General features: G+C 43.1%; 2 protein-coding genes across 2 annotated transcripts; both read right to left on the bottom strand.

Moving 5' to 3' along the window:
- Positions 1-4,306: 4,306 nt before the first annotated feature.
- fabp10a (fatty acid binding protein 10a, liver basic) lies at positions 4,307-17,494 on the bottom strand. The gene is made up of 4 exons (XM_078567481.1): positions 17,331-17,494; positions 5,651-5,823; positions 5,171-5,260; positions 4,307-4,416 (listed from the first exon to the last, which is right to left on the bottom strand). The coding sequence occupies exons 1-4, from the start codon at positions 17,395-17,397 to the stop codon at positions 4,366-4,368; spliced, it is 381 nt and encodes a 126-aa protein (XP_078423607.1). The 5' UTR covers positions 17,398-17,494; the 3' UTR covers positions 4,307-4,365.
- Positions 17,495-29,168: 11,674 nt separating this feature from the next.
- On the bottom strand, positions 29,169-136,141 carry myom3 (myomesin 3). The gene is made up of 36 exons (XM_078567480.1): positions 136,007-136,141; positions 131,138-131,277; positions 122,905-123,055; positions 120,060-120,217; positions 115,153-115,245; positions 113,987-114,075; positions 110,041-110,085; positions 106,930-107,070; positions 104,408-104,569; positions 99,222-99,363; positions 98,192-98,391; positions 95,190-95,240; positions 90,452-90,579; positions 88,532-88,715; positions 84,540-84,714; positions 82,552-82,673; positions 80,766-80,953; positions 79,170-79,296; positions 78,377-78,555; positions 72,613-72,727; positions 70,481-70,637; positions 69,018-69,124; positions 68,890-68,934; positions 64,721-64,857; positions 62,190-62,334; positions 59,683-59,742; positions 49,013-49,080; positions 48,773-48,883; positions 47,702-47,789; positions 45,494-45,532; positions 41,483-41,588; positions 39,419-39,582; positions 39,265-39,301; positions 37,785-37,807; positions 35,998-36,053; positions 29,169-31,603 (listed from the first exon to the last, which is right to left on the bottom strand). Exons 2-36 carry the CDS (start codon positions 131,245-131,247, stop codon positions 31,349-31,351), a joined length of 4,158 nt encoding a protein of 1,385 aa, XP_078423606.1. The 5' UTR covers positions 131,248-131,277; positions 136,007-136,141; the 3' UTR covers positions 29,169-31,348.
- Positions 136,142-136,610: the final 469 nt, after the last annotated feature.

Raw genomic sequence — 136,610 nt, 5'->3', positions numbered from 1 at the left:
CTCATAATATTCTAAATGTGGTCTGACCAGAGCCTTATAAAGCCTCAGCAGCACATCCCTGCTCTTATATTCTAGTCCTCTCGAAATAAATGCCAACATTGCATTTGCCTTCCTAACTACCGACTCAACCTACAAGTGAACCTTAAGAGAATCCTGGACTAGGACTCCCAAGTCCCTTTGCACTCCAGATTTCTGAATTCTCTCCCCATTTAGAAAATAGTCCATGCCTCTATTCTTCCTACCAAAGTGCATGACCTCACACTTACCCACGTTGTATTCCATCTGCCACTTCTTTGCCCATTCTCCTAACCTGTCCAAATCCTTCTGCAGTCTCCCCGCCTCCTCAATACTACCTGTCCCTCTACCTATCTTTGTATCATCTGCAAACGTAGCCAAGATGCCCTCAGTTCCTTCATCTAGATCTATAAAGTGAAAAGTTGTGGTCCCAACACTGACCCCTGCGGAACTCCACTAGTCACCGGCCGCCATCCTGAGAAGGACCCCCTTATCCCCACTCTCTGCTTCCTGCCAGACAGCCAATCTTCTATCCATGCTAATACCTTGCCTCTAACACCATGGGCTCTTATCTTACTGAGCAGCCTCCTGTGCAGCACCTTGTCAAAGGTCTTCTGGAAGTCCAAGTAGATAACATCCATTGGCTCTCCTTTGTCTAACCTACTCGTTATCTACTCAAAGAATTCTAACAGATTTGTCAGGCATGACCTCCCCTTGATGAAACCATGCTGACTTTGCCCAATTTTACCATGCACTTCCAAGTATTCTGAAGTCTCATCCTTAATAATGGACTCTAAAATCTTACCAACGACCGAGGTCAGGCTAATCGGCCTGTAATTTCCCGTCTTTTGCCTCACTCCCTTCTTAAACAGGGAGGTTACATTAGCGATTTTCCAGTCCTCTAGGACCCTCCCTGACTCCAGTGATTCCTGAAAGATCACCACTAACGCCCGCACTATCTCTTCAGCTATCTCCTTCAGAATTCATGATGAACCTGACTCTGTAGATAAGCAGAGTGTCCTCAGAGGAGGTGTTCTCGTAGAGTTCCTGTTTGACACTACATAGAACATAAATCCAGTGCATTGTCAAACCTGGTTTACAAAAACACTTGATTTCTTGGGCACTTTGTAAACCACCTAGCCTCAATGTAAATGTTTAGAGTGTGAGGATTCTCCCCTTTATATTCTCTAAATGTCTAAACTGTTAACAGAGAGCTCTGCAAATGCTTATATTCAGGAATCATGCATTTCCTGAGCAAGACATGCGGTTGTAAACATGCTGGAGATGGGCAATGTCAATGCAGTTCTGTCTGGCTAGAATTGGAACCACAGTTCTCAGTCTCAGTCAGGAAGCTGCAATCTGAACGTCTCTATAGAGGGGAGTATGAATATGCTCAGCTCCTGGAACAACAGGCAAGCACAAGGGTATGTCACGAGTGGGAAGATGTCTTAAAATGCTTTACGTAATGGAGACCAAAAGAGTGGACAACAGCAATGATTATATTTATGTGGCACACTGAACATACAAGCTATCTCAAGACATCTTCCAATAAAGAACACAAAGAAGTGGATGCTGAGCGGGTGAAGAAAAAGGGGAAAAAATTAGACCATTAGGGAGGTTAGAGGGGAGATGGCAGTGTACTAGTGATCCAGTGTCCCAGGCTAATGCTTTGGGGTCATGGTTTCAAATCCCACCACAGGAGCTGGTGGAATTTAAATTCAATTAACAAACCTGGAATTAAAAGCCAGTCTCACTAATGGTGACCATTAAACCATTGTCAACTGTTGTTACAAACCCATTTGGCTCACTAATGTCCTTTATGAAAGGAAATCTTCCATCCTTACCTGGTCTGGCCTACGTCTGACTCCAGACCCTTGGCAATGCAGTTGACTTTAAAATGGCCTCGCAAGCCACTCAGTTCAAGGGAAATTAGGGATGGGAAACAAATGCTTTCAGTCCAAGAGAGAATAAGTTTTTAAAAAATGTCAAATAAAAGTGCAGACAAAGAGAACAGTTTCAAGGAACATTTTTGAAAGCATAAAGGGAGGTGACAAGGTAAAGGCAAATGACAGTCAATTCGAGCAGAAGCATAGTGGTTGAAGAAATGACCATCAGTACTGAAATGAGAAGATGAGTGGCAAAGAGAAGCCCAATACGATGGCATGTGGGGATATTGAGGAGGAGGATACCAAAAACAATGCAGGGAGACATGGATTGAGTGGAAAGTGAGGACAGATTTTAAAGTTAACTCGGTAGGTTTTGTGAGATGATAGGGGTGATGCAATTTAGGACTCTGTGTGGGTGAGCATGGCACCACTGCCTTTGGGATAAGCTGAGGCTTGTGAAGATGCATGGCAGCAAGGCCAGCGAGACACATATTAGAGAATGTGAGTCTCAAGGTGGCAGAGGCCTGGACCAGAAAGTTTTGTATGTGAAGCGAGAGACAGCAATGTTGGAGATGTGAAAGAAAGTGATGGCATTAAAGGAGGAAAATTAGGAAAATGAACTTAACTTGGGATCGAGCAGTTAAATGGAAGGAAAAGGAAGACTTGCATTCTATAGCACCTTTTATGTTCCAAAGCACTTTCCAGACAATGAAGTACTTCTGAAGAGCTGTCAGAGTTGTAATGTAAGAAATGCCATCTCCAATTTGTGCACAGCAAGCTCCCACAAACAGCATTGTGATATTGGCCAGATAATCTGATTTGGTGATGTTGATTAAGGGATAAATATTGATCAGCGCACAAGGGATAACTCGCTTGCTCTGGGATAGTGCCATGAATCTTTTACATCCGCCTGAGAGGGTAGTCGGGACCTTGGTTTAACATCTCACCCAAAAGACAGCACTTTCAACAGTGCAGCACCAAGTGCCAGCTATTTTTAAAATTCTTAAACAGATGAGAGCATTGCTGGCTGGGCCAGCATTGGTTGCCCATCTTCAATTGACTCTTGAGAAGGTGGCAGTGGCCTACCTGAACCACTGCAGTGCATGTGGTGGAGGTACACCCGCAGTGCTGTTAGGAAGGGAGGTTTTTGTGCTTAAATCCTGGAGTAGGACTTGAACTCCCAACCTTCACCAACAGAGCCACTGATATGTAAAGATTTCTCAACCTCCTTCCAGGCAGAGATGGCAGCTGGGAATGTTAATTGAATCAAGGCCAGAGCCACAGTGGTGTTAATGGAAACTTAAGAAAATGGCAGGGGTGGGGGCGGGGGTGAGGTGGGGTACAGGGGTTTGGGAAACCAGCTACAATCTCTGTGCATGAGGTGAGATTTGAGGAGCCCCTGACATTGGTACTCGGGCCTCCTTAAAGTCAAGCCTGATGGCTATGGGTCATGTGGGAACCAGGGTCAGACCATCTTGTTCCTCGGGTAAGTGAACGTTGGGAATCAGGGGATAATGGCAGTCACAGAGAGAACAGAAGTAGGTGAAATGGTGAGAGAGGCTTTGGTCACAGGGAGGGAAGAGATCAGACTCCAAGGGCAAAGATATTCTGCGGATTGAGTTAGGGAGGGATGAGATTATGGGCTTTGGTGATGTCGGAGATCTCAAGCTTCTGGAGGACGTCCAGAGATGACACGGGCATCGGGTGAGCGGTGGGGGAACTGTTAGTGGGGCACGGGATCTGCAGCCCCAAGGGGTGGGTGTGGTGATGAGGCAGAGGCTCACATTCTTTTAATGTGGAAATCGGGAGGAGCAGTCCTACTCCACCTAGATCCACACTGAGGCGCACCACAAGGTGTAGGAGGCCACTCGGTGTAAAACGGGCGCTGGGTGATTAATTATTTCAGCTATCTTTGCCAAAATAAGCTAGAGAAACATTTGGCTCATCCAGTTTGTGGCGTTGGGCAAGCAGTTGGAGAATATAACGACAGCCCTGATTATGCATCAGACAGAGAGCTGAAGCTGGGTGGGATCAGCATATGTGTTGATCATTAGCAAAAGTTTCCATTCGATGGCTACGCCGGAGATCCCATCACAATGTGAGCATTACCTAATTCAATATTGTCTTTCTGCCCTCTGGTGTATCCCATGGTTAAGCTACACATTAAAGCATTTCGATAAGAGATATATTGATACGTATATACATATTTATATCATGTGGAAGTTACAGGTTAGGTTTTCCAGTGCTACTCATTGCTGGAAAGACTACAATTAATGTCTCTGATTGGGACCCTTCTCCAGTGACCTTTTCTACACTTTAGGGTTACTTTACCAAATCTATTATTGGTGCTTTGGGAACCAAAACACAAGCAAACAAACAACAAAAATACAAGCAACAAACACCAAGAACAACAGGATTTCTTTCATTTATTTGAATAGATCACAGGAGATTAGTTCCATTCTGGTTAAATTCGTCGGCTTTTCCTAATCATTGTGGTGGAGCCTGCAGTAAGTTTCTGTTAAGAAATAGGAATTAGATGAGCCAACACAATGGCAAGATGGCAATGCAATGTGCACACATAATGTTAGCATATCTTAAAATAAAATCAAGTCGTTAGGTGACAATGAAGATTGTTGTGGACTTATTATAATGATATAAATGAAGAGAATGCGCCATGTGGTGCATTTTCCTTATGTAGGCCTTCTGCAACATTGGATGCCATGGATACCTGTGAATCATGGGCATCTAGAAGAGGTGCTAGGCTGGTGGAGTAAAGAGGGGTTTTTTTTTAAATTACCAGGCTGCTTTCAGCTATTTTAGAAATGCCACAATGAGCAAAACAAATTAGTTTTTCAAATAATAAATCAAGTACTTAGATATGAAATATCTGTTATTGTTAACAGGGAATTTGTATATTATACACTCATATTAGCTTGTAATGTTCCTAGCAGCCAGAGGGTAGTAGGGCTGACAGAGCCAGAACTAGTAATCCTGTTAGTGACGCCACCCAATTCTCACATTGCTACAAAGACAACAGAAATGATAGAAAATCCAATCATTTCCCAGGTTTCTCCTGAAATACCTGATGGAGTTAGGAAAGTGTCTTTTTTCCAATTATAATCTACTCCAAAATCATTTGTGGATTTTATATAACTATTGCCTGACAAAGTTATGTTCTAATTCATACTGAGGTGTAGCTGATCATCTGCACTTATCAAAAGCTGTACAGCATTAGAATACTTAAAGAAATTATATAATCCAATACTTACTTCAGTCATTTCAGACCCCTGCACCTCCTGTAAATGGACAAAGTTTTTCAACCTGCACATTAGCTTCCCTTCTTCCATTTGAACAGTACACTGTGCAAAGCAAAATGATTGTAAGCATACACAAAAACATTTGGTATCTTGCCTTCCAACCAGAAAAATAAAAGCTGGGGAATTAAACATTTTTTTCCATTGAGACCATGGAACCATAAACTAGACTCATAAGTGGATTTAATTGAGTTGTCCTGGTGGATACTGAGGGACAGGTCAACAAAATACTTGCACTCACTTACAAAAGAAATCTCTGCTAGTTAAAACTTTGTTTGTGTGCACTTTCTATCTTATGAATCATAGGAAAAGAATCCTAAACTGCATTTGCTACCATGGTTTTGAATTTGAAATAATTTGTGGAAATGTAAGATCACTGTTTCATGCCTGATAATATACAGTAGGTGACCATAAACAAAATGAGACTCAAAATACCTTTAGCTTTTGGCCATCCATGGAGGTGATCTCAGCCTCTTTTCCGATGGTAAATTGATTTGTTACTGACTGACGTGGATTTTTCGTTGTAATGACGAAGTTGTCTCCAGTCTGTTTGATTTCAATGATTGGCTTGATGTCTTTTCCAACCTTTATCACATCCTCTGGAAGAGCTGCATCATTGAAAAAATAGAACTATTGTTCTGAAATGAACTAATATCTTTACAGGCGTAAAGATCTTTAAAGAGCTTGTGGTGGAAGCTGAGGCTTTCGAATCGGCTGAGGCCACATATGATCCATCTATCAGTCGGTTTCTGACCTCTGCACTCACAATTTTCTGTGAGGGGAGTAGCAACTCATCGCTCTTGTGTGTAGTAATTAGCATTTTAAATAGGAACTGGGGCAGTGATATCACAGAATCATAGAATCACAGAATCTCACAGTGCAGAAGAGGCCCTTCGGCCCATCGAGTCTGCACCGACATGTGAGAAACACCTGACCTACCTACCTAATCCCATTGACCAGCACTTGGCCCATAGCCTTGAATGTTATGACGTGCCAAGTGCTCATCCAGGTACTTTTTAAAGGATGTGAGGCAACCCGCCTCCACCACCCTCCCAGGCAGCGCATTCCAGACCGTCACCACCCTCTGGGTAAAAATGTTTTTCCTCACATCCCCCCTAAACCTCCTGCCCCTCACCTTGAACTTATGTCCCCTTGTGACTGACCCTTCAACTAAGGGGAACAGCTGCTCCCTATCCACCTTGTCCATGCCCCTCATAATCTTGTACATCTCGATCAGGTCGCCCCTCAGTCTTCTCTGCTCCAACAAAAACAACCCAAGTCTATCCAACCTCTCTTCATAACTTAAATGTTTCATCCCAGGCAACATCCTGGTGAATCTCCTCTGCACCCCCTCCAGTGCAATCACATCCTTCCTATAATGTGGCAACCAGAACTGCATACACTACTCCAGCTGTGGCCTCACCAAGGTTCTATACAACTCCAACATGACCTCCCTACTTTTGTAATATATGCCTTGATTGATAAAGGCAAGTGTCCCATATGCCTTTTTCACCATCCCACTAACATGCCCCTCCGCCTTCAGAGATCTATGGACACACACGCCAAGGTCCCTTTGTTCCTCAGCACTTCCTAGTGTCATGCCATTCATTGAATACTCCCTTGTCAAATTACTCCTTCCAAAGTGTATCACCTCACACTTTTCAGGGTGAAATTCCATCTGCCACTTATCTGCCCATTTGACCATCCCATCTATATCTTCCTGTAGCCCAAGACATTCAACCTCACTGTTAACCACCTGGTTATCCGCAAACTTACTAATCCTACCTCCCACAGAGTCATCTATGTTGTTTATATAAATGAAAAATAATAGGGGACTCAGCACAGATCCCTGTGGTATGCCACTGGACACTGGCTTCCAGTCACTAAAGCAGCCTCCTGTCATCACCCTCTGTCTCCTACAACTAAGCCAATTTTGAATCCACCTTATCAAATTACCCTGTATTCCATGTGCATTTGCCTTCTTTATAAGTGTCCCATGTGGGACCCCTTGTCAAAGGCTTTGCTGAAATCCATATAAACTACAACAACTGCACTACCCTCATCTACACACCTGGTCACCTCCTCAAAAAATTCAATCAAACTTGTTAGGCATGGCCTCCCTCTGACCAAGCCATGCTGACTACCCCTGATCAAACCTTGCCTCTCCAAGTGGAGATAGATTCTCTCCTTCAGAATTTTCTCCAATAGTTTCCCTACCACTGACGTGAGACTCACTGGCCTGTAGTTCCTTGGCTTATCTCTACAACACTTCTTAACTAGCGGAACCACATTAGCTGTTCTCCAGTTCTCTGGCACCTTCCCCATGGCCAGAGAGGAATTAAAAATAGTGGCAACTCAAAACTGTTCCAACATCCAATCTGCGACAGATTCCCCAAAGGTTCAGCAAGTTTATTCAGTGAGACAGCTGATCACTACAGACTAGGAAGGTTCCTGGTACAATAGCCATTCTAAATTAACCATTCATGGTATACAGATCAACAGAATGTCATGGACAGGTACAAAAATAATCAAAAAAGGGCATGTGAAATGCTGGCCTTTATATTTTGAGGACTAGAATACAAGGGGGTAGAAGTCATGCTGCAGTTATACTGAGTCCTGATTCGATCACATTTGGAATACTACATTCAGTTCTGGGCACTGCACCTTAGGAAGGATATATTGACCTGGCAGAAAAAGCATTCACTCGAATGATATCTGGACTCCAGGGGTTAACTTACGAAGAAGGATTACACAAGCAATTCCCTTGAATTTTGGAAGATTAAGAATAATCCGAGCAAAGTTTTCAAGGCATTAAGAGAAACTGATAAGGTAGATAGGAACAATTTGCACTGGTTGCGGGGTTTAAGACTGGGGGACATAATCTGAAAATTATGGCCAAGTACTTCAGGAGCAAAGTTAGGAAACATTTCTGGATACAAAGGGTGGTAGAAGTTTGGAACTGTCTTTCACAAATGATAATTGACATTGGGTTAATTGTTAATTTATAATCTGAGATTGTAAGATCTCTGTCACAGGGGTATGAAGGAATATATAGGACAAAGACAGTTATGTGGAGTTAGGCCACAGTTTCAGCCATGATCTCATTGAGTGGTGAATAAGCTTGAGGGGTTGAATGACCTTCTGTTCCTATCTCAGTTTAGCTGATGTTGAGGGGTTAAAGTTGGGTTTGACATATTAAGCCCTGCTGCATGTGCACATGGGTGGATAAGGACTCTAATCCCCACACTCAGCCACCCCCCCATACTGATTCAATAGCCCACCCATAGGGCGGAATCTTCCAATCCCGCCAGCAGCAGGAATTGTGGTGGGCAGGGGAACTTAATTTGGTGAGAGGCAAAACACTTGGTTCCCAAAGTCAGAATGAACTGTCAGAATTTTGTCCTCGGGACATTCAAGGTGGGTCAAGCTTCCTGATGAACAAGGTCGGGAACCCCATTTACATGCATTAACATCTCATGCATGCTCACTTGAAAGCCACCTCACTGGAATTAGGTTTGCCCTCAAAATCAAGTTCCCGCCAGTGAGAATTTAGAATGTTCAGTTTTATGACTGCAAACAGCTCCCTAACAGCACTATGTGTGTACCTACACCACATGGACTGCAGTGGTTCAAGAAGGAAGCTCACCACCACCTGCTCAAGGGCAACAAGGGATGGGCAATAAATGCTGGCCCAGCCAGCGACACCCACATCCCGTGGAGGAATAAGAAAAAATACAAGTGGTGTGCACCTGGTGAGCTTCACCTCTTCCATGACTTTGAGGTCAGTAGATGCTGCTCTCACTTTCCTGGGGACTGTTCAGAACCTCAATTATATTGGGTGCCGGAAGCAAAAGCTGTGCCAAGGCTGGGCACAGGGGGCAGGGCCAGTGGGGAAGGGAAAAGTGGAGGCTGGACAAAGGAGGGGGGGGACCAGCGGTGAGGCAGGACAGGGTGGGACAAGCACCAGTGGGAAAGGTGCGAGTCTGTCTGGGGCAGGGGTGGGATGGGGGTGCCATGTCTAGACAGAGGCCAGGTGAAGGGTTTAGCATTGGCCTGTGGGCTTTGAGATGGAGGGAAACCTGTAACGGACATGCTCACTAAATGTATCACTTCAATTTATTCACAATCCACTGAGACATCGAAGATGCAGGCTGCAGGTAACCCAGGCGTTGTACTGACTCTCATCCAGATGGGGAGAAGGATGGCCTGTCACAGGTTGGCACAGGGGCAGGTGGAGCAAGGGCCTGAGCAGCAAGAGGGAGTGGGGCCTGACAAAGGTCAAGATGCTGGCAAACAGTGTCCACCGCAATGGCGGCCATTGGCCCGATTACAGGTGTATCACAGGCAATGCCCTTATTTAGAAATGAGCAAAAGGCAATGCCTTCGCTTGTCCTGCAATGTGGTTGCTCTTATCTGCCAGCTTCTCCAGGACAAGCTGCGATCGCAAGGCCTTGGATGGCATCCCATGCCATCCAATGCCAATGGCATTGAAGGTCGCCGCTGTCTTGAACTTTTTTGCCAGTGGCTCCTCCCAGTGTTTCACAGGGGACCAGTGCAACACTCCCAGTCAGCGACATACAAGTACATACAGGAGGTCACAGATGCCCTGTTCAGGAGAGCGTGCCAATGTGTACAATTCCACCTTGATCCCAAAGTCAGGCTGCAAGAGCATTGGGATTTGCAGAAACCTCAGGTTTCCTTCAAGTGCAGGGCACAATTAACTGCACACATGTGGCCTTGAGAGATCCCTGACAACAGCCTATCGCATTCACCAATCAAAAAGGATATGAAAAGAGAAGGCAAAAAGATTCTTTGAACGTTCAGCTCATTTGTGATCGCAGAATACAAATCCTGCATGTTTGTGCCCTGTACCCAGGGAGTTCTCACAACACATACATTTTGAGCCACTCACAGGTGCCACAGGTTTTTAAAGGACCTTGGCATTTGCAGGGCTGGCTCCTCAGGGGCAAGGGATACCCCCAGAAGACATGGTTCATGATGCCAGTTTGCTGTCTGTAAAGTGCAGCTGAGGAGAGCTAAAATGATGCCCATGCCTCTGCCAGGCCCCTGATTGAGCAGGAAACAGGCCTCCTAAAGATGTGTTTCAGATATTTGGACTGCTAAGGTGGGGCTCTCCAATACTCACCACAGAGTGCATTCTGATCATCGTTGTCTGCTGCGCCCTGCACAACCTAGAGCTACAAAAGGGGGATGTCTTGCCTGATGGAGGCATAGAGGAGTGACATGTCTCCTCTGACAAGAAGGACATTGAAGGGGTTGGAGCTGACAAGGGCCTGGATGACGCTGACTACATACAGAGGCCATAGCAGGTACAACATGGCAGATGTGCCCGTGACAATCTGATAGCTATCAGATTCCAGGCAGAGTAAACTGCTGACACATCTGTTGAACTTTCTTATTTACTATCTTTTGCTGGCTGGAAGGCCCCAGCACTTTTTATTTTACAGAAATTCTTTTTCTCCAATTTTGGAGAGCTGAATTAAATAGCACTACTTACCATCTGCCTCAATGTTGATTTAATCCTTTGCATGTGCAAAACTTTGCTAAAATGCAGAGCCCTGGTGGTATATGGGTGCATTAGAACCTACATAGCACTCCCTTCTCCTGCAACCTCAGGCACCTTTAAATAGAATAGTGATATCACCCATGTCCCCACAAAGACTGTGTGCATGGCAGCTTGCAAGATATTTCAAATCTAAAGTTGCCAAGGATACACTCATCTCACCCTGGCACCTGGTCCCAAAGGGGGGCTGACCAGGCAGAGAGATCTTTCAGGCAGGACCAGATAGATGGGTCCATGGGGAGGAGCAGCATAAGAAGACCATTTGGCACCTCGTGATGGCTCATCATTGCAGATTGATGAGTGATGACCAGGTTCCTGCCCCCAATCACCACTTTCACTTTAAAAACCCATATCCCTTGACATCTTTATCATGCGGAGAGGTTTCGAAGTAACTTTGTCATCCAGTCACTGAGATTGCCTCACCAGCACTATGGGTTTCAGAGGTGTAAGCACTCTGGACCCTCTGATCGCAGACACCCCTATGAGTCTCAGTCCTAAATGGTCTTAGCATTAGTGTGAGAACATGATCCATCATTGTGGGCACCCTGCCCAAGATACAGATCTTTCCAGCATGTACTTTGTGAGGCCTGTTAGAGATGGTCATGCTTCACATTGATAGCCTCGCAGTTCTCGACATGCCCGGCACACAGGCTAATCCTACTCTCTCTCTCTCTCCTCATTCACTAAAAGCCCTGTCATTCAATGTTGTACAAATCCCTTTGGTTGCTAACCCTTTATGCGAGGTTTACTGACACTCTTGATAAGGGGACAAGCAGGCCATACAAATCTCCATGTGAGGCCTGACACCCCTTAAATCCTACACTCAAAGCCCTCTTGCAGTCAAAACTAATGTTCCCGTCGCCACCTTACTTGTTTCGTTCGACTGCATATTAGCTCTAAATGACAAATCACCAAGGAAGGACATTCATGATTGAATGTGGCCACCACATCTTCCTCGAGAGGGTTAAAGCAGCCTCCGGCTTTCTGCTGTTGAGCCTCAGTCTCTCATGCCTGAAACTGCAACTAATTGAACCCTGCCAATCACAGAGCAGATTTAACTCCCCTCAATTACTTGTGCCGTCCAATCACATCTGACATCAGGGCAACAGCAGCAAGAGATGCAATGACCTCGAGGAACAGATATTGAGAGGTTAGAACATTGTGAGCTGCAAGTAATGGCTTGTGTGAGGTGTGGCCCAGGCAGCCCAGTGGCTAATGGTGGCCAGTGCTTAATCATGCACATGTGGGATTATTGAGTAATCACTATGTTGATAATGTGAGAGAACAGAATCCCTGGGAGTTCCTGACTGGACTCTGATGGGCGCCCACTTTCCAAAACCTTAAATGCCCACAGACATTGAAGCAACTAGCAGCAAGATGCAATCCGTGAGACACCCAAACAGTGCAAGTGAACATATATATATACAACTGTACAAAATATTTACAATGGGTGTGCATCTGTGCCACCTGTGTGCCTTCAATACTTCTTAATTTTTCATTGCCTACCGCTACATCTAGGTACAGCCCTGACACCCACAGCTGAAGTGGAGGTAGCCTGGTGACTGCTATGCCCTGTTGACTGTAATGACTTTGGTGGGGTCCTCTGGTGGCCCAAGGGCCTCGAGGGCCCCAACCTGCTCTAGTTCAGCTTCAGGTGCTTCTACCCTCCTAGGCTTGACCCTCTGGAGGCGATGGGGTCAGTGGCAGAGTAGAGGTAGAGTGGCAAGGCACTCTTGGAGCGTACTGGGATGAAGACCCTGGAGTGCCTGGCTGGTGCTTCTCCACCTGTGGGTGCCCAATGCCACCTCCCTGACCCTGGAGGGAGGTTGAGGTGCCCAATTCATCTGTCACCTGGCCACTGGTGCACTGTACCAGTGCCTATAGTGACAGAGTACAGTTCCCAGTGCATATCCGGCAGGAACTGTTCATTCTGCTGGACCTGGGTCTTCAAGGCGGCCGCCACCCATTCCCTGGAGGCAGCCAAGTGCTCACATGCTGGAGCCACAACATCAGACAGAACGTGGACAGACTCCTCCAGCCTCCAGTCCAGTCTGCGCTTGGCGTCTGGTATCTCTGTCTGATGTCCCCCTGCCTGGCTCTGCATCCTCCAACATATCTCTCAGGGCCGAATCCAGAGGCTCATCATCTACATGGGGCTGAGCAGGGGCCTGTTCTCCAGCAGTGCTCGGAGTTTCAGAGCCCTCGACTGTCACTTCCTCCACCAGCTGTGAACCCCCCATCGGTGATGTGCTCACCAGGTTGTGACCCGGAGCCTACTCTCGAATGTGCATCCTCCGAGGTGAGTGTATCTGCGCTGGTGGGGGGTGCAGGTGAAAGCCAGGGTGAATGTGCATCCTCTGAGGATTCTGAGGCATCCTCTACAGAAGTGGGTTTGGGGCTGGAGCTGTGGCTGATCCGGGTTGCAGTCCTTCCCCATTTTCTGCTGGTACCTGGAATAGAGAAAAGAAAGATTTAGTGATTGACCAAGCAGGCTCATAATTTAAAGAGGGCTCACAGCATGCATATGACAACTGCAGACTGATGGCATCCTCATGGCTTCCTGGAGAGTATTACCTCACCTTCAGCACAGGAATGGCCCCGCTCTTCCCCGGCTAGCTTAGTGGCCTGTTCCTCATAAGGGGTGAGGACTCTGATCTCTGCCATTCCCCTTCCAGTCTTGGCCCACTCCCTTCTTTTTTATTCACTCTCGGGATGTGGGTGTCGCTGGCTGGGCCAGCATTTATTGTCCATTCCTTGTTGCCCTTGAGAAGGTGGTGGTGAGCTGTCTTCTTGAACCGCTGCAGTCCATGTGGTGTAGGTACACCCACAGTGCTGTTAGGGAGGAAGTTCCAGGATTTTGACCCAGCGACAGTGAAGGAACGATGATATATTTCCAAGTCAGGATGGTGAGTGACTTGGAGGGGAACTTGTTCCCATCTGTCTGCTGCCCTTGTCCTTCTAGATGGTAGTGGTTGTGGGTTTGGAAGGTGTTGTCAAAGGAGCCTTGGTGAATTCCTGCAGTGCATCTTGTAGTTGGTACACACTGCTGCTACTGTGAGTCGGTGGTGGAGGGAGTGAATGTTTGTGGATGTGGTGTCAAGTGGGCTGCTTTTTCCTGGATTGTGCCAAGCTTCTTGAGTGTTGTGGGAGCTGCACTCATCCAGGCAAGTGGGGAGTATTCCATCACACTCCTGACTTGTGCCTTGTAGATGGTGGACAGGCTCTGGGGAGTTACTCATCACAGGATTCCTCACCTCTAACCTGCTCTTGTAGCCACAGTATTTATATGGTTAGTCCAGTTCAGTTTCTGGTCAATGGTAGCCCCCAGGTTGTTAACATTGAAGGATTCAGTGATGGTAATGCCATTGAACATCAAGGGACAGTGGTTGAATTATCTTTTGTTGGAAATGGTCATTGCCTGACACTTGTGTGGTGCGAATGTTACTCGCCACTTGTCAGCCCAAGCCTGGACATTGTTCAGGTCTGGCTGCATTTGAACATGGACTGCTTCAGTATCTGAGGAGTCGCGAATGGTGCTGAACATTGTGCAATCATCAGCGAACTTCCCCACTTCTGACCTTATGATGGAAGGAAGGTCATTGATGAAGCATCTGAAGATGGTTGGGCCTAGGACACTACCCTGAGGAACTCCTGCAGTGATGTCCTGGAGCTGAAATGACTGACCTCCAACAACCACAACCATCTTTCTTTGTGCTAGGTATGACTCCAACCAGCGGAGAGTTTTCCCCCTGATTCCCATTGACTCCAGCTTTGCTAGGGCCCCTTGATGCCCCACTCGGTCAACTGAACCTTGATATCAAGGACAGTCACTCTCACCTCACCTTGGGGGTTCAGCTCTTTTGTGGGCGTTCTTCTCCTGCAGAAAGACAGAAGGATTGAATGTGGGTGAATAGGTGCATGAGCAGTTCAGGAGCATGCATTGCCTATTGCAGCTGCTGAGCCCTCCCCAGTCAGTGGTTAAGAAGCCGTTTGTCCTGCAACTGATATGAGATTGAGAGCTTAAAGTGGCTGGCACATTCAGTGCTGATGTCCCAAGTGCAGGTATTGTGTGACATCCCTGTGCATGCTAACCCTTAGACTGCCTGATGTCCTTATGAGAGTGTGAGTTTGTAGTGAGTGGAGAGTATGATTACCATGCGGAATGCAGCAAATCAGTCATCCCCTTCCTGCACCGCTGGCCAGTCCTTTCTTGGGCCCCCGGGTGCTAACCACCACTGTGACCTCTGTCCAGGCCGCCATGGTCAGACTGGAGGGCCTCCTGCTGCCATCCTGAGGAAACAGCACTTCCCACCTTTCCTGGACGGCCTGGAGGAGAATCTCCAGGGAGAATCTCTGGGGAGGCTTCACTGAACCGTGGGGCCAAAAGTTGCTTTCTTCTCTGTGACATTCTGTTAGATGCAGAATAAGGAGCTCCTGGCTGAATGGATGTCCGGGTGCCCTTTAAGTATGACACCTGGACCTATGAGGTAACAGCGGGGACAGTGACTTCCTACCCATCCCCACCATGAGATTCACCATGCTCCGCACAGATGGATAAGTAATGAGCTGGACAGCACAAAACCGCGCGTGTTCAGCCATCTCACACCACAGCGGGAATCACTCCCACTTCTGTGCCCTGCACCAAACTTAGGTTTCAGAGTGGAAGCTTCTGTCCATTGTCTTTGTTTATGCTGATATGTGAAAGGCTAGTGGGATAACTAAATGGAGAGGAAAAAACAATTGTTAAGAACATTGGCTGAAAAATGGAGAAAGTTAACATCACAGAATCAGCTATAATGCTGGATGTTAAGCTACAACAGTAAGAATGAAGGACATGTATTGTAACTCTTAAAATAAATGTAAAACTATGTGTACATTTATGGATATGAAAGAGCAGTGTCCTTACAATTAACTATATGGATGTTTGAAATGTTACATCGCCGTTCCTTCACTGTCACTGGGTCAAAATGCTGGAACTCCCTCAGCACTGTGGGTGTACCAACATCACACTGACTGCAGCGGCTCAAGAAGACAGCTCACCACCACCTTCTCAATTAGGGGTGGGCAATAAAAGCTGGCCTTGCCAGCGACGCCCAATCCCAAGAACGAATTGAAAAATGTTAAATTGTTTGAATACTCAGTCCAGATTGTGGTTTCTGAAAATCCTCTGGCAAAATATTTCTTCAATAGAGACAAATTATATTTTACAATGTCAGAAAAGAATTGTGAAATAGTTCAATAATTTTATTTAGAAGTGTGAAAATATCAAACTGTTGCACTCCAGTAATTTGCAGGTGAAAAGGAGAATTTTGTCAGTTACTGAATTTGTTGGTAATGTTGATTGTCAATATATATAAGTATGTTCATAGTTAAAACACAAATATACAAGACATAATATGCACAACACTCTCTGCAGTGTATACCATCTACAAGATGCGCTACAGCAACTTACCAAGGTTCTTTTTCTTTATTCTTTCATGGGGTGTGGGCATCACTGGCTGGGCCAGCATTTTTATTGCCCATCCCTAGTTGCCCTTGAGACTCTAATGGTTCAAGGTGTCTTGCCACCACCTTCTGAATTAGGGACCCGGAATAAATACTGGCCTTGCTAGTGATGGCCACATCCCATGAACAAATAAGGAAAAAACATCCAGATGTAATGCATATACATGACTATGTGCATGCAGTATCTGTCAGTTTGAATCAAGCTCATTTGAGTCCATTGCAACTGAGTCTGGCTGGACCTAACAACTCCCTCTTTTGGCTCAATGGCAATGTTTTTGTGCCTTAATATAAACCAAAAATATTTTCCACATTATCACTGGAAAAAGACTGTGAACTTCTTCAAACTAAAGTGAGCTCGCGCTCCATTCATTCTCAGTGAAGCAGATTGCAATCAATTGAGGAATTTGGAGCACAAATTACATTCTAGTTTCCACAATCATTTCCATTAGTTGAAAAACATAGCATGAGAAGCTAGCTCTTTCCACAAACTTAACCATGTCCTTGTTTGGAGTTAATCATTACAGCGCATTTCCACTAATTTCACCTGTTTGCAACAGGAGATTCTTAAATCTCTTGTTGAGATTTAAGATTTAATATTTTAAATATTAAAAGCTTTTATCTTTTCAATTTGCTAAGAAACTGATTACTGTGCACCTATGTAACCAATAAATGGTCCTGTATTTTTGTTTTAAATTGGGCTACTCTGAGGTGCTAGACTAGACACTGTGACTAAAAATGCTGATTTTTTTTTCTGTGATAAACCTATTTTCAACTGTAAATAAAACTGCACCAGGTTCTCACTCTTAAATAGGAGTATTTTAACGCAATTTATTAAAAAAAATAACTTTCTAAAACGCTGTTGAATTATGATGGTTCATTTATGTTTATGCAAATAAGCTTGAGTGGAAACTCAAGCATAAAACAACACTTCATAAAGCCAGCACAATTTTGAACATAATTTTTGACCAGATCACCATTTGTGGCCCTGAAGCTTTGCCATTACTCATAGTTGTCACTCTAACTTACAGAGAGCACGCATAAAATCTTCAATGTTCTCCTGGGAGTAGACCTGCCATGTTCCAGAGAATGCCATTTGTCCAGCTGCAATCTTCCACTTGGCTGCACGCGATTCGGGAAAAGGTTTAGCAAAGTAGATTTTGGCTTCTTTGACCAGTATTTATATCAGACAGTATATATTGGTAGATCCAGATTTGTTAATACCTTGTTTGCCTAACTGGTCTAATCATTAACTGAAAAGTAATTAATGTAAGCATGTCTGAGCAAACCAAAAAATTGCTCTTGATGTAGATAACCTCACGTTCATTCTAATACATTGACTGCCTAAAGCCATGTAAATTGTTCACTTTTCAAGGCCAATGTCCTTTTTATAGGAGTGCAGGATTCGAAATAGGTAATGCCCTAAGATCAGCCATGATCTTATTGAATGACAGAGAAGGCTCAAAGGGCTGAATGGCCTACTCCTGTTCCTAGGTGCTATGTTCCTATGTCTTGCATCGTGCATCATTATATTCAAGACCACATGATGTGCAAGTGGCACAATGATACATTGAGGCTTTCGTGTTTTGCAAGTGGTAAAACTTGAAAAGATTTGCTGAACACCTAAGGAGGCTGGTGCCCTTTTTTAACCAGTTAATATCTGTTACTCCTGTCATACAAATTTATATAAATAGAGATTAATAGTTTCCTTGCTGCGATGTTCTGTTCAAAAGTGCATCATCATCTTTGCCAAATAACTGCCATTTTCCATTTCACGGGTCTAGTGTTAAGAGGAAAATGGTGACACATTGGCATCTTTGTATCATGACCATTTGGGAAAAAAATAAAACATTCCCTGTGTTGGGACACTACAAGGTGTGGTGGACTTGACACTTTCTTTTTCACTTATGGAACATGAGTTTGGATTCAGGCAGGTTATTAAAATGAAAATCTCCTCTCTCACATACATTTTTTTTTCATGAATTGGTTTGTTCGAAATGTACCTCAATGGCACAAAACTGCTATAAACCAACAACTAGCAACAACCCCTCTTAGACAACACATAAAGGTAGCTGGAGTGGAAATGAATAAGTGTATCCTGGTGCAGTAGAATGCTTTTCTAAGGCTGTTTAGGACACATTGCTGAGGCATAAGGTGTTTGACCTTGACTTTAAATGGCTTGACAGTGGCATTGGATGTCAAAGTGGAAAACTGTTCGGTTCCCAGAATCAATATTCCTAATCTTGATGATTACAATTGCAAAAAATAAAAATCATCCAGCTTCTATAGAAATGAAATAAACCTGCCTCTTATAGTCCTCACAAGAGTTCACCATGATGATTCAACCAATTTTCCCATGGATTACTGGTAATTTTTCCAGTGGTTCATTAATTGGAAATGAAACACTTTGATCACCAAAAGTGAGCAAACTGATATGTGCAAATTATTTTACTGTTCACTGTGTGTTAGCAGCAGTGTGTAAGCGGAAACGAGAAGCTAAAGACCACAAGGGGATTGAAATTCCTGGACCTGCTGAGGGCAAGGCTTTGAACTGCCAGTGTACTGGCACCCTGATCCTGTCTCAAATCCCAAAGAGACAGTCATTTGAATATGGGACAGGCATTTGTGTCGTCTGTGCTATTATTGGAGTATCACCTTGACAGGGGAGGGTTGTGGGAGTTTTGGAACAGCACTGAATTACAGTGCTAAGAGGGCTAGCATTCCAGTCAAACATGGCTACAAACATTTTCAATAATCCAAAGTTGGCACTGGGAAACTGGCACTTGAAAAATTCCTGGACCATGTTCCTGATAAGGACAGGTCTCAACAATGAGTTACCTTGTTCCCAGTGACGTGCACTAACTGGGATAAAAGAACAAAAACATAAAAATAAAAGCAAAATGCTGCAGATGCTGGAAATCTGAAATAAAAAACAGAAAATGCTGAAAAATTCAGCGGGTCTGGCAGCATCTGCGGAGAGAGAAACAAAGTTAATGCTTCGAGTCTGTATGCCACCTTCAGAGCTAAAGAGAAATAGGAATGTGATGGATTTTATGCTGTTTTATGCTGGGGGTGGATCAGGGATAGGTGGGAGCTACAGAGAGATTGACAAAGATGTCATGGACACAGGACAAAGGGAGTGTTGATGGTAGTGGTAAAGATGAAAGAAGGTGCTTATAGTGGCATAAAGGTAAGATAGTAGAATGTAGTAACAGCAGAACAAGGGTCAGTGCTCGTGAAAGCAGAACATAAGCACAAGTGACAGATGCCCTTTTGGGGGGTGGGGGTGGGGTGATGGGGGGGCAGTTGTGGAAAAAGGATAATAAAAACAAATAAATAAATAAATACATTTTAAGATTGAATTTAAAAATGGGTCAAGATGGAGGAGACAGTTCAAGGTCTGAAGTTGTTGAACTCAATGTTAAGTCCGGAAGGCTGTAAAGTGCCTAGTCGGAAGATGAGGTGCTGCTCCTCCAGTTTGTGTTGGGCTTCACTGGACATTGTAGCAGGCCAAGGACGGACATGTGTGGTGTTGAGAGCAGGGTGGTGTGTTGAACTGCCAGTGTACACAGTGAGTAATGCTTGTGGACTGAATGAAGGTGTTCCGCAAAGCGGTCACCCAGTCTGCATTTAGTCTCCCCAGTGTAGAGGAAACCACATTGGGAGCAGCGAATACATGGACTAAATTGAAGAAGGTGCAAGTGAAACACTGCTTCACCTGAAAGGAGTGTTTAGGGCCTTGGACAGTGAGGATGGAGGAGGTAAAGGAGTAGGTGTTGCACCTGCAATTGCATGGGAGTGTGCAATGGGAAGGGGATGAGGAGTTGGGGATGATGGAAGAGTGGACCTGGGTGTCCTGTAGGGAATGGTCCCTATGGAATGCTGACAGTGGGTGGGGTGGTGGGGTGTGGTGGATGGGGAGTTGGTGAGGGGAAGATGTATTTGGTGGTGACATCATGTTGGAGTTGGCAGAAATGGCGGAGGATTATCCTTTGAATGTGGAGGCTGGTGGGGTGAAAAGTGAGGACCAGGGGGACCCTATCATGGTTCTGGGAGGGAAGGGAAGGGGTGAGGGCAGAGGTGCTGGACATGGGACAGACACAGTTGAGGGCCCTGTCAACCACATTGCAGGGGGAGCCCTCAGTTCAGGAAAAAGGAAGACAAAGCGGTATGCTGTACTCCAGGTGTGGTCTCACTAATGCCCTGCACTGTGGCTGCAAAACTTCCCTACTTTTATATTCCATTCCCCTTGCAATAAATACCAACATTCCATTTGCTTTCCTAATCACTTACTGTACCTTCTAACTTCTTGGGATTTTTGCAACAGGACAACCAGATCCCTCTGTACCACCGAATTCTGCAATCTCTCTCCACTGTGTGCAGTTTTGGTCTTTATTTGAAAAAAGATATAAATGATATAGAAGCAGTTCAGAGAAGGTTCAGTTGACTCATTCCGGGGATGAAGGGCTTACCTTATGAAGAAAGGTTGAACAGGTTTGGCATACGCCCATTTGAGTTTAGAAGAATGAGAGGTGATCATATTAACTTCTTGTGATTCATCTACTAGGAATTCCAGATCCCTCTGTACCACAGAATTCGACAATCTCTCTCCATTTAAATAATAAACAGATTTTCTATTCTTCCTGCCAAAGGGGACATGTTCACATTTCCCCACTTTATACTCCGGTTGGGATTTTTTGACTTTTGGCTGGCCCGCCACATCACCCGCGTTGGGTCCCGCCATGGTGGGACTGGAAAATCCCGGCCTCCATCTTCTGCTTCCTTTGCATTTCCTCTGTGTTTCTGCTTCCTTGTTCCCTCTGGCTTGCTTCTGTCCCAATCCCCAAGCCTCTTTCAGTGTTCATACCCCAAGTTTTCTGCACTTTGAGGCCATTGGTCATTAGCCCTTGGCTGTTCCACACTCTGGCTTGAATCACCAACCTACTCTTCCAAGGACATTATCTCCATCTACCAGCAATACTGCAAGAGATATACCAAAGTTTCATAATGTATATATTTTTTCTATTTTTTGCATTTAATAGCTTTGTCACTTTATAATATACTGTTACAAATTTAGACCTACATGGGTTCCATGGTGTCACTCCTTTCTATAAACAGGCTGCTTTTTGCACAGCTTTGTATCTGCTTGGTGTAGTTACGTGACATATGGGTCAATACTTCTCCTCCACTGTGCAGCTGAATTGAACTGCCCTCACCTCATTTGACTCCTACTGTGGTAATCTGAGGTGCAATACACCTTTAAGAGAATGTCAGCAGATTGAGCATGTGATTGCATTACCCAATTGCTGTGTAGCGCGGGCTACAATGTTAATCAGTAGTTTAGAATAGGTTCTGGTTTGAGAAGCACACGTTGTGTTAGTGCTCTGTTACTTGTGTTAATAAACAGCATGTGCTTCATCTTACATTGGTCTTTGCGTCTGCAGTATCTTGTTTACCAACTCGCTCACCAGTAGATAGGTGTGTAACCATGTTCACTGAGCAAAGCGACACGACAGAAGGAACATAACACTTACCTGTCCAATTTTGAATGAAGAGCTTCCTGCACAACTTCCTCTGGAATCCCCCAAGAATGTATCCTTAGACCTCACTTATTTCTCATTTCCATGTTGCCCTGCAGCGACCTCATCCAAAGAAACATCAGGTTTCACAAGCAGGCCAGTGACACTTGGTTTTACTTTATCACCATCCCCCAATGTCTTTGTGTTATCAGACTGCGTCCAGTCCTGGATGAGCAAAAACCTCCTCCAATTAAATATTGCAGAGAGACCAAACCCATTGCCTATAGTCCCCATCACAAATCCCCATTTCCTTGTCATCCATTCCACCCTCTTCCTGGCTTGTGTCAGTGGTGGAACCAGAATGTTCACAACCTCAAACTTGACCATAAGCTGAAATTCACATCCTGTAACCTCTCCATCATGAAGCACGTCCACTATTGCTTCCATAACATTGCTCAACTCCATATCCTGCCACAACTTATCACCCAATGTAACCCTTGTACACACTTTTTCACTTTCAGATTCAACTATTCCAATACTTTCTTCACTAGCCTCCCATCCTCCACCTGTCATAAAACTCACTCATCCAAAACTCTACTGTTCATATTGTTATGATCCCAGCTGCTGTTAATACTGGACAAGTCAGATCCCAGAGTGAAACCTGGCTGGATAGATCTGCTCTAAAGAAGGGTCATACGGACTCAAAACATTAACTCTGTTTCTCTCTCCACAGATGCTGCCAGACCTGCTGAGTTTTTCCAGCATTTTCTGTTGATAGATCCTAACTTTTTTCTAGAAACCGTGGAGGAAAGCTCCTGAACAAATTCACAGGAGTCTTCTCATGAACTTTTAATACAAAGAATAAAATGTTTATTACAAGAAGAAAAGTGAACTATATTACACCAGACAAAAGGTTGGAAAGATCTCAATACAAACACAAGAAGACAATTCAAATTCCTACTATCCCTTTACCCCAGTAATATCTTGACAGACACATAAACTAGTGAAGAGCTACCACTAGCTTGGCACAAAGGCTTCTCGCTTGGGACTGGCACAGTTGCAAGTGGTTTTCTTCCAGTGAATTCCTGTCTCTCACCGAGGCACCCAAAACCACACTCTAAACTCACTGTTTCTTCAACTGTAGAGCAAACAAATGAGTTCTCTAAACTCAGCCTTCAGTAGCACCTTTGCTAAACTGATCATCTTATTGAGTTCTATAACTGATTATTCAGTTAACGCCTGTCCCAAGCCTTGCAGTTTTCTTCTCAGGGAGCTTAAAATCCTTGCCTTCACTCTCTGACACACACTGAACTCCCCCCCTCTCAATGCCTGTTTTTTTCTGTGTCTGTGTCCCTAGATCACTGTCACGAGGCAACAGTAAAACTTTTCTACTTTGTGTTTTTTTTCAGAATCGCTAAACTTTCAACCCCTTTTAACCCATCTCTTTAACTTCAGGGGTTGTAACACCTCATTAAAATGTATATACACAAACACAAAGGAGTTTTTTGTGACTTTTAGTCACAATCCAGACCCCCAGGCGCCAAGTTTGATAAACAAAACCTAACTGAAACTGAAACCATTTTTACCTTTCCTAACACACCTATACATGTACATTATTTATATACAAAAAACTTAAAATTATACATTGTTCGTAACAATATTCTAACCTTTTTTTCATTCATGCACGGGATGTGGGTGTCATTGTCTAGGCCAGCATTTATTGCCCTTCCCTAGTTGCCCTGGAGAAGGTGGTGGTGAGCTGCCTTCTTGAACCGCTGCAGTCCATGTGTTGTAGGTACACCCACAGTGCAGTTAGGGAAGGAGTTGCAGGATTTTGACCCAGCGACAGTGAAGGAACGGAGATATATTTCCAAGTCAGGATGGTGAGTGACTTGGAGGGGAACTTCCAGGCGGTGGTGTTCCCATCTATCTGCTGCCCTTGTCCTTCTAGATGGTGGTGGTTGAAGGTTTGGAAGGTGCTGTCTAAGAAGCCTTGGTGAATTCCTGCAGTGCATCTTGTAGATGGTACACACTGCTACTGTGCGTCGGTGATGGAGGGAGTGAACGTTTGTGGATGTGGTGCCAATCAAGCGGGCTGCTTTGTCCTGAATGATGTCCAGCTTCTTGAGTGTTGTGGGATCTGCACTCATCCAGGCAAGTGGAGAGTATTCCATCACACTCCTGACTTGTGCCTTGTAGATGGTGGACAGGCTTTGGGGAGTCAGGAGGTGAGTTACCCATCGCACGATTCTTAGCCTCTGACCTGCTCTTGTAGCCACAGTATTTATGTAGCTCGTCCCATTCAGCTTCAGGTCAATGTTAACCCCCAGGATGTTGATAGTGGGGGATTCAGTGATGGTAATGCCATTGAACATCAAGGGGTGATGGTTGGGTTCTCTCTTGTTGGAAATGGTCATTGCCTGACACTTGTGTGGCACGAATGTTACTTGTCACTTGTCAACCCGAGCCTGGATATTGTCCAGGTCTTGCTGCATTTGGACATGGTCTGCTTCAGTATCTGAGGAGTTGCGAATGGTGCTGAACATTGTGCAATCAGCGAACATCCCCACTTATGATGGAAGGAAGGTCATTGATGAAGCAGCTGAAGATGGTTGGGCCTAGGACACTACCCTGAGGAACTCCTGCAATGATGTCCTGGAGCTGAGATGACTGACCTGTATTGAGTTCTGCTTGCTCATCACCTTTGTGCTTACTGACCAACACTACTCCCAGTCCACTGACATATTGATTTCAAAATTACCACTCGTGTGTTCATATCCCTCCATGGCCTCACCTCTGTATCTCTGTAGCCTCCTGCAGCCTTACAACCCTCCAAGAACCCTGTGTTCCTCCTAAACTGGCCCCTGGGGCATTGCCCATTCATTTAGTTCCACTATTGGTTGTGAAGCCTTCAGGTATCTAGACCCTAGACTCTGAAATTCCCCCAGTGACCGCACTGCCTTTCTACCTCTTTCTCCCACTTTAAGACCTTTCTGAAAACCTTTTCACCAGGCTTTTGGTCACCCATCCTATCATCCTCTTCTTTGGCTCAATGTCAGTTTATGTCTGACTAACCTCCTGTACAGAACTTTGGAATGTTTTCCTACATGAATGCAAATTGTTGTATTGTGCTTTTGAATTGAACATAATGAACCTATAAATGGCTTCAGCAATAAGGCACATATCAAGGAAATCTTTGAAGGACCATTGATGAGTATTTGATGCAGAGTTTCTCAGTGGTTTAAATTGTAATTCACAGGTTTGAACACACTGTGCAAGAGAACCAGTGACGGAAATGAAGTTTTTTTTTGTAACTGGATTATTCGCGGCGTGTATTAAGCATTTCTTATAAAGAATCATCCCTTGATGTTAAATATTTATTTTTCTAATGGATAGTATAGAAAGTGGTATTTAATCAATTAGGTTCCTTACCATTGAAGTTAATATCTTTTATTTCCTAATGTCTTTTACCTGGTACTGAAGCCAAGTTTAAGTAAATGGTCTGCTACAAAGGTCTCTGATTGCTTAATATAATCTGTATTCTGGGTGAATAACCTTATGAGTCAAAATCCTACAGGTTAAGTGCAAAATGTTGAAAGAAGTGGGGTCACCTTCCACTGCATTTAAAGATAGAGGGCGAAATTGTCCCAGATTTTGCACTAAGTGCGGTAGCGAGTGGGTAAAATAACATTTTCACGCTATATCGTCCCAATCCCACCACATTATTTATGCATTCCCAGGAAACATGCTGTTTTGATGGCGGGTGGGCAGTTGTCATTTGCCTGCCCACCATCACCTCGCTGCTTCATCACCAGGCGCCATGTTTATAGTCCAGCCGCACACACACATCTCAGTGCTTCCAGGCCACGACTACTGCAGAGAAGATGTCCACAAAAGGCAAAAAGACTGCAGCCCCCAGGTTTAGTGATGCATCACTGGAACGCCTTTTGGATGCCGTGGAGGCCCACCACAGTGTCCTCTATTCCCGCTCTGGCCACAGGATGTGCAGCCACGTGACCAACCAGGCTTGGTAGGTGATGGCAGTGGTGGTCAGCGCCAATACTGCACACAAGAGGTTGGCCATCCAATGCAGATAGAGGGTGAATGATCTCATCTGTGCAGCTAGGGTATGGCAACCATCTTATCACTCTAAACTCACACACTCAAACCATTAACATTCACTAGTATCTCACTCACTGCCAGCTCAAGGGACATCACCACCCATTCTCACACACATACCCTCACATCTACACCTGGCCTCATCTCCTCTGGAGATGCGTCCTCAGCCCTCACCATCTCAAGGCGACTTGCACAGATTAACATGTGCCCCCCACACACACTCTGGGATACCCTCCATCCTCAGTACAGCCCTCGCCCTGCAGCCTCTTCCCTTGCCAGAGGCCACTTCTCCCCCTTGCCAGAGGGCACTTCTCCCCCTTCCCCAAGTAAGCCCTAGCCCTACAGCCATTGAAAAGCCACCCACATATGGCTGACTTGGTAGGTAGAGACCTGCCCGTGAGCACCCCCCCTAACAGTGAAGAGGTGCTGTCTGTGAAGCCTGGCGCTGATGACTGTGAGTGCTGCCCGAAGCAAGGTAGGCAAACAAACCTCGAAGTCCTGAGGGAAGTGCAGCCTTCCAGGTGCATGTCACTTATGTGCCGTTGTGAAACACGTGAACGTGTTTTCCTCCGGACGTGGGCGGAGGATCCAGTGGGCTGGGCAGGCCTAATAATGACATGATGCATTACAATGAGGTTTCTGACGTCCGATAGCTGAGAACGTGGCCTGCCAGCGGCGGACTGAGCAGACGATCGCAAACTGGTTTCACGTTGTCATGAAACTGATCGCGCCATATTGTCCACTCTCGACACCAAACAAACCAGACGCTGACGGGCACGGAAAATCCCGGCCAGAGACAGACAGTGAAAGGTGTGAGCTATTGAACTTAAAGTTAATAGTGAAACCTTTATTAAACTTTTGCCTTTGGCCTTTTGTTTCACTTAATTCCCCTGCTTATACTTAATCGGCTTTATCTTATTCTTCCTTTGTCCAGGACTTACACCAACAAAAAAACTAGGGACTCAGATAAACTTAGTAGGAAACTGTGGACAAACAGACTCTTGATTGCCATAAATCTGTTATCTTTCCATTCTTACTGTAATCCCCAGTTTATAGTAAGTAACTACAATTGTCCATATTGAAACTCAGCTAGAAGTTTTTAATGAAGAAGAGTCTGAAGAAGGGTCATACGGACTCGAAACGTTCACTCTGTTTCTCTCTTCACAGATGCTGCTAGGCCTGCTGAGTTTTTCCAGCATTTTCTGTTTTCGTTTACGATAGAAGTTTTTACCCATTAGCTTTCAGGGGATTGTGTTGTGTAGTGATTACATTTCTGGACCAGTAATTCAAAACATGCAAGTTCAAATCCCACACTGGCAGAATATAAATTTAGTTTAAAAAAAATCTGGAATATCAAAGAGCAAGTATCAGCTTGAGCCTTTTCAAGTGCAATAAGCCTTGACCTTGCAGCGAAACCGAGATCTCATGAACAATTAAGAAAAGTAACTGTGACCAGATTGTCACAGAAACCTGGAAAAACTCAGCAGGTCTGACAGCATTTGCGGAGAGGGATACAGTTGACGTTTCGAGTCCGTATGATCCTTCATCAGAGTTTTTCCAGGTATTTTTTGTTTTTGTTCTAGATTTCCAGCATCCGCAGTATTTTGCTTTTGTCATAGAAACCTATCTGGTTCACGGATATCCTTTAGGGAAGGAAATCTGCTGTCTATACCTGGTCTGGCCAAAACGGACTCCAGACCCACAGCAATGATATTACGCTGCAAATAATTCAGATGTATAGGGTTGGGCAATAAATGCCAACGACACTTACATCCTGTGAATGAATAAAAAAGAACTATTCAGACCTTTGCCCAGAAGTACCTTGATATTGCAGTAAATCTGTACTAAACTGGAAAACTTTGGCATTGCATCAGTGGAAGCATGCAGCATTCTTGGTCAAGAACCAAATCGTTATTAGTCTGATCAAGTTTTCCTTGGCATTAAAACTTCTGCAGTGAATGTTTCACCTAGCGATTCACATTCCAGCTCTGCTTCATTCAAGCTTGCAAATTTATGACCACACTTTCTACTCAACAGAACACCTTCTGTACATTTTAAAACGAATATATTCAGCCACACAACACTGCCTTTTAGTACAAGGCTCTGATGAAGTGCTCTTTGAAGCATTAGAGCATTTAAATCTTTATAGCCTGCCAGGACCATTGGATTAAAGGTTTGGTAATGTGCCAGGATGAAATTTATTGGCCTGGTCTCTGAAAGGCTTGGCTGGTCAGGCAACATAGATCTCCAGTAATGTTTGACTCATATTACAGGAGATTTATGAGGCATGCAGCATTTAATAACTGGAGCAAGAAAGTGAATAAATGTTATTCCTACAACAGAATTGTAGCATTTTCTCAGCATGGATTCAAATGAACTTTTAACAATGCAGGTTGAATCAACATTCTTAAGTTTCCAATGTAAGGTAATAAACACAAAAAGTCCAGCCAAATCTGAGTGTACCTCTGCTTTCTTTCATATAATTTATGTGGCTGATCTGCTTTCTCATTCATTTCCTTGTGGGTTTAACTGGAGGTTACTGCTGCAATGAGGGAGACTGGTTAAGCACCACCCCGTATCCAGTGAGAATGGTGTGTGAGGGGGTGTTACATTACCTTGTTCTTGCTTTGTCTGTCTTTGCTGACTTCCAAGTCGATTGAGGCTCCCAGTACAGGCAGGCGGGGACCTAATTTAATGTCAAAGTGGCCATCACATGATTTTAACATCCAGTCTGGGAGAGTCCTGCACTGTCTGGAACCCAATTGCTGAACCATTGGCCTGAAGAGGCCAAGGTAAGTTTTTAAAAATGCCAGAACTCCTGGTGGGTCAGGAGGATTGCTCTCCCCTAGACCTCACAGGATGCCCATGGGGTGCCCCGCCTCTCTCGAGCACCTTTGCAATAAACCACCCCAATTCCTTCTGCAATGCTCCTGTCACAATCGCTCCAGACCCTCCCTCCCATTGGCTGCAGGAGACTGCAGGGGAGCCTCCAATCCCCAAATTCCCCCTCCTGCCCACCAGCCAGCTAGTGAATCTAGCTGAGTTGGGACTGGACTCCTGAAATGTTTATCTAAATGAGGCCCAGCCAATAAGATCAGCTGCACCCCCAGGTCCCCAGACTTTCCGGGGTGGGAGTGGGTGGGGAACGATGATGTGGGGGAACCTATTTTGGGGGTCCTGCCGACTGTTCCCACCAACGATAAACAATGAAAGAAATTTTACTCCAAAGTAGCTAGGAAATTACAGATATGGTTTATCTTTTTATTATCAACTAGCAATGTCAGAAGTAAGTTCAAAAAGATTCTGTAAACACATCATAGAATGGGTACTTAGCAAAACTTAATAATATCAGTAATTAGTGAGGAACAGAAATCATTTCCAACTTTATTACTGTGGCTTATAACAAATCAGCAACAATCACATTTGAATAATGACAAATCAAATCAATCAATTTCTAAAACAACTTCATTCATAAAAATGAGTCAGTAGCAGAAGTAAGGAGCGCTGTAATTATGGTGCAAAACCATATCTCTAATTATACAGCAGATAATTTACGTGATTTGGCTGTTTCTAGATGTTTGAAGTTGAAAATTTGTCCAGAATAATTGTCAAGGGGAATCCCTTCATTTAAAACCTGTTCACACCCGTTCGCTGGGTCAAATCCTGGAACTCACTTCCTATCAGCACGAGGGATGTACCTACACCACATGGACTGCAGCGGTTCAAGGAGGCAGCTCACCACCACCTTCTCAAGGGTAATTAGGGATAGGCAATAAATGCTGGCCTAGGCAGCAACGCCCACATACCATGAGTGAATGAAAAACAAACGATGAGGTTTTGGCTAGCTCTGAACTATGAAACTGCTTTTATGCACGACACTCTGGATGTTTAACACTGTAATCTGAACTTGACTAATATTTCCATCATGTTTTATATGAGTTATTGTGATCAAGGGTGAAGGGCTTTCATGTTGGAGAATGAAGCACTTTCTCTATCGCACCCACTTTCGGTACCAGCATTCCCAGGTCATGTATAGCTGGGTTGGATAGAGTATCCAGCATTCTGCCCAAAAATATGCCTCAGCCCCCAGCCCTAATGAATACGATGCACTACATTAGTATAATCTAGTTCCAGTCCCTAAATCAGTGTTAGCTGGGGATTGATAACATAGGGCCACATTGTGTTTCAGGCTCATGCACACTAGGAACTGAACTGAGACCCATTTAAACATATTTGCTGTAGAATTCTAACAACCAGCCGACAAAGGAAATTTTCATCCCATCAATCTGGGCTGCATTTTAATGTAGATCCCAGAGATAAAGATCTGTGTCCCACCCATCATGTCAGTATTAGTGATACTTTTTAACATTATGTGGCACATATGTTTAAAATAAATTTCCAACATTGAATGCCATAAATTTATATAATAGAAATTAACTGGCTTATTGAAAGAAACCACTAGAGAAGTTAATGTAAGCTCAGACAGACCACAAGCATTTAAACTTGAGGCACATTAGAGCAAAGGCCAGTATGTCCTTACTTGACACCCACACACAGCATTTCCAGTAGGGTTTACTGAGCTGCTAAAGAGAGCAAGGAGTGTGGCTCATTTCTACCTCTTGAGTTTGGGAACACAGCTCTATTTTAGCCCCATTCTGTGGTTCTTTCCTGGCCTGCAATATTGCCCCTACATCATCACTTCATTTTCACAGCAACAAATGCAGCAGGAACTAGGACAAGGGAAGGAAACTCCAGCAAGTACTAAAGGAGCATGTGATCCTTTCCATCAGATTTTCTTTTCTGTGCTTTGGCCAAGTGATTCACAATGCTCAGGTTATAAAGGTGATAAAGTGCCTACTATGGTTTGGAAAAGGGGGAGGTAGATAAGAGCATATAAATTGTTAACAGCAAGAAAATGTCTTTGGACCTAATATCCCTATTTGGCACATCTACCCAAAGCCCCCGCCATCCACCCTCCCACCCCCTACCCTCCAAATTCGTTGCTTTCTCACTGAACCTTAGTGTCTTCTCTCTTCTGAAAGTGTCCAATTGTCTTTTGAAACAGGTTTGATTGATTTCTCCAAAGGTCTTTTACTCCAAGAATGAAATTATTCTGCCGCAGACCCTGAGCTTATGCCTCACTTCCTAGATTTTCCTAATTGTTGTCTCCCGTCACCTTCTTGAAGATACGGATTTCCATTTCTTCTTCAAAGTGATTATTATCGCACTCAAAGGCCTAACTGCAAATATCCATATTGCCTTTAAATTAAAGCACTAATAGCACCACAAACTATAATATTGTTTTCTGGAACTCAGAATATTTCACAAAAAAAATGTTTGCTAGTGAACCTTTTATCCTCAATGTAGTGTTGTTATAAATCTGGGACCTGAAGGCTTTTCATCGAGAAATTATTCTTTCCCTGACTCTTCTCCATGTTTATAGACACCTACTGTTACACTAGCTGTTTCAGAACCATATTTGTTCTTTACAAACACACTGTATTTTCCAGAGTCTTCGGAAGTGACCTGTTGGATGCTGAACGTAACTGTGGTCTTGTCAACAGCGACCTGATAGTGTTCACCAGAAACTAGTTTTCTATCATTTTTCAGCCAGGAAACTTCTGGAATGGGATCTCCAGAAATGATACAAGACAAGCACAGGGTCTGTTGAAGACAACAAAATATCAATTTTACTTTTTGGCCGCCTGTAGCATAATTCAATTGCATATGAGTTTTTAAATGCAGTAAAGACCTTGGAACTATTTTAGTCACTACCTATTTTAAAACTTTGTCACATCGCAGTTGGCACTTTATCTGCAAAGTCAAATCAATCATGAGCAAAGGATTCCACTGCAATTTGAAAACCTGACATTTCCACCAAAATAAATCCCACTTGTAAAAAGTTTTTGCTTTCTTCTTCTTATTGCTCTTTTATTATTACCTCTCTTCATTTTGACACCTATTTGACTCCCTCAGACTGTCTCTTTCTGCATAGATTCTTTTCATCTCTTTTGTTTGTTATGCTAAACAAATTGCACTGTTACGGCAGGATTTTCCATTCGTGTTTCTTTGATACCCCAATGGAGCCACACAGTATCATGGTTAATGTATTCAATATTCTTTAGTGGCTGCTCTGTAGGCTTCCTGCTTTCCTGTCACATTGGGCAGAATCTTCCAGTCCCACCAGCAGTAGAGAGAACTTAATTTAGCGGGAGGCCAAAAATCAGTTTCCCGACGGTGGGATGGACTTTAACAATTCTGTTCTCGGGACTTTAAAGGTGGGTTAAAGGAGGGTTCAGCATCCTGATGAACAATGTCAGAAAGTCCCTTTGCATGCGTTAGCATGTAATGCATGGTCATTAAAAGGCAACTTAGCTGGACTTCAGTCCTCCCTCCAAATTAAGTTCCCCGCCAGCGAGAAATTAGAATGTTCACTTTTACAACTGCAAATAATGGGGAGGTAGCTCATCTCGGGAGTTAGAGTTCTTCCATGATTAACAGTGAGTTGCTGCTGCGTTGCCCTCTTTGGGCGTTTCTGTAAATGCCAGACTGTGCTTGAGACCGGGTGGTGGCAGCACAAGTTGAGTGGAGGATGACCAAGGAAGGGAGGAAGGATTAGTGGGGAAGGGTGGGCCAGGCAAAGATGGAAGGGATGGTGTAGGCTGCCCTTTAAATGTGGCACCCGGACCTTCGACCCTATGAGATAATGGCGGCAACAGCGACTTCCTCCTTCCTCCGCGAGAAATGGCAAAATGGCGAGCTCCTCCTGGATGCATATGTAATGAGCTGAACAGTGCAAGATCACGTCTGGTCAGCAGTCCCAACCCACAGCAGAAATCACTCCCACTTCTGTGCCTCCCATTAAACTTAGACTCCAGAATGGAAGATTCCGGCCCTTGTATAAGAATCAAAACATGGAAACAGGCCATCTGGCCCCACCAGTCAGTGTTGCGCTTAATTCTCCTCAACAGCAATATTCTTAATCCCACTTATCTATCCTGTTCAAATACCCAATTATTTCCCCTTTCTGTCAACCGTCTACATAACCTATTCTAAAATATTAATATAATCTTTGCTTCAACTATTAACTCTGACGGTGCATTTCACACCCCTCTGTTCTGTCCTAAATTGCTTACATTTAATTTGACTTTTATGTCCTCTTGTTCTGAATTTCTCAATCACTGGAAACCATCTGTTTCCATATCCTTCATAATTCTAAACTACTCCTTCTTAGGTGGTCCCTTTGGATCGAGGATGACTTGCTTCCGCTCTGGTTCAATGGGCTGTGAGAAACGGCTGATGAGTCCGATGTGTGATCTGCAGACTCTGCCACATGTGGGCAGGTGGTGTTTGAAGGTTTGGGTAGATGGGTTGTTTGAAGGTTTGTGCACTCTCTCTGACACCTTGACTTTGCCTCTGCACAATCCCAATGGATTGTCTCAATGTGCTCAATGCCTTCTCAAATAAGCCTTCTCCATTTTGGTCGGTCACAAGCCAGGGACTCCCATGAGCCAGTGGGGATATTTGACCTCTTCAGGGATGCTTCGAGGACATCCCTAAAGCATTTCTGCTGTCCTCCTGGGAGTCTCCTGTTGCGACCGAGTTCCGAGTAGTGCAGTTGCTTTGGGATTCTGGTGTCAGGCGTACAAGCGGCATGTCCTGTCCAGCAGAGCTGGTGGTGAGTGATTCGCCCCTCAATTCTGGGCAAGTTGGCTTGGTTTAAAATTCTTAATACTAAACACTCATAACAACCATCTGTATTGTGCTGTGTCTAATGGCTCAACATCCTTCCTATGGTGTGAAGCCCAAAACTGTATGCATTTCACCAGCTTATCAATATCCCTTTTCAGTTCTCTTTGGTCCTCAGTATTATTTACTTCGCCTCCTATTTTAGCATTGTCTGCACATTTGAACACCACTTTCTTTAGCCCTACATCCAAACCATTGAGATACACAGTGTACAAAGGTAGCTCAGAACACAACACATTGAGACTTGATTCCTATTATTCTGAGTTACTGTCCTTAACTCCTAATTTTGGTTCCTTCCATTCTAACCAGTTTTTAATCCAAATTGCAACACACCCACTACATCCCCAGCCCAAACTACACTAATTCCATGCAGCTTAATCTTCTCCGGTAGTCTCCTGTGTGGTACCTTGTCAAAGTCTTTCTGAAAGTCCATGTACACCACATCTACTGCATTTTACCCCATCTACAATATCTGTTCCTTCTCAACGAACTCTCTCTATCAGGTTAGTTCAGCATGACCTCTATTGATGAAACCCAAGTTGTCTGCTCCTAATAATTTTCTCTTTCATCTAAATGTTTAATAATTTCATGTTTAATGAATGATTCAAAATTGCTCCTACCCTGCATATTGAACTAATTCTCACAATTAACAAGGATTTTTTGATGGAAATGTTGAGGGATTTGCAATTTATTTGCCCAGATATAGGTGAGCAGGTTGTAATGGCAGGTAAATGACAGCAAACATGGCATCTGATAATAGGACCCAGGAACACCCATGTGTCTCTTATATCCAAGGTTTCTATGCTTGTGGAATGATTTAAACAATTAAGGCTGTCTTGGCCTGTACAGTTGATTGTACTGAGTTATATTGCATAGGATAAAGAATTATTTAAACACAAATGTTAATTCTTTGCTGGTGGACTCTGGGACAGTTCCCAGGCTCCTGGCTATGCTGCTGCCATTCTTATATATGCAAAATAACCTGGCCCCGAAAATCACCAGGCCCCAGGTTACAATGCGCTCAGATTGCATTAAAGTAGAAAATACAGCATTAAACTGCAGGTAAATATTATACAGAAACAGACTAGAAAAGTTACAGCAATCACTGTTATAATAATCACTAGTAGAATGTCAGTGAAATTAGATAGTGATCCAGGAATTGGAAATGAAAATTATATACAAAAAAACCTCAAAATTCCCCTGTTCCAGTACATCTCGGTGGGTGAGGAAGGAATTTGGAATGGGACCGGATTACATTTTATTTAACTTGTGCCAAATTCTGCTGAAGGTGGGAGTGGTCACTTTTTGTCATAGAGGTGGTACAGCTGGAATTCCCATTCACTCTATCTCTCTCCTAACATTACATACATCTGCATTAGGCAGCTGAAAAAGGAATTTGAGACCCAACCCTGGCAAAATTGGGACCAGCTGTAATCTCAGAGTGATTGGTTGCCATTGGGAAAGTGGCAGATTTGAATCTGTCGCTTTTAACCTGAAATTGTTGAGAAAACCTTTGACTAATATGGGTAGCAAAATCACTCCAGGGAAAGTGCAGTGGTTACATCCTAGCCTCTGAAACACGGGCACAGACATGGAGTGGCTAGAAATTCCACTCGCCACCCAAGACTACCACAGGTATTCATCAGAATTCATAGATCATCAGCAAAGCAGGATCTACAAACTCATTAGACACGACTGCGTCACCAAGAGGACAGCTATCTAGATCTCTAGCAAAATCAGATACATGGACCAAATGAGACTGAAATGATGTTATTACAATCCCACTGCATGTTTCCACCCCAAATTAACACTGAAAATTGTGCTGGGTGCTAAGTTGATTGGAGATCTGTGTAACAGCTTTCCATCCCAGTACCTGCGGCTGTCCACCTGATTTGTACTCCTGTGTTAAATAAACACTAACAGAAAATGTAAGTTATGCATTCTAGCAATTAGTGAACAATAAGTTGTTAAATTGATCAGGTTTAATCAATAATTAATGGGTTAGCATTTACAGTGGTGAAAATTGAGCCATTAATTTAATGCATAATCATAAACTGTACATGAAATATCAGAGACTATCTAGAAAGTTGTCTTTAAATACATACTAAGGAATGACAGTTTTTGATAATGACTACAAATTAAAGTAGCCTGTATACATTTAATGGCAATAGTTACTGTACTAAATGAATGCAATAATACTTAATGAACTTTAAAAAATATATTTAGCATTAAATATGATGGCTGTGATGAGCAGTACAAAATACTTCATGAAATTTTGATTGTTGTAAAGTAATATTTCCATTCTTTACCTTGTCCTCCATGATGTTAACAACATCAGGTAGACCCTTGGCCACTTTAGCTCTGTCTGAAGGAACAAGAACAAAATATTATGTTGGACGTCTGACAGAGAGTGGCTGTATTGGAATCGTAGTAAACATATAACCCTTGAAATGCAAGCCAGTTTGTGGTGCCAATATCATGTAATGGGGAGGTGGGGAAATCTTGGGTGAATGGCTCTTTCCATTGGATATCTGCCCATATTTATAACAGCAGACAGGGGAGGGATAGATACTTGTCCCACTCGTCCCCTCAGCCATGACATTACAGTAAGGAGCGAAACTGATGGCAGGACCGGTGGGGGGGGGGTTGAGGAATTACCTATCAGATCTCACCCAGCCCCATGAAGTGAGTAGCATGCATGATGCAAAGATAAGTCCCGAATAACTGCTGTACGTGGGCCCCACAATGCCTTTTCCCAAAAGTGCCAACTCAAAGAGTGAAAACCTGTTCTTTGACTCAAGTTACCAGCAAGATATTGTTCCAAAATTTTGGAAACCCCAGGCGATAGATGGAAGCTTATGCAATGAAGTAGACTGACAGGCTGAAGTTCCACCCAATCACATGCCTGATGCACCAGCACAACTGGAATTTCCACATCCCAGTGATGTTAGTCTCCATTGGGACAATCTATGTGAAATTAATGCTTCCTCGGCATTGAGCTAAGGATGATTCAAACTATGATCACAAGGCTTAGTTGATAATAAGTTAAAGGGGAATTTTAATTCCTTCCACCTAGAGGAATTGAAATTCAAGCAGTGCCATTACAGCTTGATTCACCTTTCAATGCAGGTGTTTTTCAGGGAGATGAGGCATTGACCTGACTCAACCAGGGGCTTCAAATAAAAATAATGCAACCCTGATATTATTTGAATGATTGAGTGGGGTGCTTGCGACTCATGCCCAAACCCACAGTCTGAATACAATACCCCTTAAGATAATGTAAAACTTATCTTCCCAGAAAAACAGAGCACACCCCTAAGTTCTTCAAATAGGGCCTTTCCCATCCACAAAACCCTCTGTAACTGCCCCATGACTTACCTGACAGACTCTGAGCCATCTGATAATTAAAGGCCCAAAGCCAGCCAGTTGCCCGTTTTGTGCAGGCGACTGACTGGTGGAAAGTTTATGAGGACTGACCTCTCACTGCAGCTCCTGAATGAGCAGATGTGCTTTCTGCGCAGGAGTTAAAAATTCCTCCTTAAGGACCAGAGCCATTGATCTGCACAGTGCATTTCATTGCTCCTTTCGAACTAAACAATTGTCTGGTTGTTCCTCCTAAACTACAGCTATGCCAACCTTAACATTGTTCCTTGTTGAATTCAAGACTTATTAAAATATCTCCTACTCTTAACATTCTTTCTCAGGTCCTCGTAATTGTACAACTTCTCAGCTCCCTCACTCCTCAGCTGCTTTTACAAATATTGAGTTTTTAAAGCTTACTGCGTAACTCAAATTTCCTCATTTGTATGAGGGAATTGTCAGCTTTGTCCCTCTCAGGCATTTTGTTATCTTTGACCCCTCCACCCCCAGCTTATGCCCTCGAATTTTTCATGCATTTTCAAACCTCCTGCACCCAGGGTAGCCAATATTCATTGGAAGAAAAAAAGCTTGAAAGGAAACAACATAAAATATTTAGAATTGTGTAATTGGAATTTGTTCCGAAAAGAAAGGTTTCATTTTAAACTTCCTTCATGATAGAAAATTACCCAAAATCTGCACCATATTGATCGAGTCGTACTCGATTGAAGTAACTTACTTTTTTCTGCAATTGCTGCCTGCCTGAAAAATAAATGTAACAAAATCAGGAAACTCCCAATAATTCATTGTTGCACACACAGATATGGTTAGAAAATAAACTATCAGTAACATCAAGCCATCGGATGCCACAGGGCTACAAAGGTATCAGCTGTGGCTCAGTTAGTAGCAAGCTTATCTCTGAGTCAGGTTATGGGTTCAAGTCCCACTCCAGAGATCTGAACACAAAAGCTATGCTTAACTCCTAATGCATTACTGAGAGAGTACTGCACTGTTGGATGTCCTGCCTTTTCGATTAAAATGTCAAGTCTGCTCAAAAACAGAAAATGGTGGAAAAACTCAGCAGGTCTAGCAGCATCTGTGGAGAGAGAAGCAGAGTTAACGTTTAGAGTCCGTATGACCCTGCCTGCTCTCTCAGCTGGATGTAAGATCCCATGGCTAACATCTTGAAGAAGAGCAGGGGAGTTTTCCTCAGTGTCCTGGCCAATATTTATCCCTCATCTAATATCAGTAAAGCAGATTATGTGGCTGTTTGTGGGAGCTTGTTGTGTGCAAATTAGATGCTGCTTTTTCTACATTACAACAATGGCAACACTTCATTGGCTGTGAAGTGCTTCGGGACATCCGGGAGTTGTGAAAGATGCTATCCTTTTAAGCTGTATGACTGTATATGCATGTGTTTTATCATTTCTTGCCTTTAGTACCTAATAAAATTACTCTTACCTTTAACTCAGGAAAATCTGATCAAATTGGCTCCTTCAAAGCCAGAACGATTGGGTCTGCGCGAAAGGTGTCTGCGAAATGGATTCTTTTTATATTAAACCTTGTTGCGACCAACAGAAGGGTGGGGGCTGGGTGCTGAATAAAAACAGGGATCCAGAGAGCCAAATTCATCCCTCCTCACACCGAGCATAACAATTTGCAAGGGGGTGGGGCCAGCCAGACGGTGACAAATTGAGGAGTCTCACCTGGATCAACAACTTTGGGGAACCTCAGTTGGGGGTGGGTGGTAACAAATACAGGCTATGCAGGCTGCAGTCAGTATTGTGAGAGTCTTGGCAAAATACTCAGAGGAGCTGCTGGAGGCTATCGCTTGAAAGGTTTATTTACTTTTTACTTTTCTTGTTGCAGATCTGGGAGGTGTAGAAGTTCAATGAATGTGGTGTGACTAATGGGTTTTAAGATACAATGATTGCATTCACTATATAGGCCAATAATATTCAAATCAGTTTTATTTCATACATTAAAACATGGAATGGTTCATTAGAGCTCCATTATATTTGGATTGCAAAAAGAAATACCTTAGAAATACGTTAGGGTGGGCCTGTATCATGTATTGGATAAGATCACAATTTTGTTGTGTCCCAAATCTACGCAACTATAAGAGGATTTGACCAAATTGAGAAGTCACTGCCACCATTATAGGGGGATTACTTTGCAGTCCAAATACATGAAAATAAATCAGTGAAAAGGAAACTTACTTCAGTCTTTGATATTCAGCTATTGCTTCATTAAAAACTGAAACAAAATCCAACAAATTTCATGTCAGCATTTATATTTTGAATGATAATGGTATAATTTGTCAAATATATTTGAAAGGAATTTTGGAATGTGTGTAAAAGCACAATTTCTTACCTTGTTCTGATAAGGCAAAGACTCGTTTATATGTCTGTTTACCGTCAAACATTTCCAAGGTGTATTTCCCCTTGTCTGCTTCAGTTGGATTGGAGATCTGCAGCCAAATCTGTTGATTATCAGATCCCATTCTCCTTCTTTCTTGAGATTCCAGGGTTTTTTCACTAAAAAGATTGACTACGTTTTAGTTGTTACCACAGAATTTCATCATCACAAATGGATTTGAAATGTTGGCCTGGTTTTTTGCAACGACAGTGAGCCCCTCATCATCGTGAAAATGGCGGAAGAGGCCAAAAATCGGAAGTCCCACCCCCAAACAATGTGCCTACCAATTTGGCGGGGGTAATGGACCTGGGTCAGGTTTTGCAAATGCACATTTTGCAGAGGCAGCTGCCAATATAAATCATCAGCTGTCTCCATTCATGTCTAATTTTGGTGATCTAGGTGTGTGAAACAGGTGCACTGGTTAGGCTTGGTAGGAGCAGGTCTGAACTTTGTGGAGTCCATATGGAGTTGGGGTACCGTTTTGGAGAGGTAAGGTACCCCTTTGGATATGGTCCTGGAACACTTTTGGGGGAGGTCTGGTGTCCATTGAGGTAGGTCAGGTGCTCTTTGGGGTAGGTCATGTGTCCCTTGGAGAGGTAAGGTGCCCCTTGAGATTGTTAAAATTAGGCATGAATGTGTGTAAAAAAATGCAAAAACTCAATAACTGCCAAGCCCATTGGAACTGAAGTGTCAAAATGAACTATCAGAAACAACAGTGAAAAGTGGCAAAATACCCTTTCAAAGGCAACTGTCAAGTCATCAAGGAATTTAAAACTCCTGCCCTTTAAATCTTAAAAAAGCATCTGGAGTGTTTAAAAAATCATTGCTTGCTATTCCACTCTGTCTGTTGACAGAGGCCACTATTGTTGAATTAGTGCTGCATGACTGATTTCACAATCCTCCATTATCACAGTAGGGCATGTGTGATTTGACAGTTTGATTGACAGTTCCAAGTGGTTTAGATTTTTTGAAGTTGGACTATGAATCTCAATGTTCATTTGTATAAGGGATCATGCATTTGAATTAGATGTTTGTTTTTTATAAGAGATTAAGAACATGAATGAAAGGTTCATGTCCACAAGGATGTAGTTGAAGGAATGTAATTGTAGTGAGTGGGTTTTTATGAATGAGAGTGTTTTATTTAAATGTCTGCAATAAACACTTGTAACTTTGTTTTATTTAATTTCAGTTAACCAGTCTGCACATGGTGGAAACTGGATAATTTGGCAAGGTAGGTGTAAGGGCAAAAGTGGGGGGGCATGGGTAGGCATGAGTTGGGACTAAGTTGGCATAAGGGCTATAAAGGGGGTGGGTAAAGGGGTACAGGTCAGCATGGAGGGTATGAGGCACCATGGGGGTGGGAAGAGAGGCATATGTTGGCATGGAGGGTATGGGGGCCATGGATGGGGTGTGGGGAGTGTATGGAGGATAAGTGGGTGTGAGGGGTGAGGGCCGCTTTATTGTTATTTTTAAAATCTTGGACTCAGTGCCAGAGCACAGAGATAGGCCTTCCACACAGCCCACCTCCACACCCAGCAGCCTCCACACTCGTTCGCAGGGCTGGGCCTGACTTCCAGAGGACCCCAGCGCCACGGAATGAAAACCCCAACTTCCGGGGCACTTTCTCCTGGGTCGGGTCTTTGGAGCCGGGAAATGTCCCGACTCTGTACCCCTGGCCGGGAGCAAAAGTCCAGACCATTAGCTTCACTGCACCAAAGCTGTGTGGTGCCAAGTGTCCAGGACTCTGGTGTTCAGTAGCCAGAAATCAGGTGCCTGGACCAAGGGAAGAACAGCTGATATTTATATTGATGATCTCACTCTGTACAAGTGCACTCATCCACATCACAAAATAGAAAATTGTATCAAATATTCTGCTGAAATCTTTGAATATGTCACACACACAAATCTCTTTTGATCAGTATCAAGCAACTGTAACCAGCTGATAATTATTAGACATTTTACCTTTTAGTTTTTATACTTTTTATTCTTTCTAAAATCTATTTAAGGCATTTCACTTACTTTAAATACCAGGTGTTTTTCATGTACTCCATGTTGCACTTTGTTAAGGAATAAAGCTTTATTCCATCGGCTGTGGCCTGTACTTTTAATTCAGAAGCAGAAGTGCCTGTGGAAAGTAGAAAATGTCATTAAACAAAACCTTCATTAAGTTAGATGAGGGAAGTTTCGTCTCAACTAGGATCATCAGGTCTTAACAGCTTTCTTAATACTAACTAGCTACAGTAAACAAATCAGCGTGTTGGGAGATTTGTTTACAAATGGGGCAGAGCCACCTAGTAGCAGTAAAATAGTATTTCATCAGCTTCTACAGTTTTATTAGCATGGATTTTGGGGTAACAATAATGATGAAACTGTTAGCGCTCATAGTCGTTAATCTTCAGAAACTGAGTCCACACATGTGCATAAATGCGGAAATCTAGAAGTTGCTGTCAGTGATCTTATGCTCCTTTAGAGGGCGCACTGTTCAAATTCTCCCACGTGCAAACAATTAGAAATCACTGAACTGACAAGAACTTGCCTTTCCATATTACTGCAAATTCTTTTCTAAAGGGATAGAATTAAAAAGCATAGAAGTTACGTTAAACTTATATCCAACCTTCCTTAGACCACATGGAGGACTGTGAAAAGCTCTGGTCTCTATTTTATAAAAAGGGTAAAGGATGGAGAAGGTGTGAAAACATTTCACAAGGATGATACCAGGGTTGAGTGGATATGCTTGTCAGGAAAGGCTAAACAGACTAAGGATCTTTACTCTAGAAAAGAGAGGGTTGAGGGGTTGCCTGATAGAGGGCTTAAAGGGTTTATTAGGGCAGATGCTGAAATAAGTTGCAGGGAGTCCAAATCTATATGCCATGCAAGCCTTTAAGGCCTGAATCTCCTGGTCGGTGTGTGGGGGCAGACCCTGCTCGCCGTAAAATGATGCGCAGTAATGTCGGGCATGCGTCCTGACCTCACCGCGCGTCATTCAGATCTTCAGTTCGGCGGGCGCGCACTGGAGTTGGCTGCACGCCTGCCAAACTATCAAAGGCCTATTAAGGCCATTTAAATACCAATTGAAGAAATCAACATAGCTGCCCGTCCAACCTTAAGGTTGGCGGGGGGCAGGTGAAGAGCCCAGGCGGCCTTCACATTTATCATGAAACCTCATCCACGGGTGGGATGAGGTTTCATGAAGGCTTTATAAATCAAATGAAAATTTTTGTTAAAATTCAGTGACATGTCCCAGCTCACGTGTCACATGAGGCGATATGTCTGAATTTTTTTTTCTTTATTTCAAATAATAATAATCATACTAAACTCCCTGAGGCAGCTCTGTGCCTCAGGGAGATTTCTGCGCTCTTTCGCGTGCATGCGAAAGAGCGCAGGCCCCGACTCAGCCTCCTCCCCCCGACCCGCACAGGGAGCGCTCAACGCTTCTGGGTGTGTGTCACGCTGGGCGGGCCTTAATTGGCCCACCCACGTAAAATGGCGGCACGCAGCCGATTGCGTCAGTGATCAGCTGCACGCCCGCCTGCTCCCGCTCCCGCTCAGCAGCCCCCAACGGGGAGAAAATTCTCCCCAATAAATATGAGATAGTCATTCATCAATCCAATAGGGAATTCAGGAGAAAAATGTTTTTGCAATAAGTGGTTAGAATGTGGAACTTGCTACCATAGGGTGCAGTTGAGGCAAACGCTGAAATCTCATTGAAACATTCAAAGTTTATGAAGCGACTTTACAGGGTAAACATTGCGAGGTTGTTTACTCTGGCTGGGGAGCTTCGAACAAGGAGGTACAGTTTCAGGATAAGGGGTCAATCATTTTGGACTGAGAAGAAGAGAACTTTCTTCATTCAAAGGGTTGTGAATCTTTGGAATTCTCCACCCCAGAGGGTGGTGGATGCTCCATCATTGAATGTATTTAAGGCTGGGGGTGGACAGATTTTTGGTCTCTCAGGGAATTAAGGGATATGGGGAGCGGGCAGGGAAAGTGGAGTTGAAGCCCAAGGTCAGCCACGATTGTATTGAGTGGAGGAGCAAGCTGATGGGATGTATGGTCTACTGTTGCTCCTTTTACTGATGTTCTTATGTTCAACAGCATAGATACAGTTAAGGTGAATCTTGATAAACACATGAGGGAAAAAGGAGTAGAATATGTTGATAGGGTGAGATAAAGAAGGCAAGAGGAAGCGCATGTGGAGTATAAACAACAGCTCCCAATTGTATTGTATGGCATGTTTCTGTGTTGTAGACTCGATGTAACACTATGTATAGTGTGAGTGGCTTGTAACAAGCAAATTCATAAAGAGAACAGGGCACACAGTTTGATGGTAATAAGTGACCCTGTTTGTTCTCTGCTACAGGTCAACATGATATTGTGTTAAACAGATGTGTATTTCTCCCTAAAGACTGAAGTTTTCATGTTGTAGTGATCTATGAATCATAATTGGCCTTGCGCTATCACAACTTTGTTGTCTAAAAATTATCCTCCAAACTACTTTGAAACAAAATGTTTTAAAGGCAGCAAAACTGTTTAGGTTATTCATACCTCTAGAACTCGAAAGCCAGCCATTTTCCATATCGGATAATTAATTTGCTTTTCTCAGCAATAGAGCTGATAAGAGTTAACGTCAACAACATGTGATGTTTTGATTCATGAGTCGGGTTTGATAATTTAATCACATAACAGGAAATGATGCACTACATTTGCGCTTTGCTCTAGAACTAAACCGTCTCCACTGGACAAATTAGAGGGTCTGGACAAGTTGGCTGATTGGGTGAATGAGCCGTCAGGTTTGATGCTGGGACATGCAAACCAGGAAGGGTCGAGGCTTGATCTCAGGTGTATGCTGAATTTATCTATGGTTCCCAACTCCCCAGGATTGTCCTGGAGTCTCCAGGGATTAAAGTTTAATCTCCTGGACACTGCAGCAAGCAACCTGAGAGAAAAATAATAGGGATGCTACACAAATTATGTGGTTTTTATTCATTTTCTTTTTGTTTATTATTTATTAAAGCATTGGACATGTGAAAAAAGACTGATTGGGTAGACTAGTTGGAGGCAGGTGTTCATGTGATAAAGCCTCTAGACTTACATTTAATTACAGTTAGCAAACTTGGAATTAGCTGATCTCTGCTGGTATAACTGTCAAGTTGCTACAATTGGCTTCAGTGTTCCTGGGCTAGGGAAAGGAAGAAACCTGCTCCTAAATGCCGTTCAATATCAAGAGAGAACAGAACCTGGCTTGACTAGAAATTGTGATGGCCAGGAATGTGTGAGATAGGGGAGGGGGGTTGATACCCCTCAAACCCATTTCAATTACAGGAGAAGATTTCATTGTCGGCACCCCTTGGGTAAAAGAACATTGTGTCAATCGACGGTTCCAATCAGAGTCCTTCACATAGAATTTTGCCTCTATTTCATTTTGACGTACAAAATTAGTGATGAAATACAAAAAAGTTTAGGTCATGAAAGGGTCAAATTGCAGGTCCAAATTGTAAGTCAGCATCTCTGGCTGAATTGTCAATTATCCCATAATGAAAATTCTTTGATTCAATTTTAACCATGCAGTGATTGCTTCAAAACAACCAGATCAACAGAAGTAATATTGTTAAAATTGAGCATCACTCCACCTTTCAGGAAGCACTTCAGAAAGTACATCTCTCATACATTTGTACTGAAGTAGACAGAAAAATGACAAATATGATAGATAACTTTACACCTGGAATTTCTGAGGGAGTTCTCTCACTGTAGCTTCAGTTGGGGATCCATTGAAACCTAAAGAAACAGTGGAAATGACTTTTTATGCTCTTTCTCAGGTGTTTTCACTGACCTTTTGCCAAAGTTATGTTGGGAGATTGGAGAACTCCCACAGACCCTCCAACCTATAATGTTTATCTCTATTAAACAACAAGTGGTTGAGGCTAACTACATAACACTACCTTTGAAGGTCATGTGTATTTTAAACTTCTGTACAACAGTAGCTTAAGCAGGACATAAGTTGTAAATTTGTCACTGTATCAAGTTACTTACCACCAATTCTGCAGATTTCCCTGAGAATGTCTTCAAATGCTGCATAAACACAGTGAAAACAAACAAATCTCCTGGTTTGATCATCACAGCAGATTAGAATACAGTAAATTCCATCATATTTATAATGTTATGGTGATATAGTTATATATACAATAATGTTGATATTTTTAAAAGGAATTAATTATTAAATGTTGCTCTGTAATCATCAGAATTTTTTTCAGAAATGTCAACATAATTATTAACTGCTCTCTCTCCAGCATTTCAAAGTTGTCACAATTGCCCCCTTGATAAAGTCTACCCTTGACCTGCTCTCAGGAACTACTGGCCTCTCACCAAACTCTCCTTCATTTTTAAAGCTCTAGAATATTCTGGAGCCACCCAACTTGTTCCCTTCTCTTTAATCATTCCCTCTCCCTTCAGTTAGTCTTCCAGTTCACATTGAATGCCAAAACAGCTCTGAACAATTTGGTTTGACACTGACTCTAGTATATTGACCCTTCTTGACCTCTCTGCAGGACCAGCCTCCTCCATTGTCTCTCTTCCACACTAACACCCTGACATATGAATGCAGAAATTCAATTGCTGGCAATGGTTCTCCTCCTTGGCCCACCTTCAGTGTACCCAGGGTTCTTCCTATTCACTATTTATTCAACCTTGGGTGAAATTCTTGATGGGCATGAGGTCACATCTTGTTTGTAAGCTGATGATAAAGTTTTCCATCTGCATCAGCACCCGTGACTCCATAACTATTGCTGTCCTTCCCAGCTGGCCTGTCACTATGTTGTGGTGATCAGTGGTGATCGGTGCCAATGCTGTACAGGAGAGGTTGGCCATCCAATGCAGAAAGAGGATGACTGATCACATCGTGCAGCCAGGGTAAGGCAACCATCTCATCGCTCTAAACTCACACACTCAAGCCCATCACACATTCACTGGCATCTCACTCACTGCCAGCTCAAGGGACATCGCCACCCATTCTCACACACATACCCATCTGGCCTCATCTCCCCTGGAGGCTGCCTCCTCAGCCCTCACCCTCTTGAGGCCACTTGCACAGATCAACATTTGCCCCACACACACCCCCTGGGACGCCCTCCTTCCCCAGTATAACCCTTGTCCTGCAGCCTCTTCCCTTGCCTGAGGCCACTTCTTCCCCCTGCACCAAGCAAGACCTAGCCCTACAGCCATTGAAAAGCCACCCATATATGGCTGATCTGGTAGGTAGAAACCTGACGTCAGCCCCCCTAAAAGTGACGTGGTGCTGTCTGTGAAGCCTGGCACTGATGACTACGAGTGCTGACTGAAGCAAGGTAGGCAAACAAACCTTGAAGTCCCAAGTGAAGTGCAGCCCACCAGGTGCATGTCGCTTATGTGCTGTTGCAAAACTTGTCGGTGTGTTTTCCCGCTGACGTGTGCGGATGGTCCAGTGTTGCGGGGAGGATGAGTCCAGCGGGCTGGCCTAATATGAGTTACAGATGTATGACAATGAGGTTCCCGATGTCCGATGATGGGAAACATGGTCCGCCATTGACGGGCTGAGCGGACGATCGCAAACTGGTTTCACGACGTCGTGAAACCGATTGCGCCATATTGTCTGCTCACGCTACCCAACCTGCCCGACGCTGGCGGGCATGGGAAATCCCGGCCTATGTCTCTTTCCCTCTTTAAGACGCTTCTTAAAACCAACCTCTTTGATCAAGGGTTAGCTATCTTAATATCTCATGTGGCTTGGTGCAAAATTTGTTTGTTCACACTCTTGTGAATTGTCTTAGGACATTGTAATTTGTTAAAGGCATTGTATAGATTGTTGTGTTGCTATCACGTTCTCACATTGGCTGTCAGGAGGCTGATGCCTGTAGTCTTGTGGAGGGTCCACTGTTCATATGTTGATCAGCACCCAAACACACAGAAGCAATTCCCCATATTCACTTTAATTCAACAAAATGGTTATTACCAGGCAGCACATCTGGTAGGTCAATTGGTTTGCATTGTGGAGTGCAGAAGCCCATGGAGGGAGACATGCAGATCATCAGTTGGCTGCACTCCTCACAGTTAAAGTCACTTTTTAAAATTCTTTCATGTGATGTGAGTGTCGCTTGTAAGGCCAGCATTTGTTGCCCATCCCCAATTGCCCTTGAGAAGATGGTGCTTTGTCTCTGAAGCACCAGAATTTTCATTAAAGAATTTTCATTAAAAAACATTTTATACCTTGATTGAGCATCTCGAGAACACTAGAATCTTGTCCCCTTTCATCCGCCACTACTGTTTTATAAACTCCTTCATCCTTCTTAGTGACCTGGAAAAAAAAAAATGATTCTGTAAAAACAAAAGAAAATGCAACAGGAAACATGCACTGGGACATTCCTCTCTGGAGTGGGATTTCTGCTGGCTGCTCTGGATCTGCCCCAGCCTTCACACATTTGCATGGATAGGTTTCATTCTGAAGGCTTGGTCATTCCTGGCAGGATTGCTATCAACAATAGTGGAATATCTTGGTGGTGCTGGATTGGGAATGCTCCTGCAGCACCTGAAGAGGTAGCAAGAGGCCTTAAAGGTATAGAAGTGGCTGGTTGAGATGTGAGGAGGCTGCTACAAGATATTTTCTCTTCATGGAGGCCTCTATCATTACCTCCTGGGGGTCTTGGGATATCCCATAAGCATCCAAATGGTGCTCCAGAGACAGTTAATGATTCAGGTTAGTAATGACCTTTTATGAGAACCTTATGAAAGGTAATTAACCTGAAGCACTAACTCCATTTTGTTCCCCACAGATGCTACCAGACCTGTTGAGTATTTCCAATATTTCCTGTTTTTATTTCTGGTGCAGCACTTTCTGTTGCACTGTATTAGGAGGGAGGAGATGAGAATATTTTGAATAAAACCTATAAAGATTTTTCTATATTAGCACACAGAGCTAAGCAACTGAGGAGCTAAGTGGCTTTTTTTATTGTTTCCACTTTCTCTAAATTAAAGTTCGTTCGAACATTTTTTTTATAAATTAACAGCAGATAATAGTCACTGGGAGAAGTGGAAACAGTTGTACATTGATACCAAAACTAATAAATGATCCAAGAGCCGAGAAGTCAGAACTCCAGAAGAGCAACTCAGCATTGTCTTGTGGTTTCAACTCCCACACCTTTGTATAATTTCGCATGCTTTAAACATAAAGTTCCTGAATTGGACTGTTGGGTAGGGAGCATAAAATGAAAAGTTTCAGCTATCTGATACACCCCACCCAGGAATAGGGACCTGCAAAACAACACCTCTGGCTTTCATTACCTGTGAGATTGAAAGGGAACTGTTGCCGCTCTGGGGATCATATATAGCATCTGTAATTTGTTTCCCATCTTTGCACCATTCAATGCTGGTCTGGCTCTTTGTGTTTGACACCTGTTTAATGAACACATTAATGAAAATTGAGACATCACACCAGCGCCTCTCACTAAATAGTTTTAAGTGACACTAAAATAAATGACATTTAAGTTATACGCAATTTATTTTTACAGAACATTTTCATACCTTACAAGTGAGAAGGAGGTCACATTCTTCTGTCACTTCCCAGTGCAAGTACTTCTCAAAATAAGGCCCTGAAAGTTTGGTTGAATAAGTTATGGGTATCAAACACAACAAAAACTGCAGTATTAAAGCATTCCTTATATTCAAGTTTCACTGTGGAATAACAGCTGTAAATGGGAGGGGAGCAGCACCATTCTTTTAAAACTTTGCAACGATATAAAAAGAGCCTCCAGCGAGGTTGTCATGCAGTATAAAATTACACATAATTTTCTCCTTCGGGTCCTGCTCTGCCACACTCTGACACTGATGCTGCAGTTTGTCACGTACAGCTGCCCTCAGGGATGATTCGCCAGTCGCATTCTTCCTGTTTTATAACAATTATGAAATTATACAAAAAAATATTGAGGCTATTTTGAAGAATCTGTTGGCGGTGGTGGTGGGTGGGGGTGGGGGGTTGTATGGATGGTTTAGCCACCCTAAAAATGGGTGGGTTTGCTTCAGGTTAGAGGCTAAAAAGCTAAAAAGCTGAAAAAGGAATCCAATCCACATTAATCGAGTTTTTTAATAGAGGCGGGATGAGGGGCGGGTGACCTATCTACTTGAAGATAGCAGGTTGGTCATTTAAATACGTTAAAGAGGCTGCATATCTTCATGAACAGTGATTCTATTTTTAACCAGTTGGTCAAGTGTGTCCAGCCTTGAGAAAACCAACAGGTGAAAGGAGGTGAGAGGGCTGAACACATGAGGTAATTACCTTTATAGCATTGCCTGAGGGCCCAGAAGGAGCAAGAGTATCTTCTACCCAGTTAACCCCACTCACTGTGGCCTGCTTGCACCCCCTCTGCGATCAGATGACTCTTGGCTTCTATCTGCCCCCCTCTACAATGTTCATATTCCACCAGGAATACCACCTGCCTCTTTGCTTAACTGACACACTCCCAACAATTAGAAACCTCCACCATTGCCTCCCTCCCTCCATGATCTCCAACCCCTTGACCAGACCTACCTGCTCTCAGGCCAGCTCAGCTACTGCCTTGTCTTTAGTATTTCCCACCCAACAGGCTGCAGCCTGTTAAATCAGGCACCCTGTGGATGGGAAAACTATAGAAAAAAGATTTAAAGTAACTGAAGGATGTTTGGGAAACTCACAGTTCCAGTTGCCCTACCTGAAAGCGGCACACTCATACAAGAACTGTTCCTCTGAGTTAATATCCAGCAGTCTGTCTTTTTGGGATTATATCAGAGTCGACCTGCCCAGTTTGAATTTAAATTTAAACAAAAGCTTGGCAGTTAACTGTTCCCTGGTGCATTCTCCGTGGCAACACCTCTACCAATCAGAGTCCGCTTGGCAATCAATCAGCACTCTCACAAAAGTATAATAATTCTCATAGTATTATTGTGATTTATTGTAAAAGTAGGTTAATAGTGGGATTTGGATAGTTTCTGTGTGTGTGTGTGATTGTGATGTAATTGAATTGGAGACAGTTGGTCTGGAGGGGTTCGGTGGAGTTGGGTGGAATTTTCCGTGCCTGCTGGTGTAGGTGTGATCAGTGGCGGACAATATTGCGCGATTGGTTTTACGACGGTGGGAAACCAGTTCGTGGTTGTTTGCTCAGCCCGCCAATGGCAGGGCTGCGTTTCCCGCCATCAGACATCGGGAACCTCATTGTAACGTATTAGCATATCATTATCAGGTCAGCCCCACCGGAATCATCCCCCTTCACTGGATCGTCCGTCCACATCAGCGGGAAAGCACGCCAACGTGTTTCACAACAACACATAAAAGGCGTGCACTTGGCAGCCTGCACTTTGAGGGGAACTGGGAGGTGAGTGCACAGTAACATTGTGCAGCGCTCACCAGAGTCGCCTGTTGGACTTCAAGCTTGAGGGACGCTGTGGGGTTGGGGTTGAGGGCGGCCCTGCTGTTGAGGCGCCTTGTCGGGGAGAGGGGGCAAGGGCAGCCCTGTCGTTGAATATAGCACACAAGCATTCGGGGTGGGGGGTAGGGTGGGCCAGGGAAGTGGCCACATATTTAGGAAACCTGTATAAAGTGACCATTCCTCTGCAGCTGAGTCAGTTCAGACACAGCCACATTGATATGATTGGAGTCGGGCTCCTAGCTTATCTGCCCACTCAAGCAACGCAGAGGCACCAAAGTGCCAGCAAGTGCTCCAAAGCTTTTCACCCTCCCCGCATTCCTACCCACCCACCCCGGCACTGACTGCAAGTCATGAGCATTTTAGTGGATGGCAGAACAGTTGGACAATTGCACACATAGTAGAGTCTCCTCGCTAAAACTGGCCATGGAGCAGTCACTGGTGGAGGTGCTCACAGCCCCTGTGCAATGTCATCCTCCCGATTTGGACCAGTCTCCCCCATGGTTCAAGCTAACAGCGCAGCCTTGCAGTGCGGGTTAGGAGAATGCCTGTGCCTGAGCTGAGAGCACAGCATGCAGTCCAATGGGCAAAGCTGCTGCCAATCGATCAGATGGACTGGGGTGGAAGTGGTAGGATTTTGGGCAGCCATGCAGTGCACTAATCTCTGGCCATCCAAGTGGTGGCCAACACTCTCCAGGAATCGTTAAGGGGCCTTCACACTTAACCAGGATGGGTTCTTAGTACACCCATGTTAACCACGTGTCTCCCTCTTTCACCCAGCAGGAGTACGTCAGGATCATGGAGCCTGGTGAACTAGCTGTATGCCTGATGGCCTACAGAGCACGAAGATGATGGAGGAGAGAATGACTGAGGCTCCTGGCTGTGCAGAGGCAGGAGCAGCACCCTCAGGAAGAAGGGGCGGCTGGGGCTCCCACAGAGACCGCTCAAGAGCCACAGTGAGCTATCACAGGCCACTGCAGGGTCTATAGACGCCGCCTTTCATTCCTGCAGATGACGGAGAACCAGTGTCGCTGGAGACTGTGCATGTCTAGGGAACTGGTCGGTCACATCTTATTCATTAATTCATTCATGGGACATGGGCTTCGCTGGCTGGGCCAGCATTTATTGCCCATCCCTAATTGCCCTTGAGAAGGCGGTGGTGAGCTGCCTTCTTGAACCGTTGCAGTCCATGTGGTGTAGGTACACCCACACTGCAGTTAGGAAAGGAGTTCCAGGATTTTGACTCAGTGACAGTGAAGGAACGGCGATATATTTCCAAGTCAGGACGGTGAGTGACTTGGAGGGGAACTTCCAGGTGATGGTACAGGATTTGGTGCCACACGGGCATGGAGGGCATCCACTGCCAGTGGCCGTGAAAGTGACAGCAGTGCTTAATTTCTATGATGGTGGCTCCTTACAGGGCTCCACAGATGACCTCTGTGGGATCTCACAAGCCTCCACCCATAAATGCATCCATGAGAACGCAGATGCCATCTTTACGAGGGCACACAACTTTATGCATTTCGCCCAGGACCGGGACGGCCAGGATGCAAGAGCGATTGGATTCGCCCAGGTCTCGGGTTTCCCCATAGGTATAGGATGCAATCGACTGCACTCATGTGGCACTCAGATCTCTGTCGCAACACACGGTGGACTACAACAACCGCAAGGGGTTCCATTCGCTGAATGTGCGGCCACCAGAAACACATCCTGCAGGTCTGCGCACGGTTCCCAGGGACCGTCCATCACTCCTACGTCCCCACCAGCCTCCGTGTTCAAAGGATCATCCTCCGCCATTTCTGTCAACTCCAGCATGATGCCACCACCAAACACATCTTCCCTTCACCCCCCCGGCGGCATTCCGCAGGGATCGTTCCCTCCGGGACACCCTGGTCCACTCCTCCATCACCCCCTACACCTCAACCCCCTCCCATGGCACCTTCCCATGCAGCCGCAGAAGGTGCAACACCTGCCCCTTTACATCCCCTCTCCTCACCGTCCAAGGGCCCAAACACTCCTTTCAAGTGAAGCAGCATTTCACTTGCACTACCCTCAATTTAGTCTACTGCATTTGTTGCTCCCAATGCGGTTTCCTCAACATTGGAGAGACCAAACGCAGACTGGGTGACTGCTTTGCAGAACACCTTCGGTCTGTCCGCAAACATGACCCAGACCTCCCTGTCGCTTGCCATTTCAACACACCACCCTGTTCTCACGCCCACATGTCCATCCTTGGCCTGCTGCATTGTTCCAGTGAAGCTCAACGCAAACTGGAGGAACAGCACCTCATCTTCCGATTAGGCACTTTACAGCCTTCCGGACTGAATATTGAGTTCAACAATTTCAGATCATGAACTCTCTCCTCCATCCCCACCCCCTTTCCGATCCCCCTTTTCCCAATATTTGATTATTTTTTTTTACAAATATATATTTTTTTCCCTCCTATTTTTAAATTTATTTCAATCTATTGTTTCATCTCCACATTTTAGCCATTTCAATCCCTTCCCCCCACCTCACCCCCACTAGGGCCATCTGCCACTAGCTTGTCCTGCTTGCTTCCCTTAATGTCCCCATTAGCACATCCTTTAGATAAGATCACCACCGTCAACACCCCTTTGTCCTTTTGTCTATGACATCTCTGGCAGTCTCTTCTTGGCCTCCACCTATCACTGGCCCCCCTATCGAGCTCTACCTGTCCCACCCCCCTCTACCAGCTTATATTTCATCTCATTTCTATATGTCTTAGTTCTGATGAAGGGTCATACGGACTCAAAACGTCAACTGTATCCCTCTCCGCAGATGCTGTCAGACCTGCTGAGTTTTTCCAGGTATTTTTGTTTTTACTTCTACATCCTCAGCCGGTCACAGATCCTTGGAGTCTTCCAGGGTCCACAGAGGCTGCAGGGTTGGCTCCTCAGGGACAAGGGCTACCCACAGAGGCTGTGGCTGATGACACCCATGCAGCAGCCTCAGACTGCAGCAAAGCGACGCTATAATGAGGCTCATGCTGCAACTTGCTACTTAGTGGAGCAGACCATCGGGATGCTGAAGATGAGTTTCCAGTGCCTGGAATGGTCTGGTGGAGCCCTGCAATACAGTCCACAGAGGGTGTCACACATCATCGTCATCTGCTGCGCCCTTTACAACCTGGCGCTGCAAAGGGGAGAGGAGCTGGCTGAGGAGGAGATATAGGAGCTGGAGGTCTCCTCCGATGAGGAGGATGCCAACAGGGATGAGGGTGAGGAGTTCCTCGGAGGTGAAGATGACGGGAATGAGGCCCTTGCACTGGCCAGATGAGGCAGGAGCGCTTGGGAGGCCCTCAAAGCTGCTAGATTTGTGGAGCATGATGACAACAGGCAGTGAGGAGACACAATAGATTCTTGTATCGCATTTGAACATTTGACTCCAGTCTGGCTTCTGGCTGTGTGAATACCCTTTGTGAGAATGCTCTTGTCATGGAGACAGTGGAGGCCCTAATAGTCGCTCGATCACAGGAGGATGATGACAACATGCAGTGAGGACGCTCCATAAATCTTCACATAGCCTCTGAAAATGTCTGACTCCTGTCTAGCCAAGGGTAGCACACTTGTGCTCTGTGATCAGGGTCAGATCATAGAGTTGTAGCCATTAACTTTAGAAGCATCTGATCCTTTGTCCAAATTCAGCACCTGAGCCCTTCAGGAGCTGGAGCACAGCATCAGTGGTCACAGATACTGAAGAGATGGGGGCCAGCCCCACCCTAAAAGTGCTGAGAGCACACAGAGAGAATGAGAGAACTCTGTGACGCCTGCCCACTACATTCTGGCAGCAATGACCAGCACCGCCGAGGTGCAGGCATCAGTAATGTTTCCAGGGAGTGTGAGGCTGGACCATCACTTTGGTCTGAAGGCTGCACAGAGCACAGGGAAGAGGCCCTGGATTGAGACACCTGCCTTTATCTTATGCAGAAAGGGTTCACATCTGAGTGACAAGAACACTGCTCATCAGAACAAGAAGCATTAGGCAGGGAGACAATCTTAGGAGTTTATTGACAATAGTTAAGAGAATGTAGAAGTGATTAACACCCGTGCCAAGGCTGTGCAAATAACTTTCCTAACCCTGCCACTACATCTTGGTGCTGGCCTGTGGCGCTGGAGCTGCTGAGGACACAGAAAGAGGGGAGTCGGATGGGCCGGACACTCTCGGAGTCACCTTGGCGCAGAGTGTGCACGTGCTGATCCTCCTGGTGATAAATAAAGTTTTAACCTAAACCCCAGTGGGAAGATGTTTAATTTTGTGCAAGTTCTTCCGATGTTTGAAGAAAGAGATGTGGAAGCATTCTTTATTTCAATTGAGAAGATAACTAAACAGATGAAATGGCCACAAGAAAACTGGACATTGTTGTTACAACCTAGGTTGGTGGGTAGAGCACATGATGTTTATGCTTCACTGTTAGAAGAGGTATCGGTGAATTAAGATGTGGTAAAAAAGGCTACTTTGAGTGCATATGAGTTGGTTCCTGAGGCATACAGGCAGAAATTTAGGAATATGAGAAAAGAGCCTGGGCAAACCTGTATTGAATTTGAGAGAGTAAAACAACGTAATATTGACCGGTGGATATCAGCATTAAAGATAGGGACAACATATGCAGCTCTTAGGAAAGTAATTCTTTTGGAAGAATTTAAAGATTCCATTCCTTCGGTAGTGAGAACTCATGTGGAGGAACAGAGGGTTCAAACGGTAAGACAAGCAGCAGAAATAGCTGACGATTATGAGTTAGTTCATAGATCTAAACCTTTTGTTCATTTCCCCTTTAAATCTGAGAAAGATAGAAAGCGGGAAGGTGAAAGGGAGGTGGGTAGTTAGGGAAGAGAAGGGGTAGGTGGAAATCCCCAGGAAGCTTTCTCTCAGACTAAAAAGGAAGGCGCTGAGGGTAGAAGTGACACTCGAAAATTGAGGCGTTTTCATTGTAATCAAGTTGGGTACACAAAGTCAATGTGTTGGAAATTACAGGGAAAATCTGTTGGAATTATTGGGATGCAGAAAAGTTCTGGAAGTAAAAATACTCTGGGTTCTGAGGTTCAGGCACAGGAAAAACCAATGGTTTGTGTACAGGTAAAACAGGAAGAACCAGTGATAAGTAAAGAAGTGGGAATGTGTTCACAATTTACCCAAGGGAGTGCTGAGGAGCAGGTTGCAGAAATGTTTAAAGGTTTTGTATCTGAAAGAGAAGTCTTTCCACGTGTACAGGGTGGAGTAGGTAAAGATATTAAAATCTTAAGAGACATAGGGGCTAGTCGATCCTTAATGTTGTGGGATGGTGATATTTGTTGTTCAGAGGGAGTATTGCAGGAACAGACATTTCTGATGAAGAGTCATACGGACTCGAAACGTTAACTGTGTTCCTCTCCGCAGATGCTGTCAGACCTGCTGAGTTTTTCCAGCTAATTTTATTTTTGTTTCTGTTTAATATCTTTTTTTTTTAACTGTTGCCTTAACAGGGGTATAACTAGAAGCCAAATTAGGGGTTTTAGGAGTTATTATGGTAGTAATTTGTAGACCTATGTACGTGCTTGAAATCTTTTCTTTTGGTAATAAATGTTTAATTTAGTTTTTTTTTAAAAAAATCTCTGAAGTCTTGGTGGAATTATTACTTCTGAATTCAGGGCACGCATCTCGAAATAAGTACAAATTGCAAAACCGTTGTAATAGCATGATCAAGTTTCCCTCGTGGATTTGATCTGCCTGTCACACATCATCTGCCATGTCAATAACAGCTCCCTCTTCTCATGCATCATAAGCTGTTGCTCCCTTTCAGATTTGGCATACTTGTGAATTTGTCCTATGAGCACAAGATGAAAAACTTCGACCGCAACTCTCTCTCTTTTCAGCAACACTCAAGTTCTGTATTTAAAATTTTTTTTAAAGTATTTTGCTGGCTTCGCACTATAACAACCCAATCAGAAATTTGTGTGCTGCTATTTTTGTGTAAGTGGGGAATGCTGGGACAAATCCCTGCACCTGGGCCTAACAATTCACCCTGATATTGGGCCTCATTTCCATCGCGCCAGCGAGCTGTGTTCAAGAACAGGCAGCTCCCCAGCGAAGCAGCATTGAAGATCGGGCAACTGCAACAGCAGCAGCAACTCTCAGCTAAATGGGAGGGGTGACCAGGACGGGGTGGGGTGGGGTTGATTTGGTTGGAAAGAAAGCAATGGCCAGGGAAGGGGAGGTCGCAGTAGACGGGTTTAGGGTAGCAGTGGTGATCTAGTGGAGGATCTGCAGCTGGCCATTGACCACATTGTTGGAAAGTGCAGTCCATTGGGACACACCTGCTCCTCCTGACTCCAGGTAAGTATTTTTGAAAACCTTGCCTCTTAGTTACAGTCTAACAGGTGCTCCATTTAAAGAATATAATAACCACAGAACCTTTAAGGACTGTTTATGGCTTGATTTTCCTGAGTGTAGCCAGTGCTGGCTGACTGAGGAACACAGAGCATGCAGCTGATTGGCTGTTTATTTGCATATGTGAAATGTTAACCGCCTGTTTCAGGTATGGGGCCTGCTGGCTGATTGATTTACCAATATCATGGGCATTGTACTTTCAACTCACAATGAGCATGTGCTTCCTGCCCACCATATGGGAGGCTTCGGAGAACATTTAGCATCATGTCTTTTTATAGTAATTAAAAAAGAACAGAAAGATATCTTAAATATAGTTCATGGTTTCAGATACAATTATGCTAGGATTGATCAAAATGCATTGAACTATTTCCTTTGACGTATCAAAGCCATTTTCCTGGTGCTGAGATTAAAAGATACAATTTGCTTTTATCTATTTATGAAATGCCTTGAGATACTTCTTTAAGTGAAGGACATTGTTGTAAATGTTACTCTTCTTATTTTGATCAACAAAATGACATCCTCAGTTCCAGTGCAAAATAATGACAAAGCAAGCAATATAAAATCTAACCACTTATATCTTTGGTGCAACACAACACAGAGTGAGAATGATAAAGTGTCACAAATGAAATCTTCCATAATGGTGACTGGCAGAGAGAAATTAACTGCATGCATTAAGGTAAAGAAGTGTCAAGCAGGTTTAAAAAATTTGTACCTATGTTAAGGGGAGGTCATGTCTGACCAATTTGATTGAATTTTTCGAAGAGGTGACCAGGTGTGTAGATGAGGGCAATGCATTTGACGTAGTCTACTTGGACTTCAGCAAGGCTTTTGATAAGGTCCTGCATGGGAGACTGATAATGAAGGTAAGAGCCCATGGGATCCAAGGCAATTTGGCAAATTGGATCCAGAATTGACTGAGTGGCAGGAAGCAGAGGGTGATGGTCGAGGGGTATTTTTGTTACTGGATGCCTGTGTCCAGTGGGGTTCCACAGGGATTGGTGTTGGGTCCCTTGCTGTTTGTGGTATATATAAATGATTTAGACTTGAATGTAGGAGGGTTGATCAGTAAGTTCGCAGATGACACGAAAATTGGTGGGCTGGTAAATATTGAGGAGGATAGCCTCAGATTACAGGAGGATATAGACGGGCTGGTCAGTGGTAAATGGAATTTAATCCGGATAAGTGTGAGGTGATGCACTTGGGCAGGGCAAACGAGGCACGAGAATACACGATGGATGGTAGGACCCTGGGAAGTACCGAGGATCAGAGGGACCTTGGTGTGCATGTCCACCGGTCCCTTAAGGTAGCAGGACAGGTAGATAAGGTGGTTAAGAAGGCATATGGGATACTTGCCTTTATTAGCCGGTGTGTAGAATATAAGAGCAGGGAGGTTATTCTGGAACTATATAAAACTGGTTCAGCCACAGCTAGAGTATTGTGTGTAGTTCTGGAATCTGCATTATAGGAAGGATGTGATTGCACTAGAGAGAGTGCAGAGGAGATTTACCAGGACATTGCCTGAGCTGGAGAGTTTTAGTTATCAGGAGAGATTGGATAGACTGGGGTTATTTTCCCTGGAGCAGAGGAGATTGAGGGGGAACGTGGTAGAGGTGTATAAAATTATGAGGGGCATAGATAGGGTAGACAGGAAGGAACTTTTCCCCTTGGTAATCAGGGGGCATAGATTTAAGGTAAGGGGCAGGAGGTTTAGAGGGGATGTGAGGAAGAATTTTTTCACCCAGAGGGTGGTGGGAATCTGGAACTCACTGCCTGAAAGGGTGGAAGAGGCAGAAACCCTCATACCATTTAAGAAATATTTGGATGTGCACTTGCGATGCCATGGCACACAAGGCTATGGGCCTAGTGCTGGAAAATGGGATTAGAATAGTTAGGTAATTGTTTGACCGGCGCAGACTTGATGGGCCGAAGGGTCTTCTTCTGTGCTGTAGACTTCGATGATTCTATGACTAAAGGAGGGGCAGCTTTAAGATTGGGGCTATAAAGCTTGTAATCCCACCAGGTTTTCATTTTATTCCATTAGTGCAAAGCCGTATATGCTCTAACTTGTTACTAGCTTCATGCTGAGTATGAAATATGATTTTATAAGTTTCTTATTGAACTCTTTGTGGTTCGTTGCCAAATGTTGGGAAAATTGAACAGGAACAAAGTGGGAGAAAACATTCTTCCTTTTTGTTGATTTAATGTGGTAAAACTAGATATACCATTCTTCTGCAAAACCAAACTGGCTACATTGTGACCAGTTCCCATTGTGCAAATATGTCACGAGGAAAAAGTTGTAATATAAAACTGTAAATTAGTAACTAAAGCAGGGCCAATGACCTTGTGTTAAGGCCCTTCACCTGCAATGTAACCACACACAGATAAAGTTAGTGACATTTTCAACTTTGTTACCTTGTTTTCTCTTCCATTCATTCCTTTGGAAATTAAACTCTGATAAAATATCTCGGAACTCTGAAAAATATCAGATACAGCAAAAGATGTATATTAAGTGGTTAGGTTCTATTTAAGTTTCTTTTCACTGATGAGCTAGGACGAGCTTTTTGTTAGAGGCAGAACTCCTGTCCCTGAAGTTCAAACCCTGTGGATACTGGAGCTGAAGCCTTGCATTCTGATTGACATCCAGTGGGATACTTGAATTCAATGTGTGGGACCCCTCATCACATGGGATGTGGGAGTCCATAAAATGCTCCTGCCATGTAGTACTATCTATTAAAGCTGATTAAATGGTGCAGTAAGGAGTGTGGCAGCCTGTCAGACTGTCAATCCGCCTGTGAATGCTTTCATTACTTCACTGTTCTCCAAGGACAGAGTATAAGCACACAATTACTTTTTAAAAAACAACTCACCTGTCAATATTTCATCAATATAAGGCTGATTTTCTGTTGCATGATCAGCTGTAGATGTTGAGATAGACTTTTAAAATGTAAACTGTTCATTTAGATAGCTGGAGGTTACAACATCGAAACAGGCCATTGTGTGTGTCAGCATTGATTCTCCATACAGGCAAATAGTTTATATTCACTTAGCTTGTTTCCATATCCCTTCAATCCCTTTTCCACCTATCCAATCTAAACTTGAATGTTGACATAGCTTCTGCCTCAACCACCGATCCTGGAAGTGATTGAGCTCTATGTGATGAGGTTTCTCTCACCCCCTGTTCAATTTAATCTATGATCCCTCCTTCATGATCCCTCAACTGCTGGAGTCAATCTGTTCCTATCTACCAGGTCCCTTACTTATACAATTTTAAACACCTTGTTCTATTTCCTGTAGCTAGGTTGCTTCTTTTCTTGCTAAAATCTGCCCCAATCTAATCTGGCATTAGTTTTTGCACCTTTCACTTTTCTAGTTGCAACTTCAACTTTAATTGCCATGCTGTGAGTGCTCCTCCTGAGGTGTACACACACATTTAACTCATCCACTCGATTTATTTTATTACTCATATTACTGTCAAACTTGTAGATCGGAAAATACAAGAAGTCCGTTGAATTGCATCTCCTGTACTTTTTCTTAATTCTTTCATGAGATGTGGGCATCAAGGTCAGCATTTGTTGCCCATCCCTGATTGCCCTATAACTGAGGACAGTTAAGAATCAGCCACATTGCTGTGGGCCTGGAGTCACATGTAGGCCAAGCTGGAGAAGGACAGCAGATTTCCTTCTGTAAAGGACATTAGTGAACCCAGGTGGGTTTTTATAACAATTGATGATAGTCATCATGGCCACTAGCTATGACTAGCTTTACATCCCAGATTTAATCAATTGAATTTAAACTCTTACCAGCTGCTATGGTGAGATTTGAACCCATAACCCCAAAGCATTAGGTTGGCTAGATTACTGGTCCAATGCATTATCACTAAGCCACTACCTCCCCCTGTAGGGCCTGCTCTGTAGATTCCAAATATCAGTTAAATGGTTACACTGTTTTCTACAACAACTCTCATTTAAAAAGTGCGTTAGTATGGTGAACATCTGAAACGAGGTGCTTCCTGCAAGAAATTCATCCTGAGCAGTAACGGGAACAGAATTAAGGGATGTGACTGAACACGCTGGGGCAAAATCCTAGAACTCCCTTCCTAACTGCACTGTGGGTGCACCTACACCACATGGACTGCAGCGGTTCAAGAAGGCAGCTCATCACCACCTTCTCAAGGGCAACTAGGGATGGGCAATAAATGCTGGCCCAGCCAGCGAAGCCCACATCCTATGAATGAAAAAAATACATAAATTTTGAGGAGATTTGTAAAGGTGGGGGAATGGTAACAAGGTGGAGCATTTTAGGAAGAGAGCTGCAGATTTCAGATTGTGAAGAGAAGAGAGGGGAAATCTATAAGATTCCAGAGTTGAGGGTGTGAGCTGGGCACAGAATTGGAGGAGATTACAAAAGTAGGGTGAGTAAAACCTTTGGGGAAACTTAAAAACTGGATTTTGAATTCAATGTTTTGGGGCATGGAGGCCTATTAAAGGTAAATGGGAAAAGGGGAGTGATAGGTGAAGGGGCCTAGTACTGGATATGTGGGTGATAAAGCTTTCGATCATCTGAAGCTCTTTGTAGAACATTGAGGGGATGAGCCTGGAGGTATTAAAGACATGGGTGAGGGTTACAGCAACTGTGAGGCCAAGGAGGATGAGGCAATGTTGTGGAGGCAGAAGTAAATGGTTTGTCAAGGAATGGGATATGGGACTCGAAGCTTAGCTGTTAAGTTAAATAGGAGCCAATGTTGGATGTTGTTGGATTCAGCATGTGGGAACCAATGGAGAGTGAGATTGCCTCCTTGAATTAGAGTTATAACATGGAAATTCAATCAATTGTTGAATGACTGACTCCATTATCTTTCATGAATGCAAAAGTGACTGTATAATTCAAGAATAAATGAAAAAAAAAACATATTAACTTACTTTCATCGATCAGAACCAACGTGAACTGCCCCTTGGCTTTCCCATCCTGTAGCTGGGCTGTGTAGGAGCCTTCATCTTCTTCAGAGAAGTTTTGAATGATCATTTCTATAATCCCATTGGCTTTATCGAAATTAATCTTGTGGGTCTATATGGAAAAGAGTACATTTTTGTCCATTTTTCAAACTCCAATCTTTCATTCTCTCTCTATTTCTTTTTGCCCACTGTAATGCCCACTTCCTTCTCAGCCCCTGCAATGTTTATTTCACAATTCCTCATTTTGATTGGCTAAAGAGATACGCAGTTGTTTGTTCTTTGCACTCAGGACCTGTTGCCCTCTTTTCTTCATTATGACAATGTCAGCTCACACTTGCGGCAAATTCCCACATAAAACATTTAAAACCTAACCAAACAAGGCCAAGTCTATCTCACAGTGGATGCCTGTCAATGCCCTGCCACCTCAAATTATAGCCCATTAATATAAAAATCAATATTATTACTCAAGTTTGGCATTGATACAAAACACTGAAAGCAATCGGCCTCAAAATTCAATTTAGATGAATAAAACTGACTGAAATTCGATGACCTCTGCAGAATGCAGCATGTTTTCTCTCAGCTACTATCAACTCCAAGATATCATTTGATTCATACATACCCAGGAAGATGAGTAACAAAGTAACTCTTGATTTGCCCAATGGATTGTAAAACTGCCAAATTCAGGCAGTTTTCTCCAAACTAACACCTTCACATTATTCCTGTTTTTTTATGTCTTGCATCATTTTTATGTGTTAGCAGCCACAATAATCCCAATGATTTGTTGCATGGTTGGTCGAACAGTTGCCTGTACCAGTGAATATTGTTTATCTAGAGTGTATCTTTAATCTCTCAAGGTATTTTAGCTTATAATTTTTTTTTGTTGCAAATTTACTCTCCCCTTTGTCTCCTGAACATGCCAGTTCTTGCTGGGATACAGCTCCATGTACCACCCTCTATTTGGCCAACTGGCGATTCCTAGCCGACAAGCTATTTGATCATGAAGCAAAGGGCATTAAAGCTGAGCTTAGTCTTGCCTTTGCTCCACACCTGCTGTGTACTTGCAGAAGGAATAGCTGGATTGACATCAGGATTGGGAAGGAGCATTGGTTAATCATCCACCTTCTCATCTGAGGTCAGCTGTCACATCAGCATTTTGTTTTAAATCATTTCACGGGATGTAGGCAACACGGACAGGACCAGCATTTATTGCCCTGGAGAAGGTGAGCTGCCTTCTTGGGTATAACTGAGAGGTTTGCGAGGCCATTTCAAAGGCCAGTAAAGTTTTTTTTAAAAAATCATTCACGGGATGTGGGCTTCGCTGGCTGGGCCAGCATTTATTACCCAACCCTAGTTGCCCTTGAGAAGGTGGTGGTGAGCTGCCTTCTTGATCCGCTACAGTCCATGTGGTGTAGGTGCACCCACAGTGCTGTCAAGAGTCAAGCACATTGTTGTGAGTCAGGAATCACACTCAGGCCAGGGTGGTAAGGACGGCAGATGTCCTTCCCCGAAGGGCATCGGTGAACCAGATTGGTATTTTGAGAATCCAAAAACTTTGGTCACTATTGTTAGCTTTTAAGTTCCAGATGAATTGATTAAATTTAAATTTCCCAGATTGAATTTAAATTCTCCAGCTGTCGTGATGGAACTTGACCTTGTGTCCAGGCCCCAGTAATATAACCACCAGGCTATTGTATCACCATCCTCACTATCCCAGCATATAACAGAAATTGAACTCTTGTATGTTCAGTTGCAAATTTAAATTCAATTAATGAAAAAAACTGGAATAAAAAGCCAATATCAGTCAACACCCCTGTAATCACTGCCTTACAGCAAAGAAATGCCTTGATTTTGAAAAATCTCATCCTTTTTTTTCAAATCTCTCCATGGCCTTGCCCTATCTCTGTGAACTCCTCCAGCCCTCCAATCCAGCAAGGTATCTGCATTCCTCCAATTCCAACCTCCCGGATATCCCCTGAATTGCCCCATCACTCCATGCCTGGGCCCTAAGCTCGGGAATTCCCTCTCTAAACCTCTGCCTCTCTATCTTGCTTTCCTTTTTTATGATGCTCCCAGAAAACCAACCAAGTTTTTGATCACCTGCCCTAATATCTCCTTATGTGGCTTGTGTCAAATTTTGTTTCACAATGCTCCTGTAAAGTGCCTTGGACAGTTTACTACATTAGACACACTCTATGAAATACAGGTTGTTGGTATTAGTACTAGGGACACATCTCTGTAGAGCGAGCTTGTACTTACAGGAATGATTGTTCGACAATGACAGAATGTGATCAAGCATTTAACAAAAGAGGTGACAGTTTATGATAATTGTAGACGTTCCTAAGTATATTTTAATGAGCTATCTAAACAAAGTAGTAACACCTAAAGAGTGGGTTTGCTTAAAAAAAAGACACCATTTAACTGAACAAAAAATAAAAAGTCACAGGAAAATGGAGTTACAAACAAAATATTGTAAATTTAAACTACGAAATGAAGGTTACCGGAGTGCTTGAAACTTCTTTCTCATTAACGATTAATCGTAAATGCGCAGCTGGGGATAAACTCTCGACCTGCAACCAGAGTCGAACAGCATCCTTCCCAAGGAGCTCAGCAGCCCAATCAGACTTCACATGAATTACTGAAAATAACACAAACCAATTGAACTGTGTTGACAGTTTTTTGATTTAAATCACAAATAAGTGACAATCCCACCATAGCTTTCCTTATGGGTGATAATGATACCTCCCTGTGTCACAAGTTTAACACAAGGCCAAGTACTTTGTAGTTCCGTCACTTTTGCATAATTATATTAATTTCTAGCAGATCTCCGATGATGTTGCCAACAATCAACAACAGGAGCACACCATTTATTATTTTGCAAGTAAGACGGATTTGTATTTAAGTAGGCTTGTTTTTTTAAGATACGAAGTCTATAAATACTGTAAGTAAACAGAGCTTGAGGGCAATCTGATTTTAATTGCTGCCTGATGGTGAAAGATTGGGGATTTGAAGCTGCTTTTAAACTTCCAGCTCCAGGTCAGAAAAAACTGCCTTACTTCCTTTTTATTAATACATTTAATCCTTTTAAGTGTGACATTTGAAATGTGAAGGTATTTTCTTAATATTTATATTGATAAACATTTTCACACGTCTTCAGAGTGAGGTCAAGGCACGTGACAAAATGTAGCTTAAAAATTTGTACTCAGTCACAAATCCACATTATTGATAGGGAGCTGACTTTTTGTTACAACGAGGAACGCCAACTAGAGTTTTGAATGGGCATTGACAAAACTAAAAGTTTATGGCCAAAATTCTAAGTCCCGCAGGCGGGTGCGTACCCGACCCGAGCGGGCGTGAAATAGCCCGAGATGATGTCGGGCGAGCGTCCTGACGTCATCACGCACGCACGCACGCACGCACGTGATATTTCGCTCAGCAGGCACACACAGCAGTTGGAAGTGCGCTCGCCAACAATTAAGAGGGCAATTGAGCCCATTAATGATGCAATTAACAGCGATTTTATGTAGCCCCTCCAAAGTTGGCGGACAGACCATTCTCCCAGGCGGCATTCACAGTTTTGCTCAAACCTTGATCCAGGGTGGGATAAAATCTCTATGGGGGAAACAAAATAATAAGGGATATCTGGGTAATGATTTTTTATGAGGTATGCTTTCAGGTGCTTGATTGTGCATGGACATATTTTGCAGCAGTTTTGTCATTTTCCTTTATTCTGTGGAGGGTCTGCAGCTCCCCTGGGACAGCTGTCTGCCTTTGGGGAGCTCTCTCGAAGCGCTCACCCAGCACCCTCAGTTACATCAGCACCCGCTTTCTTCCCGCCCCCACCCCGGCAGCGCTGAGTGTGTTTCAGAGCGTGTTTCACGCTGGCTGGCTGTTAATTGGCCAGCCAGTGTGAAATTGCAGTTGGGGGCGGGTCACAGCCAGTGGTCCATTTCCTGTCTGCTCCCGAGCCCGCTGGTTGTGCACATCCGACAACCGAAACATTCAGGCGTACGTTAATCAGCATGTTGGAATGCCCATTCAAATGTTACAGAATAGAGTTAGTAAATGTCACTAAGCCAATCATAAACCCTCATGGCCGGAATTTCCCAGCCCGTCACACCGGCAGGATCTCCTGGCCCTGCTGATGTGAACAGAGATTTCAAAGGCTTGTTGGACCCGTCGAGGGTGGCCGGAAAATTCTGGCCCATGTGTCTATTTATTTATTGCACGCGACCAAAAAACTTAGGATTTACAGTGAAAGATTAATGTTGAGGAGTTATGTGGATAGATTGAAGAAGCTGTGGCCATTCTCCTTAGGGAAGAGAAAGTTGAGAGGAGATTTGATGGAGGTATTTAAAATCATGAGGGATCTGGACTCTGGACAGAGTGGACGGAGAGAAATTGTTCCCATTAACAGAAGATCGAGAACCAGAGGACACGGATTTAAAGTGCGTTTTAGAAGAACCAAAAGCAACACGAGGAAACACTTTTTTAGCGAGCAGTTATAATCTGGTGAGAAGGGGGAGGAGGGAGACTCAATCACGGATTTCAAAAGGGAACTGGATGAGAAGGGAAAAAAATTGCAAGGCTATGGGGGAATGGCGGGGGAGTGGGACTAGCTAAATTGCTTTTGCTCGGGCTTGATGGGCTGAATGGTCTCCTGTGCTGTAACCATTCTATAATTCCAATTAAATGTAACTTAACAGCCGCTTCAGAAGGTCGAAGACTTGTGGTTACACAAATTAGATTAATGGCAAAGAATGCAATCGAATCTCATCTTGCTCTCTAAATTAAAGGAGTAAAGAAAAGGTATTGCACTAGTAATTTGAAGATGCACATTTTTGAGAGGTTATGGTGGTGATTTGGGGCAAGGGGAGCAGTGCCAGGCAGTGGCTCGCGTGCTTTGAACCCAGGGTTGGGGGTGGCCCTCCTGCTCCTCCTGGCTCCACACTCAAGTAAATGTATTGTAAACGATGACTTTATTGGTTGTTGCCTAACAATTGTCAGATCACTTTAAGGACTGGCTCATAATGAACATGTGCTGCCTGTTGCCATGTTGGAGAGTCAGCGGGCCATTTAGTGCCTGATAAACAGGCCTTGTGATTTCATAATTGTAGCTCATGACATCTAAAGCTGCCCTTTAAATCACATTTGTTGAAATGCAAAGCACAGTCAACAACCCATGGTTACTGTGTAGTTTCATTCTCAATGGAGCATCTTGACAGATGTTTGTAAGGATTGCAGTGGATCTTTCTACTTAATATAAGATCTCTTCATTATAAAACAAAATAGGCAAGCCAAGAAAATGAACCTAAGGCTTAGTGGTCAAATTCAAACTTTTGCACACTTTTGCTGTAGATTTTCAACTTTTTTCATGAACACTTTTTCTCAAAGAAAGATTTGCCTTTCATGACTACAGAACATCCCAAAGTGCTTTGCAGCCAATGAAGTACTTTGAAGGGTAGTCACTGTTGTAATGTCAGAAAGGCAGTGGCCAATTTGCACACAGCAAGCTCCCACTATGTGATAATGAGGAGATAATCTGGTTTTGTGACGATGATTGAGGGATGCCTATTGGCCATTATACCAGGATAACTCACCTGCTCTTCTTCAAAATAACATCATAGGATCATTTATGTTCACCTAAGAGGGCAGGGGAGGCCTCAGTTTGACATTTCATTCAAAAGACATTGGGCAGAATTTTGCCCTTGATGGGCGGGTGGGTGGGCAGCCGATCGCCGCCCCCACCAAAGCGGGCCCCGCTGCCATTTTGAGTGGGCGGGCCAATTAAGGCCCGCCCAGCGGGCTGCCCAATGGGAAGTGCTATGCACTTCCTGTGCAGGGGGGGGAGGGATTCCCCAACTTTCAAAGTGCACACTTTCGTGCATGCGCATGAAAGAGCGCACATCTCCCTGAGACCAAGTGCTGTCTCAGGGAGAGCGCTGAAAGTTCTGTAAACTTAAAAAATAGAAAAATTAAAAAATTATTAACATGTCCCCCTCATGTGACAATGTCACACGAGATGGGACATGTTAATAAATATCGCATAAACTTTATTAAAGTTTTTTAAAACAGACATGAAACCTCATCCCGCCAATGGATGAGGTTTCATGTTTTTTCAGAAGTCCGCTGGGGCTCCTGGCCTGCCCGCCAACCTTGAGGTTGGACAGGCAGGGCCTTTAATTGGCTTAATTATCCTGTCAATGGCCTCAATTGGCCATTGACCAGTTGGTGGGTGGACAGCTAATTGCGCTGTCTGCCCGCCTTCCTGAATATTTAAATGGGGCGGGATGATGTCGGGGAGAACCCCCGGCGTCATCCTGCGTCATTTTCGCATCGGTGAGCTGGCCCCGCCTCCAGCTCACTGACGGAAAAATTCTGGCCATCATCTCTAACAACGCAGCACTCCCTTTGTACTGCCTAGGAGTATCAGCCTAGATTGGGGATCAGCAACTTCAATAACAAGAAGGTTTAGCTCAGTTCGCTAGATGGCCAGAGTATGGTGTAGAGTCAATGCCCATAACAGCTGGGATAGTTCTTGGGACCTATCTCTTCTTGCCCCTTAAAGATATTGTGGCTTAAGCCATGATCAGTAACCCTCAAACAACAGGATGTTACAAGAAGAGAGATATATTTCAACAATAGACAAGTAACAGTAGGGAATACTTACGTGGGTTTCTTTTTCGATGGCTCAGTTTCTTTAAACTCTGGAGCTCTGAAAAAAAGTTTTAAATCTTAGACTTAAAGTTAACAAGAGTGACTAATTTGGCTTTTATAAGATTTGAGGTAATGGTTTACCTTCATCTGTTAAAGTATGACTAGATGAAACACCATCAGTTCCGGTTACTATGACAGAGTAAGTACCTAAATCCTCTTCTGAGGGGTCAATCAAGATCAGTTTAGATCTGGAAAAAGAGACACTTATGTTAGCGTTGGCAGCTCTCTAATTTGGCAAAGCTGCCCCAGATTTATTACATTTGCTAATTGGCGATTGCCAGGACAATGCTCCTGTGCAATTAGATAGAAGCAGAAAAATGCCTAACATAAGTCAAAGCGAACATTTGATTTGCAGTAAATTAATAAACAAGTCTTGGGCTTCAGGAGCAAAATGTGGGGGCGGGGTGGGGTGGGGTGGGGTGGGGGGGGCGGGTGGAGTAAATTTCCTCTGGTCATTGTATGTTGACTGACATTGGAAACAAAGCTGGAAATTTTTCCATATTGACTTTTTCCAGTAAAATAATAGAGATTTCGAAAAAATATGCCTTATTTGCTAGAATCAGAAATCTGAGCAAATCTTTCTGTGATGTTTGTGAAGTCACTAGTACATTGCAGTTAGGGGAAAAAAATATTTCCCTTTAGGTTAAACTGCAGGACACTGAGAACCACAGCAACTTCAGGCTCAAAGACTATTAATATTCTCAGCTGAATCCCCAATAAAGGACACCAGCAATTAACTATTCAGTACTTAGAAACAATTGCAACCACGTACGCTTGATAACAATTACCCACACAATTCATTTAACTGGCCACCCACATTAGCAGAATGCAGGGTTTATTCTTTAAATAACTACATAGTTTCTCTTCAAAACAATTCATATTTCTCACAACTGCAATAACACAGTCTGTTAGAGAATGATCTTTTAAAATAGAGATTTTAACCAACTTAACCCTCAGGATTCCTTTAGCTGGTGGAGTAAGTGAATGGATCTCAGGCACCTCCAATAAGGTTAGGAATTGATTCCCTGAATTTACAGGCTGTTACCTGGTGATCTGGACAGCAATGGAAAATAACTTTAAAAATTACTTTCCACTTAACAAGTACGAGTTGCTTCCTCATGTCATTTTTTCTTTGCTTGTGCTAAAAATCTTCTAAGGCAACCAAAATAGTTCACACTTTAAGATAAATGTAGGGTCAGGAAGTGGAAAGTATAATGCTGTTAACATGAGCAGGCTGGAAAACGATAACTAAATGAGGAGAGACAGCAAATGATAATAAAAAATTCAAAACTGAACATTTCCCTCTCAGATTTCCAGAATTCAAGACTAACTCTCCTCATCATTGAAATGGTGAAGTGAAGTTTTCTAATACCGGATGAAGAATGGAGCACTCGTAACTTGGCTCACATTTAAACATCCATCAAACACTGGAATCTGAGGCAAGGACTGAACGAGAGTAACGAGGGCAACTTAATTACTGCATTGTTGACGATTGGTCATAGTTCATTCTAAGACTGAAGTTCCAGAATGTTCCAGATTCTTACATGTCCTCTGTTGTTTCAATCCGCACTCTCTCAGGGGTTGTAATTTCTTGGTAGTCCTTGGACCAAATAAACTTTGGTGCATCGGTGGCCTCAGAGTTCTGCAGTGCCAGGAAAATATTTCCATCTTCATCCACACCGACATTTATCTCTGTGGTGCCTGCAGAAAGTAACACAACTACCTCATGTCATGTTTATATACACAATAGTTCCACCTGATTTACTTATTAGCTTTACAATGTATACAGGATGACCTGCAGTTTAGTGTGGTATAAATCTAGATTAATATTAGTCTCTTTCCAGTCACTTGTTAATTAGGCTAGGTTGGAACAGTCTTTCGGTTATGTGGAATGAAAGTACCAGTTTTTTTGTACTAAATACACAGAGGCTATAATTCTCATGATTTTCTCTGCAAACTTTAGGAGTGCAATTCCATCTTAAGGAAGAAAGGCTTGTATATGCACAGTACCTTTCTACACAACATGGCAAAGCACTTTACAGTGAATGAAGCACGTTTGGAGTGAATGGCACTGTTGTAATTTGGGCAACATGCCAGCCAATTTGTGCACAGCAAACTCCCACAAACAGCGATATGATAATGACCAGATAATCTGTTTTTGTGATGTTGACTGAGGGATTGATATTTACTAGGACACTGGGGTGAACTTTCCTGCTCTTCCTCCAAATAATGCCATTGGATCTTTTACATCAAACTGAGAGGGCCTCGCTTTAATAACAACAACTTATATTTATATAGCGCCTTTAATGTAATGAAACTTCCCAAGGCGCTTCATAGGAGCTTTAGAAAATAACGCATGACACCGAGCCACATGAGGAGAGGCGAGGCAGATGATCAAAAGCTTGGTCAAAGAGCTAGGTTTTAAGGAATATCTTAGACGGAGGAAAGCGACGTAGAGAGCTGGAGTGGTGTAGGGAGACGCTTCCAGAGCTTGGGGCCTAACCAGCTGAAGGCACGGCTACCAATGGTGGGACAATTATAATCGGGAATGCACAAAAGGCCAGAATTGGTGTTGGAGGAGATTACAGCAATAGGGAGAAGCAAGACCATGGAGGGATTTAAAAACAAGGATGAGAATTTTAAGATCAAGATGTTGCTTGACTAGGAGCCAGTGCAGGTTAGCGAGCGCAGGGGTGATAGGGGAACTGGAGTTCCTGCAAGTTAAGACTCGAGCAGCAGAGTTTCTGATGACTTCAAGTATGTGGAGAGTAGAATGTATTTCGTGGGGAGAATTTTATGCCATTTTACGTGGACGGGCCAATTAAGGCCCGCCCAGCGTGACACGAACCTGGCAGTGCTGAGCGCTCCCTGTGCGAATGGGGGAGGAGGCTGAGTCAGGGCCTGTGGTGCATTCGCACAAAAGAACACACAGAAATCTCCCTGAGGCACAGAACTGCCGCAGGGAGATTTAGTTTGAGTTTCAAAAATTTTAATAAAGAAAAAAAATTTAGGACATGTCCCCTCATGTGCAAGTGTCAAATGAGCTGGGACATGTCTATGAATTTTAATGAAAATCTTTGTTTCACTTATAAATCATTCATGAAACCTCATCCTGCCCGTGGAGGTCTCCTGGGCTCTTGGCCTGCCCACCAACCTTAATGTTAGACGGGCAGCTATGTTAAGTGGTTTAGTTAGTTTTTAAATGGCCTTAGTAGGCCTTTGACAGTTCAGCGGGCGCGGTGACGTCGGGATGCACGGCTGACGTCACCACACGTCATTTTACGTGTTGGCAAGTGGGCCCCACCCCCGCTCGCCGAGCCAAAGATTCTGGCCCATGTCTCATTCAAAAGACATTGCAGCACTCCACTGGAATGTCAGTTTTGATTTTAGTGCTTAGGGTTCAGGAGTGGGATTTGAACCCACAACTTTCTGACAATCAGATCCGACAGTGCTACCAGTGGAGCCACTAATCCCAAAACCCCTAGTTACTTAATCCCAGCACAAGTAGCATTTGGTGAAACCTGGATCTGCTGAGATTCCAACACCACTGTTGTCTGCGTTCCTCCATTTCATGCCACTGTGATAGGAACAAATACTCCAGTACATTGTTGCTTCAGTGACTGGTGCAAACTCCTATAGAAATTAGTTACTCTAACCATTCAGAAAGATACCATACCTGGTCTGGTTTCAGTTCGAACAGGGTCACATGGCAATGATGGTAGACCAGTTCCAGCTGAATTTAATGCCAATACACGGAATATGTAGGTTTTGCCTTCTTCCAAATGGCAAATCTGACAAAATTGAACAAAAACAGCTTGGTCACATAAATGTCACTATAACTCCACCGTGGTCAAGGTACCAGCACCTTCTCATGTGTAAAACCTATTGTCGTAATCTCTCAGCACTTGGTGATTATTAGCATTGTTAGTTCAAATTTAAGATAGCTTCAACTAGTCCACAGCTTGTAATATACCACTTGTCACTTTCTCCCCGTGGTAGCAACTGGCAGCAAAATGAATGCCTGTAAATCACAGCTAAACATTGAGCCAATATTTATATTTCCTCTGTATATAGAATGATACTTGGACTCCAAGAGTTATGCGAATGGAAGAGGTTAATCAAACTAGATTTGTATTCACTGGAATTTAGACTGTTAAAAGATTATATGTTTTGAAGATATTAAGGGGAACAGATAGGGTGGATTAGGAGAAACTATTTCAACTGGTTGGGGAGTCTAGGACTATGGGGCATAAAACTTAGAGCCAGACCTTCAGGGATGAAATGAGGAAACACACAATAAGTGGTAGAAATTTGGAACTCTCTTCCACAACCAGCTGAGGGTGGTAATTTTTTTGTTGGCCAAAGATATTAAGGGATATGAACCAAAGTGGGATGTATGAGGTTAGGCCACAGATCAGCCATGATCTCACTGAATGATGGAACAGGCTTGATGGGCTAAATGGCCTCCTCTGATCCTGCGTCCCTGAGTGAACATCCCTGGGTGAACATCCCTGGGTGAACTACATATTCTTTTTGCACAGATCACAAGATTCCCAGGAAGTCTATCCTATTCCCTATATAAAAACTCAGTCAATGGGATAGCTACTACCAAATCAGGAGGGAAACAACACCTTTAAAATGTATAAAGAAAGGGATCACTTTCATATTCCATTAGTTATTGATCCCAGCATCATCAGAAGTGTTGGTTTCACTACCTGTAAAACTTTATGGGCTGAATTTTCCCCCACGACGGTGGGGGGGAGGGGGGGGGTGGGGGGGGGGGGTGGTGGTGGTGGTGGGTGGGGGGGGGGGGGGTGGTTTGTGTGGGGGCGGGCAGGAGCAAGTGCAAACCCAATTGGCGCCCCCGATTGGGTCTGCGCTGCCATTTTAGGTGGGCAAGGCCAATTAAGGCCCACCCAGCGTGACGCTCGCCCGGAAGCGCTGAGTGCTCCCTGTGCGGGGGGTCGGGGGGGGTGCTGGGGGGGTGGGGGGGGTGCTGGGGGGGTGGGGGGGGGATTCCCTGAGCCGGGGCCTTTTGTGCATGGGCGCAAAAGAGCGCAGAAATCTCCCTGAGGCACAGAGGTGCCCCAGGGAGTTCAGTTTAAGGTTTTAAAATTTAAATAAAGGAAATAAAAACTTTTAGAACATGTCTAAAACTTTTAAAAATTTAAAAATTTGAAAAATTTAAAAATTTTTAAAACTTAAAATAAAAAAAATTTAAATTTAAAAAATTTAAAAACTTTTTAAAATTTCTAAAAATTTAAATAAAGGAAATAAAAGCTTTTAGAACATGTCCCCTCATGTGACAGTGTCACATGAGCTGGGACATGTCAATTAACATTTAAAATAATTTTTATTGAATTTTAAAACACTTCATCAAACTTCATCCCGCCCGTGGATGTGGTTTCATGAAAAATGCAAAGGCCGCCTGGGCTCCTTGCCTGCCGCCAACCTTAAGGTTGGATGGGCAGCTCATTTAACTGTTTTAATTCATTTTTAACAGGCCTTAATTGGCCTTTGACAGTTTGGCGGGAGTGTAGCCGACTCGGCTGCGCATCTGTCGAACTGAAAATCTAACTGACGCGTCATCTTACACGTCGGCGAGTGGGCCCCGCCCCCCGCCCTCCCCCGATCGCTGACCGGAAAATTCTTCCCTATGATTTAATAAATAACACAAAGGCAATCAGTCCCCTTAGAGCAAAAGTGAAGGAGAATATTTTACTGTGACACCAAAAATGTCAGTATGCAGAAAAACATGCTCTGTCGTTCTTTGAACTAAATAATTAAATTTCCAAACCAGTCATCAGCCTCACCTTTATTACCAATTTTAAACTCACAAGTACAGATGCAAAGAAATATATGTTAAGTATAGAAACTGGGTTGCAGTAACATTCTCTGTAAGTTAATGTTTTTTTCTTTCCCGCACTGTATATTATTGCATGTAGACCTGTAAATGTAAGTTCCTGTTCAGGCTAGGATCGGGGTGGAGGAGGAGCATGTCTTGTAAGTAGGTCATACGTTCCCCTCGGTTTCCCCCCCTGGTTAGTTTCCTTCTTAACACACATAGTGCCCCGAGCAACAGCAGTCTAATGAAATCCAATCAGCTGCGGCTCCTGGATTTTGGCCAGCTCCACTCCTCCAGCAGTTAACTTTCCTACCCGATTCTCAACCGTAGTCCAAATTCTCCTGTTTAAAAGGGAGGCACCAGCAGCGGGATAGATTCAGTGAAAGGGGGTTCATGATAATTAGCAGCATTGGGACGGTGAGATACTATTTAAATATTGCAGGTGCTGCACAGCCAGAGCCACAGTGGGTAGGAATGAACCAGTTCAAGTTAAAAAGAAAACAGATAAAAAGGGTTTGTGCCAAATTCATAATGGTGAGAATTTTGAAGCTTGGTAATATTCTAATGTATGATCTCATAGCAACATAGGAACAGGAGGAGATCACTTAACCTTTGAGCTTGTTCCTCCATTCAATGAGATCATGGCTAATCTGCAACCTAACTCCATATACCCACCTTTACCCCTTATCCCTTAATACCCTTGGACAACAAAAATCTATCAATCTCAGAGTTAAATTTAACAATTGAGTTAGCATCAATTGTCACTTGTGGAAGGGAGTTCCAAACGTCTATCAGTCTCTGTGTGAAGGAGTGTTTTGTGATTTCACTACTGAAAGGGTTGGCTCTAATTTTCAGACTATGCCCCCTAGTCCTTCCCTCCCCAACCAGCAGAAGTAATTTCTCCCAATCGACCCGATCTGTTCCCCTTACAAGTCATACAAATTATATGAGTCATGAATGTTGATGGGATTACATTTTTGGCTTGTGTATTTTTTTATATGTTTTACTTCTTTCCTGTTATTGCTTTACACCACAATCCTTTCCTGACTAGTTTTCTCATCACTATTTTTCAAAAAGCCCTGATTTTTCCTTATGCTGCCTTATTTTTAATTAAACTTATTAACAGAAAAACCCTTTGCTTCAGTCTCTGCTCCGGCATTTAACCAGTTGCTAACAATGGCCTGGACTTTCATCCTCAAGGTGGGTAGCGGCAGTTCCTTGTTTCGCCCTCTCACCTCGGGAGAAGGTGCCCGCGAGTATGGGATCTTCATTGCTGGGGTGCTAGTGCCGGCTGGAGTCGGGCCAGCTGACCCGGAGAGAGGCTCCGGGAAGCCGCAGGGGCTGCCTGATGCAGAGATGGGCTGTTTGAGAGACCTGCCTTGGTGCTGTGGGACTTTGTTTAAAATATAAACACTCTGGCCATCCAGCCCTCATTCCTCACACCCCTCACCCTGCAAACATTCCCTATGCCCCATCAATGCCATCTCACGCTGCCCCCACCTGCCCCCATGACCCCTCGTGTCCCCTATGCCAAGCTCTGCCCTTCCACCCCCTTCCCATCATGGCCCCTCATGCCCCATTGCCAAGCCATGACATTTCCATGCCCATTGACCCACTCTACACTGTAAAGAAGCAAAGAACCCTGCAGTGAGCCCTGACAACCATTAGAGTTGTAAAACTTCTGTGCTCCAGAAAAAACATTGTTTGATTGACAGCTCAGGCTCTCTGATCTCTGCTGTCAATTGCACAATGATTGTTTACACAAGGTTAAGTGGTTTCAAGAGTTTTTGTTATTGATACTTTAAAGGGTCTGAATGATTGACCCTTTTATTAGCTTGTAGCAAAATGACATTCCTTTCAACGCAGGAGAAAGTTATGAATGAATTACTTTTGACGTTTTTTTATATACATCCTACTGTCACTACATTTCATTGGCTCTAAACAGTTTACAATGGGTCAATGGGCATCAAAGTGCCATAGCTTGACATAGGGTCCATGAGGGAGACTTTTTGAATTTACTTTTTAAAAGGCCCCCTAATGCAGTCTAGGGTTCACATCACCTCTGGGGGACCGTGAACCATGACCCTTCAAAAATCTGGCCCGACTCCATGAAGAGTGTGGAGGAGTAGGAGATACTTATCTCCGCAAAGGAGCCGGCCAGGTTGGGAGTGCCAGGTGTGGGCTTTTGACAATGTTAGGAGCTAGATATAGTTTTAAGTAAGTTATATTTGTATGTGTGGGTGTTAGGAACAATATATAATTTTATGTTTTATTTATACCTTAAAAAATTTATTTGTTAAGAAAGGTGAAGCCTGGGTTTGGTTTCATTTTAGAGTTGTTTTTTGAGATGGAGCTGGGAGGTCTCCAGGCCCTGTTTATATACATGCTTTTTAATGAGGTTTTACAACTCTTACAGTGAAAAGATAGGTCACCAAGGGATTAGTGGTTTAGGGAAGTGAAAACACTTAAAATGGAGGAGAAAACTGTGCTGTTGCCTAACAACAGGGGATCAGAGAGAGACCTATTAGAGACACAGGGAGAGACAGAAAGGCAGATGCTAGTTCAGTTGGTGTTTGTATACCACAGAGTGAAGACAGCAAATGTCTAAGACTCTCTCTAGCTGGAAATGATGCTCGACTGGTAAGGAAATGAGTTTAAGGAACTCATTTGTATTGCTCTAAAGTTAAAGTAATAGAGAATTTAGAGTGAGTTTTCTAGATATCTCAAGGGAGATACCAATTGTGGAAGGACTTCTAGTGAATGTTCAGAATGTGACTGGAAAAGAAAGCTCTCCACAACTGAGCCAGCTCTAGCCTTGGTGTGGGAATAATGTACCTCTTCACTGGAGTGATAGGTCTGTAAGGGTATTGCTGGGATAAGAGGGATAGCGTGAGTTTAAATATTTTTTTTCTGGGTGTCCATGTTGAAGTCTTTCCAACCTTTTTGTTGTCTAGTGTAATATAGTTAATGTTTCTTGTGTAATAAATATTTTATCATTTTGTTAAAAAGTCAACAGCAGACTCCTGTGAATCTGTTTCAGTAAGTACCCTGCACAGTTTAAAAAAAAATAAATTATGGTTATCTAGCCAGGTTCCATTCTGGGATCTGACTTGTCCAATAATAACATCAGCTGGGACCATAGCAACAGGAACAAGCCTGCACCCTTTAAAGGCACTCCCAAAAATCAGACAACCCAGGAATGGGGTTGGGAATCCCAGAATCAAGACCCACCCGCCATTTTTAAAGGGCTCCCAAGACATTGCAACTTGGTGAAAATCCAGGTCATTATGTCGAACTGAACCGTGAGATGATTTGTCATTTGATTTTCTCTCTCCTTCCCCCGGGAATCCACCTGACCTTCCCTCCTCTCACTCCACAATGAAATGGTTGATATTAGGAACTCCCCACATGGGGATCATAGCCTAACATCCTGTGGAATTAGTGTATTTTAAATCCTGCTAATGTCATTGAATCTCTCAAGTAGTAAGTGGCACCAGTCACATCACACTCACGCTGCTGAACTAAGGTTGCTTCACAAACACAAGAAGAATCTTTCCTTTCAACACTGGACTGAATCAGAAAATCATTTACAAACCCTCATGTGTGTTTTAAGTACTGGCTCTTTAGTTAAGGTTTTCCACTCTTCCAAATCAGTTTCGCGTATCTGAACGAAATAGCCGGCTAGAGGATCTTTTCCTGTGTACAGTGGAGGCTGCCACAGAAGCAACAATGAGGTGCTACGAACCTCAATAAATCTCACATCGAAAGGTGGCCCTATGGGAACAAAATGAAAACTTACTTTGAACTTTATTATGCAAATGATCAATTCCAAATAAAAGTAAAGTACAGAAAAGGGAAAAGTGGATGGCATGCCAGAACAAGAGGCTGGCTTCATTTGTTAACAACATTTTGATAAACAACATCATTCACGCTGTTCATTTGTGCTCGAAATCAGTAACGTAAATTTAACTAATGGTATTACATTCAACAGTGCATGTTAGTTCAGAGGTCATAGTGCATCAGGAAGTATTATAGGGTAATGTGAACACACATCTAATCATATTGCAGTTGGGATAAAATATGGTTGTAGTTTTCATATCTTCACACACTTCTTAATGTGAAGTAATGCAGGATTTGCAGGTTACTTAACAATCTGAAAAGCTAGGACTTAAAAACTCCTTCCACGGCAATAACTACTTAGCCAATAGGGCAGTTTGTGCTATTTAGCCAGAGGCTTTTCTGGGTTCCCAAACCCACCAAGTATTCTGCTGGATGCCAATGCAAAATTCAGAACTGGAGCACCAGTCTCTAATATGAAACATGATAACTATTGTGTTAGCACCGTATTAGTCAGAAATATAGATGAAAGAATAGAGACAGCAATTCACCAGGATGTGGCATCGTCCATTCTTCACATTTAAATTGGTCACTGGCTTCAGATGGTTGTCCAACACCAGCCCAGTTCATTGCGAAGGCACAGAATTGATATAATGAGCCTTCTGTTAAGTTCTGGACCTTCAGGGGAAAGAATATCAAATGTAAATCATTATTCTGAAGAAGAAATTCAATAGATTACTCTGGAGTGAGGAGTTTTCAAACTGAGGTCTTTCCTTTTTACTTTCAAATTGCTATTACCACTCTTCAGTTTTAATCATACATGTGAAGAAGAAAAAGATTTGGAAGACCCATTTCTTTATTTAACCCTTGCACATTTCTCCATCGGTTCACTGCCATTTTCATCACTCTGCTATAGAGGTATCACATGATGAAGGATTCTCCCAGTAGTTCCCACTTGCACCTATTTGTTAGAAGCTCACGTCAACTATCTCTCAGTCTTGTTTGGAAAACATCTGTCCTAAACTTTGCCCTGTTCCAGATGTATCAGCAGAGTTTCAAAACTCCTGGGGCTGAATTTTGCCGTCGGTGAGCAGGGGGCGGGGCCCGCTCGCCAATGTGTAAAATGAGGCGGGGTGATGTTGGGTGGAACCCCCGACGTCATCCCGCCCCATTTAAATTTTCAGGAAGGCGGGGGCGCAGCAAAATCAGCTGTGCGCCCGCCGACCTGTCAATGGCCACTTGAGGCCATTGACAGGATCATTTAAACAATTAAAGGACCTGCCCGTCCAAACTTTAGGTTGGTGGGTCGGCCAGGAGCCCCGGCGGGGAATAGAGAAAACATGAAACCTCATCCAGCGGCGGGATGAGGTTTCATGTAGGGATTTAAAAAGTTTAATAAAGTTTTAGTGTAGATTGTGAACATGTCCCATCTCATTGTCACATGAGGGGGACATGTTAAGGATTTTTTATTTTTCTATTTTTAATGTTTGTACAAGTGTAAGCGATCTCCCTGAGGCTGCACTTAGCCTCAGGGAGATGTGCGCTCTGTCATGCGCATGCACGAAAGAGCGCACTCACTTTTGGGGAATCCCCACCCCCCCCCGCCCTCACAGGAAGTGCATAGCGCTTCCCGCCAGATGTCACGCTGGGCAGGCCTTAATTGGCCCGTCCACGTAAAATGGCGGCGGGGCCCGCTTCTCTGGCGGGGATCGGCTCCCCGACCATCAGAGATTGGGTCGGGCCCGCCCGCCCGACAGGCAGAACAATCTGCCCAATGTGTTTGTCTGTGTAAACTCACATTTTGCCATTGCATAGCATGGGCCTCTGGCACATCACATACTGCATGAAGTTTAGGAAAGGATCCCAACCTTTAATGTGGAGCAAACCACATGCATTTGAGTGTTTAAGGTGCATCTTTAGTTGGTATGTTTTCCTGGGGTTGTTTGTGCATATTTCTCATTAACATGACACTTTATATTCATACTTTATATTTATTTGTGCCTTTATATTTATCTATTTATTATAGTCACCACCTGGAGAAACCTGACAGAAATACCTCGATGACATTTTGCATTTATTTCATTATGGCAAAACTAATTATAAAAGACATAAAGTAAATTGAGTTTAAACTCTCAGTCTTAATTTACCTTGTAAATCTTTGCATTTATCAGTTTAATATTAACTTCGTGCCACTCAGCTTCTACTGCATCACAGTAATCCAGGAAATAGCCCAAAATTTCTGCTCCAATAGGGAATTTTGGCTCCTTCCAGCCAATAACCATTTCATTCTTCCCCGAGTTCAGTTGTGTCAGGCCGTAAGGAGCTGATGGAAGAGCTTTACAAGAAAACACATGCATAAGGCAGAAGTATACAAAAGATTATTGCTCCATCTGACTCCCCACCATCCTAGCAATTCCAACTGACAATGTGATTCCCTTCAAGGTAGTTGTCCAATTTGATCTTGCAACAATCTAAGCTACTTGTCTCTAAAACTTCTATTAGAAAGGTTATCCTTCTCAGTAGAGTATTGATTTCTTATGTCCCACTTGAATCTATCCTTTACAGCTTAGGTTGTCCCCTTCTGCTATTCTGTACCAAACCAAATATTCCTGACATCTACTTTGGAGTCATATTAATCCATAATATTCTCTCTCAACCTTCTTCTTTCCAAGAGCAGTCCCATTAACAGTGAATCTACAGTCATATATTTTATTCTCTAGTTGCCTAATAGTTCTGTAGTTTTTCCAAATCATTTACATATTTCCAATAGTGTAGGTTTCAGAACTGCACCGAATATTTCAGATGCAGCTCAATAATGCTCTATACTATAGGATGATAATCTTCTTTCATCTATATACAATTTCTCTCATTTTAGAGCCCAGTCTGCTTTCTTAATGGCAGCCAGGCTTGGTTCAATGTCATAAAAGCAAAATACTGCAGATGCCGGAAACCTGAAACAAAAACAGAAAATGCTGGAAAAACTCAGCAGGTCTGACAGCATTTGTGGAGAGAGAAGCAGAGTTAACGTTTCGAGTCCGTATGACTGGAAAGAAGGGTCACACGGACTCGAAACGTTAACTCTGTTTCTCTTCCACAGATGCTGTAGACCTGCTGAGTTTTACAGCATTTTCTGTTTTTGTCAAAGTATTAACAGTGGCTTGTCAGCTGCTCTTACACCTGCTTATTTCTCCCACTGATGTAGTCCAGGCTGGATAGATTGACCTGTCTCAAACACAGCCATGCACATTTCCTATTTTCCTTACAGTAATGACGTTTGTCATGAGCATAACAGGATTTCACTGTTACTCTTGGTGAAGAGTAGAAGAAGGAAATGTTTTCTTGCTTATCCATTGGTCAAATCATCCCATGCAGTAGTCAATACAAAGAACAAACATTGTGGATTCAACACAAGGAGGGGAGATAAGGAAATTAGATGGAAGCACGGGATAATCCTATTGGAAATTGTGCAGAACATTTCTGTGGTACAATAGCTCATTTATTTTAAAACAAGCAAGTGGCAATTTATCTCATATTTTGGGTGTTAATTTGCATCAACTTCTCTGTCCACTATCTCCTCACAACACAAGCTTTAAAAAACAACAGATGTTTTTCCACACTATGGTCTAACCTTTAACATACTTCATGGACTCTACAAAACATGCTATTTTGACAACTAAACTCTGATGCTGAAGTTTATAAAAACACTGATGATTTCTCTTGTATTTTTGTTTCGAGACTAAAAAAATACACCCATTGGGCAATATGATCTATTTATAGAATTCTACAGGACATGCTTTAAAAAACCTTGGTACTTGAATGTGTAAAATGTTGTCCATATTTCGAAATTTAAGTTGAATGCTCTAATGACTAAAATTCACTAACACAAATTATTCTCTGAAAACTTATTTTCAAAAGCTGGTATTATATACTCACAGATGGTATTATTCACCACGATGGGTGTTGATTCAACAGAATAGTCACTGAGCCCTGCTGGATTGACAGATTTCACTCGAAATACATACTTCTTTCCAGGAATGAGGCCGTGGACTGCAAAACTAGTGGATAGGAACAGACAGAATTGTAATGATTCTCTCTAGTTTAATTCTGTATCTGGGTCATGCAGTCACTGTCATGGTAAAGCAAACTATGAAACAGCAATCCAATCAACCTGTGCAATCTTTTTCTCTAATTTAAAAAAAATTCTTTCACTCTCCCATTTCTCCCCTTACTTTCACTGCTCTACAATACCTCAACCAAGGTCCCATCCTTCACATGTGAATCTAGACAGAGATTGTTGGTGTTTGGTCAATGGGTAAACTTTGCAGTCAAGGCTGACCTGTAGATCACCTGACAAACACACACTTGAACTTCACACCAAGACTCTACATGGTGACCAGCAGCAGGGCCCTGACTGATTTCCTTTTCCTTCCCTGCCCCAAAAGGTCCATGGGCAATTGTGGAATTCCAACTACAGGTCCAGGTGAGATTAGTTAAGCTGAGAACAGACCAGGAACAGAGCTTGGTACCATCCATTCTCTATGGATCAGTAGCTGCAGAGGGATATACCTGTAGTCACTGAACTGTTAGCAAAGCTCATTTCTACCTATTTCTTTTAATCAAAAAAAATTCATGCACCAGCTGTTGGGATATCACTGGGTGCCTGACAGAATGGTTTCGACTCAATGGAGCAAGGAAATGAACATACAACTGGAACTAACACCAACCCCTGAAGCAGCTTTGGCTAATGAGTGTACACTTCAGCGTATTTTAGTTATGACCACAGCCGATGTTAATTGCTATGCAAACCAAATCCCAGAGGGAAACTTGGCTTATGGACCACACCCTTTCTTTTGTATTCTGAAAATGAAACGAAAACATAATGATCTCAGCAGCAAGGAGTCCAGCAACACCTCTGGGATTTTAAAAGTTAAAAGTAAAAGTTTTATTAACAAGATTAAAATAAAACTTATGCACACAAGATTACAGCTGCACTGTTAAAATTGGTCTTACCACACATTCCCCCAAAATACGCCCTACTTGGTCAGAGCCACAAGTAAACACCTTCCAGGCAACACTCCCTGATAGATGTTTAACTATAAAAATCCAATAACATAAACCAAGACAAACTGCTTTAGCTTTAATAAAGGCATACCACATGACCACTAGCTCTTTTCCACTCTGCTGTGGAAAACCAAAGCTTCAGAAAATGACCGCTTGCTGCAGCCCAAGACTTCTCTGGCTTGACTGGATGGCTGATTCAAACTGCATTTTCTCCCAGACTGGAGCTGTTTCCAGGAGATCTTCGCACAGCCAATAGCTAACAGCTGAACAGCTCCGCTCCCAGCTCCAGTAACTCTAAAATACCTCTTTCCCTCTTTAATCTCATGTTCCATTGTTCTCACACCTCTTTGAAACTCAAATCCTTCCAAAAATAAAATCTTTCATGTTTCTGTTTTTTCCTCTGCTTTCGGGTCAAAAAAATGTAATATATTCTTTTATGTTTACTTATGGAACTCCTACAAGATGCAAAAAATGTTTCTTTTTTCCTCTGACTTCCCTTTGATATTCAAACAAACTCTCAATGCATACACATACACACACACGCCCTTCTTCACAGAATGAGACAATATTCCCCAAAAATATTTTTAAAAAAATAACCTCCATTTCTTACAATGTGAAGCACTAATTGGGACATCTGGAGATCACAAAAGGCATGATATAGAAAGTTTCCTTTTCTTTTTCACCATTTAAGGAAAAATAACCACAAAATGTAGAGATGTGAAAAAAATAAGACATTAAATATATATTTTTACATGGTACTGATAATGAAAAGTCTTTTTAATCAGTCATTTCTCAGGTTCAATCAACTCTCTTACATTGTTCACTGATGTTTTACTCTAGCAAGATGATGATCTTCTCACCTCTTTGAAGTCACAGGTTTGTTGTTACAGGTTTCCCAATTGTTTGTCCCAACTTCACAAACATAAACATAAAAACCCAGGAGTTCGGTTTCATCTTCAGGCCCTTTCCACAGGACCATCACAGACGTCCTCGTGTTTCTGACGGGTACAATGTCATATGGTGGAGAAGGAGCAGCTGAGTAAGGGAAAGATAATTCACATGGTAATTATCCATTGGTTACCTACTCAACCTGGGCCAGGATGCTGGATAGAGATCAATCTGTCCAAACTCTAATATGTGTGTACTGGTATACTGAGATTTACTATAGGTAGTGGGAATTAAGATTGTCTCACTTCTGTGCCTCACTCCTTCCTTTTGCACTGAGGGTGGATTGCAAGCATCCCCTGACTCAAAGCAGGAATTAAGGAATAAAAAGAAATTTAAAAATGTTTTGACTGCTTGCTGAAATTATAGGATCAATGTTCTGGTTTAGTAGTCACCAGCCGACCTTCTTAAACTTCCTGAGGTCAGTCTTAATTAGCCATACATGGCAAGATCCCAGCATTGGGGGCTGACGATGGGAGCTCACCAAAGGCAGAGGGAGAAAGTAACTGTGTAAGTCATAAACAGGCAATTTCAATTGGCACCCCTTCCACAAACATTCACTCCCTCCACCACCGACTCACAGTAGCAGCAGTGTGTACCATCTACAAGATGCACTGCAGGAATTCACCAAGACCCCTTCGACAGCACCTTCCAAACCCACGACCACTACCATCTAGAAGGACAAGGGCAGCAGATAGGTGGGAACACCCATCACCCGCAAGTTCCCCTCCACCATCCTGACTTGCAAATATATCGCCCTTCCTTCACTGTCGCTGGGTCAAAATCCTGGAATTCCCTCCCTAATGGTGTACCTACCCCACAAGTGGTTCAAGAAGGTAGCTCACCACCACCTTCTCAAGGGCAATTAGGCATGGGCAATAAGTGCTAACCTAGCCAGCAAAGCCCACATCCTGTGAATGAATAAAAACATAAAAGGGTAAAGTCACTTAAAGGACAATGATAACATATGGAGATAATTTTCTTTTTCCTAAAGCTACAAATATGTTAAAAATGTTTTAAGCCTTTCCAAAGGCTGGCAAGAACCAAGGATGGCAAAAGAATTGGAGGCAAGGAACAGAGTATAAAGGGTATGAACCAGCAGCATACCTGACCCTTCTGGTACAAAAGCAAAATAATGCGGATGCCAGAAATCTGAAATATGAACAAAAGTACTGGAAAAGCTCAGCAGGTCAGGCAGCACCTGTGGAGAGAGAAACAGGGTTAACGTTTCAGATCGATGGCCTTTCATCAAAAATGAGTTCTCTCTGTCTTTCAAGCACCAGCACACTTACCCAAATCCCGGAGGACGCAGTTAATGAAGAGGTAGCACCAGGTGAGTTACAGGAGAGAAGCACCAAGTGGAGATGGCATTTCAGGAACAGGGACCTAATTGCTGGATGGCCACTTGGCTGCCTTCAATCACCTCTGTGCTTCTGGGAATACAGTCACCCATATTGTAATGCAATGTTTGCCATGCTGACAGATCGCATCAGTCACCTGTTTGAGACACGTGTGAGCAGCATGTTGACTGAGACGGCAGCTGATCTTTATGCTGGGCTGGAGCCTAACACCAGGGGGTATGGGGACGGAAAGTTGAGATTTTTTTTGTTCTTACCCCTTCCCCGTTTCACTTGCTCAAAACCTATCACCTTTCTATCTTTCCTCAGTTCTGATGAAGGGTCAATGATCTGAAACATTAACTCTGATTCTCTCCACAGATGCTGATTGACCTGCTGAGCATTTCCAGCATTTTTTGTGTTTTATTTGATGTGGGAGAGGAAGTGACATTGATTGCTACTGGACACTCTCACCCTATGGTTGGCTGAAGTTGCCTTTACAAGAGGCGGCACAGCTCAGCAGCTGGGTCACCTGCTGATGTACTTAGCGTGGCTTTAACTGTTGTATCGCCTGTTTCTCCCTTTGAAATTTGACATTCTTCTTTCGGTCCTGATGAGTGCACGATGAAAAGCTTTGACAGCATGTCTCTTTTTTTTAATAGCAATAATGGCTTTGTTTATCTTGTACCAGCTTAATCATTAAAGTGTGTATTTGTGATGATTCAAAATCATTCTGTATCAATAATTTGAACCCAACTGGAACTCTGTAACTTTAATGCCCCTTTTCTCCCTGAGCTCCTGGAAAAGTTTGCCCTGTAAGAATTGTTTTTTTTTTTGAGGTCCCCTCTTTTTTCAGTTATGAAGCCCTGTAAATCTTTCAATTACAGCCAGCTGTCTAATAAATAAGGAGACTAGTTTAGGTCCCATATAAACAGTGCTTACATGTGAAGGACCAAAAGAAAACACATTTTCCAAAAAATTAAGTTTTTTTCAAAAAAGCTAAAAACTTAATAAAACCAGCACTATAAACATACCGTAAGACTGGAAATTAAAATAGAATGATTAAAAGGCCATTGTACCCTTAAGACCTGAACATCACAGGCAGATTCCTTTAGTACCACTCCAGATCAATGTGTAAAATGCAGAGTGTGCCCCTGTCCAAAATGGATGGGAAATTGTACTATTCTTAACTTAAATGCACTATACTATTTAAATAAATGGCAGTGAAAACCAATGTAAAAGATTGGTGGAAAAGTGATGCAGTGTGGAAGTCACAGAGGTTTAGTAGTATGGACCCTTGCTCAATATCAGGAGCCGCTCATCTATTGTGTCCAATTATGATGAACTGCACACTACACACAACTCCACCGCTACAGAGGCAGAGGTCAATTAACTCAGCATAGACCAGTGAACAAACACAGGGCCTTCCTCTGCTGTACAACTTAACTGTTCAATTGATAAGCAATTAAATAACCTTGAAAAGTGTTATATTTGAATTTTATTCCCGGATCAATATTTCTATAAACTGCTCAGTATTAATTTATAATAAATTTGCAAGGGATTTTTTTGTTTTTTTTAATTCATTATAGGGATGTGGACTTCACTGGCTGGGCCAGCATTTATTACCCATCCCTAGTTGCTCTTGATAAGGTGGTGATGAGCTGCCTTCTTGAACCGCTGCAGTCCATGTGGTGTAGGTACACCCACAGTGCTTTTAGGGAGGGAGTTCCAGGATTTTGAACCAATGACAGTGAAGGAACGGCGATATATTTCCAAGTCAGGATGGTGAGTGACTTGGAGGGGAACTTCCAGGTGGTGGTGTTCCCATCTATCTGCTGCCCTTGTCCTTCTAGATGGTAGTGGTAGTGGGTTTGGAAGGTGCTGTTGAAGGAGCCTTGGTGAATTCCTGCAGTGCATCTTGTAGATGGTACACACTGCTACTGTGCGTCGGTGGTGGAGGGAGTGAACGTTTGTGGATGTGGTGCCAATCAAGCGGGGCTGCTTTGTCCTGGATGGTGTCAAGCTTCTTGAGTGTTGTGGGAGCTGCACTCATCCAGGCAAGTGGGGAGTATTCCATCACACTCCTGACTTGTGCCTTGTAGATGGTGGACAGGCTTTGGGGAGTCAGCAGGTGAGTTACTTGCCACAGGATTCCCAGCCTCTGACCTGCTCTTGTAGCCACAGTATTTATATGGCTAGTCCAGTTCAGGTTTGACAACACTTATTTAGCAAATTAATAAAATTTAGATAATTGGGGAGTAATAAATGCTTACATCAGGATTATGGAGGAATCAATGACAATAACTTGAAATTGAAATTAAAGCTCATATTAGATGTGTGCTGGGATTATGAATATGTTTATCTGGTGTTGACTACAATGTGATTGACTAAGTAAAAAGCGTATTTACCTGGTATTATTGGATTATACATGCAGGGGGGTTTCCATAGTATATTCATGCCTGAGAACAATATGTTAAAGTTTTATCTCTGGATTGCAGTTGGATTAGTTCTACATATAATCGAGAACAGACTCAATATTCAAAAGTCTCGTTACAGGTGTAAGATTTTACCTGAGGTTTGTCCAAATGAAATGGTGTCAGAAGGCTGGGATGCCTCACTGATCCCATATTTATTGACAGCTCGGACTCTGAAGCAATATAACTTATTTTTGACTAAGTTAGTGACAGCAAATCTTGGGCAGCTCACAGGGACTTTTAGGTTTGCTCTTTGCCAACTGCCACTTCCAGCTGCTAACTGAAAGTAAAGAAAATTGAAATACCGGGTTAAACATGAATTCGGAGACATATTTATAGGTAAATGAAAGATTTATGACTTTACTTGAAGGTCACTGAGTGTAGGATGACTATGTATAGACTTTGCTTTCAATAACTCTAATTAACGTTTGGAAGCAGCCACTTCCCAACGCCTGACACATTGCTGAAGTATGCAAAACCGTGATCAGCTGACCAAAATTTGCTATTTCTTTTCCTTCTATTTTAAAAGAGTTCGGTCAACCCAAATAAAAAGTGTTTAAATTACAGGAAGTTAAGCTCAACTGGGCCCAACATAAATTAGACAAGCTCGCTTTCGGTTCATAAATCTCTCCAATGTGTTTTCCTAAATGTCATCTCCCATGATGATGAGGAAATAAATTCTAAGCTTAATGAGACCAAGGCTCTGTGGCCAAAACTTCGGGCACGCTTCTGCCCTTGGTTTGTTGGAAGTTTGCCACACCTGGGCGTGGGTATGCTGAGCCAGGCAACAATATCGGAGTGTTCAGCCGGGCACGTTGGGAACAGAGCCTCCACCCAGCGCAAAAACATCAGAATGCATAATCTAGATGATTTCCACAAAACAACAGAAACCTTGTGAAGTGTAAATATTATGTCACACACATACCAGCTATGATCTTATTATAAATGCTGCTAATATTTTTCTCAGTAAATCTGTTGTGCTAAATTGTTGAGAAGGAAAAGGCAGGCCTGAGTTTGCTGTAAAGGGTTTGAAAGAATATGTGAACTGAATGAACTCAGGGGGTTAAATGATTGTGTGGAACATAAACATCAACACAGACTGGTTGGCCAAATGGTTTTCCATGTTGTCATTTTAATGTAATTTGATGTAATGAAGGCCACTAATGTGATACAATCCATACTCTGTCTGCCATATTATTTGACCAGATAACAGGAAGAAGAGACAGCGCTCTGTACGAGTAAATGCAGAGCTCGTTCTTCTTCAGTTCTGCGCCTGAAGGCACAACGCCACGTCCTCCACCATCGGCTGGGGAAGGAGGTAGGCCGCGGATCCATTCCAACTGGAATGGGAATATAACCCCATGCTGTTGGCACAAATCTGATCCACACCAGATGTCCAGTCAACTGAGTCAACTGGTTCCCCAAGGGGCCTGGGAACTTTTACATTCATGCTGCACTTTGGAGCTATGAACAGGGATGGTAGGAGCTCTAATCTTCTTTCCATCACATGCTGATCAGGGATCTCTCCCACTCTTATCGTCTGCCATTGGCATGTGTTGGAAGGATTTTGGCTGCGTTATGATTGCAACTTCCTTGGCCATCGAGTGTTGGAATGAAGTTGGAGCTTCTGACTCAGACACAGGGACGATACCCACATGCCACAAGACCTCCAGAACCCATTTTACCCAATGGCATTTAGATCCAGTTTTTAGACTAATGAATGTTAGTTCCAATTATTGGAAGTTCCAAATTAGATGTGGTGGGTAATCTTTCTGTTAGGTTGTGTCGCACTGTGGAGGTTGTTAACTGCTCTTTATTTGTTTGTTCTGATCCAAATCCCCTTCTTTCTGTCAACAGCAGAATTATAACTTATAAACGACGATTGGTCCCAAACTACTGTAATAAAATCAACAGTCTTCAAACAAAAATCTTTTGATGGCACGTTGAGTCATTTGCCCACCACGACAACTCTGCTTCTGCATTAAATCACTGTGATTTGCACACTTCTCTTTTCACCTTTTCCACATAGTAGACCACTGATTCTCTGCCACGGGGGCAGGGTTCATTCCAGCAGAGGGCAGCATAGGTTTTTCCAATTTCAGTAACGTGAACATTAGTTGGAGCAAGTGGGATGCGGACTTCACCTGGAACAGATAAGGTTTAGTTCATAAACATTTTAGAGAAGTTTCAACTCTGACTTTCAAAGTTACAAAACTCCACTGACGAGTAACCTTGGCCGAGATTTTACAGGGCCACAGGGTTCGTGCTGGGAGGCAGGGCTGCATATAATCGGGTATTTTTACCAGCAGCAAGCAATGTGCTGGACGGAGCTTCTGCCCCTAGGCCACTGAGGCCCTGAACTGGCCAATTAAGGGCCACAAGGACCTCCTCCCGGCACCACTGGTAGTTTACCAGCAGTGGGTTGGCACTGCACAATGTGGAAAGGACACCGGTATACCTTGTCGGCCTTCTTGTGGGCCCAGGGAGGGGTTGGGGGTGTTCTTGATTGGGAAACTTGCAGCCCATGGAGGAACGCCAAGCACTAAGGACTGCCCCCCCCCCCCCCCCCCCAATGTAAAACTGTCCCTGCCCACATAGCTGACCTCCCTCCCTCACTGGGGCCTGCCTCAATTGGCAAGCCAAATGTAATATTTCCAAGTTTGCTGATGCCATGAAACTAGGTGGGAATGTGGGTGGTGAGGAGGATGTTAAGCGTATTGTGCGCAGTTTTGGTCTCCTTACCTGAGAAAGGAAATACTTGCCATAGAGGGATGGCAAGATTGTCATATGAGGAGAGATTGGGCTGACCAGGCCTGTAATTCACTGGAGTTTAGTAGAATAAGGTGGGGGGGGATCTCATTGACAGCTATAAAATTCTGACAGGGATGGACAGACCGGATGCAGGGGTGATGTTTCCTCCAGCTGGAGGGTCTAGAACAAGGAGTCACAGTCTCAGGATACGGGGTAGACAATTTAGGACTGAGATGGGGAGAAACTTCTTCACGCAAAGGGTGGTGAACCTGTGGAATTCTCAACCACAGAGGCTGTGGAGGCCAAGTCACTGAATATATTTAAGAAGGAAATAGATAGATTTCTAGACTCTAAAGGCATCAAAGGGTATGGGGAGAGAGCGGAAGTATGGCTTTGAGATAGAGGATCATCCATGATCATATTGAATGGCGGAGTGGGCTTGAGGGGCCGAAAGACCTACTCTTGCTTCTATTTTCCTATGTTTCTATGACCCAATTCGGGGCCTTGTCCATGATGGCTGGTCCAGGCCTGCTGCAGATCCAGAAGTGGCCACCAACTCTCAGTGACGTTGCTGGAACTGAGGAGATGCCAGCCCTCTGATTGGCCAGCAGCTCTTGGGGATGCGACCTCATCCCTTAAAGGTGCCGAAGTCAGGCCTGCAAACAATTAATCCCAGCCCTATCGTTTATTCTTCAATAATCCCATCATTACCCGCTTTCAGCTATTTTTCCTGCTCTTTTTGCCCTAATCCTAGTGCACATCTTGGTCAAGAGTTCCAAATATCAGTCTTGACCTGCTGTGAGGAGTTGCACAAGTGTTTCCTCAAGCTGTGCTCCGTTCTGATTTTCTCTCCTCTAATAGCTGGATGAAATTAGAAACTCAACATGGATTTCACACATTTATAAAATGATAGCTTCCCATATTTCTGCACTAAACGCACAGAGGTAATATTCATCTCATTTAAGGAATCAGAGATATAAGTCATGTCCCACCTCTCCATCAAAACCTTAACTCAGAGGGCTGTATGGAACTTACCTTTAATGAGGAGAAGAAGGATTCAACAGTATCTTCAAAAGGGAATTAGATAAATACTTGAAGGAAAAAAGGATTTCAGGGATATGGGGAAAGAATGGGGAGAGCAGAGGTAGCATAGGTATGATAGGCCAAAGGGCCTCTTCTGCTGTATTATTCAATGATTCAATAATTCTTAGCATGAAAATAAATTTCTTTATGCCTCGGTTCTGTAGCTCTTATTAATCTCGTATTGCCACATGGCTAACTTTCCTATTTCCTGTCTTCTGCACTCTACATGCTAACTAATTAATGACGCCTTTGAAAAGCAGACTGAAAATAAAATTGAAAAGCTCATGTGAACAAGTGGTAGTCTGAGAGATTTCCAAGCCTGATTTCCATAAAGAAAAACTTGTATTTATATAGCACCTTTCACGGCTTCAGGACAACCCACAATGCTTTACAGCCAATGAATTACTTTTGAAGTATAGTCACTGTCGTAATATAGGAAACATGGCAGCCAAACTGTGCACAGCTGCTCCCACAGGCAGCAATATGATAGCGACTTGATATTAGAGGAGGTGGTGGCATAGTGGTATTGTCACTGGACTGGTAATCCAGAGACCCAGGGTTCAAATCTTACCAAGGCAGATAGTGGAATTTGAATCCAATAAAAATCTGGAATTAAAAGTATAACGATGACCATAAAATTGTCATTAAAAACCCACCTAATGCCCTTTAGGGAAGGAATCAATGTGACTCCAGATCGACTCTTAAATGGCCACTCAGCTGTGTCAAGCCAGTAAAAAGGAATGAAACCTGACTGAAACCCAGCATCAGCTGAGGCATGGCAAACCCAGCCTTGTTGAGTAACATGGGAGGGGGGGATGAACATCACTTGGAGGAAACACTGAGGGTGGCAAGGGTGCAGAATGCACTCTGAGTGGGGGACATCAATGCCAACACCAAGGGTGGCTCGGTAGCACCACCACTGACTGAGTTTTCTGAGTCCTAAAGGACATAGACTGGGTCTGTGGCAGGCACTGAGGGGAAAAACAAACAACCTCATCCTCACCAACCTGCCTGCTGCAGGTGCATCTGTCCATGACGGTATTGGTAGGAGTGCCCACTGCACAGTGGTCGTGGAGATGAAGTCCTGTCTTCACTTCCATTGCGTTGTGTGGCACTAACACTGTGCTAAATGGGATAGATTTTGAATAGATCTAGCAACTCAAGACTGGACATCCATGAGGTGCTGTCGGCCATCAGCAGCAGCAGAATTGTACTCAAACACAATCTGTAACCTCATGGCCTGGCATATTCCCCACTCTACCATAACCACGAAGCCAGGTTCAATGAAGAGTGTAGGAGGGCATGCCAGGAGCAGCGCCAGGCATACCTAAAAATGAGGTGTTAACCTGGTGAAGCTATAACACAGGACTACTTATGTGCCAAACAGCATAAGCAGCAAGTGATAGACAGAGCTAAGCGATCCCACAATCAATGGATCAGATCTAAGCTCTGCAGTCTTGCCACATCCAGTTGTGAATGGTGGTGGACAATTAAACAACTCACTGGAGGAGGAGCCTCCATGAATATCCCCATCCTCAATGATGGGGGAGCCCAGCACATCAGTGCAAAGATAAGGCTAAAGCATTCGCAACAATCTTCAGCCAGAAGTGTCGAGTGGATGATCCATCTCGGTCTCCTCTGGAGGTCCCCAGCATCACAGATGCCAGTCTCCAGCCAATTCAATTCACTCCACATGATATCAAGAAACAGCTGAAGGCACTGGATACTGAAAAGCCAAGGGCCTTTACAGTATTCCAGCAATATTACTGGTGCTCCAGAACTTGCCATGCCCTTAGCCAAACTGTTCCAATACAGCTACAACACTGGCATCTACCCGGCAATTTGGCAAATTGCCCAGGTATGTCCTGTCCACAAAAAGCAGGACAAATCCAACCTGATTAGTGCCCCATCAGTCTACTCTTGATCATCAGTAAAGTGATGGGAGGGGGTCCTCTACAGGGCTATCAAGTGACACTTTTTAAAAATTCATGGGATATGGACATCACTAGCTAGGCCAGCATTTATTGCCCATCCCTCATTGCCCTTGAGAACTGAGTGGCTTGCTAGGCCATTTGTGAGTCACATGTACACCTCCTTCCCTAAAGGGGATGAATGAACCAGATGGGTTTTTACAACAATCGGCAATGGTTTCATGGTCATCAGCAGACTTTTAATTACAGATTTTTATTGAATTCAAATTTCGCCATCTGCCATGATGGGATTGGAATCTGGATCCCCAGAGCATTACCCTGGATTACTAGTCCAGTGACAACACACTACCGCCTTCTGAAGGACAATTAGGGATGGGCAATAAATGCTGGCCTTGCCAGCAATGCCTACATCCCATAAATGAATTTAAAAAACAATCTAAATAAAAACAAAAAACTACTGTGGATGCTGGAAATCCAAAACAAAAACAGAATTACCTGGAAAAACTCAGCAGGTCTGGCAGCATCGGCGGAGAAGAAAAGAGTTGACGTTTCGAGTCCTCATGACCCTTCAACAGAACTAAGTAAAAATGAACTTAGTTTTACTTAGTTCTGTTGAAGGGTCATGAGGACTCGAAACGTCAACTCTTTTCTTCTCCGCCGATGCTGCCAGACCTGCTGAGTTTTTCCAGGTAATTCTGTTTTTGTTTTAAAAAACAATCTGTTTTTTGTGATGTTCATTGAGGGAAAATTATTGGCCAGGTACATTTTGGGAAAAACTCCCTGGGACTTCTTCAAAATATTGTCATGGAATTTTTACATCCACCTGAGAGAGCAGACAGGGTCTCAGTTTAACGTCCCATCCAACAGATCATTCAATTGGTTTAATGGAATCAGACAGGTTTTTACAAACGGTCTGTGGTCTAACATTTTAATGAATATGAACATCTACAAAAATACCTCTAACCGCCAATTCAATAATTCAAACTTACCTTCAAGCTCATCTTTAGTGATCACAATCTTGCCTTTATCTGTCTGGATATCTGTAGTGATGAAATGAAAGTAAACAACTTGCATTTTCATTATTATGTCGATTTAAAAGAGATTTAAAAGCATTTTCTGAAAGTGTATTTGTTCTGACTTCAAAATAATATGTATTTTAACAATGCATAAAGTAGCAATCAAATCTCAACAGTGAAAGTGTAAAGATTCATTGCTTTAACACATTACTCTTAGGCAATTATCTCTTGGTCCTTTAGTCTCAATATTCTTTGTTCACCTAATTAGGTCACTATAGTTGTCATATCGTTTTAAGATGTAAGTATAAATTACTCATTCATTGCACCCAGATTTTGAAATTCACGGGCACATAGCAGAATTAAGGGTTGGAACATCCTTAAATTCATGTCATGTTCTGTTATGCAGCCCACTTGATTGGCACCACATCCACAACCATTCACTTCCCCCACCACTGACGCACAGTAGCAGCAGTGTGTACCGTCTACAAGATGCGCTGCAGGAATTCACCAAGGCACCTTCGGCAACAGCTTCCAAACCCAAGACCGCTACCATTTAGAAGGACAAGGGCAGCAAACACCTAGGAACACCACCACTTGGAAGTTCCCCTCCAAGCCACTCGATCACCATCCTAACTTGGAAATATATCGCCGTTACTTCACTGTCACTGAATCAAAATCTTGGCACTCCCTCCCTAACAGCACTGTGGGTGTGCCTACACCACAGGGACTGCAGTGGTTCAAAAGGTAGCTCACCACCACCTTCTCAAGGGCAATTAGGGTTGAGCAATAAATGCTAGCCTAGCCAGCGACACCCACATTCCATAAATGAATAAAAGAAAATGCTGTACATGTAAATTCCAAAAATGCAATCTTGTCACTCAAAGCCCTGCAGCAGTAAGTACAAATCCTACTATGTTCTACTGTTCCCTATGTAAAGTCCCCTTGGTACCTCCCATTCCACTAAATGTATTACAAAAACAAGGCTGATATTAAAACTTTACACATGACCTCTGAAGTTTCAGTTCAGCCTTTACTCATTCATTCTTACTTTAAAAAGGCAGTTGGCATGCCAAGGCATGCAGCAATACATCGCTCAGATATTGCTTTACCATTCTTTCCAGATAATGCAACCGAGACTGATTAAATTGAACTATAGCTGGAAGCATGAATTGTAACTTGTATTTGAGCTTTTCCATGGAGAAGTCAACATTCCGCCATTATCACTATCAGAGTGAACTGAGAGTCATTCTGATTCTTACAAGTAGTAAATAATTAACACGGCCAGAAAAGTACAAACTGGGCCACATTAATAACAGTAATGCATTTAAATAGAATCTTTAATGTTGTAAAATGGCCCAAATTGCTTCACAGAGGCATAATCAGGAAAAGGTGGATGCTGAGGCAAAGAACAAGATTTATGGTGGGCAACTAAAAACAAAGAGATGGGTTTTAAGGAGGGCTGAAAGGGGATTAAAGGCTTGGAATGGATTTGAACAGAAATTTTTTCACCCAGAGGGTGGGGGGTATCTGGAACTCACTGCCTGAGGGGGTGGTAGAGGCGGGAACCCTCACAACATTTAAGAAGTATTTAGATGAACACTTGAAACACCATAGCATACAGGGCTGCAGGCCAAGTGTTGGAAAATGGGATTAGAATAGATTGGGGCTTGATGTCAGGCACAGACAGATGATGGGCTGAAGGGCCTCTTTCCATGCTGTAAAACTCTGACTCTATAATACAGGAGAGGTAAGTGGAAAGGCAGAGAGGTTAAGGGAGAGAATTTCAGATGGAAACCAAGACCAAGGTGAAAGCACACCACAAATAGTGAAGGGAGGAGACAAAAGGCTAGAGTCAGAAGGATGGTGAGTTCAAGGTTATGGAACTGAAGAAGGTTGCAGACAGATGAGGCAATGAGGCCACTTAGAGATTTAAAAATGTGAATGAGATAGTTTCTAACTATTCAACTTGGCTTAGGTTAATAATATTCCTACTGCCACTGCTATTGACTTTCTTTCCCTAGTTTCCTTCCCTGAAGACTCATGACATGAAAGGAGAGGAGGACAGGAATATTCTCTCATTGGAACTGGAGGTGGTGAGGTTCAACTCGCACACCCCAGGCCCTGATATTCCCATCAGAGGAGCTGGGAAATGAAGTACCTTCCCCTCCAGCAATCTCGGAGTTCCACTTGAACAGGCGAAGGGTTGGATCTTCTCTATTCTCGACCAGATGCCGAGTGCTTTCTCAGCAGCTTGGAGGGCAGTATTTTGGCCATCACTTCCTCATAGTATTGACTATGCCCCTATATCAATTCCACAGCCTGATTTCAATCTCAGTGCCTAGGAGAAATATCTCTCCACGCATTCGATTAGTCACTTCCTGTGAAACAGCCTGGAAGGGAAAAAATTGAGGAAGGATTTTTTTATTCATTTGTGGGATGTGGTTGTCACTGGCTAGGTCAGCATTTATTGCCCAATCCCTAATTGCCCTTGAGAAGTGAGCTTCTTGAGCTGCTGTGGTGTAGGTACACCCACAACGCTGTTAGGGAGGAAGTTCCTGGAACGTGACCCAGTGACAGTGATATATTTCCAAGTCAGGATGGTGAGTGACTTGAAGTGGAACTTACAAATGCTGGTGTTCCCATGCACCTTCTGCCTTTGTCGTTTGAGGTGGTTGAGGTCACGGGTTTGGAATGCTAGTTTATAGCCAGTTGTAGGTCAGTAAGTTTTAGGTCAATAGCAGGAATGAGCATCTCAAGTGGATTGTGGGATGAGAAAGTGAAATAAAGCTAACATAAGCATTTCAATGCATTCTGAGATGGAATGTTGCAATCCATTCATCATTTTTTAACATGATAAATGTCACACCAGTGTGCCTGTGTAGGATTGTTCAATTCTCTCAAGGACTCCGTTTTTGACCAAACATTCAAACAAGGCTGATTGAAATGAATGATTTGCTTTCACCAATGACACATACTTATGATTCTGTCTCCAGCTGTAGGATCAATTGTGGTGACTGGTTCAGAGATCCGTGAAGGTCTGCTGATTCCTGCAGCATTAACCGCTCGAACACAGAACTGGTAAGTTCGGTTTTCAGATAGGTCCATAACAGGAAACTTGCACAATTTCTCAGGAACGTCATTGCACTGAATCCATTTGTCACTTCCTACCTCACATCTAAAATCATATATCAGAAAACATTTCACCAGAAAAAAAACACAAGTTAATCTCTATGTTGGCTTCATGTTCAAACAAATTACTTAAGTCTGGTGAAGAAGATTATTCTCAATTAAATTTGGAATTTTGTCATTTGCATAATTAGTAATTTAAAAGATGATAAAATTTATTGGGTGCATTTTTTCCCAATCAGGTAAAATTGGGAGAAAAATGCGGCAGTCCCTAATTTTACACAGAGAAGCTATCAAACACTCTTGAATAAGGAATTATGAGTTCCACCGTCTTAAAACAGCCAAGTGCAACCTTTCCTTTCACACCCTTCTATCCATATCATCCATGTGAGTGGGATTGTGAGATATCAGCAACGCCAAACTCCGATAAGTTTGATGCTGCAATCTCCCAATCCACAGTAAATACAAAGAATGTCACAGTTTGATGCATTGCAAATATTTTTGGAGCTAAAATATGCTTTGATCTGATAACTTACTGAATGGAAAATATTATGTATTTGCATTACTAAGATACCCCATTGATTGCTAACTTTAGGCATCTGTAAACCGTATCATTGCAAGGGCTTCAATGCTGATAACTGGTAAGTGCTGACAGTCTGTCAATGATCCAGAACAGCAGGTACAGCACTATATTGGCAGCTGTTATTGGCAGCAGAGCTTTTGGTTGCTTGGAATTGAGCAATCATTGAGGGTTGACCTGGTGTCCCTCCCGATTTTCCACAAGTTTGCAGTTGATTAAGATAATCAGGGCCAATCTCACGGCTGTCCTGATGAAATATTCTTCAGGAAAATGAACAGGCACAAATTATCATTACCAACCTGTCAATGAAATAACCAATCACCGGACTCCTTCCATCAGCACTCGGTGGTTTCCAGGTAATAAACACATAATCTTTGTTAACATCGTGACATTCCACATCCAATGGTGAACCTGGAGCTCCTGCCTCTGCAGCTGGAGCATCTGTAGGAGAAAGAATGTGGTGTTGTGTGGTAACTAATTGTAAATAAATAAAAAAAGAACAAAAAGGGTTTTTCTGGACATCTCATGGGGGCTTTTAGCTGACATACATGAGCTTGTTTCTATAAGATAAGTGCGTGCTAGATCCCAAAGATAGCTATAGAGGAGAAAGGACATTTGACCCACCGAATTAATCATTGCAATGGGAGCCTACAATCCATTCCTGTCCTCGCATCAAAACGTTCAACCATCTCTCAAACAGACACACGAACACAAGAAATAGGAGCATGAGTAGACCATAAGGCCCGTCAAGCCTAACCTGCCATTCAGTACGATCAGGGCTGACCTTGGGCTTCAAATCCATTTTCCTGCCTGCTGCCCAAATCCCTTTATTCCCTGCAACACCAAAAATCTGTCTACCCGAGCCTTAAATGTATTCAACCATGGGGCATCCACAACCCCCTGGGGTAGAGAACTCCACAGATTGACAATCATTTGAATGAAGAAATTCCTCCCCATCTCAGTCCGAAATGATCATCCCCTTATCCTGAGACTGGGTCCCCGTGTTTTAGATTCCCTGACCAATGGAAACAATCTCTCAGAGTCCACCTTAGAAAACCCCCTCAGCATTTTGTAGGTTTCAATGTGATCGCTCTCATTCTTCCAAACTCCAGAGAATATAGGCCCAGTTTAATCAGCCTCTCATCATAGGACAATCCTGTCATCCCAGGGCCCAATTTAGTGAACCTTTGCTGTACCACCTCCAATGCAAGTATATCTTTTCTTAAATGTGGAGACCAAAACTGTGCACAGTGCTCCAGATGTGGTCTCATGAAAACCCTGTACAACTGGAGCAAGACTTCTTTATTCCTGTACTCCAATCCCCTTGCAGTAAAGGCCAACATGCCATTTACCTTCCTAATTGCTTGCTGTACCTGCATGTTGACTTTACGCATTCCTTGTACAAGCACACCCAAGTCTCACAGAATCACAGAATCACAGTGCAGAAGAGGCCCTTCAGCCCATCGGGTCTGCACCGACATGTGAGAAACACCTGACCTACCTACCTAATCCCATTTACCAGCACTTGGCCCATAGCCTTGAATGTTATGACATGCCAAGTGCTCATCCAGGTACTTTTTAAAGGATGTGAGGCAACCCGCCTCCACCACCCTCCCAGTCTCTTTGACATCAACACTTAACAAGGTTTTCACCTTTAAAAAAAAATTCTGTTTTTTCATTCTTATGACCAGAGTGAATAACTTCACACTTCCCTACATTATACTCCATCTGCTGTCATGTTGCACCCTCATTTAACCTGTCGATATCTCTTTGCAGCCTCTCTGTGTCCTCCCCACAGCTTACCTTCCCACCTAGCTTTGTATCAACTGCAAACTTTGATGCCTCACTCTACATCTCTTCATCTAAGTCAGTAATATAGATTGTAAATAGCTGAGGCCCCAGCACTGATCCGTGTGGCGCTCCACTATTCACTGCCTGCCAGCTTGAAAAAGTCCTGTTTATGCCCACTCTCTGCTTTCTCTCCACTCTCTGCTTTCTCTCCATTAACCAATCCTCTGCCCATGCTAAAATACTAACCCAACACATGATCCCTTATCTTGCCTATTACCCTTTTGTGTGGCACCTTATCGAATGCCTTTTGGAAATCCAGTTATACTACACCTACACCCTTTATCTACCCTACTGGTTACATCCTCAAAAAACTAGTACATTTGTCAAACAGGATTTCTCCTTAGTAAAACCCTGTTGACTTGTTCTAATCACACTATGCTAAATAACTCAAGTTGAAAATGGAAGATGATTCTAAGGTATTAATCAAGGTTTGTGGTGAAGTGAAAATTAATATCAGTCTTTGATATAATTTGTAATAATGTTCAAGATTAAACTTTTCTGCTCTCCTGACTCGCATGTATACTTTTTCACACACCTCCTTTCAAGGTGTCTCCTCATAACTCAAGTTCACTGATGTTAGGATTCATTGCCATCACCTTTCTATCCATTGTTTCCACAATATAGGTGCTCCCATTATGCTTTTGTGATCAAAATTAATCCAATATTCAAGGCGTGTCCTGACTAGGGAACTCTGCACAATCTGCATCGTGACCTCAGATTCTGTTTGTTTTGTTAATTACTGATCTGAATGGCTTGTGAGGGTCATTATAGAATCTACCGTCATTGCAAGGTCTTAATACATTTCTCCTCTAAGTAGTTCATTTATAGATATCTGTAAATTGATCTGTCATAGTTCAGCCTGTTTGCAGATGTTGCCTGGACTGTTCTTTAGCTCCCTGGCTGCTTCATTGGATCTAACTTCTCTCCCCCAGCACCACAATGCAACACTATCATAAATATATTACCAATATCATCTGTCATGTGACCAAATACAGTGTGTTTCTAAAATCAGGTTATTTACCAGAAACAGCAGAGGCTTCATCAGATCCCTCCACTGAGTATACCCCACAACCTGATATTGCCCCTCTGGCCGAGTGCCTGCTACATCCTCTCTTTCAGCCAATTCATTTTCTACCTCTTCTATCTCAGCAGCTTTAAGCTTCTGTCACAGGCTTGTCTTTTATCAATACTAGAAGCATTGGTACACTACATTATCTAGATTGGTATCTCATCTGTTCATCTCCATACTGTGATTTGTATCAATTCACTTCAATGTCAATGAAAGTTCACACATTCCTATTTGGATAAGAACTTGGAATCAAACCCCGGACCAGCCATTCATCAGAACTGCCACTGAATTAACTAAAGGGCAGTTGTAGTGCACAACGAGGCGAACACTAGGTCAACCTAACTAGAATAGCTTGCAGGCAAGAGACTTAAAAGCAACCCCAACAGTTACAGAAAACACATAGCAACAAGGCTCCATAAACTCCACATATAATAAATGTTAGATGTACTATGTTAACAACAACTTATATTTATATAACACCTTTAACATGGTGAAACATCCTAAGGTGCTTCATCCAGGGGCATTGTAAAACAAAGAATGTCACCAAACCTCAAAGGAGATCTTAGGTTAGATGACTAAAAGGTGAAAGCAGAGACTTAAAGGAGGGAAGCAAGACAGAGAGGCAGAGAAGTAGCAAGGGAATACAAGAGGTTAGGGCCTAGACAACTGAAGGTACAGCCACCGATTATGATTGCGAATGCACAAGGGGCCAGAATTAGAGGAGTGCCGACACCTCTTAGGGTTGTGGGGTTGGAGTTAATTACAGAGAGAGGGACAGGTGAGGCCATGGAGGGATTTGAAAACAAGGATGAGAATTTTTAAATCAAGACGTTGCTTGACTGGGAGCCAATGAAGGTCAGTGAGCACAGAGGTGATAGGGGAACATGACTAGCTGTGAGTTAAGACACGGGCAGCAGTGTTTGGATGACCTCAAGTTTACGGAGGGTAGAATGTGGAAACTAGCCAGGGATTCATTGAAATAGTCAGTTCTAGAGGTAACAAAGGCATGGATGAGGTTTTGAGCAACAGATGAGCTGAGACAGAGGCAAAGTCAAGCTATGCTCCAGAGGAGGAAACAGGCGGTCCCAGAGATGGCAGGAATATGAGTTCATAAGCTCACATTGGGATCAAATGTGACACCAAGGTTGATAACAGACTGGTTTAATTGCAGACTGTTGCCAGGGAGAGGGATGAAGTTGGTAGTTATGGAACAAAGTTTGGAGCAGGCATGGAAAACAATGTCTTTAGTCTTACCAATATTTAATAGGAGGAAATTTCTGCTCACCCAGAACTGGATATTCAATAAACAGTCTGATAATTTAGCAACAGTGGAGAGGTGGTGGTCAGTTAGAACTGGATGCTGTCAGTGTACATGTGAAAACTAATGCCATGCCTTTGGATGATGTTGCCAAGGGACAGCATGTAGATGAGAAATAGGAGGGGGTTAAGGGCTGATCCTTGGAGGACACCAAAGGTAATGGTGCAGGAACAGGAAGAGAAGCCATTGCAAGTGATTCTCTGGCTACGGTTAGATAATGGAATCAGGTGAGAGCTATCCCATTGGATGACAGTGGAGATGCATTGGAGGAGGATGGTGTGGTCAACCGAGTCAAAGGCTGAAGACAGGTTGAGAAGGATGAGGAGGGAAAGTTTACCTTTGTCACAGACAAGGGCAGCAGATGCATGGGAACACCACCACCTGCAAGTTCCCCTCCAAGCCACTCACCATCCTTGTTAATTCCAATGATTGTGTGTTGAGGAAGAATGAGTCTGAAGCTAGCCTGTACCTTAAAACAGGTTCATTTCCAAGGCAGCAAAGTAAAGTCACAGACTCTCCCAGTTCCTCCTAGACACCCAGAGTGAACTGGTTTATATACACTTGCAATGACTCCCTAATCCTTCCCCAGTTGGGGACAGCTTTGCTTAATTACCAACTTAAATCATGCTTTTCATTGCAGCACAACTTCTACATTAACAAGCCTGACCTGGAACTATGTCACTGTTCCTTCCCTGTCGCTGGGTCAAAATCCTGGAACTCTCTCCCTAACAGCACTGTGGGTGTACCTACACCACATGGACTGCAGCGGTTCAAGAAGGCAGCTCATCACCACCTTCTCAAGGGCAACTAGGGATGGGCAATAAATGCTGGCCCAGCCAGTGAGGCCCACATCTCGTGAACAAATACATTTTTTAAAAGTCACGTAGGATGATATTTGTGACTTTGATAAGAGCTGTTTCAATACTGCGTCAGGGGCCTGATTGGGAAGATTGAAACATGGAACTCTGGAAATGATGGGAACAGATTTGGGAAGCGACAACTCATTCATAGACTTTGGAGCAGAAAGGGGGGGTTGTAGTTTGCAAGGTCAGGTGGATCAACAGCTGTTTTTTTGAGGGGCGGGATGATGGAGGAATTTTATGCCAGCGGGATTTTACGGTCCCGCCGAAGTGAATGGAGTTTGGAATGGCTCGCCGCATTTTATGGCCCCATTCCCACCATGATGGGGCCATCAAAATCCGGCTTATGAGTATGAGGTGCAGCAATTTGCTGTACTTGTTACACACCTTTAACAAAGACATATCCACTGTGCTCCTTATAACCAGTCCGCGTGAGAAGGCACATGGTATAGAGGCCCTCATCTTCCTTATGGATGTGAGGGAGAGTCAGTTTGGTGGACTTATCAGAGTACTCAATCTTTAACCATTTGGATTCCTTCAGCAAAATACCTGTAAATACAATAAATATTCAAATCAGCAACCTTAGTCACAAGTGCATTCACAGGCAACAATAAGTCTTGACATTAGTGTTTACATTTTTAACACAGTTATTTTTCTGTTTTCCTTTTTCCCTTTACTTTAAAAGGTTATTAACTGCATAAATGGAAAAGTTTGCCAGAGAGCCTAAACCTGACATTTCTGCAGCCCTCGTGTTCAGGTGAGAGGAACTTGGTGCGAGTCAAGCGCAAAACCTGTCTATGATGGTCTAACTGAAAGACCAGTATTTCATCATCACAGTTAAGTACAGTTGTTAGCTGCACTGCAACCTACAATATACAGAACATGAAGTTTACTGAAGAAGCTGTCACTTTTATTTTACTTCAAGCTTTTTAGTTGAAAGTAAAGGATGATAGTGCCAGTGAATTTCAATCTGTTTTCACCCATTGTCAATATCAAAATCTAACCTTGTCAAGTGTAACATGTGCAGGATTCTGAGATCACTGGGCGGGCACGGTGGGCGGGCCCGAGAGTGGCCGGGAAACAGTCCGCTGTCCACGATTGGCCTCCGACCGCGATTTCGCGCTGGCGGGCCAATTAAGGCACACCCAGTGTGAAACGCGGCTCCGCACTTATCGGGAAGGGCCGAGTGGGGACAGGAGCCTCTCGGCCGCCAGGTCCAATGGCAACTCAGCGGCAGGTTTAAAAGAGCCCAGGCAGGCCCTAGGAGGCTGCCACGGGGAAGGATATCTCCTCTGCATTCCCAAACCAAAGCTATGGAGTCAAGTGCGGATGGACACGGCAGGCGGGAGGGCAGGTTGGGTGGGCAATCGGCCCCCCACTTTTCCAACGAGTCCTCCTGGAGAAGGTGGCTGCCACGAGGGTCACCCTTGTCCCCAGGGATGGGAGGATGAGGCCAGTGTACTTCACCAATAGGACATGGGAGGAGGTGAGCAGCTATGAGGTGGTGCGGCGCACATGGGTACAGTGATGGGAGTGCTTCAATGACCTGCGTTCAGGAAGGGTGAGTACCGCGTTGGCATGAGTCAGTGTGCAGGAGTATTAAAGTCTGGCCATCCCCCTGTGGATCTCAGGGGTGCTAGAGTCTGATTTCCAACTGTCAATGACGCCGGAGCTGGCCAAGGGGGTGAGCCCTGGCTGCTTGGACTGAGCGCCTTGCGGCTCGAGGGCCATGACTCGGATGTGCCCTGCAAGGTGCCCCTCAGCTGGGGTTGGCCAGGCTGCACCTTGCACAGACTTGCTGAATCTGCATCCTCTGGTCACACACTAGCCGCATGTTCATGGAGTGGAAGCCCTTCCTGTTGACGAAGGCACCCGGCTGACCCGCTGGCGCCTTGATGGCCACATGTGTACAGTCGTTGGCACCCTGGACGTGAGGGAACCCAGCAACGGCCGCAAAGCCTCTGGCTCGCTCAGCCTGGCTGGCCTCATCTTTATGGAAATGAATAAATGTCAGTACCCGCCTGAACAGAGCTTCTGTCACTAGCTTGACACAACTGTGGACAGCTGATTGGGAGACTCCACAAAGATCCCCCACTGACCCCTGGAAAGAGCCGGAGGTATAGAAGTTGAGGACCACTGTGACCTTCAGAGCCACTGGCATGGGGTGTCCACCCACACAGTCGGAGCTGATCTCAGGCCCAATCATCTGACAGATGGAGGTCACTGTCTCCCTGGAGAGGCAGAGCCTCCTTGGGCATTGCACCTCAGACATATTGAGGTAGCTGTATCGCCGCCTGTAAACCCTGGCAGCAGGATAGTGGTGTCTTCTGTGGCCCCTTCTGCCTTGGACTACCTGCTGGCCCTGCTCCCCTAGTGCCTGCGTCTCTCCTCCCACAGGTTCCTCCCCTGGAAGCTGCGTTGGCACACCTGGGCAGGATTTTACATCCCGCGGGCGGGCATGCGCCCGACCTGATCAGGCCTGTGTGGGGTGTCCCAAGTCGGCTGCCCACCTGCCGAACTGAAAATCTAAATGACGCACACCCGACGTCACCGTGCGCCATTATACGCCCCCGCCCCCGCTTGCCAACTGGAAAATTCTCCCCATAGAATGATAGAGCAAAGAAGGAAAGCATTCTGCCCATTGTGCCTGTGCAGGCACATTGTTCATTTTGGAGATGATATGTTATATAAAAAGGATGAACTTTGAAAGTTGCAAAAGACATTCGTTACCTTATTAAGCATTGAATTTGATATGGCTTAAAATTCTGAATGCTTGTAGATATTTAACATATCTAAACCTCCAGGGAAAGCTGAATAGAATAGATTGATTAGCAGTAAAACATCTTCACGGCGGTAAGGATTATGTAGGTATCTACCAGTTAAAAAATTAAATTCCACAGAACACTAACCATCCCTAAGCCAGCAAAATTCTCCCAGGTTGCTTGTCAAGGCTGATGAAAAGGTGCAGGTCAGGGTTAAAGAATCTCCCTCTTTACCAAAAGAAGCTTCAAACCCACCAACGATATCAACATCCAGCTCAAGTTGACTGGCTGAGGAAAGAAGTATATTGATTAATTTCAATTAATGTTACACATATAAGTTACCAGTAAAAGTCTATAGTGCAGTGACACAATCATAGAGCATTACAACAGGCCTTTCAACCCATCAAAATTGGGACTAGGAAAAGATATTTCCTCTGTTTGGGAGTCAAAGATGAGAGGGCCATTAATTAAACGAGAGGTTAGGATGAGTTTCTTTGTGCAAAACATTGTCGGAGCATGGAATACATTGTCACAGGGAGTAATTGAGGCTAATACCATTGCATCTTTTAAGTAAAATTGGAATATCTATCTGAAGCAGGGGACGGTACAAAAATAAGAAAAGGGAACAGGGGAATGGGCTTGGTTTTAAATGATTCCATCACATGATGGCTGATACAGCTTCTTTCTATACAGTAAAATTTGATGTTTCTGTTGTGCATTGTTGTATATGGTTGTGCAAAAGACAGTTACGTAAATCAACTTCTGCAAAACGTGTTATGATTTGAAGTCAAAGTCAATAAGAAAGGAAAAGGTTATTGCTTTAATTTATCCAAACTAAATTGTTAACAACAGCAACAAAAAATGCTGGAAAAGCTCAGCAGGTCTGACAGCATCTGTGGAGAGAAAGACACAGTTAACATTTCAGAGCTCTGAAGAAGAGTCATACGGACTTGAAACGTTAACTCTGTTTCTCTCTCCACAGATGCTGTCAGACCTGCTGATTTTTTCCAGCATTTTTTGTTTTTGTTTCAGATTTCCAGCATCTGCAGTATTTTATCTTTACATTAAATTGTAAACAAGTTTGGGATGTTTTGTTACGTGAAAGGTGCAGGTAAGCTGCCAGATATTGTTGTTGTAACTATTCTAAACTTTAAAAAACACAATAATTATAGTTTTTAAAAAAGTGTTACATAAGGTGAGCTCTCTAGACATTGGGTACAAAGGATACAGGACAGAAAAACATAGCAAAATTCATTCCACCATCACTGGACAAGCATTCTGCTTTCAACTGGCGCAGCAACTGGAAAGCAGCTAATTAGTAGTGACTGTTCACATTCATCATGCTCCAGTATGTAATGGATTTTCAGACAATAATTTAAGATTTTAAACTCAGTCTATTGAAATGGCCACTGCAAAGCATGTGACCTTTAGCATTCTGAGCAAGATAGTCTTCAATCTCAAGCAAATGCCTCACTAAATATAGACATTCACAGCCATCCAGGAAATCCACACATACCTTTGTTTAAGGATGGGCCATCACCAAAAAGAACTGTGGCATTCCAGCCAACTTGCTTTTCTGTTTCACCGTGAACAAAAGAAACATCGAAACTCAATGTGTGTTAGATGAATGTGAAACGGATTCCATCACCCTTTCATTGTATTATGATGGTCTCTCATCCAAACTAGACAGGATGAATTTCAAAGTGTCAAATGACAACACAAGGTGTGTAATCAACACACCACCTTCCTTTGAACTTGTACAAGTCAATGATGAGGACAGCCATGGTTTTTGTCTGGTTTTAAAAACAGCAAAAGCTGCTTGCAAAGAGGGGAAATTCCATCAGAGAAGCCATCAAATCAGCAGTCAGTCAACCTAGCAGCCAAGGTAATAAACAGCAATACCTTGAAAGTGGGAGACGGACTCTCTCCACCCTGTTCCACCTTCAAGTTCACCCGAGAACAAATCATGTAGAAATTCAACTACAAGAGGCATTGCAGCTTACTGAGAAACCTCTGTTTACAAGGCTTTCACTTCAACTAAAAGCATCAATTCATCTAAGAAACTACAGGCCTGCCACAAAAGAGAGAGTGAAACAACTATACATTGTAACCATATTGTTTTTTGTTTCAGCTATATGTAATTTTTGTGTATGTGATAGTGTGTGTGAGGTGACTGAGTGAGATGTCACATTTTCCTAAAACCTCCGGGACAATTGTGGGATAATAAATAACTTTATTTTAAAACTCACAATAAAGCTTGCTGCTGGAATTATTTAAATCGCAACCGCTCTGAGAGTAAGAAAATACATACACCCTGCATACAAAACATATTGATCATGGACAGTAAGAAAATACATAAATTCTGTCCGTGACACATTAGCAGCTTTTGGTGAACTCTTGGTGCTGGCCCTGGTTGATGTAGAACATATGGAGTATATTACCTTTCGATGATTGAGTAAACCAATAAACTGAAACTGCTGGACTGACACAGTTAAGAAAGAGAGAACCAGCATAGGCTGAACGACTGTCAAAGGCCTGTTAAGGCCATTGATAAACTAATTAAGCAATTTGACAGGGCTGTCCATCCAACCTTAAGGTTGTCGGGGGGCAGGCGAAGAGCCCAGGCAGCCTTCGCGTTTTTCATGAAACCTCATCCACGGACAGGATGAGGTTTCATGAAGTGTTTATTAAATTAATAAATATTTTTAAAACATTTGAAAACATGTCCCAGCTCATGTGATGCTGTCACATGAGGGGACATGTGTACATGATTTTTACCTTTTATTATTTTGAATTTTGAAACTGAACTTAATCTCCCTGAGGCAACTCTGTGCCTCAGGGAGATTGCTGCGTTCTTTCGTGCGCATGCGCAGACCCCTCCTCCACCTGCCCGCACAAGGAGCGCTCAGTGCTACAGAGCGCGCGTCATGCTGGGCGGGCCTTAATTGGCCCACCCACATAAAATGGCGGCACGCAGCCGATCGCGGGCGGCGATTGGCTCCGCGCCCGCCCGCGCCCACTCTCGACACAGTTCTTTTTAAAATTAAGCTGCACAGGATTAGTTTAGCCAACAAGAGTTTGCAATAACATATAAATTGAGACTATGGTTATATAAAGCAATATGATGCTCAGCGGTCTGAACAAGCCAGAGTCAAACTGAATCACAACAGTCCTAGCTTACAGTATCGTAGTAATGGCTGCTCCTGAAAGGACTAGCTAGAGTTAATCTGATTGGAAGCAAATCCATTGGTCCCTTACATTCCAGCCTGAGAGAGTCACCTCCTGAATCTGAGCCTTGATGCCCTGTGAATCATCAAAAAAAAACAAGTTAAGGGACTTTTGGTAAACATATAGATATCAGCCCAGAACCTGCTGTCAACATAATGCTCACCATTATTTATGCACAAATAGAAAAGGAATTTTACTGCAGAAATCAAAAAGCTGCTGTCTGAGTTTCATCGTTTCACCATTAGCTTTGTAAAAATGGCATTTCGCTGTCTGGCTCCCCATCAAAATGCATTGAACAGTGTGATGTCCCTGTATTTGCACAGTAGATATGAACTATACTTACCAAAGAAAGTTAAATCAAGTAATTTCAACTCTAACTACCCTTCTAACCATATGATAATTGTTAGTAATAGTGAGTCAACCTCTCTGGCACTGAAAATTAACTATTTATAAGTGTACAATCTTGTTCCTTCAGGTTTTTAATTGTTGGTAAAGATTTTTAAAAATGTTTTAAATTAAGAAGTTCTTTTTACTTTTTCTTTCTGTCTATTTTATCTCTCTCTTTTAATCCAAACTTTCTTTCTCTCTTTACTTATCTTTCTGTGCCTGATTTTACATTAATTCACCCACTCTAATTTACAATCTGTTCGCAGTCCTGGCATTGTTAATTTCACAATCCTTCAGTCTGAATAGTTAAAGAGATCCTCAATTGCTTGTCTTGTTCATTCAGATCCAAGTGACCCTATAGATGACATCACTCTGTTTCCATCTGCCATTTCCAACAACTTGTAGTGCAAAATATGATGGTGATTAAATGGACATGGGAATGTCAAACATGTACATGTTATGACCACCAGACTTTGTAAGGTGGCTATGTTTTAAACTGTCTCTTTTAATTTAAGGTAAAACAGAATGTCCTGGAATGGGTGGGTGGGTGGCGGGGAGAGGGGAATGGTGTAAAGTTGTTCTGAGCTCTGCCCAGTTAAAGGCCCATGTCATTTGGTTGCCGCAGGCTCAAGGTACCCAGGTCAAGGCCTACTGAAAGTCAGGTGTGAGCTTTAACACCTGGACACAAAGGGGGAAGCAGCTGGCCTTGCTGTGTGCAGACGGGCAGATTGTTAGAGTGAGTCTGAATGAAAGATTTGGGGAAGAAGACCACAACAGGTGCTGTTGTGCCAAGTTGAAGAATAGGACTGCTTTTGGGATAACCACCAAGCGGAGTGCTGATGAGGACAGGACCCATCATCAAGGAAACAAAGGTTGTGAAGAGTGAAATACCATGGAATCACCAGAGGGAGCTTTGTATTGGGAAGTTTATGCTCAAAGGTTTGAGTGAAGGGGACTTTGTTTAAAAGGACACTGGATGATTCACATTGGTGGAGCAAGGAGAAGGGATCCTGTGACAGTCATGAGGACTTGAACTTTAAATTCAAGACTGCATATCTGCGGAGAGTGCAGGTTAATGTATAAATGTGGCACGGGGTTTTCAGTTGTGTTAAGAAGTTAGGGGGAATAACATTTCTGTAGTTTAGTGTATTAGTTGATTATTAAGTATTGTTTAGCTGATAGGTTTGATGGTGTTATTAATATATACTTTAGACCAATGCTTTGTTCCTTTATTACTACCATTCCCACTCTCTTTGCTTTAGGTTCTCTGCCATCTTTGTAATTTAAATTCCCCACCCAATAGCCTATTGCTGACCTTCCCTTTTTGCTCCACTCCTTTTTCAACAGCACATTTATGCCTCTCATCAGTTCCAAGGGTGATATTGGTCTTGAAACCTTAACTCTGTTTTTCTCTCCACAGATGCTGCCAGATCTGCTGAGTTTTCTTGCACTTTTTGTTTTTATTTCCAATCTCCAATATCCACAGTATTTTGCTTTTATAGTATTGCTTATTTGATGTTGATTTTAGTTGACTTGTTACAGTAAAAGTCTTAAAATGTGGAATCTTGTCGTGCAATTCCTTGCATAGGTCACTGGGAAGTTCATATTTCATGCAGGGATTGTAACACATGCTATCTGTTGACTTACTGGAGCAAAGTCTGGGGAATATATCTGTAGCAAGGGAAGACAGGTGCTGAAACGGCTGAGTATTTTTTTAATATAAAGTGTGTTTTAAAGCACATAATTCAGGTTTCACTCTTATTTATTCATAAGCTTTCAGCGCTAACCTCCAGTTTTATTTTCAACTTGCTCCCTTTTCTTTGCATCTTTCCTGCATCAACTTGTGGAAAGGCACATCTTACACAGTTAGTAATTATAGCACACTCTGAGGAAATAGTGTACAAGAGGCAAAATCACAAAAAGAAGCAAATGCACAATAAAGTCACAAATGGGCTGCAGGACATTTCAAAAAAATCCTGGCAATATCAGGTGGAGAATTGTAAATTTCTGTGGGGAGAAATCTGTTATTTTCATCGAGGAAGTTTGAAGAAATCAGGGATCTTTGGGAAGAGTTAGTCCCGGAGCTGAAACAAGATTAGACAGCTGAAAGATTGAGTGATATTGAGTATCATAAAGCTGGAGAGAAGAGCTATCCAAGCTTTGGCCCAGGTTCCAAATTGATATATCTGATTGTAACGCCAGTCCAGGCCTGAACTGGAAGGAACAAGACAACCTCCCATAAAAAGTCTCAAATAACTTTGTCTTCATGCCAATGCAGAAGACCAGCATTAATCGTTTGTTTTAAACGTATATCACGCAGGAACCTGTGGAGATGTCAATCTGCAAAAATTCCACAGGCAGTTGGAGGGCAAAATCCTTTTAGATGCAAACAGAGCTCCAAAGCCTGTATTTTACCAATCCCTTGGTGAGGGGCTGAGAGACGGAAAGATTGGAAAAATGGTGTGGGAAGGTGTGGGCTAGCGTGCCCGATGTCTTCCTGCTGCTGTGCTATTTTCTAACGGCAGAAAAGATGGCAGAGGTGCTGCCCGTCAAGAACCCAGCTGAGCTATTTAAATGTTCAATTACCAGCTCCTTCCCACCTCAGCGGACATTTTGCCCATGTCCGCCATATTGGAAACCATTCAATGAAACCTGGTGGCCTCCCAGTGAGCTTCAGTTTTGGGAATGGGGGCTTGCCTCATTTTTAGGCATTCCAAGGAAAGGGTCTGTGGGAGAAATGTCTGCCACTGTGGCAATGGCACTGTATTCCCTGTTCGATCCTCCACCCTGATGGCTGGGGCTTACCTGCCTGGCCACAGCACCCCCCCCAGGCCTCACTCATCAGCTTTTGAGGGCACCCAGCCATCAATGCACCCTCATCCTGCAGCTGCAGCCTCTAGGGCACCGCTGGTGGTGGCGTTGCTGAGGGTGGTGAAGGGCTGGCCCACTGATTGGGCCAGCAGTCCTTGGGGTGGGTCACTGTGTTTAATAGGGTTGGCAGCCCTGACAGTGGCTACTTCATTGTTTGCCATCAAGAATATGCCTCCTTGGCCTCGTCAGCAGCCTCACCAGGGTTGCCTCCTGCTTTCAGCCCTGGTGGCCGGACCTCAGCCATCCCATGTTTGTAACTGAATGTGAAGATGCAAAGTTCAGCTACGCATTTCCCTCTTTTCATTGTAAACCAAATAGGCAACTTAACATCAGCCACCCACTATCTACACACAGCAGATGCAGACCAACACCATGAGAGGTATAATCAAATTCGGGGACAAGGAGAAGTTGGCTAGGCATGCAAGGTTCTTACAGGTCATGCAAATTTCTGTTAAAAATCTCTGAAACATATATTTCACAGTCTCTACAGAGAAAATCCTTTGGGTTATGACGGCCTGCAAGTTGGTTTATTTTGCCAAACTTATAAGGCTGAATAGCTTGAGTAAAAATCTATACAAAGTATTCTCAGCATGAACATTGCTTATTGATGGTATGTCAGATTACATTCCATTCCTTTAATACATATAACGATCTTTAGATCTTGTGTCAGCGATTTGAAATTGCTGAAACTGCCGATTGACAAACACACAAGACTTACTTTTCACAAGAACTGTAGCACGCGATGATGCCTCTCCATGATCATTTGAGGCTACTGCAGAGTACTCGCCAGAATCCTCAGGGCTGCATCTAGTGAGAAAATAGGTCAATTCATTTGGAATTCACTGCATTTTTAAAGGCTTAAAAAGGGCTTATGAACAGGCCTCTTGGTACTAGATTCTAGCAACGTTTTCTGTTCTCTTATAATATCTGTGCATTAGAATAAGCTCATTGTAAATTGTTACAAGATTGGGCATCAAAAATCTGGTCCAATGAGAGTTCATATTGAAAACGTTTACCTAGGCTAGGAACTCTGCTGCTCCTCTGGAAGTACATTGGTTGCAAGACTTTTCCTTCCCTGTACCCCCTCACCCTGAACCTGTCCCAAATCCTCGGCGCGTCCCGTTAAAAACAAAACAATGCATGTGTCAGTAAGAGTATAACCAGGGTTCCCGCCTCACGGAGGGAGCGGGATTTCAGAGTGGCACCTCGCTGATCTGCCCTAACTCTTGGTTGTTGCCCCATTCTAGGTTCTGCACGTGATCAGTTTGCACTTCCAACAACTTTGCAGGCAAAAAGTATTTGTGCTGAAGGGTATTGGAACAAGTCTGATGTAGAAAGCTCTGCTCCATCAAATTCTGTGCTAATTCAACTAGGATCAATTACAGTTGAGATTGAAACTGACAGCTAAAGCAATTAAAAACTACAGAATTCTTTTCTTCTTTCTCACCAACCCTGAAGTAGTTATCCTTAGCATGAACAAGTCTTATTTGATGCTTCAGTTGGGTCATATATCAAGGGCAATGTTACAAACCAGAACCCACTTTGTACTTCAATAAACATTCAAGGGTAGAAATTACTCTGCACCCTATTGTTAAGGCTCAGGGAACATATTCAAACGCAATTCCTGCTTTTGCTATTCCAACAAAGACGTTAACCCACTTCTAACATTTGCTGATTGCATGAGATATCATGACTGCTGATAATTCTGAATGAAAATAGAGTTGCAATATTATGTTCCAGGATTAGAGTCATTAGGAAAACTGACAATTAAAACTAAAAAGGTCCAACAGCTTTATTCTTCATCATTCTGCCTTATTTCTATGTTCAGTTGCATGCAAAATAAGCGATAATTACCATAGATTCTCAAAAACAAAGATATCTTACCTACTAATCTCAAGAGTCTGCAAACCAATTTTATTCTCAATCGTGTATTTGCCAGGAACAGCTGTTGGTTGAATCAGAGCTCCGTCTTTATACCTGACAGTAATGATGATCGATTTATTAAAATCCATACCCAGGAACTATGTAAAACAAGTCTTTCCTATTGATAAAATGTAACAATACAGCATTTGTTAAGAATGAGATGTTTTATAAAATGGTTATGTTTTAAACTGTCTCCTTTAATTCAAGTTTTAAAGGGAACATATGACTTCCAGCTAGTTCTGCCCAGCGTTAAGTTGATGTGATCTGGTTACCATGGGGATAGGGGGTGCAGGTCAAGTGCTATTGATACCCACATGCCAGGTTTAACACCTGAGAACAAAGTGCAAAGCAGGAGGGAGAAAGGGAGAGAGAGAGAGTTCCATAAATAGAACAGGGACAGCAGCTGCTGTGGTCAGCAGAGGGAGAAGGCAGTTTCTCTGTTAGCTACCGGACAGATGCGGGTGGGAAGACATTCTCTGGTCAAAGGAACAGAACCCATGGGAATTTAAGGACACTAGAAGATTCGTCCTGGTTTGGCCAGGGTAAGGGATCACCAGAGTGAGCCATGCTGTTGGAGGTTGGTTTGGGATTTCTTGGAAGAATGAGAGAAAGGATCATTAATGGTCATTGGGTGTTATGGACTCAGAAAAATGGGGAGAAGTTGGAAGCTAGTAGTAAACTTGGACTGGTTCCTATAAAGACTGCAATTCTGCAGAAGGCATGTTGTTAAGATGCTAATAAAGTATGTCTATTCTGTAGTTGAGTGTATTAGTTGCCTACCAAGTAATGTTTAGTTGGTGTTGATTTTCATTTGTATGTTACAGTAAAACTCCCTTCCTAACAGCACTGTGGATGTACCTACACCACATGGACTGCAGCGGTTCAAGAAGGCAGCTCATCACCACCTTCTCAAGGGTAACTAGGGATGGGCAATAAATGCTGGCCCAGCCAGTGAAGCCCACATCCCATGAATGAACTTTTAAAAAGTTTTAAAACTTGAATAAAAACAGAAAATACTGGAAAAACTCAGCAGGTCCAGTACCCTCTGTGGAGAGAGAAACAGAGTTCACTTTTCAAGTCCATGTGACTCTTCTTCAGAGCTTCAGAGCCTTAAAACCTGAAACCTTGTCGTGCAATCCCTCAAATTGGTCACTGGAAATGCAAATCTTTTTTTAAAGGTATCAGTCTCTATGGGGATTGTAACATATTGAAGTTGCGTTATAGATTAATCTAGATTAATCTAGAACTAGATCTTGGCATCAAGAGGAAATGAACAAATAATAGGTATGGTTTAACAAGAAGATTAAGAAGGTTTACCTTCTCAACTTACATGAGAGAATTTAACAATAGTGAACAAATTTATCTTAACAGATCAATTGCTGTGAAATCGTGCTTTATGAGAAGTGACTTTCTGAACTTACTGGTTGGAAACCACTAATTGAATTATTAGAAAAACTAAAGCCACATTCCAGTGACTTGAAATCAGTCAAAGATGGCTGCACATTTGCATCATTTCACCTTCTACATTCCAAGGCCATTAAGTGGAGCCTACCTGCCTGTGAGAGCCCATCAAAGACAATTACCTTCAGGGAATGTGAATGAACCATATCTTTTGTCCCCATTCACAGGACATCCAGGGTCAACTGGGTTGGGAACCAGCATTAGACATAATCACTTCAAGACAAAAGACTCTGGCTGAGAGAGGAATTCCCAGTCATGACCATATTTGGGTCACTCAGCAGTTGGAAAGAGAGCGGGACATGGGACATGTGACAAGCCAGCTAACCTTTTGTTTAAGCACCTGTTTACTCTGCGGACCAGTACAAGCACATGAAACACGGAAGAAGCAAGATTCCTGTGCGGGTCTCTCTCTCCAGGCAACTTGCAAGTTTCAATTCCTGTCTGCTGTTTTTTGACTCTCCATGTGCCGCAGAGAGAGATTTTGAAAAAGAACTCAACCCCACAGCTGCTATCTTCAGACGAACAGAAAAATTGTCCGCCTATATCTTTAAACCGCCTCAGCACCGACCAAGAAAGACCACAGAGTTCAGCCTGAGGTCAGTCAAGTCACCAACCTTCAAGCACCATATACTCCTTTGACTTTACTGGACTTTAAATTGTTTAATCTGGCCTCCCACTCTGTTATCTATTTGTGTGTGTGTGAAAGTCAGAGTTTTATTATTTTTTTAGACATTGTTAAGTAGAATAAATACTATTCTCTTTTCTGTCTTTAAAAATCAAGGAAACCTTCTGTTTGCGTCTTTTATTGTCACAGCATGCAAACAGTTAAATATTCATTGAATTGGCAAGCATATCCTTTAAAACAAAACCTGTTGTGGCCAAACGAGGAGTGGGAAAAGAGGGGAGCTATCATAACGCAGCTTATAGACGGTGATATAATACAACTCTACCCTACCTGGAAAATAACCTGAAAAATAACAAAGGTATACTCTTGCTATGGAAGTTCTTAAATGAATATTACACCTTTTGGAACCCAGATCATTACTGATGTAAAGCTCTCAGGGAATTCCAATTCCATTGTCTTTTTGGATGGACAGATTAAAATTGTTACTATGGCAACAGACGCTATAGGTTGGTCTATGGTTTGTTTTTCCTCTCACTCCTTCAAAGTAACAAATGGGGGTGTTAAAATAGATAATATTAAGGGAGACAAAAGCAAAGTACTGGTTGGAATCTTGTGCTCTGGTTGGTGGCGAGCTTACTGGCAGGAAGGGGATTTACTTAGTGGGATGGTGGCGTATCGTACAGGTTGGAAGATTGGACAGACTATAAAAAAAACAGGAAAGAACAACTAGAGGATTAATAAGGAGGGAAATACTAAAGTAAGAGGCAAAGCTAGCTAGAAATATAAAACAGATAGTAAGAGTTTCTATAGATATTTTTAAAAGATTGTCCTATTGAGAGTGAGACTGGGAAATTAATCATGGAAAATAAGGAGATGGCAGATTTTGCATCGGTCTTCACACCAGGGAGGATACAGGTAACATCCCAGAAATAGCTGTAAATCAGGAAATGAAGGGGAGAGAGGAACTCCAGAAAATTACAATCCCTGGGGAAGTGTTACTGAGCAAATTGTGGGAGCTGCAGGCTGACACATCCTTGGGTCCTGATGGACTTCAACCTAGGGTCTGAAAAGAAGTGGCTAATGAGACAGCTGATGTGTTGGTTTTAATTTTCCAAAATTCCCTAGATTCAGGGAAGGTTCCATTAGATTGGAAAGTAGCAAATGTAACTCCTTTATTCAAAAAGAGAGGGAGACAGAAAACAGAAAACTACAGGTCAGTTAGCTTAACATCTGTCATAGGGAAAATGTTAGAAGCTATTATTAAAGACATTATAGCAGGGCACTTAGACAAATTCAAGGTAATCAGGCAGGGTCAACATGGCTTTGTGGAAGGGAAATCAATGTTTAACCAATTTATTGGAGTTCTTTGAAGGAGTAACAGGTTGCTAAATTTGCTGATGATACGAAGATAAGTAGGAAATTAAACTGTGAAGAGGACATAAGGAGGCTACAAGCGGACATAGATGGTTAAGTGAGTTGGCAAAGATCTGGCAAATGGAGTATACTGTGGGAAAATGTGAAATTGTCTATTTTGGCAGGAAGAATAAAAAAGAAACATATTATCTAAATGGTGAGCGATTGCAGGGCTCTGCGATACAGAGGGATCTGGGTGTCCCAGTGCATGAATCACAAAAGGTTAGTATGCAGGTAATAGAATGTTATTGTTTACTGAGAGGGAAATTGAATACAAAAGTAGGGAGGCAATGCTTCAGTTATACAGGGCTTTGGTGAGACCACATCTGGAGTATTGTGTACAGTATTGGTCTCCTTATTTGAGGAAGGATGTAAATGCATTAGAAGCAGTTCAGCGAAAGTTTACCAGACTAATATCTGGAATGGGTGGGTTGCCTTATGAGGAAAGGTTGGACAGGTTAGGCTTGTATCCACTGGAGTTTAGAAGAGTAAGGGGCAACTTGATTGAAACATATAAGATCCTGAGGGGTCTTTTTCTGATTTATTCTTTCATGGGATGTGGGCCAGCATTTGTTTTCCATCCCCAATTGCCCTTGAACTCCAATGAGTACAGGCCCAGGTCCTACCAACTGAGTGGCTTGCCGCACCATTTCAGAGGGCAGTTACGAGTCAACCACATTGCTGCGGCTCTCGATTCACGTGTAGACCAGACCAGGTAAAGATGGAAGATTTCCTGCCCTAAAAGTACATTAGTGAACCAGATGGGTTTTTACAACAATGGTTTCCTGGTCACCATTACTGAGACTAACTTTCCAATTTCAGATTATTTGCATTTAAATTCCATCAGCTCCCATAGTGGGATTTGAACCCTTGCCCCCAGAACATTAGGCATGGTTTTTGGATTAATATTCCAATGACATTACCACTACTACCCCTTCATCGCCCTCTTAATAGGATGAATATAGAAAGGATGTTTCCTCTTGTGGGAGAATCTGGAACTAGGGGGTCAGTGTTTAAAAATAAGGGGTCACCCATTTAAGACAGATTGAGCAGAATTTATTTCTCTCAGAGGGCCATGAATCTTTGGAACTTTCTTCCTCGAAAGGCGGTGGAAGCAGGGTCTTTGAATATTTTTAAGGCGGGGTAGATAGATTTTTTATTAACAAGGGGTTAAATGTTATCGGGGGTAGGCAGCAATATGAGGTTAAAATCGGATCAGTCATGATCTTATTGAATGTCAAAGCGGGCTCGAGGGGCCTTGGCCTACTCCTGCTCCCAATCCATATGTTCATAATATTTATATTAATGAGATTATATTTCAGATCTCTTGGATTATGTGAGGTTGCAATTTTGTTTCAATTTTTCGTACCATTTGATCCGAGGGGAAGGTGCTCCCTGGATAACGCAAGAAAGACTAACGTGCATCTTCTCCCAGACTGTGTGGGGTCTCAATCCAAGCACAAACTCAGGTGCTTGGGCTGCAAGTTCTGCAGCATATCGTCTCTCCTCCTCTGCTTTCTTCTCTACCTAAAACAACATATTTTTATACATTAAGTACTGTCAACGCTTTTTAACTTAAGTCTCGAGATTACACTGTGCAATATTTACATAGAAATAGTCGGTATATTTACATGTGTGTCTTTTGTCCACTAACTTTAATGAAAGTGTAAACACATTCCAAATAAAATAATTATCCCTCCATTGAAATAGCAGAGAGAGGAATGTATATGATGCGCATAGTGCACAATGTAAGCTTGAGGACATACAGCAAATCCTCTCCCATCCTCTCGCTGAACCTCCCACTCCCTGACTCATCCTCTCGCCGCTTCCCTCTCCTGGACCCGTGTTCCCATTTGAAGATCGAGATCCAGTCCAAAGCCAGAGCTCTGATGCTCTTCTCCCAAGCCCTTGCTGGCAGGAGCATTTAAAAAAAAAACATGGATTTGTAACAGCTACAGCTTCTTCTTCTACTTCTGCACCATCGGGAATCACGTTTGCGCAACATTGGAGCTCTGACTTTGGATCGGATCTGGATCATCAAATGGGAACACGGGTCAAGGAGAGGGAAGAGGTAAAGGGGTCAGTCAAGGAGAGGGAGGTTTGGCTAGAGGGTGATTCAGGGAATAAGGGAAACCACAACTCGGAGCTTGTGGAGGGGAGGCCGTAACTCTGGAAACGGGGAGGGGAGAGGCCACAACTCAGAGGTTGGGGAGTGGGGGGAGGCCTCTGCAAAATGGCGTCAATTGTGTCTCAAGGGCAAGTATATTAAAACTAATCTCACGGCAATATTACAGGCCCTGTTAACTTACCGACGTTAAAGTGAAGGAAAGTTTAACCGGGCAGCGTTTTTAAAACATTTATTCACGGGATGTGGGCTGACTGGGCCGGCATTTATTGCCCATCCCTAGTTGCCCTTGAGAAGGTGGTGGTGAGCTGCCTTCTTGAACCGCTGCAGTCCATGTGGTGTAGGTACACCCGCAGTGCTGTTAGGGAGGGAGATCCAGGATTTTGACCCAGCAACAGTGAAGGAACGGCGATATATTTCCAAGCCAGGATGCTGAGTGACTTAGATGGGAACTTCTAGATGGTGGTGTTCCCATCTATCTGCTGCCCTTGTCCTTCTAGATGGTAGTGGTCATGGGTTTGGAAGGTGCTGTCTAAGGAGCTGTGGTGAATTCTTGCAGTGCATCTTGGTAGATGGTACACACTGCTGCTACTGTGCTTCAGTGATGGAGGGAGTGAATGTTTGTCCAGCTCTGCTTGTCCCACCCTCCCTTAAACCAGCTTGTATTTCACCTCTCTTCTATTTTTACTTAGTTCTGTTGCAGGGTCATTCGGACTCAAAACGTTAACTGTGTTTCTCTCCACAGATACTGCCAGACCTGCTGAGTTTTTCCAGGTATTTTTGTTTTTGTTTTGGATTTCCAGCATCCGCAGTATTTTGCTTTTATCTGAATGTTTGTGATGTGGTGCCAATCAAGCGGCTGCTTTGTCCTGGACAGTGTCAAGCTTCTTGAGTGTTATGGGAGCTGCACTCATCCAGACAAGTGGGGAGTATTCCATCACACTCCTGACTTGTGCCTTGTAGATGGTGGACAGGCTTTGGGGAGTCAGGAGGTGAGTTACTCGTCGCACGATTCCTAGCCTCTGACCTGCTCTGTAGCCGCTGTATTAAGCACGGACTTAGTGTAGTCATAAATTTGAAAAATCTCAGGAATTTCATGTTTTTCTCGGAGTCGTGGAAATCATTGGAATATTTCGAATTTTACTAAAATCTGAAATTAGACATACCTCGAATTTCCAGAGTGATGGGATGAAGTGTCAGCATAAAGATAGACGGACGAGCAGGGGCATACTTAGGGCCAGTCCTACTGGTTTTCTGTCTAATTCCATGTACATTGGAGTTCGCTAGGGGAGCTGTGGTGGGCTGCACCTGAATCTTCCACCTTGCAATCTGACATCAGATGGGCCGGGGGGATTTCACGAACCTTTGTAGCTCTCAGTCCTGCCTCTGGTCTCTGCCGACATACTGCATGCCAACAAAAGACAGGTGCACAGTCCTTCCAAAGTGGTGGAAGTGGAGACCACTTGTTTCCTTACAGAAGCTGTAAGTGAAGCGCCTTTTTAAGAAGGAGACATTTTCTCCTTCTGTGCAATTTAGAAGCAGACTGCACTGCCCCAAACACAAGCTACTGGTCGCCGCATATTCCTGCCAAAACCCTCCCCAAAAGACATGCAACCTAGCTGTGTTGAGACTGGCTGATGTACCCATGTGGGGTCACTGTCTCTGCGTGAAATCTCAGCTAATGTGTTCGGGCATGTAGATCCCAGTGTATTGGAAGTTCCGCTCTGTCACTGTTACAAAATTGAAGCATTGTTTAGTGGCAAATTACATGGATAGAGTGTAGAACTAGAAATGCATGCAATAAATAAAGGACACAGGGGATAGTTCATATTAAAACTGCCGATTGTTTATCTTTGTTTCTCATGTGCTACTAACAACCTTCTTTGGATGCTTCCCCACCTTCACCATCCATTGGACACCATTCCCTCAAATTGTGTCATAAAGGGATTGAAATGATGGATGTATCATAACACGTATTTCTTTAATTGTATCACGACCCATAATCATCCATGAATATAATTTATATCAACGTATTGCAACTAAAATTCTATACAATGTGCACCAGTATCCTCACAGTCATCTATGTTACCTTCTCATGTATAGCTTTGTGATCAGCTTTCATTAGCATGAGTTTCTGAGTTTTGTAGTAGCTTTCATCCACTTTTTTCATATCATTTCCAAATAAAACTTGTTTTCCTGGCTCCTTCTTTCCTCTTCCATAACCTCTGCTTCTTTCAGGCCTGCATGAAGGAAGTTCTAGAATCATTTTTTTGCCTTTACAAGAAACGGAAACAAATTAATTAACAACTAAATTCCTTTCACCACAGTCTCCTGCTCAAGATCTAAAACCCAATGCTTTGGCCAAACTTTTGATCACCCCTCCTACTCTCCCTTTCTTTGGCTCAGTGTTTATTATCCTCAGTGACATGCCCTGGGAAACTTTTCGATATTCAAGGTGCTATGGGAATGCCGGTTTTTGTTTGTGTTCTACCATTGCAGTTGGCACTGTGGAGTTACTGTTATTCATTCATAGAATTTGGGTGGCATTGGCAAGGCCAGCATTTGTTACCCATCTCTAATTGCCATTGAGAAGATGGTGGTGAGCTGCCTTCTTGAATACAACTGAGAGGCTTGCTAGGACATTTCAGAGAACAGTTAAGAGTCAACCACGTTGCCATATTGTGTGATATGGGCCAATATGACTGCACAGAGAGCCCCAGCATGTAACAGAGTCACTTCTACTTAATATCATAGTTGTAGAAAGGAGTACTCTTGGCAGCGTCATCTTGGCAATGGCAGGAAACAAAATCAAAGGGATTCAGAGATTCATTTGTTTGCACACTGGTGACACCACCTTGTTTTTTTATATGATAATCAAGAGGATAAGAAGCAGCACATTCAGTGAGGACAATATAAGGTCGGTGTCTCTGCTCTCGAGTCCCAGGAAAACTGGAACGAGATTCCAATTGCCTTATGTGGCTCAGTGTCAGATTATGCTTCTTACCATTCCTGTGAAGTACCTTGGGGATGCTTCATCAAATTAAAGCTGCTATATAAATACAAGTTGTTGTTAAAAGACAAGGGGTCAGCTGGTATGTGTACAAATTTCACATTGCTAACTATACGTCTAACTCTAAGCAATGCTTACACTGAATTCAACTGACGAGAATCTATAGCAATAACATTCCAATGAGTCACAAAATCCATCGAGAAAGATGATATGCTGCTAATAATTTAAAGCATGGCATGGACCCAATTTTAGCCACAGAATAAAACATATTCTAGATTCATTAGAGATTAGTAGGCAGACCAAGCATGTAGAAATAGAAAATAAGCACCATCAAGCTTTTGAAATGACAGCTGAAAAGATAAGAACAGCTGGTCAGACTGTCCAGGAAGTACTGGGCTCCCCGAGCTTAACTGCAGCTTTGGATTTCTGGAAATCCTAATGTGTTAAGTTATTCAAGTAACATCTTTTATTTTACTTTTAAATTATCTCTTTCTAACATCCCTGCCACAGCCAACACTGGGGTGTATCACAGGTGTTCACAAAACCTTTGACCGCCACTCCTAACCTCCCTCTCTTTGGCTCAGTAGCATTGTCCTCTCATGTGCTCTGGGATGTTTATCTACTTTAAAGGCTCTACGTGAATGCAAGTTTTTGTTGTTTTACTGTGGCTATTGGCACTGAGTTTTTTTTACGATGATGGGATGTAGGCTTGTGACAAAGACACTACTGCAATAACATTGAGTCATTGCTCTGCTATACACTGCCGACAGGATAGGCACAGCTGAAATAGCAGAAGAATTCTAGAGAGAGAGAGAGAGAGAGAGAGTGTTTGCAATGTGCTGTCTACAGAATAACCATCCCCAGAGGATGATCTATTCCTGAATGAATCCAGTGAGTGAGATATCAACCCATACTTATTAATTCAGAATGCAATCCATTCTGGATTCACTTTACATTAAAAGTCCAGTATCTACCTAACCATTTCTGTCACTACATAAAGGGAAACGATGATTTAGGAACATATTCAATTGATGGAAGTTTCCTTAAGAAAGTAGATGTTGGGTTTCTTTTGTAAGAAATTATTTATTTTGCAGGGATAAGAATATATTCTTCCTTTGTATTTCTTGGCTCAGTTAAAAATCTGAAGTTTGCACAAAGAAGTGAATGGTTAAAGTCATTACATATTTGTACAAAACATTGGGGGTAATTTTATCTGAACTGCACAAGATAGGAAGTGATAGCGTGAAATCAGCTGCGAGTGAAACAGAAATTCAAGAAAAACAACAAATGCATTATTATCATATTCTATTCACAACTTGCTGACTTTTGGCTTGGTCTTCAAGCATCTTATGAGACCCTAAGACCATAAGATGTAGGAGCAGAAGTAGGCCATTCGGCTGATTGAGTCTGCTCCGTCATTCAATGAGATCATGGCTGATTCGATAATCCTCAACTCCACTTTTCTGCCTTTTCCCCATAACCCTTGATTCCCTTACGGTTAAAAAATCAGTCTATCTCCACCTTGAATATACTTAACGACCCAACTTCTACAGCCCTCTGCAGTAAATAAGTCTACAGATTAACTACCATCTGAAAGGAGAAATTCCTCCTCATCTCTGTCTTAAATGGGTGACCCCTTACTCTGAGATTATGCCCTCTGGTCCTAGATTCTCCCACAAGAGAAAACAACATCTCAGCCTATACCGTCAAGCCCCCTAAGAATCTTACACGTTTCAATAAGGTCACCTCTCATTCTTCTAAACTCCAATGAGTACAGGCCCAACCTACTCAACCTCTCCTCATAAGAAAATCCGTCCATATCCGGAGTGAACCCAGTGAACTTTCTCTGGGCTGCCTCCAATGCCAGAATATCTTTCCTTAGATAAGGGGACCAAAACTGTTCACAGTATTCTAGGTGTGGCCTAATTAGTGCCTTGCATAGTTTTAGCTAAACATCCCTATTTTTACACTCCATTCTCTTTGAAATAAACACCAATACTCCATTTGTCTTCCCTAATACTTGTTGAACTTGTATGTTAGCTTTTTGTGATTCATACACAAGGACTCCTTTGTGCTGCAGCCTTCTGCAGTCTTTCTCCATTTCAACAATATTCAGCTCAACTATTCTTCCTGCCAAAGTGCTTAATGTCACCCTTTCCCACATTATATTCCATCTGCCACTTTTTTGCCCAGTCACTTAACCTGTCTATATCCCTCTTTAGACTCTTTGTGTCATTCTCGCCACTTGCCTTCCCACCTATTTTTGTATCATCCACAAATTTGGTGATAGTACATTCACTTCCCTCATTTAAGTCATTGAAATATATTGTAAATAATTGAGGCCCCAGCACTGATCCCTGTGGCGCTCCACTAGTTACAGGTTTCCATCCTGAAAATTCCCCCCTTATCCCAACTCTCTGGGCAAAATTTTCTGCCTGTTGGGCGGGCGGGCCCAACCCAATCCCCAGCGAGCGGGGAGCCGATCCACGCAAGCGAAGCGGGCCCCGCCGCCATTTTACGTGGGCGGGCCAATTAAGGCCCACCCATCATGACGTCTGGCGGGAAGTGCTATGCACTTCCTGTGCGGGCGGGGAGGGGGATTCCCCAAAAGCGAGAGTGCGCTCTTTCGCACATGCGCACGAAAGAGCGTACATTTCCCTGAGGCTAAGTGCAGCCTCAGGGAGATCACTTCCACTTTGAAAAATATTAAAAATAGAAAAAAAAAATTCCTTAACATGTCCCTCTCATGTGACAATGTCACATGAGATGGGACATGTTCATAATTTACATTAAAATTTCATTAAAATTTTAACACCCTGCATGAAACCTCATCCCGCCGGTGGATGAGGTTTCATGTTTTCTCTATTTGCCGCCGGGGCTCCTGGCTGACCCGCCAGCCTTAAGGTTGGATAGGCAGGTCCCTTAATTGTTTTAATGATCCTGTCAATGGCCTCAATTGGCCATTGACAGGTCAGCTGGCCCGCAGCTGATTTTGCTGCGCCCCCACCTTCCTGAAAATTTAAATGGGGCAGGATGACATCGGGGGTTCCACCCGACATCATCCCGCGTCATTTTACGCGTTGGTGAGCGGGCCCCACCCCCTGCTCGCCGATGGCAAAATTCTGCCCTCTGTTTTCTATTAGTTAGCCTATCCTCTGTCCATGCTAATAAACTACCCCCAACACCATGTGCTCTTATCTTATTAAGTAGGCTTACATGCGGTACCTTATCAAATGCCTTTTGGAAATCCAAATATTACATCTACTGGTTCCCCTTTATCTATCCTGCTTGTTACCTCCTCAAAGAATTCTAATAAATTTGTCAGGTATAATTTCCCCTTCATGAAGCCATGCTGACTCTGCTTGATAAGATTATGTAATTCTAAATGCTCTGCTATTACATCCTTTACAACAGACTCTAACATTTTCCCAATGACAGATGTTAAGCTAAATGGCCTATATTCACCTGTGTTTTGTTTCCCTCCCTTTTTGAATAAGGGTATTACATTGGCAGTTTTCCAATCGTCTGGGACTTTTCCTGAATCTAAGGATGTTGGAAGATTACTACCAGTGCATCCACTATCCCAGTAGCCACTTCCTTTAATATCCTAGGATGCAACCCATCAGGTCCAGGGGACTTATTGGCCTTTAGCTCCATTAGTTTCCCTAGTACTTTTTCTCTAGTGATAGTTATTGTATTTATTTCCTCCCCGCTTTTGCCCCTTGATTATTTAGTATTGAAATGCTATTAGTGTCTTCTACCGTGAAGACTGATGCAAAGTATTTATTCAACTCCTCTGCCATTTCCTGGTTCCCCATTATTATTTTCCCAGCCTCATTCTCTAAGGGGCCTATGTTCACTTTGGTCTCTCTCTTCCCTTTTATATATTTAAAGAAGCTCTTACTGTCCATTTTCATATTACTTGCTAGTTTACCCTCAAAGTTTATTTTCTCCCTCTTTATTAATTTTTTGGTCATATTTTAAAACTTTCCAAATCCTCTGGCTCACCACTAACCTTTGCCACATTGTATGTCTTTTCTTTTAATTTGATACTACCCTTAACTTCCTTGATTAACCATGGTTGGTTTATCCCTTTCCTTAAATCTTTCTTCCTCACTGGGATATATCTTTGTTGTGAGTCATGAACTATTTTCTTAAATGTCTGCCATTGTTCATCAACCGTTTTTGCTGCTAAAATCCTATTCCAGTCCACACCAGCCAACTCTGCCCTCATTCCTTTATAATTACCCTTATTTAAGTTGAGCGCAGTTGTTTCCGACCCAAGTTTCTCACTCTCAAACTGAATGCTAAATTCTGCCATATTATAGTCACTGTTTCCTAGGGGAAACCACTCTACTCTGAGACCATTTATTAAACCTGCCTCATTACACATTACCAGATCTAAAATAGCCTGATCCCTGGTTGGATCCACAACACATTGTTCTAGGAAACTGTCCGGACTACAATCTATGAATTCTTGTTTGTGGCTACCTCTGCCAATTTGATTTTCCCAATCTCCGTGAAGATTAAAGACACCCATGATTAATGTACTGCCTTTTTTACATATCCTTATTTTCTCCTGATTTATTCTACACACTACATTTAGCCTACAGTATAGCTACTGTCAGGGGGCCTATAGGCTACTCCCACCAGTCTTCTTCCCCTTGTTATTTCTTGCCTCCACCCATATGGATTCTACATCTTCCGTTTCAAGATCATTTCTTGCTATCGTACTTATTCCATCTCGTACTAACAGAGCTACCCCACCACCCTTTCCTTCCTGCCTGTTCTTTCGAAAAGTCACATACCCCCAAATATTTAGTTCCCAGCTTTGATCTCCTTGTAACCATGTCTCCATAATAGCTATAAGATCAAACCCATTAACCTCTATTTGTGCTATTAATTTGTTTATTTTGTTCTGAATACTATGTGCATTTAAGTAAAGAGCCATTAATTTCACCTATTTACGATTTTTTTCCCCCTTTAGCTCTATTTGCTGCTTTATTTTATGTTTGTACACTCTGTCCCTTCCTGTCACTCTGGGACTCATTACCTAAATAGCTGCCCTGCAAGGCTACCATATCCTTTTGCTTTGTAAGGCTACGTATCCCCTTTCCAGAACCCTACCCCCCTCTATTTAGTTTAAAGCCCTCTCTACAGCCCTAGTTATTCGATTCGCCAGGACACTGGCCCCAGGACGGTTCAGGTGAAGCCCATCCCACTGGAACAGCTCCCTCCTACCCCAGTATTGGTGCCAGTGCCCCATGGACTGAAACCCATTCCTCCTACACCAATCTCTGAGCCACGCATTTAACTCTTGACTTTGTTTACTCTATGTCAGTTTGCCCGTGGTTCAGGCAGTAATCCCGAGATTATTACCTTGGAAGTTCTGTTTTTTAATTTAGCTCCTAACTGTTCAAATTCTTTCAGCAGAACCTCCTTTCTAGTCCTATCAATGTCGTTGGTGCCAACATGGACGACGACAACTGCATCCCTCCCCTCCCACTCTAAGTTCTTCTCCAGCCCTGAGAAGATGTCCTTAACCCTGGCACTGGGCAGGCAACACAGCCTTTGGGTCTCATGCTCACGGCTGCAGAGAACAGTATCTATCCCCCTAATTATACTGCCCCCTACCACTACTATGTTCCTATTTCCTACCCTCACTTGAATGGCTCCCTGTCCAACGGTGCTGTGCTCAGTTCTCTCATCCTCCCTGCAGTCCCTGCTCTCATCCACACAGCTTGCAAGAACCTCGTAACTGTTGGACAATTGCAGGGGCTGAGGCTCCTCAAACACTACCCCCTGGGCTCCCATGTCTGCTTCACCTGTAGTCATACCCTCCTGTCCCTGATCACAGCCCAAATTTGAATTATCTAATCTGTGTGGTGTGACCACCTCCTGGAGCAAAGAGTCCAGGTAATTTTCCCCCTCCCTGATGTGGCACAATGTCTGCAGCTCAGACTCCAGCTCCTTAACTCAGATTCGAAGTTCCTTGAGCTGCAAAGCACTTAGTACAGATGTGTTCGCTCTGGGTCACCTTGGTGTCCAGCAGCACCCACATGTTGCAGCAGCAACACATCACCCATCACTGTCGTATTTTATTCAAATTATTAATTAATTACTCTAGTATCCCCGCTCTTTACACTTTATTATAATTATTTTTTTATACACACCAGTATTGATCTTATTCTTAACAAGCTATCTTTAAGAAAAAGAGAAAAAAAGACTAAAGACCTAAACACAAACTAAAAACCTTAATTTTACTTTAAAGGCTAGAAATACTCACCAATCCTACTCACCAATCACCTGCTCTCCGTGCTCTTTTCCCTCTCGAGCTCTTTCATGGTCTCTCTCTTCTCACACTCTCATTGTTAAAGGTCACTCTCCTCCCACACTCTCTCACTGTTAAAGGCCCTGCTACTTCTCTCACACCCTCTCACTGTAAATAGCCCCCCTGCTTTTCACAAGCGCTCTCTCTATAAAGAAGTCAAGTGAAATTAAGGAGAGAACATTGGAATGAGGCCATTTGTTGCTACTGTAACAACATTTCCAAGCAGATGAAGCAAGACATAACGTTAGAAATGATTGTGAGACTAATTGTGCTTGCTATTATTAACGTGTACACGAAACAACAACTTTCAGTGACCACACATCCTTGATTAGATGCGTAAATCAGGATGTTACTGTCCAAGATGCTCTGTACAAGAGCTGCATGGGAATGGATTGAAATACATGAAATGGCATGAAATTGCTTTATTTAGCTGATATATGTACACTCTGAACTTGTCAGAAAATTTTGGGGCTTGTCCATTCCAGTGCAAATAAATTTTCAGCAGCATAAATCTTAACTACTACAAAACAGGCTCCCAGGCTGAAAAAACTGTGGAGTTTCATACATTCAGATTTTAATTATTGTTGGAGATTTAAAAAATAAAAAAAGTAATTCATTTTTACTTTCTCTTTCTACTCATTTTATTTCTCTCTTAATTCCATCTTTCTTTTGCTCTCTTCATTTTGGTTTCTGTACCTGTTTTGAATTGAATTAAATATTCTAAAGGACACTTCCCAGTTCAGGCTCTGTATTTCCTATTTGCACCATTATCAGAAGGCAATAAACTATCACAATTATAATATTCTGTGGATAAAACATGCAAATAGTTAGCTTTTTTTTAAGCAAAAAATAGTAACGCCAATATTCAAAAGCAGTTAAATGATGCCATAGCAACTAAAATTTAGAAACTTAACCAACATGTCAGCATGAATTACTAAATCAAAATTTGCACAAACCCACAATCTCTAACCGTTGGCTCACCTGAGAACATTAGTTATAGTCTTCTTCTCAACTGGACTTCTTTTCCCACGAGATGAATGATCAAAGTGCTCAGGTTTACTTTGATAATGATGCAGAAATCTGGTTGCCATATCTTTATACGAAAGTTAGTTTCACCTTTTCTAGAACACAAAAAGCTAGATACTTTAATGCACCATGCCAGTTGGATAAACACATTTCATCATCAGTTATTCTGGAGTTGGTTGGTAGTGGATGAGTAGGATGTAGATTCACACCTGGGATTCTCCACATGGCAAGATTTCAATCTTTACCGCACCATTTGCATGCTGAGCCGAGGCTTAATCAATTCACAAAGGGAGTGAGAGAGCATTCTGATGAGTTACCCTTATGATCATCATCATAGCCAGTTCAAGAACAATTCAGATCCACTCCACCCTCCCAGCCAGAAAATGTTAACTACTATGGGGAAGCCGAAATATAAAACATTGAATTAGTCAGCGGTGTTTACTTTTTAAGAAACCAGGGAGTTTGGAAAGTAATTGCCCAACATTATTTATTTTATAGAAACATACCTTTATGAGACACATATACATGAGTCATGCCTGAGCAAATAGTATGATGCCTAGCCATAGAAACCCAGGTGACTCGAGAGTTGCAACATGTGTTATGGACTTGAACTGCAGTCATCCTGTGAATAAGCTTACCAACTTCAAAGACAACCAGTAAACACAATGAAGATGACAGAATTTTAGTATCAATTCCAATTGTTCACAAACAATCTTTAAAAGATATTATATTGTAATATTATTGGATGAATTTTCTAAAAGGCTGAACCTATCAGCAGCAGGAGGTGGTGGCATAGCTACTGGACTGGTAATCCAGAGACCCAGGGTAATGCTCTGGGGACCCGGGTTTGAATCCCTCCATGACAGATGGTGAAATTTGAATTCAATATTAAAAATCTGGAGTTAAAAGTCTGATGATGACCATGAAACCATTGTTTTGTAAAAACCCATCTGGTTCACTGATGTCCTTTTGGGGAGGAAATCTGCTGGCCTACATGTGACTCCAGACCCACAGCAATATGATTGACTCTTAACTGCCCTCTGAACAAGGGCAATTAGGGATGGGCAATAAATGCTGACCTAGACAGTGATGCCCACATCCCATGAATGAATAATAAAAAAAACCCTGTTTACTTTGAGCAAGATTCACATATTTCAATAGTGACACCTGGAAAATTAGATCCACAAATCAAGGTAATATTTCTATTTAGATAATTTATTTGTGCACAATGGTTTTTCTTACTGATTTCTCCATTTTTGTTGCAGTTGTTACTCATCCCTAATTGCCCTTAAGAAGGTGGTGGTGATGAGCTGCCTTCTTGAACCGCTGCAGTCCATGTGGTGTAGGTACACCCACAGTGCTGTTAGGGAGGGAGTTCCAGGATTTTAATGCAGCGACAGTGAAGGAACGATAATATACTTTCAAATCAGGATGGTGAGTGACTTGGAGGGGATCTTGCTGTGGTGATGTTCCCATGCTTCTGTTTTCAGTCTCCTTCTAAGTGGTAGAGGTTGCAGTCTTGGAAGGAACCTTGATGAGTTGCTGCAGTGCATCTTGTAGATGGTACAAACTGCTGCTACTGTGCGTCGGTGGTGGAGGGAGTGAATGTTGAAGGACCAAGAAGGAGGTGGACAGGGTGCCAAACAAGATGGCTGCTTTGTCCTGGGTGGTGTTGATCTTCTTGAGTAAAAATGGTGACATACCGATGCCAACAGAAAAGGTAAGTCCACAGTTTGATTGAGCTGGTCTGACAGTAACAGCAGGAATCGAACGGGCTTCAGTATTTTCTTAGTAAAAATTAAAAATCAGCCAAGGCTTCTGGCCCACTAAAATCTAATAATTTGGATCAACACAACAAATGACTTTCTAACCAAATATTTGCAACTTTTGATCAATGGGAAGAGTGTTCCCAGCTTCCCCACAACAATCTAACCTTAATTTGTATCATTTAACTGGAGGTTCTTGGAACATCCAGTCCTCAGACCATTCTTCTAGCCAATCAACATTGCAGCCTAGGCTTCCCTTTAAATTGCTAAACTGTAACATATCTCTTGACCGGAGGCTCTGGAACCAAATCTTCAGGTCACCTTCCTGGCTAATCAGCATTGTAGCTTTGGCTTCTGTTTATTGCTAAGCTAGACTTGCTGGAGCCCAAATGTGCAAATGAGTCCCAGCTATAACTCCAGTTCACTCCACATGTTCTTTCCCAAAGCTATATCAGTTTTTGGCACTTAAAGAGCCTGGCTTGCTACATCATTTCAGAGGGCAGTTAAGAGTCAACCACATTGCTGTGGGTCTGGAGTCATATGTAGGCCAGACCAGGTAAGGATGGCAGATTTCCTTGCCTAAAGGACATTAGTGAACCAGATGGGTTTTTATGATAATCAATGATAGTTTCATGGTCACCGCTACTGAAATGAGTTCCAATTCCAGATCTTTTAATCAATGGAATTTAAATTTCCACCAGCTGCCATTTGAACCCATGTCCATGGGGCATTAGCCTGGGCATCTAGATTACTAGTCCAGTGACATTACCGCAATGCCACCTTCTCCCCCTAAGGTAATTAAGTAATTGCCTTAAGAGTGAATAAAAAAGGTATAACCACATAGCCGTCAGTTAAAGTCTAGCTTGCGCGAACCAGTAATAAAATACAGTCTTAGTCATTTTGGGAAAGCTTCAGCCTTTGTTAGAAAGCTATTTCCATCAGAGAGAGAGAGAGAGAGAGAGGCAGAGAACATTAAGCAGCAGGCAGCTGTGAAATGCATAGCCTCAGGGATTAAGGTGGACTGGAAGCTTCAGCAGTTAAGGTAGACTGAGAAGTAGTGGGTTGAAAAAAGATCGACCAGCGTTGAAGTCTTAAAGCTGCAAAGGGTTTTGTATGTACGTTAGAGTTAAGTTGGCCAGGTAAAATCTTGAAGGATGCTATGAAGAAAGAGACCAGGTTCAAGGAACCAAGAAAGGGAGACCCAGGATCCATGGGTAAGATAGACCCACATGCATTGAGCTTGTGTATTGTTACATGCCTTAACTAATGGAATGTTAAGTATCAATCTTTATTGTCCAATAAACCCTGTTAGTTTGCATTCTAAATATGAGATTGTCCTTTTTGCCAACATGGCTTTTCCCTGACAAGAATTTCCTTACCCTGGGGTTTAGTATAGGGTCTAAACCCCTAAAAAAATAGAACCCTTGAGCTACAGATGCCAAACTCTGATCTTGATGTAACTCACGAATCCCTCAAGCCTGCTTCGCCATTTAATGCCATAGCTGGTCCTCAACCACAACTCTACTTTCCTACCTAATCCCCATTTTCCTTGATTCCCTTAAAGCCCAAAAATAATTTGATCTCAGTTTTGAAGATGCTCAAGGAATGTGCATCCACACCTCTCTGCTCAGAGAACGTCAACAAATCAAAAACCCGAGTGAAGAAATTGCTCCTCATCTTAGTCTGAAATGACCAGCCCCTTACCTAAAGACAATGCCCCCTACTTCTAGACTCTCCAGCCAGAGGAAAACAGCCTTTCAACATCTACATTGTCAAGTCCTCTCAGAATCTTATATGTTTCAACAAGATCACCTCTCATTCTTCTAAACTCCGGAGAGTATAGCACCAATCTACTCAGTGAGCCCAATTTTCACTGTGCAAGTGAATGGATTTTGAGTGAGTTAAAACCTTGCCCAATATCTCTTCATTGGACTCTTCTCTCAGCCTAGGGCCAGAATTTTCTGCTCATCAGGCGGGCACATGCCCGACCCGAACAAATGTAAAATGACGCGCGATGACATCGGGCAAGTGTCCAGACACCATTGTGCACTCGTGTGGTATTTTGGTCGACACGGGAGTTGGCAGTGACCTGTCGACAATTAAAAGGCCTATTAAGGCCATTAACAATCCAATTGATTTAAATTTTTCGCTGCCCATCCTTACAGCCTTTGCATTTTTCGTGAAACCTCACCCACGGACGAGATGACATTTTGATCCATCATCAAAAAAATAAATTAAAAATTTACAACTGATTTCTAACATGTTCCTGCTCATGAGGGGACTCTTACAATGCTTTATGTTTCATTTTCAATACTGCTCATTTCCCTGAGGCAGCTCTGTGCCTCAGGGCACTTTTCCAGTGTGTTTTTCCAAGTTGCGCACTCGCCCTCCTCCCTACCCCAACACAGACAGCGCTGAGCGCTGCTGCGTGCATTTTACACTGGCGGGCCTTAATTCGCCCACTAGCATGAAATTGCGGTCTGGTCCCGATCGTGGGTGGCGGTCGGCTTCCTGACCGCTCCCATCCACCCCTGCCAAGCCCACCCGACGAGGGCAAAATTCTGCCCTAGGGGTCAGATTCATTAACCATCGCTTGCACCCTCTCTAAGGCAACTATGCTTCTTTAGAAAAGAGGCCAAAACTGTACACAGTACACCAGATGACTCAATAAATGTCCTCCAGGGGTAAAATATAACATTGATGGATGACAGTGGATCATCCTCCTATTATATAACCTGCCTGCTCTTCCTTTTCAAAGTTGAATCTCACCCTCTTATTTGCAGCAACAATCTTAACCCTCAAACACAGTCATCTAAAACACTGAACATCAATGCTGATTAAACTGCAAAAAGAGTTGAATTGCTCACCAAAGTCTTCAATTTAAATATTAATGCCGCATTAATGATGAAATATCAGCAACCCTATCTATGCCACTATCCTAGGGATTACGTGTACTGTAGCTGAAAGACATTATCCAATTAGAGTACAATCCTGATTTTAATTCTGCTAAGTAGCCACTCATTGTTTTGGAGCTGCAATTTAAAAATTAAGTACTCACCAACATGAAAGCTGATGTTAAAATCTGATAATCCAGATTCAGAAGCTGTGATGAGTAAATGGGACTGCTCAGTCTAGAGGAGAGCTAAAGGACAAAAGCAGCCGCTTCCCAGCTGACAACAAAAGTAATGACTAGCAGAGGAGGAATATATTGCTGCTGTCCACACTGACCTTTTAAGTGAGTTATATATAGTAACTTTATTATTCACCTGAATAAATATAGAAAATATGTCAATTGTTCTCATGTTCATTAACTTGTATGTGGGCATATGTATTGCATCAAATCCATACAAAATGTACTCTGCATGTCAATTCATTGTGTAAAGTGCTGGCTGTAAATCAAGTGCCTATTTTTCTTTGACATTTACATCCCTCTGTCATTTTTCTAAAACCAATGTAAGCCTGCCACGATGAGATACAAATACAGACAGGACTATGCACCTAGTGTCTGCAATAAATCATCAGAGTCAACTTAGTTTCAATTGTAATAAACACCATGCGGAGCCTTCAATCTGTAAATTCAACTTTTCAAACTGAAAATCATTCATCCCCAGGATTGTGAGGTAAGCAAATGTATCCTTCATTCAGACCTTCCTGTTAAACAG

This window comes from Cetorhinus maximus, chromosome 21 (genome assembly GCF_964194155.1).
Source record: "Cetorhinus maximus chromosome 21, sCetMax3.hap1.1, whole genome shotgun sequence".
Classification (NCBI taxonomy): domain Eukaryota; kingdom Metazoa; phylum Chordata; class Chondrichthyes; order Lamniformes; family Cetorhinidae; genus Cetorhinus; species Cetorhinus maximus.
Note: the sequence above shows the minus strand (reverse complement) of the source record. Positions and strands in the feature narration are given on the sequence as shown.

Excerpts from the sequence above, each read along its gene's own strand:
- fabp10a (XM_078567481.1), bottom strand. The coding sequence starts at position 17,397 with ATGGCATTCTCTGGAACATGGCAGGTCTACTCCCAGGAGAACATTGAA. Across the intron at positions 5,824-17,330 it reads AGATTTTATGCGTGCTCTCT|CTCTTCCAGAGGATGTGATA; the intron begins GTAAGTTAGAGT and ends TCAATGATGCAG. Across the intron at positions 4,417-5,170 it reads AGGGGTCTGAAATGACTGAA|AAACTTACTGCAGGCTCCAC; the intron begins GTAAGTATTGGA and ends ATTTCTTAACAG.
- myom3 (XM_078567480.1), bottom strand. The coding sequence starts at position 131,247 with ATGGCAACCAGATTTCTGCATCATTATCAAAGTAAACCTGAGCACTTT. Across the intron at positions 98,392-99,221 it reads ATTGGTTATTTCATTGACAG|ATGTGAGGTAGGAAGTGACA; the intron begins GTTGGTAATGAT and ends ATATGATTTTAG. Across the intron at positions 80,954-82,551 it reads CGTGGTGAATAATACCATCT|CTCTTCCATCAGCTCCTTAC; the intron begins GTGAGTATATAA and ends TTTCTTGTAAAG.